At 35.0% G+C, this 127,906-nt stretch overlaps 2 protein-coding genes and 1 long non-coding RNA gene across 8 annotated transcripts; 1 reads left to right on the plus strand and 2 right to left on the minus strand.

Annotated features, from left to right (window-relative positions):
- Positions 1-5,361: 5,361 nt before the first annotated feature.
- On the minus strand, positions 5,362-9,227 carry LOC116420068 (translation initiation factor IF-2-like). The gene is given in 3 exon segments (XM_031943559.1): positions 5,362-7,719; positions 7,722-8,460; positions 9,204-9,227. Coding segments are annotated over 3 exon segments (1,680 nt in total). The 3' UTR covers positions 5,362-6,802.
- FAR1 (fatty acyl-CoA reductase 1) lies at positions 7,896-104,915 on the plus strand. 6 transcript variants are annotated; one of them, XM_031942042.1, is made up of 13 exons: positions 7,896-7,969; positions 15,305-15,493; positions 62,125-62,320; positions 69,564-69,739; positions 73,227-73,406; positions 75,554-75,731; positions 76,803-76,847; positions 76,954-77,072; positions 78,242-78,309; positions 79,938-80,109; positions 91,503-91,632; positions 99,734-99,861; positions 101,828-104,915. In XM_031942042.1, the coding sequence occupies exons 3-13, from the start codon at positions 62,132-62,134 to the stop codon at positions 101,988-101,990; spliced, it is 1,548 nt and encodes a 515-aa protein (XP_031797902.1). In that variant the 5' UTR covers positions 7,896-7,969; positions 15,305-15,493; positions 62,125-62,131; the 3' UTR covers positions 101,991-104,915. The 6 variants fall into 6 exon arrangements, with proteins under 6 accessions (XP_031797902.1, XP_031797904.1, XP_031797903.1 ...); XM_031942041.1 differs by lacking the exon at positions 15,305-15,493 and adding an exon at positions 34,349-34,460 and having other exon boundaries at positions 7,938-7,969; XM_031942039.1 differs by lacking the exons at positions 7,896-7,969; positions 15,305-15,493 and adding exons at positions 23,918-24,015; positions 34,349-34,460.
- LOC116419833 lies at positions 23,481-95,657 on the minus strand. The gene is made up of 2 exons (XR_004230151.1): positions 94,758-95,657; positions 23,481-23,960 (listed from the first exon to the last, which is right to left on the minus strand). It is a non-coding gene; the product is annotated as an uncharacterized LOC116419833 (long non-coding RNA).
- Positions 104,916-127,906: the final 22,991 nt, after the last annotated feature.

Consider the following 127,906-nt stretch of genomic DNA (forward strand, 5'->3'; position numbering starts at 1 on the left):
TAATAGTGACACAAAATATACACTATCTTGTATCTAGAAAAGCATTTACACACATTTCTTCTTCCTTATCATACCTGACCGGTCACAAATAACACAGAAAAGGCAGATTCTGAAGATAAATGTTCTGATAACAAAGAATCTTTGGTGGAGATAGGAATTTGGTTGAATTATCCAAATTCTAAGACCACTTTTGTTCTACTTGACCCGCATCTTTGCAAGACTTTTCCTTAAGATTTTAAGTCTAAGGAAAATTGGCACTCATATTCCTAAACTCTCTATCAGATAGATATTGTTTTGTTCTTTTTTAAAGATGAGTATTAAATATGTACTGTAGAAATAATAGATGTTAAGAATGCTTATAAACCACAAAGTAACTGGAAAGAACTGGATGCAGTGAGTTAAGTTTTCTACATTTTTACTAACATTTCTTTGTTTCTAATTGGTAAGGTGTTACCCATTTTTTAAAATAACTTTTTATTGATATTACATATACATGGGTAATTTTTTACAACATTATCCCTTGCACTCACTTTTGTTCCGATTTTTCCCTTCCTTCCCCTCCCCGCCTCTCCCAGGTGGCAGCTAGAGTTATACATGTTAAATATGTTATAGTATATCCTAGATACAATATATGTGTGTATTGAACTGTACGATTCTCTTGTTGCACAGGAAGAATTGAATTCAGAAGGTAAAAATAACTTGGGAAGAAAAACAAAAATGCAAGTAGTTCACATTTATTTCCCAGTGTTCCTTCTCTGGGTGTAGCTGATTCTGTCCATCATTGATCAATTGGAACTGAATTAGATCTTCTCTTCATTGAAGATATCCACTTCCATCAGAATACATCCTTATACAGTATTGTTGTTGAAACACATAATGATCTCCTGGTTCTGCTCATTTCACTTAACAACAGTTCATGTAAGTCTCTCCAGGCCTTTCTGAAGTCATCCTGCTGGTTGTTTCTTAAAGAACAATAATATTCCATAACATTCATATACCATAATTTATTCAGCCATTCCCCAATTGATGCACCCACTCAGTTTCCAGTTTCTTGCTACTACAAACAGGGCTGCCAACAAACATTTTGGCACATACAGGTCCCTTTCCCTTCTTTAAGATATCTTTGGGATATAAGCCTAGTAGTAACACAGCTGGATCAAAGGGTATGCACAGTTTGATAACTTTTTGGGCATAATTCCAGATTGCTCTCCAGAATGGTTGGATTCGTTCACAACTCCACCAACAATGCATCAGTGTCCCAGTTTTCCCGCATCCCTTCCAACATTCATCATTATTTTTTCTGTCATCTTAGCCAATCAGCAGGTATGTGAGTATATCTCAGAGTTGTCTTAATTTGCATTTCTCTGATCAATAGTGATTTGGAACACCCTTTCATATGAATAAAAATAGTTTCAATTTCATCATCTGAAAATTGTCTGTTCATATCCTTTGACCATTTATCAATTGGAGAATGGCTTGATTTCTTATAGAGTCAATTCTCTATATATTTTGGAAATGAGACCTTTAACTGTAAAAACGTTTCCTCAGTTTGTTGCTTCCCTTCTAATCTTGTCTGCATTAGTTTTGTTTGTACAAAGGCTTTTAATTTGATATAATCAAAATTTTCTATTTTGTGATCAATAATGATCTCTAGTTCTTCTTTGGTCACAAATTCCTTCCTCCTCCACAAGTCTGAGAGGTAAACTATCCTATGTTCCTCTAATTTATTTATAATCTCATTCTTTATGTCTAGATCATGGACCCATTTAGATCTTATCTTGGTATATGGTGTTAAGGGTCCATGCCTAATTTCTGCCATACTAATTTCTAGTTTTCCCAGCAGTTTTTGTCAAATAGTGAATTCTTATCCCAAAAGTTGGGATCTTTGGGTTTGTCAAACATTAGATTGCTATAGTTATTGACTATTTTATTCTGTGAATCTAACCTATTCCACTGATCAACTAATCTGTTTCTTAGCTAATACCAAATTATCCATTTTTCTTAAAAATTTTAAAAGCAAATTGTCTTATTTGCAGGGTGTAAGATATTTCAAAATGAACTATAAAGGATAGTATACTTGAAATTGTCACAATTTTTTATATCTTCACGAAGTCCTTTCTATACTGTAAGAGTCAAGTATCATTTGGAAATCATATCCACACAAGTCCACCTAAGAGACACCAAAGTAGGATTTTGGTGTATGGTCTAGGATGATGTTGGATAGAGAACTTAAGAACTTGAGCTGAGACCCATCACTCATAAACTCTGTGGCCCTGGGTGAGGGGGGCCTTGGAGGCCAGCTAGCTCTTCAGTTCCTACCAGTTGTGCTGCTTAACTTTGACACCATAACCATCATGCCTCTGCCCTGAGTGCCTTTTTTTTCCCCTTCCAACCTTCAGTTTTCTCCTATTATATACATCTAAGCTCCCTAAGGGTAAGGACTGTTTATTTCTTATTTGTATCTCCAGCAGCTTAGCACACATCTAGCACACAGAAGGCACTTAACAAATGTTTGCTATATTCACTTAACCTCTCAGCTTCTATTTCACCTGTAAAACGGAAATAATAGTGCCTACTTCATAAGACTGTTGGGACATCTACGTGGCAGAGCAACTTGAATGTTGGCCCTGGAGTTAGGAACACTTGAATTCAAGTCTAGTCTCAGATTCTTACTAGCTATGTGATCACCTAATCTTGTTTGCTTCAGTTTCCTAATTTGTAAAATGAGCTGAAAAAGGAAATAGCAAACCACTCCAGTATTTCTGTCAAGAAAATTCCAAATGAAGTCACAAAGAGTTGAACACAACTGAACAGTAATGCCAAAAGATTGTTATAAGGATCAAAAAATAAAAATGCTAGATATTTGCAAAATCATGGTAAATTCTAAATAATGTTTTAAAGAAAACATTCTACATGACAACAACAATAATAATGACAGCAGTGGTAATCAGAGCTAGTATTTATATTTATATATTTTAGCTAATAGCTAAGGATCTATGTCCTAGGCACTACTTTACAAATATTATCTATATTAATGAAACATGTATTAAACTTTCTATAGTATATGCCAAGCACTGTGCTAAGCTATGAGAATACAGCTACAAGAAAAAAAAAAAGTTAATCTTCTCATAAAGCAGTTTGTATTCTAATGAGCAAAGATAATAAAAAGAAAGCTGGAAGTGTGTGTGTGAGGAGATTGGGTAGAAGAGGATTATTATGGTAGCAGAGACAAAGATGTTGGGTGGGAGGAGGAAAAGTTGGAGAGTAAGGTATGAGCCTGAGGAAAAAAGGGTGAACTTCCTGGCATCTCATGAAATGGTAATCCTTGTCAGGGTCTCATCTATCATAAGAGAAGCCTGCAAGGTAGAACCTCATTCTACTAAATAGTAGGTATGATTTCACTCGGATAGGGATTGCCCAGATAAGAAAACTCTTTTATCCACAGATAGATGGGCACTTGTAACTCAGTCTTTATATATATATATATATATATATATATATATATGTGTGTGTGTGTGTGTGACAATTGCAAAACCTTTTGTTTTTCCAATATTTCCCCTCACCCCCTCCCCCAGATGGCAGGTAGACCAATACATGTTAAATATATTAACGTATATGTTAAATACAATATATGTATACATATCCATACAGTTATTTTGCTGCACAAGAAGAATCGGACTTTAAAATAGTGTATAATTAACCTGTGAAAAAAATAAAAAATGCAAGCAGACAAAAACAGAGGTATTGGGAATGCTATGTAGTGATTCACACTCATTTCCCAGAGTTTTTTCACTGGGTAGAGCTGACTCTATTCATTATTGAACAAATGGAACTGATTTGGTTCATCTTATTGATAAAGAGAGCCACATCCATCTGAAATCCTCCTGCTGGTCATTTCTGTAACTCAGTCTTAAACAGCTGTCTAAGGCACTGAAAGGTGCCTTATTCAAGGTCACACAGTCAGTATATAACAGAGATAAAGCGTGAAGCCAAGTCTTCTTCCTAACTTGAGGCCAGTCTTTTTTCCACTAGGCCAAGGTGCCTCTCTTTTAGAATGCTGTTCTTCCTATTGTTATAGTCTCCAATCTAAGGTCTGATCCTGTTTAGCTTTGGATATCAAAAGGGAGGTAGACATAACTACATTTAAAACTCATCCTAAAATATAAATGTTGGAGGGGATGTAGAAAAACCAGGACACTAATGCATTGCTGGTAGAGCTGTAAAATGATCCAATCATTCTGGAGAGCAATTTGGAACTATGCCTGAAGGACTAAAACTGTGCATAACCTTTAATCCAGCTGTGTCACTACTGGATCTGTATTCCAAAGTGGTATTAAAAGTCCAGGGAAAAGACCAACATACACAAAAATGTTTTGTAGCAACCCTTTTTATATTGGCAAAAAGCTGGAAATTGAGTGGATGCCACCAATTGCAGAATGGCTGAATAAGTTATGGTATATGAATGTAATGGAATATTATTGTATTATCAAAAGATTCCCGGGAACTCAGCAGGATTGGGGAAAAGCCCTAGATGAGTAGCCACTACCCACTGTTTCCCCAATTGCAAGCTATTTTAGGAGTAATGTTACAACCAACCAGGGCTTTTTTAAAGTGAGAGAAGAATTCTTTATTAATTCTCATGAGAAGTGGGTATACTCATATTAATATTAAATGGGAACAAGATTTATACTCTTCATTTAGTTCCTTAACATTCCTTTCAAGGTTCAAACTGGTTGGATTTACAGTCAAGTTATAATTAGTTGGATTTATCATCCGAATTATAATTGGGTTGGATTACAATCAAGAATTACAATTGGTCAGATTTACAATCTGACAATTAGATTGGATTTACAATCCCCTTTATTTCCCTATTTCCAATGCCAAAAGGTTTGTGCCCTGTCTTTGACTCTAGCCCATTTGTTTAAGCCTGGGCTCTTTTGCAAGGAACTTTGTTTAGCCAGTTCCTTGACTGACACAGTATCTTAAGATATCTTAATATATTTCACCTCTCCCTTCATCCTGTTTTGACAAGATCTATGAAAACCCAACTTCTCATATTTCTCACAATTGTTCTATAAGAAATATTAAGTAGGCTGACTTCAGAAAAACCTGGAAAGATTCATATGATCTAATGTTGAGTGAAGCGAGCAGAACAAAGCGAACATTGTACATAGTAGCAAGATTGTGATGATCAATTGTGATGGACTTCTCAAAAATGCAATGATTCAAAGACAATTCCAAAATACTTGGGTAGAAATGCCAACCGCTACCAGAGAGAGAACTATGGAGGCCGAATATGGATTGAAGCATAATATTTTCACCTTTTTTTTCTTTCTTTCTTAAGGTTTTGGTCTGATTTTTCTTGCATAACATGAGAAATATGGCAATATGTTTAAAAGAATTGAACATATTTAATCTATATAAGATTACTTATATAGTTTTGAGGAGGGGAGAGACTTTTTTTGTGTGTGTTCATTCCATCATATTTTCAACTCTTTTCATTTATGTTGGAAACTCTTCAGGACAGGATCAGTTTTCTTTGGCATTAAAAAAAATTTATACAGTGTACTTTATTTATAATATGCATTTATAATATCCATTATGATGACAGCACATATCAAAAGTATATCAAATTTTCACAACACTTGCCACACATCTTGCCTAACCTATCCTATGTGAAACCACAGGAGCTAAGTTTTTATCAAACATCTATTATTTACTCTTCTAAAATTTGATTTAAAATTTTTTAAGATTCAATTTTCAGTTCTGAATTTCTTCCTTTCATCCTGTCCTTTCTACTGAGAAAACCAAAAAAACAAAACCTGTTATAAATATGTATAGCCCAAGCAAAACAAATCCTCATACAAGTGTTTCATCATGGGTCCTTTTGAAATTGTGGCAGCTTATTGAATGTTGATCAGAATTCCTAAGTTTTTCAAAATTAATTATTGTTGCAATATTGTTATTCTACAAATTATTTCTCTAGTTTTTACTTCATCCTATTAATTCATACATGTGTTCCCAGCCTTTTCTGAAGCCATCCTTTTCATCATTTCTTATAAGAAGAGAGTATTCCTTCACATTCCTCTACTGTAACTTGTCCAGGTATTTAACAAATTGATGGGCACCCTCTGTTTTTCCTTTTTTTTTTTTTTTTTTTTTTTTTTTTTCTTTTTGCAACCACAAAAGAGCTAATATTTTTGTACATATTGGTCCTTTTTTCTTTGGCCTCTTGAGGGTACAGACTTAATTAACCAAATCAAAAGGTATGATCAATTTATTCATTGGAGTATAACTGCTCCAAATTACTTTTCAAAATTAGACCAGTTCACTGCTCAAAGCATTCAAAAGTACCCCATTTCCTACAGCAGTATTTGTCATTGTCCTTTTGGCTTTTTGTCAATTTAGCTGAGTTGTTTTAATTTTCATTGCCCTGATTATTGACTTAGGGAATTTTTTCATATGCCTATTGATAGTTTTTAATTCTTCCTCCAAAAAACCTGCTTGTTCATATTCATTTATCAGTTTGGGAATGACTTTTATTCTTATCAATTTGATTTAGTTCCCCAGAACTTGTTCTTGATATTAACTGATCTACTACTCCACTGATATTTTGAAGTTTTGAAACGGAAGTGACCCCGAATTATCAATAATTATGTCAACAAAGCACCAATTCGATTGTTTTACCATGTAAGATAGTCCTCAAGTAAGGTGTAAGGACAGGGCAAGAGACACTTCATCTGTTTTTCCGAGGAGCAGCCTAGAGAGGCTTATCGCTGGAGGAGGTTGGCCACTTTTCTGATTATTTGGCCACGGCAACCAAGGCAAAAAAAGATTGAAAAGGAAACCCATCGCTCGCTGACTTGCTAGAAATTGATCTCTCTCTCGGTCCCCAGTCTGGGCAGGTGCTTGGGGCTCCCCGGGCAGATCGTTTCTCAAAGCTGAAAGATGCCAAGGGTTGATGGTGGTGGGAAGGACCTGCTCGGGGGTCTGCTGAGCTCCGGGGCACCCGCAGCCGCCTCGGCTCTTCCTTCCCATCCCCAGCGGCGCCGTTGCCCCGTCTAACGGGAGTTACGCGCTGTCCGCGGAAAGCGCCCGGCCGAAGGGGGTCTCTGGAAAGGGGGCTGCCCGAGCACAGGTGACGGTACAGGTGCGCCCGAGAGAATGGGCAGCGCGGGGGCGGGAGGTAGCAGCCTGCCCACCTGGGCAAGCTGCCGCCCTGGCTCCAGGCGGCCGCCCCCCCCCCCCCCCAGCAGTCACTAGGATGCCCGGGGCCCGCGTAGGCATGGCCATGGCCCCGTGCGTACGATGCCCCTCCGTCAGCCCTCCTCTGACGGAGTCCGGGGCCTCGGGCGCTTCCTGGGGGCCTTCGTCGCCAAGTTCCCCTTGCAGGCCGCAGTGTGTGGCGGGGGCCCATGGGTCGGGTGGGGCTCTGGCCAGCGGCCCAGGCCGGGGCGGGCCCCCAAGCGGTTGGAGGCCCAGGCCGTGGGGCACACGCCCATTGGCTAGGCAGGCCCCTCCCCCGGGTCCGGGTCCGGGTCCGGGTCCGGAAGCCCCCTTCCGACCGACCAGCGGAACCCCGATTGGCCGCCGCCGGACCAGCCCGTCGCTCCTCCTCGGGAGCTCCCCTCCCTCGCCCCCTCCGAACCTGATCCAAACGGGTTGAGGAGGAGGGAAGAAGGAGGAGGGAGGAGGAAGAGCGGTCCTGGAGCCAGGGGCTACCACGCACCAATAAAATTGAGCCGTGGGAACGAGGCGTCTGGCTAGCCAATAGCATTCTGCGGTCCGGGTCGGTGCCGGCTGACGCCAGGCTCGGGGACAGCCAATAGGAGTGCCGCTGTCTGTCCGCTCTTCAGCTGCCGGCCGGGGGCGGTGGGAAGGGGAGTGAGGAGAGCGCGGCGGCGGCGGCCGAGGGAAGCATCGCGGGGCAGGGGAGCGGGCGGACGCGGCCTGGTCCCCCCGGATTTCGGTGAGAGGACGGGAAGGGTCGGGCCGGGGGGCAGCGGCAGTGGGAGCGAAAGAAGAGCCCGCCCTCCTCCTCCCATCAGTCCGGGCCCGGCGGCCGGGAAGCCAGCCCGGCTGCGAGGCCCGGGCCCCGAGTCGGCCGGGCGGGCGGGGGTCGCGGCCCCGCGGAGCCCCCGGGCTTCTCCCTGCGCCCCAGACCTGGCTTCGGAAGCGTCTCGCCGAGGTGCTGCTGCCGAGAGACCCCGAGGGAGGGAAGGGCGAGGCCGGGGAGGGGCCTGGTCGCCCGCGGCCGCGAGCTGAGGTGTCGGGAGATGGAGGGAAGCCGTGCCTCGGGGCTGGGTGGTGGAAGCAAAGCGGGGCCCGAAGCGGGAGAGCGGGCTTGGGAAAGGGCGATGCTCGGGCTGGCTGCAGCCCTCCTGGAGCGGGTGCCCCGGGGGCTCGGAAGCGGGCTCGGTGTGAAGGGTGGCCTGGGGTCTGGGAGCGAGGAATGGGAACCTCTTAGTGCGAGGAAATGCGGCGGGAGGGAGCGGGGAGTAGAGAGGCGGTCTTGGTGGCTGGTGTGACCCCCACGGGAGAGCGATGGGCGTCTGTGCGTGGCGAAATCCTTGCCCGGGCACCGAGGGTCACTGGGGAGCTCCAAACTTATCTGCGTCCGCCACGATCGGGGCTGAGATTCTCTGAGCGGTTAGGGGACTGGCTCAGTGCCAAGCACGATATATATCATGCCAGCTATGAGAGTGTGTGTGTGTCTGTGTGCGCGCATATATGCGCGAGTTAAATTGCAAAACCCACCATGCAGCCTCCTCCCCTTACCTGCTCCCCTCGCCGATGCAGAAAACAAACATAAAAATTTTATCACAATTTGTGGGAAGACTGGCATTCTTTTTTATGAGGTAGCACTGAAAGTTTTGAGTAACTGTACTTTTTAAAATTTGTTGCATCTAAAAAGTTAATATTGCAAGTCTTCTGGGTTAAGCAGTGCTTTAACTAAGTGGTCATTTTATACATGTACTTCTGTGTGTGGTATTTTGTATGTATGCATATAGATATGTGAGCTGATATACATATAACACACCTGAAAGTGACTGAAAAAGGATTGGTGATAAATGCCTTAAGTGGAAATTATATGCCACAGAATAAGTGAAATCTGATTTAAAAAAAAAAACAAACTTGACATGCCTGTCAAGCTGTTTAATTGTTGTAGAACTTAATTATAAAAATAGTATTTAGAAAGTCACATCCCCGTCTTGTAGGATTCTCATTATCGTAAAATGATATTTTGTATGTGTGCATATAGGTATACGAAGCGATATACATATAATAACACCTGAAAGTGACTAAAAAAGGATTGGTGATAAATGTCTAGGTGGAAATTATATGCTACAGAATAAGTGAAATCTGATTTTAAAAAAACAAACTTGACATGCCTGTCAAGCTGTTTAATTGTTGTAGAACTTAATTATAAAAATAGTATTTAGAAAGTCACATCCCTGTCTTGTAGGATTCTCATTATGATAAAATGGCATGCTAAAAGGATTTTTACTTTCCTTTTTCTCTTCCAGGTTTCTTGACTTTTTTTTGTGTTGTGTTCTTTACTAGATGGCTTGTGACTTAGAATGTTATTGTTGCCTGGACTGAAACCAAAGAAATTAATTTGTTGTATTGGGTGATTAATCTTCAGTCTCTTGTGTTGTAAACAGATTGGTACAGCACTGTTACATTCCAGACTATCAGTTAACAAGGAAATACCTTTACTTTACAAAACACTTTTTTTTTTTTGGGTGATGCTATACACTGAATCTGGGACATTTAACCACAATGTAAATATAATAAATCAGTTTTGAGGAATTGAAATATAAAACAAACAAAAGAAAGGTTAAGATCTGTGTTGTGGAAAGACCATTGGATTTAAAATCAGAGAATCTAGATTAAAAATCTCAGCTTTGATACTGGATACTGAATGATCATCCTGACTTCTATAAAAATGAGTTGTATTAATTGACCTCTGCTGTCTTTTCCTGCTCTTGCTATCTATGATTTTTTAATAATTAAGGAATCCCTAAAGGGCGAATTTTGAACAACATTTTGAAGCCATATTTTGAGCTATATTTTGATGACATGAATTATCAGAAAAGTTGGGGAAAGATATTCCAAGGATGGTGGTGTGAAAGGAAAATATCACATGCAAGGCATGGAATTGTGTGGGAAAAGAAAAAAAAATGAGGTTAAGATTTGAACAAGAAATTGCTGAAGACTAACATAGGGAGTCTCTTGAGCACAGGAACAAGTTGAAAATAGTATTTGAAGAAAATACCGATTTTCACATAGCTGAAAAAGAGCAGCTATATGGATGAATAATAAACTTAAAAGTTTAGTCTCTAAGCACAGTGATACTAACTAGGGGGCTATCTACTTAAAAAGATGATTAACTCGGACTAAATGTGGTTTTGAGGCGAAGGATTAGAAGCACAATTAGAAACATTTCAATCTGGGAGAATTAGAGGATGTTGGTGTTATTGATATAATGGTGAATCAGGAGATGTGACTAAGATTGAATTTCAAGTGGAGCTGTAAAGTTGACTGGACTTAGGAGAATTTTGCAGATGCAGATTTAATTGTCTTCCCAAAGATGTTGAAACCATGAGATTGGTGAGAGAAGTGGAAGGACTGAATATTTAGGTTGCATTTGTTAAGAATTAATAGCTGATATGCCCAGAAAAAGAACTCTGGGAGATGACTAAAAACCATTACATTGAATTCCCAATCCCTATATTTATGCACACCTGCATTTTTGATTTCCTTCACAAGCTAATTGTACAATATTTCAGAGTCTGATTCTTTTTGTACAGCAAAATAACGTTTTGGTCATGTATACTTATTGTGTATCTAATTTATATTTTAATATATTTAACATCTACTGGTCATCCTGCCATCTAGGGGAGGGGGTGGGGTAAGAGGTGAAAAATTGGAACAAGAGGTTTGGCAGTTGTTAATGCTGTAAAGTTACCCATGCATATATCCTGTAAATAAAAGGCTATTAAATTAAAAAAAAAAAAAAAAGAATTAATAGCTGATAAGCAGACGAGTCAAGAAGAATAATTGGGAGGAATGAATATTACCAAGAAAGCAAAATAGTGGGGAAGTCAAGGGTGTGAGTTTTGAGGAATTGATTAGCATAATAAATCAAAGCTGACGAATCCCAGAAGTTTGAAAAGTGAAGAGTCAATCCAATTTAGACAGTAACAGATCCGTTGGATGATGTTGAGTCTTGCACAATTCACGGTGAGGTGCGCTGGAAGGTGGTAGATTGATTGCTGGGCTTGTAGTCAGGAAGAACTGGACTTGAATTTTCCCTCTGATACATAATGTTTATGAGACTATGGACACATCAACTTGCCTTCTCTGGGCCTCAGTTTCTTTATTTTCAGGATGGGGATGATATTACTACTAGGGCAGATCTACTATGATTTTCTTGAATATGTTCTCCTCCTTCCTTTTCATTCCTCCTGCATCAGTTGCATAATTTCTTGATTCATTAGATTTGCTTGGTCCCACAACCAGATAGCAATTTGGGCCATTTGAAATATTGAAATTCATAAAGCTAAGTTTATGTTGTTTGATCAGCTGAAATCCTCAATAATTTTTTCCCTATCCTTGAATTTTAAGAGAAAAAGATCTTTTTTTTTTTTCACTCTCATTCTCTTTCACACAGAGATTCACACACAAGACACATAACACACAGACAATCCCACAAAAAAATCCAAAAACCTGATGTTAAGGATTTATTCACTACCAAAAGTGTGTGCCTGGTACATGTTAACTACACATTGGGCCTATTGTCCTACTATCCCAGGAGTGCAGAGCCTCTGTCATTTGTTTGGATATGACCTTCACCTTAATCCCACAACCTCTGGGACATTGTCTTTCACCAATTTTTCTCATGATGCCTAGCATAGTAGATGCTTAATAAATAATTGGTTGTTTAATTTGATCGTGAGATCAACCATCAATTTGTTAGCAAAGCTTTAAGTCTGTAATGGTTACATTCCAGATGGGGGAAAATATATCTGTATATGTATGAGTTGTGATTGTAGAATAATGAGTTATATCTCAGTGTATCACTTAAAGGTGTCTCTGATACTTTTGTTTTGTGAGTAGCTGTGCCCCATTTTTGTCATATTTTCCCTTCTCTCCACCTTCTGCCCTAAAGTATTATCAATTACAGATTATAGTAATTAAAGTATATATTTATTATTCTTTCTTTCTTCTTCTTCTTTTTTTTTTTTTTTTTTTTGCTGAGGCATATTGGGGTTAATTGACTTGCCCAAGGTCACACAGCCATTTAAGTATCTGAGATCAGATTTGAACTCAGGTCCTCCTGATTTCAGGGCTGGTGCTCTATCTACTGCACCACCTAGCTTATTGCTATTGAACTTATTGCAGTTTTATATTATTAAATTTAAAAGTTGATAAATGGAATGTTTTGCTTTTTATTTTTAAAAGCTAAATTTTTAAAAAATTTACGTGACCCTGGATTTTTATCCTGTGTGATTCACTCCTCTACAATAGAAAAAACTTTGTATATACTAGTCCTGCACTTAAAGAGAGAAGAAAGAATAGTTGGAGGACTATTGGACTATAAGGATAGTATGAAGATGGTATTTTATAACTATGAATAGAGCAGAGTCTTTAATCATCAAGTACTAAATTATGTTCAGCATATTTTGGCAGACAATCTCAGATTTGAAACAAAAGGTTTTTCTACTTCATTTTGAGTTAACAAGTAAATGCATTGAACTAGTATAACCTGCATTTGCCGAGCCTTCTGGTTATCCAGTTTTATTTGTTAGGCAAGGAAGTAATGCTAGTATTAAACCAAATAACTTGGAAATGAATGTCAACATTGTCTTCAAAGACATAGATTTCATTTATTTAGTCACAGATGTTTGTCATGTCTAGCACTATCTAACACTATTTCTGTATATAGGAATACACAAAAGAAATGTAAGATGGCCCCTACCTTCTAGGAACTTAATATTTGGTTAGATGATATACAGGATTGTAGATTTAGATCTCAGAGATCATGTAATCCAACCCCCAACAATTTACAGATGAAGAAACGGGACTAGAGAAGCAGCTTACCTTGGTCACATTAAGTAATAAGTAGCAGAACTGACAGTCTTTGACTATCAGACACAGCACTTATTCCACTCAATCATATATACGGAACAGTGGGTGAGGCATGTTTCAAAGCCATATGTGACAAAGTGCTTGAATGAGCCTTAGGTTGCAGAGGAAATCATAAAGTACTTGAACAGTATCCTGAAAAGTGGGTAATAATAATAATAATAGCTCCTATTTATTTAGGGCTTTAGGGCAATGCATTTATTAAGCAACTCCTGTGTATACCAGGCACTGTTAGGGATAAAAAAAGGATAAAAGACTCTTCCCTTGAGGAACTCAAAATCTGCTTATATTCTCTCATTTGGTCCTTAAATCTTTGTGAGATAGGGATCATTATTTGCTCCATTTTATAGAGGAGGATATCTGAAAAAGAGAGATTAAGTGATTTGACCAATTAGGGTGTAAGGTTTTTTTTTTTTGTTGTTGTTGTTGTTTTTATTTTACCCTCAATCCAACATTCTTTTAGGATTTATATGGAAAAGTAAAGACATTTATTTGGTAAAAAGAGAAAGAAGAGAATGGAACAAAAAGATAGGATTTGTGATCAGATGATAATTTTGGGGGGTTGTCCAGAGCTGTAATTTCACCAGTTTCAAAATTTCCAGTGTAGAAAAACTACTGATGCTGATGAGCATCTTAGCTGTAACTTGTCAAGAATTGACTGGGATTCATATAAGTGACCTGTTTATAGTCACACAGCTAATGTGATGGTGACTTATGTACTTCAAGGCAACCTACTGTCTATTAATGCCAACTTGCCTCTCTTTCGTATAGTAGGATCATAAATTTAGAGCCCAAAGGGATCTTCGTATGGACATTTACCACTAGAAATCTTTGACCTTGTGTGAAATATTGACTAAGTAATAACAGAAATGTTATTGGTCCTAGCATAAGGTTCATTTTCATATAAACAATTTAAAAAAAGGTGGTGGTACATGTGTAAAAATGTTTGTGGCAGCCCTTTTTGTAGTGGCAAGAAACTGGAAACTGAGTGGATGTCCATCAGTTGGGGAATAGCTGAATAAGTTATGGCAGGGGTCCTCAAACTACGGCCCATGAGCCAGATGCAGCATCTGAGGACGATTATCCCCCTCACCTGGGACTATGAAGTTTATTTAAAGGCCCACAAAACAAAGTTTTTGTTTTTACTATAGTCCAGTCCTCCAACAGTCTGAGGGACAGTGAACTGGCCCCCTATTTAAAAAGTTTGAGGACCCCTTAGTTATGGTATATGAATGTAAAGAAATATTATTGTTCTATAAGAAATGATCAGCAGGATGATTTCAGAGAGGTCTAGAGAGAGTTACTGAACTGATGTGAAGTGAGCAGAACCAGGAAATCATTGTACACAGTAACAAGATTATGTGATGAACAACTGTGATGGAATTGACTCTTTTCAACAATGAGATGAATCAGGCCAGTTCCAATGATCTTGTGATGAAGAGAGCCAGCTACACCCAGAGAGAGGACCGGGGGAACTGAGTGTGGACCACAACATAGCATTCTTACTCTTTGTTGTTGCTTACTTGCATTTTGTTTTCTTTCTCATTAATTCCCTTTTTGATCCTTCTTGTGCAGTACGATAACTGTAGAAATATACATAGAAGAATTGCACATGTTTAACATATATTGGATTACTTGCCATCTGGGCAAGGTGGTGGGGGGGAAGGGAGAGAAAAATTTGAAACACAAAGTTCTGCAAGGATCAATGTTGAAAAATTATCCATGCATATGGTTTTTTAAATTTTTTTTTATTATAACTGTTTATTTACAAGTTATATGCATAGGTAATTTTACAGAATTGACAATTGCCAAACCTTTTGTTCCAATTTTTCCCCTCCTTCCCCCTATCTCACCCCCCCCCCCCATTCATGCATATGTTTTGAAAATAAAAAACTTTTTAAAAGTTGTGGTAGGAAGAAATGCTTTTAATTACTCCATTTTAGATGGAGTCCCTTGAATTTGTGCTCTTGTATAGTAAGAATGAATTGGCAAATGATGAACTTTAAAATCCTCAAAAGACTGAACCGTACAACTATCGGTAGTCTTGTTCTGTCATGGTCTGCGCTTATGGTATCAGTTCCTCTTAAGTGATATTTGTCCAGTATGCCTTGAATATGAATATTAAAGTAGTTTTCTTTTTTTTTTTCCTCAGAATATTTTTAGAATCAGTATTAAAAGTGAAAAGAATCTCAGAAATTTGAGGAGGCCTCTAAAATGGGAAATGATATGTCCGAAGTCATATAACCTATTAAGTACAACCAAGGCCAAAGACCAGGTCTTCTGCCTCTCCAGGACAGCACTGCTACAGAACATTGCCTTTTATTGTAGTCTCAAGAAGGAGGTAACTTGTTAAGTTTGTGGCTTTTGTGAGCTTATGAGGCCCTTGTCTCTAATAGCCTCAGGCATATTAGAAATGTTGGTATAAGTAACAAGGGAAATTTTGTGGGATTTAAAGAATATATTCTTGATTTTTATTCAGTTTTAGAAAGGTCAAAAAAACTGGGTATGTGGTAAAGTGCTTAGCAAAAGAGGGAATTCCTATCATATTTTTACTGTAGTGCTTGGCTTTTGTAAGCCAGTTTAATAATTATTAACAGAAATGATTTAGAAATTAAGAACCATGTTTATTATGTGGAAGTTTAATTGATCAAAACTAGTTCTAATCCAGAAACATTATTCAGGTATCTGCTATGTACAAGGTATGCCCTTTGGTACTGGCAATACAAAGTGAAATCTGATACACAGGTTCCTTCCAAGAAACTTTTACTCTAATGGGGAGACATGTGCGCAAATAACTGCGATATGAGAGAGGGATTGAAATGCAAAGAAAAGTTCAGGCAGAATGCTGTGAGAAGTTTGGGGAAGGTCAATTGTAGGTATCTTGCTTTATTCTTTATTTCATTGTGACATGTGTAAGGATTATAGTTTTAAATGAATATCTAGAATTAGATATGAAATTGAATATTTAGTTCAACAAACATTTATTAAATACCTGTTTTCTGTACATAGCACTGTGCTAGGACCTTGGAGGGGGGGAGGTAAAACACTATTCTTGCCCTTCTGAAGCTTATGGACCAGAAGAGATACATAGCAATACTCAAATAACTAAACTGTGAAATAGAATCTTATGAATTCACAAAAAAGTGCGCAATGCTATTTGATATCTAAGCAAGGTTGTGTGTGTTCTTAGTGAAGATGTTGGAAGGGAATGTTTTGGCAGCTGCTTTCACTGAATTGATGGAATAGACTATAGACACTGGGACTCAAAACAGGTACAAAATGTTATTTTTTTCAAAGAACAGAAAAAAAGAAATTTCTGCCTGAATTGATGATTTCATCTCTGGATTTTGAGATTGTTTAATTGCTCTTCTTCATGAGAAATTAAGTGATAAAGTACATTCTTGAAGAAATTGTAACAGATTTCAGTATTGTTTTTAGACAACATTGATAATCAAAGAATATCAAAAATTGAAGGAAATTTGTGAGCATCTTTCGCATGGTCTACAAGTTGGTATAGCATGTCAGTCGTCCTTTTGTGTGGCTTAACAGAACCAGAAGAGTGATAACATATGAGTACATAATACAAATGAAAATGATAATAAAAGGCATTGATTAAAGTGTAAGCAGTAATGAAATATATGTCCTCCTTTTAATGGAGAGATTTTGGATTAGGAGGGCAGAGTGTTGCATCGGATCTCTTTATTTTTGCTTTATTTCAGCTTTACTGACAGGTAGGTAGTCCAGTAGATAGAGAGCCAGGCCAAAATCTGAAAGAGCCTCATTCAGATTTGACCTCACATTTAATAGTTATGTGACCTTGGACAAGTCACTTAAGCTCTCTCTGTTTCCTCATGTTTAAAATGGGAATCATTATAGCACCTCTCTCAGGATTTGTTGTGAGAATCAAATGAGAATATTTGTAAAGTACTTGGCCTTGAGCCTAGAATATAATAGGAGCTATATAAATGGTGATATTATCAGAAAAGGTTCTGTTTTTAGGAAGGAAGTGACCATGGTGTAGAAAACTTTTTTTTTTTAAGAAAACATTTTTAAAAGAGAAAAAAAGTTAAAAAAAATTTTTTTTGTGCTGATTTCTATGTATTTCTGTGAAGTACAACCATGGTAACTTGGCATAAACAAAAATTACAAAAATTGGTCAGCAAGAAGTACCTTTAGTGATCTAAAGATTGACATCAGTAGGTTAGAGTTGTATTGTCCAAAGAGATAATCTTTTATGTCCTTAAAGAACTACTTATTTTCCATTACCACCTTATTTAATTCCAAGGAGCGATTTAGACAGTTGCTAAGGAGCGACTAATTGACAGAAAATGAATCAGTTCAACAAACATCTATTCAGTCCCTGCTATGTATAAGGTGAGTCATAATTTTCTAGGGCTAGGAGAGAAAGACCTCAGAGATAATCTGGTTCAGCCCTCCAATTTTATCTGTATCTTATATATCAGCCTATCATTACCAGAGCAGATTCCTTCAACAAAACAAAAACATCGAATCATACTTAAGCCTCCTCTTTCTAGAGGGCATCAAATGACTAGTGCCAGTAGTGGCCCCTCTTGAAAACCAGAATAGTCCATATTCATGTTAGCACCAGTGCGGGGAGAGGGTCAGTACCTGGTTGTTTTTCAGTTTACTTGGTTCCCTGCTGACCTAACAATTTCCCTCTGAGAATTCACACATGACATAGGCTGTTGGCCTTTCTCCAGGCCTGAGCAAGCTGGGCATCTTAGAATAACAGAATCTGAGAGATGGAAGGCATCTCAGCAGACATCTGTTTTGACCCATATACTAAAGGAATCCCATTAGACCATAATCTGACAAGTGGCATTATAGCCTTTGCTTGGGATCTCCACCAAGGAAAAATGTACTATCCCTCAAGGCAGCCCATTCATCTTTTGGACAGCCCTCATTATTAGGAAAGTGCAGCTGGATAGTATGGCGGATTGGATTCTGGCTGTTGAATCAGGGGAACGCAAGTTCGAATTCAGCTCTAGACACTTATTGGCTAATTTCATTTGCTTCAGTTTCCTGATTGCTAAAATGAGCTGGAGAAGGAAATGGAAAACCACTCCAATATCTTTGCCAAGAAAATCCCAATTAGGGTCATGGAGAGATGGACACAATTGCAGAACAATTATTAGGAAAGCTTTTTTTTCCCTAACATCAAACCTATCTTTTGCAGCTTCTCCTGATTGCTTCTAGTTCTGCCTTTTGGGGCCAATTCTTCCATATGATAACTCTTCGAGTACTGGAACATAGATAATATGGCTTTTCTTAGTCTTTTCCAGGGTAAACCTTCTCAGTCCTTTAGCTGATCTTCATATAACACGGACTCAGGTTGCTGTCCTATTGACACTGCCTGGCTTATCAGTGTCCTCTATCAGTGTCCTCCTTAGACTGTGACATTTTGAGGTGAATACAATGTTCTACATCTAAACTGTGGGTCATGATCCCATATGGGTTCGCATAATTGAAAGTAGAGGTCATGAAAAATTTGGCAACAGTAAAAGGTTTCTGAACACAGTGACCAAAAATTAATTCCCAATCAAACACCTAATAAATCTGAAGTGTTTCTGGCAGCACTTGTTCATCTTGCATTGCAGGACTTTTACTGCAGCTTTGGTTCTGAACACACATCACGTGCAATTTGCATTGTGCATACACAAATACTGCCAGAAACAACTTGGCTCAGATTTGAGACAGGGTCATGTAAAAATTTCTGTGGTGAAAAGGGGTTGAGAATAGAAAAAGTTTAAGAAGCCCTGCCCTACATGTGCTCTGAAGAGGGCAAAAGACAGTGGCCATTGTCATTTCCCTCTTTCTGAAACTTAAGCTCTCTTGATGTATCCCACATTTACATTAGCTCAGATTTGAGGCAGGGTTGCATAAAAATTTCTCTGGTGAAAGGGGGTTCAGAGTGGGAAAAAGTTTAAGAAGGCCTGCCCTGCTCTGATGAAGGCAGAAGATAGTGGCGATTGTCATTTTCCTGTTCCTGAAACCTAAGCTCTTTTGATGTATCCCACATTTACATTAGCTTTTTTGACTATCATATCCCTCTGCTGCCTCATTTTAAGCTTGCAGGCCTCTAAAACTGCCAAATCTTTTTCAATACAACTACCTTCTAACAGGAGTTTCCCTAAAGTATTGTCTTTGTGAAGGTGATTTTTTTATACTTAAATAGTAAGACTATATTTATCCCTATTAAATTACATCTGATTAGGTTCTCAATGTTTTAACCTATTGAGATTCTTTTGGATTCTATCTCCATAATCAAGTGTTAGCTATCTTTCTCCTAGTCTTGTCATCTGCAAATTTAATGAGCATTCCCTCCAAATACTTTTTTCTTTCTTTTTTTTTTTTCTTAAAGACTCCAAATCCCTTCCCATATTTTCGTCCAGATTGGCTTGCTTTGTTGATGTCTCAGTCCAGCACTTGACTTATAGATATCCTTTATTTCCTGTAGAGACTCCATGAATACGTCTCCTGAATATATGTGGGTGCTGCTCTTGTTTTGTTACTGTCTTTTAAAAAGCCAAACTCAAAAGTTTGACTTAGTTGTGGGGAGTGTCATGTCTAAGACATCAACTATGTGTGCTGCTGCTTCAGTGGAACTATGATCTTGATATTCCCCAAGGTAACAAAGGTCTGTTGCTGGGGGCATTGAGAACTAAGACAACTTTCTCTGCTCCCATCTTGCCTAAGAGACAGAAAGGGAAAGGGCTTATCCCCATTGGTGCATGCCTGTTATGGATAGATGAGGAAGTGAACCTGGAGAGATTAAATAGCTTAGAGTCTTAGGACATATAGGGGGAGGGGAGGTTGAGAAAGACATGCCTCTGCTGGCAGGGTAAGATTGCCTTCCTGATTCCTTTGGGGGTCAGGGGAAGATTGATTGTAAAAGTGGAGCACTGGTCATAGGACCATAGATCTAGCTCTGGTCCACCTTTCACTTTATGAAGAAGAAGGCCAGTCCTGGGGACGTAAATGCCCAGCATCAGAGAACGAAATCTGGACTGGGTGCTGAGCTAGGAAGCAAGCTTGGGGACTATGAGTGCCAAGGCAGTGGTGAGGAGATCTGAGAAGAAAGTGGGGGGAGGGAGGACAGTGGGCCTGTGGGAATGTGACATTTGACCTAGCTCTCCATCCCATATGTGATCGTGCATGCAGGACTTGTGCCCAGTTACAGGGTTTATGGTGCAGTTGCTAGCATCACATATAACACATTCTCAGCATGGATCAAGTGATGACAAAAACTCAAGAGTAGATTCAATATAATATTCTTTACATCATAGTTTGTGGTGTTCTTTTTCCAAAACACAGCCAGGTGATAAAAAAGTTTAGATATTTTATTGTGTTCTTCAATATAGCTCAGTTAGCTCAGGGCTATCTCTCTGCTTGGTTCCAAGAGCTCCCTTCGAATGTCTCCAAATCCAAAGGTTTGTCCTTCCGACTCCAGCCAGCACCAAGTTAGAAGATGCACTGAAATCTCTCTTGCCTTGGAGATAGGGCTTGTAGGCTTCCTCCCAGAGTACTCTTCTCCGACTCCTGGGAATGTTCCCAAGTAATTCTTTCCAGCTCTAAGAGCTTCCTGTATATATATGATCTCCCAAAGGTTAAATCCTCCTTCTGGAGAGGGAGGGATTCTGGGTTATCTCCCAGAATGCTCTCTGGCCCCCTAAGAATTTCAAGGGAGGTGTGAATTCAGATATCTCATTCTAAGCCCTGAAATCTCCCAAACGTGTGAACTCCATTGAGTACTTAGATACTTATGAACTCTCTGAAGGGGTGAACACAAACATCGTTGCTATCCATTGTACTTAGTACCTTGTTTCAAGTTCTGGCCCAAAATATCTCTTTCTAAGATCAAATCAATCATATTGAACCATGCCAAATTAGATAATTATTGTCTCTATCAACTCCAATGGCTTAACAGTTTGTAAAGATTCCAACAATAGGTAAAGTGAATTTGAGTCCAAGTTTCTGGTTTCAGAAAAAGGTAAAGGTTGGGAGAGGGAGATGAAGTGGGTAATCTGACATACATCTAGCTAATAGTTAACAAGGCTAATAATATATATTCTCCCAAGTCTTAGCTCCATTGTTGAGTTTTTAGTCTTTCTTTTTCTTACTCATGTGAAAAAGGCTCATGTTACTCAATAATAACTAGAGTTATTCCCTTTTATCTTTTTTGTTGTTTTTCAGTTATTTTTCACTCATGTCCTATTCTTTGTGACCCCATTAGGAGTTTTCTGGGCAAAGATCCTGGATTGGTTTGTCATTACAGATGAGGAAACTGAGGCAGTCAGGGTGAAGTGTCTTGCCCAGGATCATACAGTCCTGGACTTTATCTACTGTGTCACCTAGCTGCTCTTTGATCTTTGGGATCATAGAAAAACTCTCCTATATAGCCTTAAAATCCTTCCCTACTTGTCTTCAATCTTGCCTTAACCCTACTTGTCTTCAATCTTGCCTTAACTGATTGAGTTTATATTCCTTTTCTTCACACAATTCATAGCCAGATTGTCTTTCATGCTTTTTGTACCTTCCATTTGCCAGACTCTCATTAGTCTATGCTTGGAATAGAATTCCTCATCTTTGCTGAGTTCTTAGAAATCCTTGTTTTCTTCACTATATAGTCCAAGTGCTACCTCCTCTTCTATAGGAGTCCTTACTTAATTCTTCTAGCTACTAGGGGCCTCTTCAGTAACCTGGTGTTTTTAAGAGTATATATTGTTTGTATATATGCACAGGGACTGTTTTACTAGCATCTAACAAAAGTGACTTTAGCTTAATAAAATGTTTATTAAGTATTATCTTTGCTTATTTGGTAGGTTTAAGGTAAAACTTCAGAATTTTAATTTGTATTTCTCCATTGGAGAATTGAAGCACATTTCTATTATAGTTGCAAGATAGATTTCTCTTTTTAAAAATAGATCATTATCCTTTGACCAATTATCTAAAATGACTCTTGATTTTTTTTGACATTAGTGCCAATTCTCTTCAGACTTTTATGAGATATTTGAAAGAAAGTTTCTCTTTCCCCTCCCTCCATAACTATTTCTAGCTCCATTGCTTTTATGAGTGCAAAAATGTTAATTTTACTAAAATTGTCTATTTTGTCGCTTCTATCCCTACTTTAGTTTACAATTCTTTCCCAACTCCTGGTTGTCAAAGAAATCTATTGTTCTTAGAGTTACACTTAGAAGAATTGAAGAATTTTAGTTTTTAAAGTTCTCTAAATTTCTCCCTTTCTCTCCCTCAACCTTCCTATTTTTCCTGTCCTCAGGGAGAGTGGATGAATAAATTTTCTGTACTTCAATATTGATGTAAAAAAAAAGAAAAGGAAACGTGTGCAAGTAAAAATAAGTGCTACAGAAAGGGTCAAAGAAATAGTGTTGAAATTTTGTATCTTTCTCTTCTGCTTAGGCAAGTTGAAGTTTATAACACATGCATGTTTGAATTGTTTTGGTAATATACATAATCAATTCAACTATTTCATACCTCAGAGACTGGGCAAGTAAATTAATTGCTCCTTCCAGAGTTGTTGTAAAGATCAAAGGAGCTTTATATATGTGCTATTTAGTATTTATTTACAATTGTGTATTATGAAGGAAATGCAAGCTAGAATAATTTTTACTATTTTAAACATCAAAATGTAGGATTTATTTTTTGCTATAGTATTTGATTATTTCTTTTTGAGTTGCAAATATGGTTTTGTAAGGTCAAGGTAAATAGAAGCAAGTTCATCATGGCCACTGAAAAGTTTTCGAAGTAGGGATATTAATTCAATGAATAGTAAAGGCCTACTTTTAGCCTTATATTTATTTTTACTTTTTAAAAATTTAAAAACCTGTTTAAAAATATCATTGCCATTTCCTGTTCTGTTCTTTCCCTCAATCCCATATAGATCTTCCCTTGTAATAAAGAAAAATAAGTAAGCAAAACCAGCTTCTAACAGTAACGGTAACATCCTGTAATCATTTCCTACTCATAGCCCTTCTCCAGGAGGGAAAAAAAATCTATCCTGTGGAATTGGGCTTACTATAATTTTTAAATTACTATATAGGTAAAATTTATTTCACTATTTTTTACTGTTTTACTATTATTTAATATTTGTAATTATGTGATGAAGAATAGCATGGTGGTAGAGGGAAAAATTGTCATTTGTAAGGATCTCTAGCATCTTCATCTAAATTAGAGGCAGTATGATACAGAAGACTGTTGAATTTGGTTAAATCTTGGGTTTGCTACTTAGCTATCTTTGTGACACTTAACCTTGTCTTTCTGTGTAAAACTGAGGAAGTTGGATACATAGCATCTAAGATTCCATTCAGTTTTAACTCTATGATCTTAAGAATTTTTTTTTTTTTTTTTTTACTTTCGTAACTCATGAGATGACAATACAAAATGATCCTGTGTCCCGTGTGATTCAGTATTGGAGTGCTCCCACAGTATCAGGGCCAGAGTGACATAAAGGATCAGATTGGAACCACATAGTACCTCGATGCCACTCTAAATAGAAAAAGTTTATCCAATGACTAAGTTGATCTATGGAGAGAACTGAACTACATTCATATTTGATATTCTTACAATAAATAAAATCAAGAGACATTTCAGTCATGGGAACATGACTGAAAAACATTCCTCAAATGGGTTAGTTAAAAGTTGTAACATTTAGCTTTGTCATGTACACAAGTACTGCCAAAAATCATTTCATAGAATACTGGTCATTCTCTTTTTCAGTGTTCACAATAGAAAACACACCCGAAGATAGTTGAAATTTTTTGTGCCAGCATCTGAAATAGAGAACAAAGAAAGAGAAATTCTTTGAAGAACCTGTTCAAGATCTAGGTGAGCTTATGGCTTTTAACACATGCCTTAAATACTAGGTGACTTCAGTGTGAAGGGTGGCACAGGACAAGACATTGAAACCTGGAAAATGACTGAGGGCCAAAAGCTTGTTAGGCTCCTTAGTTGTATCATTCTTATATGTCATGCATACTTTGTTTTTAATAATAGATTTTTTACTTTCAAATTACACGCAAAGATAGTTTTCAACATTTACCTTTGTAAAATCTTGTGTCCAAATTTTTCTCTTTCCCTTCCCTCCCCCTTCCCTAGACAGCGAGCAATCCAATAATGTTGAACATGTGCAATTCTTCTACACATATTTCCACAGTTAACATGTGTGCTGTGCAAGAAAAATCAGGTCAAAAGAAAAAAAAAGCAAACAAAAAAAGGTGAAAATACTTTGTTCTGATTCACACTCAGTCCGCATAGTTCTCTTTCTGGATGCAAATGGCTCTCTCCATCACAAGTCTATTGGAATTGCTTTGAATCACCATATTACTGAGAAGAGCCAAGTCCACTATAAATAATGATCGTCATATAATTGTGTGATTATATACAATGTTCTCTTGGTTCTACCCACTTGACTTATCATTAATTCATGTAATTATTTCCAGGCCTTTTTGAAATCATCCTGCTGTTTCATTTCTTATGGAATAATATCTCATGACATAAATATACCATAACTTATTCAGCCATTCCCCAATTGATGAGCATCCACTCAGTTTCCACTTTCTTATCACTACAAAAAGGGCTACTACATTTTTTTTTTGGGGGGGGGCATAGATCCTTTCCCCTTTTTAATGATGTCTTTGGGATACAGATTCCATAGAGATATTATATGCATACTTCTTGAAGGAGAGAACTAGAAAGTAATGGATAAAGTGAGCATTGAAATTTAAAGAAAAAATGAAATGAACTATATTTTAATGGATAGGAAATTACTGGTTGACATGGGAGTCTTTAAGAAATCTGCTGTTTGGTTATAGCAAAAGCCTCACCACCAGGATTTCTTGACCTTTTTTGAGTTATGACATTTGGCAGTGTGGTGAAGCTTACTGACTACCATCTTTTTTTTTTTTTTTTTTTTCTTTTTGAATGAGGCAATTGGGGTTAAGTGACTTGCCCAGAGTCACACAGCTAGGACAAGTTAAATGTCTGAAGCCATAACTTGGGTCTTCCTCGCTCCAGGATCAGTGCGCTAGAGATCCACTGCATCACCTAAGCTGCTCCCAAACCTTTTTTTTCAGAACAGTGTTTTTAAATACATAAAACATAAGTAAGCTAACAAAAGAAATAAATTGTATTGAAATATAGTTATCAAAATAGTTTTTTAAAAATTAACAGACCCCAGGCTAAGAATTTGGGTCTTTAAAATTCAAGTTCCTTGCTAATAGGGATTATTTCAGTCTTTGTATTTGTGACTTCAGCACCATGTACAGTGTGGCTTTTAATGTTTGTTGCTTAACTAAGTGTAAACGGTAAGATTAAAATCCTAACCAAATTAATAGTGAATAAAGATGAGAAGAATGTGCACTTTGGCTAAAGTGAAGCAGGGGAGTAATATAAGTGAGACTGAAAAGGAAAGGTAGGTTGGATCCAGAATGTGAAGAACCTTATAGACGAGGTTAAGAAGTTTATTTGAAGGAGAATAATAGAAGATTCTGAGTAGCATCATTTCACAAAATAGCAGAAAGCAGTAAAATAACCTTGGAATCATTCTTGTCATTTCTGTCAGACGATATCCATTCAGTTGCCAAGGTCTTGTCACTGTCTTTGTATTAATCACATTTGTACCTTTATTTCTACCCACCTCATCTCAGTAGTTCCAAGTCTTCATTCCTCTCACCAGTGTATTACAATAACTTTCTGAGAATTCTTCTTGCCCCAAGTCTCTCCCCTTTCCAATTTGTTCTCCACATGATTACCAGGTTTGTATTCTTGAAACATAGGTTTGGCTTTGTCATTCTCTTTCCCAGAATGCTCCCATGATTTCCTGTTGCCGCTAGGACTACTTATTTGTCACTTAAAGATATTCAAAATCTAGTGTCAGTATATGCTCTTAGACTTATTACACGTTACTATCTCAGGAATTCTCTCTTCTAGCCATTGACTCACTTGCTCTTCTGTGTGCATGGTTTCAAATCTCTGGTCTTTATGCTTTTATACAAGTGGTTAGCAAAGTCTGAAATACATCTCTCCTTCCTCATTTCTGCTTCTTAGAATCCCTAACCTCTTCTAAGATTCTTAAGTGCCACCATCTCCTAATCTATCCAGTTGCTAGTGCTACTAGCACTACCTAGATGTAGTGTTAGTTGCTAGTGTGCCAGTTCATACCACCCTCCTCCCCTTTTTTTTTCTCCCTCTTTATTTTATGTCTTTTTCCTGTTTCTTGATAAAGGCAGGAAGCATTTTATTTTTATCTTTGTACTCCCAGCACTTAGGTGCTTAATAAATGATTATTCAATGAGTGAAAGATCATTGCAGAGATCAGAAATCAGGTATCCTAAGAATGTTTGTATAGAAAATGGGAAGGATAATAAAAAGTGACTTAGGTGTGTTATCAGTGACTACTAATTCATTTTTTTCTAGAGTGTCAGAATTTTAACATATGAGAATTATGAAAGTCACCTTAACTATGTGATTTTAACATGGAATAATTATGAAAGTCACATTAACTATGTAACTCTGGCCTTGATCTTAGGCTATGCAACTGGGAAATAGTATATATCATCATTTAAGACAACATCCTAGAATTTTTTCTCTTTTTTTCTTATTATTATAGCTTTTTATTGACAAAACATATTCATAGGTAATTTTTCAACATTGACCCTTGCAAATACTTCTGTGTGTTTCTGTGTGCAAACACTTTCCCCCTCCTTCCCTCCACCCCCTCCCCTAGATGACAGACAGTCCCATACATGTTAAACATGTTAAAGTATATGTTAAAAATAGTAGTTGTATACATATTTATACAGTTATCTTGTTGCACAAGAAAAATCAGATATAGAGAGAAGGTAAAAATAATCTGGGAAGAAAAACAAAAACGCAAGCAAACAACAACAGAAAGATTGCAAATGCTATGTGTTAGTGTTCTTTTTCCAAAACACAGCCAGGTGATAAAAGTTCAGATCTTTTATTGTGTCCTTCAATATAGCCCAGTTAGCCCAGAGGTTGGTTCTAAGCGCTCCATCCGAATGTCTCCAAATCCAAAGGTTTGTCCTTCTGACTCCAGCCAGCACCAAGGTAGAAGATACGATGAATCTCTCTTACCTCGAAGATAGGGCTTGGCTTGTAGGCTTTCTTCCAGAGTGCTCTGTCTCCGACCCCAGTCGATGTTCCCCAGAAAACTCAAGAAAACACTCCCAAGCTCTAAGAGCTTCCTCTATATATATGATCTTCCAAAGGTTAACTCTGCCTTCTGGAGGGAGAGGGATTCTGGGTTATCTCCCAGAGTGCTCTCTGGCCCTAAGGGAGGTGTGAATTCGAATAGCTCTTTCTAAACCCTGAACTCTCCCAAACGTGTGAACTCCATTGAGTACTTAGATACTTATGAGCTCTCTAAAGGTGTGAACACAAGCATTGTTTCCATTGGCCCAAAATATCTCCTTCTAAGATCAAATCAATCATGTTGAACCATGCCAAACTGGATAATTATTGTCTCTATCAACTCCAATGGCTTAACAGTTTGTAAAGATTCCAACATCTCCCCTTTTCTTTTGATTTAGAACATAGGTGGTCATAACCTCCTTAACTTCTTAAGGAGGTGAGAACTCCAAAAAGGTGATCATGCCTTCTCTGACACCTCAGGAAGGGAGATGAAAATACCAAAGGAAATAGAAAATCAAATCAGATTAGGGGGTTTCTAAAGGGGCTCACTTGAAACGGGTATGAAACAAGGTGTACATAAATCCATCAATATGGGAGGCATTACACATAATTACATAAGCACATAGCAATATAACACAGGCTAGTAGTAATGTTAACAAATAACATGAATCAACATGAAGAATTTACACATGTCCATAAGTCCTAGAAACAGTCCAACAGGAATCCATTGTCCATTAGTTCATGTGCCAGGAATTCAATAATTCCTGTAAGCTCTGGAGTACTGCAGTAGTCTAATCAACAATTTTTCATCTCGGGGAAATCCAATGATTCTTGTTGGTTTTCAAGAACTGAAAGAGTCTCATCTTGTGTTAGAAAATCCAATGATTCATGAAGATTTTAAAGTTCTTTTAACAGTCTCATTGTCTGCCATGCTCTTTTGCTATCAGATGTTTCTTAAATCTTCTTTGTTTAGAAGTTTTTTCTCCTTTTCTGTTTCTCTTTGATGGACAAGGCGAATATGGCTCGTTGGCACCCGTCTGATTCCTTCTCCTCCTGTAGAGATACAAGCAAATCCTCTTCCCCAAGCAGTTAACCTATCTGGTCCCTTCCATTCACCACTTTCTGGATCTCTCCACATCACCTGGCGATTATCTAAAGATAGTGGAGCTGCTTGCACTGGACACTGTTCTTCTGGTGGGTTATAAAACCTGTCTGCTGGAGTCAGTGCATCTTTATCAAAAATTTAAAAATTAATGATATAGAGAACTAAATTTAGAAGTTCTTTAGGGTTACCTGTGGCTCCCCCTTTCTTTTGTTTTTGGAGGAGTGTCTTAATGTCTCTGTTTCTTCTTTCTACGATTGCTTGACCTTGAAGATTAAAGGGTATGCCCGTGCTGTGTAAAATCTTATACTGTGCAAAAAAGTGTTCAAAATGTTTGGAGGTATATGCAGGTCCATTATCTGTTTTTATTTCTTGTGGCACACCCATAATTGCGAATGCTTGTATGAGGAATTCAGTGACCACTCGAGCTGTCTCTTTTGCTGCTGGTATTCCATAAGTGAATCCTGAAAAGGTGTCTACCACAACGTGGATAAAAGACAGACAACCAAAAGATTTATAATGGGTCACATCCATTTGCCAGATTTCATTGGGTCTCAAACCACGAGGATTCTTCCCTGGGGGGAATCAAAAGAAAGAGGAGCACTTTGCAAGAAAGCCTACAAGCCCTATCTTCGAAGCAAGAGAGAGTCATTGTATCTTCTACCTTGGTGCTGGCTGGAGTTGGAAGGACATACCTTTGGATTTGGAGACATTTGGGCGAAGCTCTTAGAACCAAGCAGAGAGATAGACCTCTGAGCTAACTGGGCTATATTGAAGGAGACAATAAAAGATCTGAACTTTTATTACCTGGCTGTGTTTTGGAAAAAGAACACCAACATTTTGGCACCCTGAACATGGGGCTGACAGGCCCTTCAGTGGATTTCAGTGGAAAAGCTCCGATCCTGATTTCAGTGAAAAAGCCTGTGACCCTGATCGAGTGGAAAAGTCTCCTCAACCCAGAAATTAGAGTAAATACAACAAAGAAAATTTGTTAAAAGAGTTAAAGTAGAATTTCAGCTAAGATGGGACAGATGTTTAGAAAACAGCCTTCTGTTTCTGTTCAAGGAAAATGTTTAGAGAGCATTGTTAAAGTTATGGAAAGCCAAGGTTTGATTATAATTATGGAGCAGATCACTGAACTTTTACAAACTGTTAAGAACATATGTCCTTGTTTCTCTCTGGAGAAAGATTTGGATCTAGATGAATGAACTTAGTAGGAGAGGATCTTTGTCAATTCTGTAATAAAAATGGCCCTAACTCAATTTCTAAAGACATATTTAATACATATAATTTAATACAACTGGCTATAAGAAGTTATTTAAGTGTTAAAATGAAAAAGAAGAAAGTGCCAACTAAACTAGGTGATAAGCAGGAAAATTCAGATAAGAATGGAGTTAAGTACAATTCTGAGTGTGATACTTCACAGAGGAATTAGATCATTCCTCATCTCATGACCCTCCCCCCCTCATGGGTGGAGGAAGAAGAGGAAGAGAGAGAGGCAGAAACACAGTCAGAATATGACAAGATTAGAAGAAGCATTAATTAAAGCAAAAAGTAAAGGAAAAGATATATTTGATTTTATACGTGCACATCCTGTGATTGAAAAGTTTGACCCTTCAGGTCAAAAAGAGAGAAGATACATTCCTTTCAATTTGGAAAAAATTAAAGATTTGAAAAAGGGTTGTACTCTTTATGGGGCTACAATCATTTTATGTGAAGATGTTACTAGATAATTTGTCTTATGAAATCTTAATCCCGAATGATTGGAAATCCATAGCGAGAACATGCTTACAACCAGGACAAAATTTGTTGTGGCTTTCGGAGTTTCATGAATTATGTAGAATTCAAGCCCAATGCAATAGGCAAACAGAAGCTATTGGACAAATCACTTTTGACCAACTAGCTGGTGAAGGTCAGTATGCAGAGAATTCAGAACAGATTTATTATCCCATAACAGTGTATGAGCAAATTTCTAAGGCTGCAATAAAAGCTTGGTGTTCCCTCCCGGGACAAAAAGATCGAGGGGAAGCTTTCACAAAAATAGAGCAAGGTCCCAATGAACCTTTTGCAGATTTTGTGGGACGTTTGCATACAGCTGTAATCAGAACCATTGGAGATAATGCTGCTACAGAAATAATGACGAGACATCTGGCTAAGGAAAATGCCAATGAGATTTGCAAAAGAATTATATGGGGACTAGACAAAGATGCTTCTTTAGAGGAGATCATAAGACGCTGTGCCACAGTGGGCACAAATGCTTATTATACCCAAACTATGATGAACGTGGAAAGACAGGGTCCCTCTTGGCAAGGGACTTCTAGAGAAATTGGTTGGTGTTTTCAATGTGGAAAAGTTGGACATTTGAGAGCTCATTGTAGATATGGAGATAGAATGAGAAGACAGGGTGAGAGAAAACCCAAAACTCCATGTCCAAAATGCAATCAAGGCTTTCACTGGGCCTCTGAATGTAGATTGACTCAGGGAAGTGAAAGGCAGGACCCAGCTCCTAAGTATCAATCAAAGGACAGGTAGGGCATGATGGCAGCTGAGTTTACACCCAGAGAGTCTTTAGAAATTCAGGACTCTGATGTCATAAACCAACAGAAAAGCAATCAGGATTACAGTTGGGGAGAATACAGATTTTTCAACCCAACAGGGCAGAGTCCATCAGAAAGAAACAGAAAAAGAGAAAAACCTCTAAACAAAGGAGAAGATGTAAGAAACATTTGACACTGAAGGAGCATGACTGACAATGAGACTGTTAAAATAACTTTAAAATCTTCAGGAATCATTGGATTTCTAACACAAGAAGAGACTGTTTCAAATTCTTCAAAACAAAGGAGAAGATTCAAGAAACATCTGACACTGAAAGAGCATGGCTGATATTGGATTCTTGGCACATTAACTAATGGACAATGGATTTCTTTGGAACTATTTTTAGGACTTATGGAGATGTATAATTCTGTATGTTGATTCATGTTATGAAAAAATGTTTATTTCAAAGCTTACAGGAATCATTGGATTCCTGGCACATGAACTAATGGGCAATGTGTAAATGTGTAAATTCTCATGTTAATTCATGTTGTTTGTTACATTACTACTAGCCTGTGTTATATTGCTATGTGCTTATGTAACTATGTGTAATGCCTCCCATATTCATGGATTTATGTACACCTGTACACCTTGTTTCAAGTGAGCCCCTCTAGAAACCTGCTAATCTGATTTGATTTTCTATCTCCCTTCATGAGAAGTCAGGGAGGTCATGATTGTCTATGTTCTAAATCAAAAGAAAAGGGGAGATGTTGGAATCTTTACAAAGTGTTAAGCCATTAGAGTTAATAGAGACAATAATTATCTAATTTGGCATGGTTCAATATGATTGATTTGATCTTAGAAAGAGATATTTTGGGCCAGAACTTGAAACAAGGTACAACTGATGGAAACGATGCTTGTGTTCACACCTTTAGAGAGCTCATAAGTATCTAAGTACTCAATGGAATTTACACATTTGGGAGAGTTCAGGGTTTAGAAAGAGATATCCGAATTCACACCTCCCTTAGGGCCAGAGAGCACTCTGGGAGATAACCCAGAATCCCTCTCCCTCTAGAAGGCAGAGTTAACCTTTGGAAGATCATATATATAGAGGAAGTTCTTAGAGCTTGGGAGAGTTTTCTTGGGAGAGTTTTCTTGAGAGAGTTTTCTGGGGAACATCGACTGGGGTCAGAGACAGAGCACTCTGGAAGAAAGCCTACAAGCCCTATCTTCGAGGTAAGAGAGATTCATCGTATCTTCTACCTTGGTGCTGGCTGGAGTCAGAAGGACAAACCTTTGGATTTGGAGACATTCGGGCGGAGCTCTTAGAACCAAGCGGAGAGATAGGCCTCTGGGCTAACTGGGCTATATTGAAGGACACAATAAAAGATCTGAACTTTTATCACCTGGCTGTGTTTTGGAAAAAGAACACAACATTTGCTATGTTGTGGTCCACACTCATTTTCCAGTGTTCTTTCACTGGGCGTAGCTGTTTCTGTTCATCACTGATCAATTGAAACTGATTTGGATCCTCTCATTGCAGAAGATAGCCACTTCCATCAGAATTGATCCTCATATAGTATTGGACAAGATCCTAGCGTTAAGTAACCTCCTTTTTCTAAATTTTTTTCTAAATTGTGAATTTTATATTCCAGTGAAAGACCTGGCCATTTCCTAGCCTGAGGAGTAATTGTGAACACACATTTAATAACCTGTACTCTTCTCATGTCAATCCTATACAGGATATTCTTAAAAAAGGAAGTAGGAGCATAGGACATGTAGATTATAGGAGGAGGAGGAAGCAACTGACCTATTATGCCTAATATTATATATCAAAGTAGATAATATAGGAAGTATCTATGGTGTACTTAGAAGCTCCAGCCATAGGGAGAACTAAAAATTTGTAGGAGACAAAGTCTAATACAGAAGCCAACAGGAACTCAAAATACTTAAGGCCTCAGATGTCCATATGGAAAATACACAAGGTATAGGAAAAAAGCAAGATATAACCTTATGACCTTAAGTGTCCTAATCCAAGGAAATAAATTTCAGACTATAATCATGGAATTCATGAGCAGAATATGGTTCTGAAGAAACACTTATTTTTCCAAAGGAACAGGATAGAGTTTAAATTTTTTTTTTTTTTTAAATGCATGTGTACGGAGCTGCATTGTATGTATTCATAAGTAGATCCAAGAATTACAGTGGGTAAATGTGATAAGACAGCAGTGTCTACTGTCTGCTGAGTGATGGTAAAGGCAGAAGTAAGTGGTTTTGTTGTTGGAGTTATACCTAAATGAAATGAAGAAATAAATGAGAAGTTTGAGGAATATCATCCCTGCATGGAGGTATGATAAAATAGTAGTGATGGAGGACTTATATTTTCTGGATGTCTCCAAGAGTTTTTCCATTGTCAAAAAAGCATGATGGCTAGTTAATTTCTTGGTTTCTCTAGATATTATAGTGTGACCCTTCAAAAGGTATGGGAACCAATCACAAGATTCCTGTTCCATACCTAGTTCCGGTGAATAAAGAAGCAATGACAGGAAACTTGTGGAATTGTGACCATTTTTCTATAGTGAGGTACTTTTTAGAGAGATTTCAGAGAAAAAATAGATTCCCATGGCATAAGATTTTATAAAGGAAGTCAGCCTAGATATGACAAACCCTCAAAAAAATTAAATATTGAAAACACGAAACAATTCCAATGAAGAAAATGGAGTTGTCTTAAGAGACTGATAAGGACAACAGCTATTCCTTGGTAAGTAAATGACCAAAGGATATGTATGTGGGGAATTTTCAAAGGAAAAAAAAAAAAATCTATATTATCAACAACTATAAAAAATGCTCCAAATCACTGATAGTTAGAGAAATGTAAAATACAAAGAACTCTGAGGATTATTCCCCATCAGATTGGCAAAAATGAGAAAAAAGGAAAATTACACAATTTTTGGAAAAAATTGTCACAGGAATACACAGTAAAGTTGTGGCAGTTTGGAAAGTGATTTTGAGGTATGCCCCCAAAGTCATTAAACTCCATTAATCATTTCTCTCCATAATTAAGTGCTACAAGGCTTATATATTCATTGTTCAAAGAAAAAAGAAAAGGCTTCTCTGGAAGTCTATCAACTCTCTAGAAAGTAAGTGGAGGTCCATCAAAAAGGATTGGCTAAACAAACTTTTGTGCATGTAATGAAATCTTATTGTTCCATAAGAAATGAGAGGAATCATTTCAGAGGATCCTGGGAAGACTTTGTATGAACTGATGCAGGGTGAAGTGAACAGAATCAGATGGACAATGTATAGAGGCTTAACAACTTAGAAATGGACTTGAGAATTTTGGTCAATGCAATGACTGAATTTTGATTTCAGAGTACCTTTCATGATGGATGCTACCGACTCAGAGAACTGATAAGATTCAAGATTCAGAATAAGCTGTACAGTTTTTGGACGTTGTCAATGTAGGGATTTGTTTTGCTTGATTGTAAGTATTTATTACACGACTTTTTTTTCTTTTGGGGGAAGTAGGAGGGAGCTATAAGTGGGTTATATATAGGATAGCTTTAAAAAGGAGGTACAGTGAGACATTTTAAAAAAATATACAGAATAAGTCAGAAATATTCATAGTTAAAGCAAGATAAATTATTTAAAAAGAAAATCAAGCTATATATAATAGTTTCATGAACAATCCTTTTTCTTGTTTTGTATATGGAAATGTTAAGTTTATTTGATATTTGTAAAGTTCAGAATAAAACAATTAAGAAAAAAGAAAATGTATAAGAAGTGGATATAAATACAACTAATGGAAATGGAAATGAAAACATGGCACAATCCTGTAAGAATATTATTAAGAATGCCAAAGCTCAGAATGAGCAGAGGATGATGGGAAAGTTGAAAAAAAAACAACAACCCAGAAAGGGTTATGTATGTTGGTTTCCAAAATAGGGGATAAGAGAGATTAAGGAAGGGAAAAGAGACCTGTTTGGGAGTGGATGAAACAATAATCATTGATGAATGAGAGAAGATACAACCATTTTTAAGTGATTATTTTTCTGTTTTATTAATAATCTACCATTAGTATTAGAATCTAGGAGTTTTTCTCTATTTTTAAAATAGTATTTTATTTTTCGAATTACGTGTAAAGATAGTTTTCAACTTTGATTTTTGTAAGATTTTGAGTTCCAAATTTCTTTTCCTTTGCTTGCTTATCTCCCCTTTCCAAGAGAGCAAGCAGTCTGATAGAGATTAAACATGCACAATCATTTTAAACATATTTCCATACTAGTGTTATGAAAAAAAATCTGAACAAAAGGGGAAAATCACAAGAAAGACAAAGTAAATACACACAGAAAAAATGAAAATCATATGCTTCAATCTGAATTCAGTCTCCATAATTCTTTCTTTGGATAACAGATGGCATTTTCTATCTCAAGTCTATTGGAATTGTCTTGGGTCACTAAATTTCTGAGAAGAGCTAAATCATAGTTAATCATCACCTAATTTTGTTCTTACCAGGTACAATGTTCTCTAGCTTCAACAAGAGCAAAATCATAGTGAATCATCATACAATCTTGCTCTTACTGGGTACCGTGTTCTCTAGTTTCTGCTTACTTAGAATCAGGTCTTTTCTGAAATCCACCTGCTCATTTTATATAGAACAATAATATTCCATTACATTCATATAATGTATGAATATAACTTATTCAGCCATTCCCCAACTGATGGTCATCCACTCATTTTTCTAATTCACTGCCACTACAAAAGAGCTGCTATAAACATTTTTGTACATGTGAATCCTTTTCTCTCTTTGGGATATAGACCCAGTAGTAACACTGCTGAAAAATATTTACAGTATTATAGTCTTTTGATTGTAGTTCCAAATCACTCTCCAGAATGGCTGGATCAGTTCACAATTCCACCAAGAGTGCTTTAATGTCTTAGTTTTTCTAAATTTCCTTCAACATTTATCTTTATCTTGTCCTGTCATCTTAACCAAACTGAGAGATGTGAGGTGGTGCTCCAGAGTTGTCTTAATTTGCATTTCTCTAAATCAATAGTGATTTAGAGCATTTTTTAATATGCCCATAGATGACTTTAATTTCTTTATCTGAAAATTCTCTTCCTAGAAGATACAACTATTGCTTTCTTTTCTTCTGTTTTCTCCTCTTAAAAAAAATTATCTTTGGATTGGAAAGAACAGAACCAAATTGACTCTTTACAAAGTCAATATCCAAGATAAGTAGTGAGATAGCAATAGCAACTTCCCTAGATGAAGTCAAATCTCCAAAGATAACTATATTCTAGAGTACTGAAACCACAGCAGAAGTGATTGTTGAGCCACTGTTGGGGATTTTTGAAAGACCATAGAGAATGGGATTTTGAGAGATTTACCATTTTCTACTTAAAAAAAAAAAAAGGAATATGGCATTTGTAAGTTTATAAAGTTAGTGAGATTAACTTCAATACCTATCAATCAAAAAAATGCTTTTTGGTTAATTTTTACACCACCAGAATTTCTCTTGTACTCCTCTTTCCCTTCCCAAAGATCCATCTCATAAAACAAATAATTTTTAAGGAAAAAATATCAACAAAACTCATCAATTCAGCAAAAAAGTATGAAAATGTATACCTTTCACCCCAATGGACCTGTCTCCTTTGCAAAAGAATGAGGTTGGTGGTAATTTCTCATAATCTCATATTCTGCATGGGTGATTTTTGTAATTTTGCAGCATTCATTTTTTGTGGTGTTTTTTCTTCTTTAAATATAATAATAGATGGTTCTCTCTGGGAGAAAGCAAGTTTCTCAGGGAGGTTTTCTGGAGGCAGCCTTAGTTTCAGTTACAATCAAATAATCACCCAAAATGCAGCCAGCTGGTAAAAATGCAAACGTTTATTTTCTCCTTCCAAAATAGCCTGGTTAGTTGAGGCCTATCTCTCTGCTTGGTTCTAAGAGCTCTTGCAGCTTTGTCCTTTGCTTCTGCCTCTGCTTTCTTCAGCCTCCAGACAGCACCAAGGTGGAAGATAAAAATGAATCTCTCTTGCCTCAGAGAGAGGGCTTGTGGGCTTCCTCCCAGAGTGCTCCTCTCCGACCCCCGTCAGTGTTCGAAGTAACTCTCTCCAAGCTCTAAGAGCTTCCTGTATATATATATGAAAGGTTAACTCCTCCTCTGAGAGAATGGGATTATGGGTTATCTCCCAGAGTGCTCTCTGGCCCTAACAACTTCAAGGGATTTGTGAATTTGGATATCTTATACTAAACCCTGAAATCTCCCAAACAGGTGAACTCCATTGAGTACTTAAATATTTATGAGCTCTCTAAAGGTGTGAACACAAGCATTATTCTCTATCAGTATTAGCAATTTATCACCTTGTAAGGATTCACTCTAAGGTGTGAACCAATAAGCACGCTATCAATTCCATTGAGTTAACACCAGGATTCTGACATCTCCCTTGAGTTTTCACCTTGTTTCAAGTTGAGTTGACACTAGCATTCCAACAATTTTTGAATTGTTTTGGTTATTTTCATTTAAGTTGTTATAATAATTGTGTGTATTATTAATCGGCTCTGCTTGCATCAGCCTTCATCAGATCATGTAAGTCTTTTCCATGGTTTTCTATATTGATCATATTACTCATTTTTTATAATATGGCAATATTCCATTTCCATAATTTGTTTGTCAATTTCAGTCTATGGGCATCTACTTTTGTTTGTTTTTGGCTACTACATAAAGTGTTGTTATAAATGTTTCGTATAGTAATGAGAAATACATATACTTTTGAACATTCTCATTTAGATGTCATGACTCTTAGCTCTTGTTTCTCCAACAATTTATTCCATTTTATATTTTCCCTTCTGTTTATCCTTCATTAGATTAGTCAAAAATTGAATGAGTGATAAGTATTCTACTATTGTTGGATTATTGTATATATTTTCTTGGAATTCAGTTAATTTTTCCTTGATCTGTTTAGATACTAAAGGTATTCTGAAGGTAATTTTCTAAAAGCATTGCAAAGCATAATACATTTTTATCTGTGGCTCCTTTCAGCATAATGTAATTTCCTTGTTCATCTCTTTGTTGTAAATTGTTTTTTCTTAATGTAATAACGTGATTGCAATTCCTGCTTTTTAAAAATATTCATTAGTTGTATCTGTATTTTGTTCTTGCCCCTCATTTTTTGTGTGAACATCTTTGCTTTTTAGGCAACATATTGTGGCATTTTGCTGTTGCATCGAATCTCTCTTTTTTGAATTCTTTAATTCATTCTCATTTAAAGTTATGAGTTGGATTTAAATTCTTATCCATTATTTTTGTTTGATTTATTTTTTTACCTCACAGCTTCAAGCTCTCCCTCTCTTTCTTTTGTCATTTTTCTTACCTTTGAAATTACTTGTCTTTTTTCTTCCTTTTACTTATCTATTTTCCCCTTTTTCTCTTTGAGAAATCAACTATTAATTTTATATTTTTATTTTCTGTAACTTGCTTTTGTTTCTTTGTCTCTGAATTTAAGTTCATGCATTCAGTTCAGCTTTTCTTTCTGAGTTGTTTAAAAGTTGTTTCCTTATAAAGTACTTTAATTGAAAGAAAAGTTTTATCTGCACCACTAGCTACCCTTATATAATTAGAAGAAACCTATTATGTGTATATCATTAGTTACTCTTGGAGGTGGACTAAGTTAATCAGAGTTTCCTACATGGAAGTGGAGGGGTTGTTGCTAGTTCACATTCCTGATTTCTGGCTAATCATATTGTCCTCCATTCCAGTATTGGCTTCTGACTTTGTAACTAATCATATTGGTTTCTATCCATGATACTTCCTGTTCTTTGTCCTCTTGTACTTCCTAAAACCATATGAAGGATTGTTAACTTTACCTTGTAGTTTTTTGGCTGTCTGAGGAACTAAGAGATCCCTTTTATTGGTAACTGGGCAGAGAAGATAGAAGAAAGTGTTGTCCCATGGTACACATTTTCCCCATGTCCCTGATTGAGTGATACACTTCTTCCTGCAATCACTTTGATGATTTACCCCTAACCATTCTTTTCTGGGTCTATGCCCTCTGTTAGAGGACTGACTGCTCTGTTTTTGAGAGGGTATACCCTCTGTTTTCAAGGTAGTGCTCTTTCTAGGAATTAGGATGTACAGATTATACCCATTAAAAAGGTCTACATCTTTCATTACAGAGTGTTATCCCTTCATGAGTGGGGATATTCCTTAGATGGACCTCCCCACCCATCTAGATGTTCCATTTTCTTTCCTCTTTCTTTTCTTTTGTCACTTTACTGGGGGCTTAACAGTGGCTAGCTTGTGGTAGGTATTTAATGTTTATTGATTAATTCTTCTGTAGGCTGTGAGACTGCAGTAGTTATTCTCTTTTCTTCACACATTCCCTCTTTTCCCTTTTCTTCCCCTTCTTTCCTTTTATGTGCCCTCCCATTATTCTCACAAAAAGTTGATTCACATCTAGTCAGCATGTTAATGAGATTTTGGTCTCTGTGGCTGCAGATTAGGTTCTTGACCATTACTTCTACTTGGTTCTATTTTCATTTTTATCTACATGCATACTTTTAGAAACCTCTTAATAGTTCCTCTATCATTTTGTTTTCTTAATGCCATCGGGTATCTTAATCTTTCTAGCTTCCACCCCACCCCCTTTTCTGATTAATTTATTTAATTCCTTGTATTTTCTTTGCTGTTTATTCAGTGCACATCTTTTTTTCCCTCTTAGGGAAGCTTTACATGTCTGTCTTTTTCATTGATTAGTTCAGATTTGTAGAACATGTCACTTGAATTGTATCTCTAGCTGCTTCAAGCTCTTTTCCTTTTCTACCTTATATATCATTCACTTTTCTAGTTTCTAATCTTTGCTGAATTGCCTTGGATTATTTAAATTTCTTTTCCTTGGTATTAGAAGTTTTTCTCTGGGTTGGTAACAGATTTGTTTGTCATTAGAAATGTAAAATGTAATTATAATATGTCTTGAAGTTTGTAGTGTAGGGATTTTATTTTTGTATTCTATTTCTGTTGGCATTTTGCTTTCTGTGTTTAGGTTTTTTTTAATTAATTCTTGCATTATGTATTTTTTAACTTGCATTCTTATGGGAGATCTGTGATCTTTAAGTTGATGCTAAGAATTCTGATTTTTAGGTCAAAATATTTTCCTTGTATTGTATGTTGTTATTGTTATTGTTGAGTTATGTCTGACTTTTCATGCTTCTGTGGATCATATTTTCCATAGAGGTTTTTTGGAATGGCTTGTCATTTCCTTCTTTAGTGGATTAAGACAAACAGGGTTAAGTGACTTGCTCAGGGTCACACAGCTAGTAAGTGTCTGAGGCTACATTTGAACTCAGTTTTTCTGACTCCAGACCCAGCACTCTATCCACTGAACTCATCCTACCCTTCTGGCATAAAAAATCATTTTTTTTGGTTCCTTTTAAACATTGTTGCTCTTTGTTTTTCTTCTAACATATTTGTCTTTGACTTCTCTGTATTTGTGTTCCCAATCATTTGTTCTCTCTTTTGTTTCTATAGAAATTTTTACAACTATAAGGATCCAAGTTTTTCTATTCTGCCAATGTTTTCTTTTGGGCAGGCCATAGGAGAAGACTTATCTCTCTGAAATCATCCAGGAGCATCTTGTATTATTAGTTCTCTGTTCTCTTGGGAATCAACTGTATCTTCTTTGTTGATTCATTTTCCTTTGCCTTGCAAATATGCTTTATCTATCTATCTATATATCTATATCTATATATATATATATCTATATCTATATCTATATATATCTATATATATATATAATTTTTTTTTTCCAGAGATGTTTAGATTTAGAGATGATCTGGAGAACCTATTACCTTCTTATATGTACTGCCTATTGATTTATCTGTTTATGCTCAAGCTTTTTAATTGAATTTTCCAACTACTGGGAGATCTTTGGTTATTCAGAATTTTTTCTTTTATAGTCCCTTATTTTTGCTATTTGACTCTTTTTCCTTCGATGGTCAGTAGGCTGGACGTCAAAGGTTTCTCAACTTCTCAGAGAGAGGACACTTCAGCTTTGATGTCCTTCTACACACCCCTACAGGTGGATGGGGGAAGGAAGGAAGGTAGTGGGTAGTTTCTTTTTGCTGTTTGTTGTCCCAGAATAATGGAGTAAGCATTGGGGGTGGGGTACACTTAGAACACTTTGATGTTAATTTTTCAGGTAGTTAGATTTCTTGGTCTATTGGCCTAGCTGCATTTTTTTTTTACCATTTGGGCATAAGCCTTATTTTGGTGAGTTTTAAGAATCTAGGAGGATCAGAAAAAAAAGTCTTCATGTTGTTGGACACATGATCCCTAATAGAATTTTGGATTATATTGTTAAAATAATAGTTGTTGATTATCTAGAACAGGAAACAATATTCTGAGAGTTATCATGATTTTATCATGAAGAGGGAATACTATTAGCAATATTTCCTTCAAAAAATAACACTTTATTTCCGAATGGTAGAAGAATAAGGGGATGTTAGGTATAGTTTACCTAGATTTTAGGAAAACATTTGGAAAATATCTATCCTTCTGGACAAGATGAAGATTTGTAAACTATACAGCAATAGACAGCATTTATTAAACTCCTATTCTGTGCTAGGTACTGTCCTAGGTTTTGGGGATTATTCTCTTTTGTTCTTGAAGAAGAAGATCATGAAGTCAGGGAGGGTAATGCACATGCAAATGAATTGGATTTAAGTGACTGTGCAAAGTCACCAGCCTCACTTTTCTTTCTGGAGTCATTTGGGTCCATGGCAAGATATAGATCAGAATGATTGGTGATATAAATATAATCAAGGAACCAATCTTACATTTTAATTAGGAAGACAGTTGCATACACACACACACACACACACACACACACACATATACACACATATAATACAAAAATAAAAATAGTTTTGGAGGGATGGCAGGAGAACTTGGAATCTAGGAGAAAAGGGTTCTTGATAAAGGTGATGGATGCCTTAGTTAAGTCTTAAAGGAAAAGAGGTAGGCAGAGTAAAGAAGCAGTGTATATTAGGCATTAGGAATGGTCAGTGCAAAAAACCCAGAGACAGACAGAGTGCAGTATGTGAGGAATAAAGAAAAGGACCGTTGGACTGGAGATGGGACATTAATGGTTAATGAAATTGGAAAGATGGGTTGGAGCCAAGTTGTCAGGGACTTTCAAAGCCAAAGAAAGGAATTTATTACTGCTCGTAAAAATATAAGAAGCTACTGGGACTTAAGAGAGTGACAAGGTCAGATCTCCATCACAATAAAACTATTACTTTGGCAATAATGTGTAGGATGGCCTGGCTAGAAAGAGAACCAAGTTAGCATTTAGGAGCCTGTTTTTCAATACACCAGAATGAAATTGGTGGTTGTGGAGGGGAGAAGGGAGGGGGAAGGGCAGGGTGGCAGAAATCACAAGTTTTGACAACTGATCTATGCTGCAAGAGTATGACTAGAAGATAATGGCAGGGTGCCAAACCTTGTCAGTACAAGAAGAATGGGAAGTTTGGAAGAGGGTTGGTTGAGTTTGAAGGAGAAAAAATAAAAGTTCTGCCTTGGACATTTAAAATTTGGAGCATTTCTGGGATATACGATTAAAATTGTCCAATAAGCATTTGGGAATGTAGGATTAAATCTCAGGAGAGAGACTAGGACTGATTATATACATGTTTAAGTTCTCTCCAGAGGGATGATAATGAAACTCATGGGAGTTGATAACTAAGAATTTGGTCGATTTTTAAACTCTTTGGCAGGACCCCAAGTTAATGCTTTGATGTTAGCTTGGAACGACTTATTTATGGTTGTGTATTGTATCTTTTATCACTTTTATCAAATTGGGTTAATGCATAAGTCAGTATTCAGCAGACATTTATGCTATATAAACATTTGCTAGGTTATTATGTGTTAAACACCATCTTAGATGCTGGGAATACAAAACCAAAGGGGAAAAAAACCAGCTCCTACCCTTAGGAGCTTATATTTTATAGGAGAAGACTATACACATAAGGTACGTTAAAAAAAAAATCTCCAAAGTAATGTGAGGAGTAGAGGGATGGAGAAGGGACAAGCATTTGAGGATGTGTTTTTTGAGCCAAGAGCCAAGTTTTAAAGGAAACTACTAGTAATTCTGTAAGACAGAAGTGATGTGGCTGTCTGTTTAAAGCATGGAGCCAGCCTTTGCACAGGCACAAAGATGGAGATGGAATATTGTATTGAGGAATAACAAAAAAATAAGTTTGGCTTTCCTGTAATAAGGCCAGAAAAGCAGGTTGGAAACAGTTTGAGAAGAGCTATAAATGTTATATATAGAAGTTTGTATTTGATTCTTGAGATAATAGAGTCACTGGAGTTTAATCATATGGTCAAAATTGTGTTTAGGAACATTATTTTGGGAGCTATCTTAGAGGCGTATTTAGAGAAGTGAGACAGAGGAGATCAATTTAGAATGCCATGAAATTGACATGGTGGTAACTGATTGGATATTTGGAATGAGAGTCAGTGAGAAAGGCCACTCTTATAGTGACTAGAAGGATGTTAATATACATAGGGCATAACATGCTTTTGCTGTTACCCTAATAAAGCTATTATGAGGGATAGCTAACATATGAAAAAGTCAGGATCTAAAATGATCTTGACTGGATTAAAATCTTGTATTGACTTGAAGAATATGAAAACGAACAATTGGTAAAATGGTGTCTTGAGAATGAGATTTGAGATTTTGAACCCATGTATTACACTACAGTGATGACTTGGAATAGATTTTATTTAGCAGGGAGTAGTAAGAATGTAATTACTTAAGAGTCATGCAAATATAATCGTAAGGATTCTTAAGTTACAAATGAAGGGAGAGGAAGAAAATTATATAATGGAGGTTAGTGGATGGATACGTAGGAAACAACTATGATGTTAGGAGGAAGAATAATAATTGACACAACATTCACAGGAAACAAAATCCAAGATTAATAACAATTATGGCATCAAATATTTAAAATACAAATGCACAAAGTATAGATAACAAATAAAAAGATCTAGAATTTTTTATTGTAAGATGTTAAATATTATAATAAATATTTTCATTGAGAGTTGCTTGGATGACTAGATTATAACTGAATGTATTTGCCATCATTGTACATCACAAAGATATGCTTACATATGTGCCAAATATTAATAGCAGAGTAGTAGTAGCAGTTTTGTAGTAGCAGAGAATTGGAAACAAAATAGATGCTCATAAATTGGAGAATGTTTAAGGGAGTTATAGTACATGGAAATAACAAAATGTACTATACTGTTAGGATATGAAGAAGGTGGTGAATATGGAGAAGAATGGGAAGATTTATGAACTAATACAGAATTGAAGGACCAGGAAATATACACAATGACTATAATAATATAAATGGAAAGAACAGCATTAAAACAATTAACACTGAATAAATACTATGAAATTATAATGACTAAGTCTGACCTCATAATAAACTCATTACAAGTCAACAAGATCAAATCAGTTCTAGACACAGTATTTTTAAAAGATTGTTAATAAATTAGAATGTTTGGAAAATGGTGACCAGGCCATAAAAGAAGCAGTAGAAGGAATTATAGATATTTTTCCTTGAGAAGAGATTAATTAGGGGCACATGATTTTGATAGTCTGTCATCTAGGAGAGAAAGGGATTGTTTTGCTTGGCTCCAGAGATTAGAGGTAGAAGCAATGGATTGAAGTTGCTTAGAGGCAGATTTAGATTCAATATACGAAAAAACTGCCATACTGTTAGAACTGTACAAAGTAGAATGGATTGTCTTAGGAATACATTTGAAAGAGCTCATTGTCTATTTCATAAAAATATTCTCTTGGGCAAATAAAAGATCACTTTAAGAACTCTTGTTGTTTTATAAAATTATACAAGATTCCGTAACTGATTTGACCAAAAAAGATAAGTTTATTCAAATATACATTAAATAATAATATCAAGCAAAATTCAGAGCACTTACTGTGGAAGACATGGTATAAATGGAATCTAAATAGATAAGGGATTCCCAGTCAGTGATGATATTCTTTTCATGGATCACAGAGTGCACTCTTTGCATGAACCCCTGAGATGCAGCAGGTGACTCCACAGTGACATTCATGGTCATTTGAAAAAGAATGGCCTACTCAGCTACATTGGAAAAGTGAAGTGAGCAAATCCATGAGATCTAGATTACTGCTTGCATTTGGGTAGGCAGTACATTGAGAGTGTGTGCTTGTGTGCATGCTCCTCGAGTGGGTATTCATCATCTGTGGGAGATTTATGGAAAGAAATGATTTAAAAAAAATTATATAAGATGAAAAGGCCTGCATGGAAAGATTGATGTGCAGATGGAAGGAGTTTCCTAATGACGATGAAATCACAGATCATTGAAGTAGCATTTTGCACAATAAACTTGCCAAAAAAAAATCTTAAGATACTGCTTCCAAGTCATTCTATTTTTTTCTTGCTTCAGAGTTCTGATGTTGATGAACTTTAAGGTAAAGAAAGAATTCAGCACTCAGAAATGGATGATTGAGGGGGGAAAAATCCAGTTTAGTTGTGGAAACTGTGCAACACTTAAAATTTTTTGCTTGGAAAATTTGTGGCTTGGAAATTAATACATCTCCCTCTGCTAACAGATGGAACTGATTTATAAACACAGTTGTTGGACCTTTTAGTTACTTCCTGTTTTATTTTTCAGTCTTTACTAAGTACTGCATTTAGAAGGATAATTAAAAGTAGATTCAATTTTAGTTCTGTAATTCTGTTTAAAGTAGATTCAATTTTAGTTCTTAATAGGACATTTAAAGATCCTTTTTTATCTAGACCTTTTGTTTTACATCACATTAATTTCTGAATATGTCATTCTTCTCCCTTATCCAGTAAATAATGAATTGAAACAAAAGATTTAAAAAGAAAGGCAGAAGGAGGAAGCAGGTCATTAAAATTAACCCATAGAACATAGCTTATAGAATATATAGTACTCTATACCTGTAGTCCCTTACCTCTGCAGTTAAGGAAAGAAGATTCATTCTTTCAGCTCTAGAACATGTTTTTTTAGAAATAAGAGAAAATTATCATTGCTTGAAAAACTTAATTTTTTAAAAGTTTGGCGTGAACTTTGAATTTTTATGGTGACTTTTATATATGTTGAGTTTGTGAATTAAGTACTTGTTGATACTAGAAATATCAATTCTTCCATGATATTACAAAATATAAAGTGATATACAAAATTGTACTGTAGTGATATGAAAGAGTTAAAGAACTTTTTTTATTACCAGGGAGTAACCTAAGCATTGGGGAAAATAGATCCCAATGAGTAAAATATTGTTTATAGCAGTGTCTGTGTAGGCTAACAAAGTAGCTATTATATGATCCTCAATGGGTGCTTACAATAGCTTTGGACACTAGAACTGTTTATTGAGAGAAGAAATGTTAGCTAAGATGGCATAACTGTTCTCTGTTCCTTTTTAGATTAAAAAATGCTTTATCAGCCTTAGTTTGGAAACAAAAAGAAGGAAACTTTTGGTATAAAGTTTTAGGAGTTCTTTTACCACATACTAGTTTGAGCTTTTGATTGATATTAGAATATCTAGTCTAATACTGTCCTTGTCAAGGGAGATTTAATTTGATGTGTAGATTATCAAAAACTTTGGTTTTGAAATTATAGAATAAAAATTTTTACACTTTGATATCATCTTAAAGTTGATGACAGGAAATTCTCCTATAAGTAATGATTCTTCATTTTATTAAATTCCCTGAGTGATAAGGATATTCATAACTGTAAGGATGGAACAGGAGGGTACTAGGATATAAGACCTAGTTATCTTCATTAACCTTGTGGGACCAAAAAGTGGATTGGTGAAAGTGTTGTTAGACTATGCCCACTCTCATTGTGTGTTCTCTTGATATTGTGTAGATAACACACTGGGTGTCTAATTTTTTATTTCATTAAGAAAAGCAAATTTGTTCCTTTTTAAGTTTGATGCTATTATAACAGATTTTTTTCTTTATGGCAAAATAGCATACAAATTAAAAGTACTGAAGGTTTCCAGACAAGATGACACCTTCTCAACCTATTATTTTCACACTGCTTTTACTAGTTAGTTGTAATCTTCTTGTCTTAAAAATGATCCTACACACAAAGGACTCAGTTAAACAAGTAACCATTGCTATTCTAACTCTAAAAAGATAACTTTAAAGAATAAGAGTAGGAATGGGTTTTTACTCTTTTTCTTCATATTCCTTAGCCTATCTTTTAAAAAGCATTTAAAATATATTATCTCATTTAAATTATGCCACAAGGTTAAAGAGGGCAGAACAGGTATTACTTTACTCATTTTATGAGTGAAAAAGCAGTCTGAGCTTCAGGTAAATGATTTGGAATTATTTTTGGAGGAAGAAATGGTTTTCTCATTTTTTTCAGGTTACATTAATAACTATAAGATAACATCTTATATACCAGGATTTCTTAATTTTTTTCCACTCATAACCTTTTCACCCAAGAAATTGTTGCATAGCCTTAGTTATAGGTATAAAAATTAAACATTTACTGATAACAAATCATAATTTGATGATCCCTACATTTAATTATGAGACCCCATATGGGGTTGCAATCCACATTTTAAGAAATTTTGCTGTATACCATTTGGAAGATGTTAAGAATAATTGTTTTAGTGCCCTTATAGAATTAGCCTACAAAGTATCCTAATTATTACTCCAAAGGATTGTACCTTGGAGGCTATATTCCCTAATACCTGTCTTCATACCCTGCTCATATAGTTCACTCTTCAGGTAGTTCATTCAAAATTTTTGGTACAAGGAATGTTTAACCGTTTTAATATATCACTGGAAAAAAACTATCGGACATTGGATATGGTGGTACATACTGATAGTCCCTGCCATTGGAAAGTCAGAGGTTGGTTGAGTTCCGAGTGGTAAGAGGGCTGTGTTTGAGTGTCCTTAGTAAGTGAGCACAAGTTCCAGAAGTAATGACTACCAGGCTGCCTAAGAAGGGGTGAATTGGATCAAATCACAATAAAGCTTCGGTTTTAGTCAATATTAGGAATAGGGCCCATGAGTGGCAACTGTATTTCTAACTTGGGTTGAAAGGAGACCCAGTCTTCTACCTCCAACCCTCGTTAGTAGTGCTTAATTTTGTTATAACTACCAGAACAGATTTTTTTTAATGTGATCAATAAACAATAAGCACAGTAGCATCTTAATTCTCTGTATCTTTTAGTTCATTGTAAAATAGTTAAGATATGGTCAGTTTTTGAATATTGCTAGCATATATTTTCTCCTATCAATATTCCTATCTAGAATGACCTAAATTTTATATGTATATGACCTTATAAAATTTTGATATAACTTGAAGAGTAGGTATAGATAGATATTGGTAGTTTTTCAGGTTCTCTCAGTCTCCTTTTGAGGGGGAGGGTAATATTAATGGGATCTAATTTTTTTCCACTTAGTCTCTTCCTCTTCTTTAGATTGCAAGAATTTTGGTTCTTCCTTGTTTTTTGTTTTGTCATCCATCTTCCACATGCTGCTGCTTATATACAATTGGTCAAGTCTAGCTGCTTTTCCAAAACATTTTTGTTTCTTTTGGGCCATTTCTACCCTCTTATATTATAGGGAGATAGAGAAGGCATATGGTGAATGTGAGAATAATATAACATAGAACTAACCAGTGCAGAACTGTGAAAGCAACCCTTTTGAGGCAATCCTTTTGATATTAGTGTTTTCTCATTTTGTAGATAAAAAAACAGGCTTAAGAGAGATTGTAACTTCCTTAATTAGGTTCCCATCTTTAATAAAACTGTAGAGACTTAAATTTCATATGAAGTTTCTGATGATATTGATGTTCATTCATGGGGTTAATGTGTATATATTTTTTCCCATTTCTTGTTTACTTCTGGTCAAAGATAGTATTTATTAGATTTTGCTCAGTCCAAAGGACTGAACCCTAAACCATTTACTTTTTCATTTATTACCAGTTGTATTGCACAGCAAACAACTTCCAAACATAAATCTTTTCACATTTTTCTATGGAAATTAAGAGAAGTCTCAGGAGAATGGGTTGGGATAGAATTAAAAGGTTTTTTTAAATATAGATTTAGGAAAGTAAGCAGAGAAAGAAACCAAAAGAAAATAGATAAGTGTTAGATATAGTGATAAGGTTAGGATTAGATAGCTGCTATAGGAAGCCTATTTCTAAATAAGAGTTTATGAATTACATATATTTTAAAACCTAAAATATCAATTATCAGTATTCCTTGGTATTTATTTTATGAGTCAGGATGTGTTAACCAGAGGGGCTCAAAGCTTTTCTTTCGAAGGCTATATAATATACAGAGTCTACAATTTATAAATTATGTTTTTCTTTTATTTTCTTAAAAATTCATGTTTTCTTGATATTCTATGTTATATCTCTTAGACCTAAAGTGATATTTTTTTCTCTGAGACTTCTTTTTGGTATTATAAGCTCATATTCTTTTGCCTTTTGAATCTGTTAAAAATTCTACTCTAGAGATCTGCAATCTTCATACTTTTTTTAGGGCACACACTGGAATTAGTCAGCTAGAGGCTTCCTTTAATTATCTTTATTTCTAACATTATCAGTTATATGCATCTTAACTCTTGTTTTGTAAGATATGCATCTTATACTAGTGGCCCATTGATCTCTTTCCAAGCAGTAAAGTTCACTCACAGAGTCACTATTTTTCGTTTTTCTTCTTTCTTCTCTGTTGGCTATACCTGCACTTGAGCTTTAAAAAAAAAAAAATCCTAATGTAATTTCCTTAAAGCTCTAACTATACCAAACACAAGTGGACCAAATTTCTGCATTGCCAATTTTAGGGATTTTTCAGCTAGAATTTCACTTAACTTGTACCTTAACGTTTTCTGCAAAACATTTATGATTGGTTTATTTAATCCAGTGAGTAAAAGCAATAAAAAAATTGAAGAATGCAAAAGGTACAAATAGAAGTGCTAGAGTCCATATGGAGTGATTGTATATTCTAGCTTCATTTTTCTTTCCTATCCTTGGATCTTCTACATCTGTCCCTACGGCAACATCTACCTAAGAGTTGTATTAAGTGAGTCAAATGGTAATGTACCGTTTAGTGAAATTTTTTTGATATGATTCTAAGTTATTTTCAAGATTGGTTGAAGCATTAACAGTCTCATCAATAGTGTATTTGTATGTCTCTCCTCTCTGAGCCTATAATTGCCATTCTCTTTTCTCATTTTTTGCATGTTTTTAATATGGTTATTGATAGCTTGTCAGTAAAACACTACTGTGTGACAGGCACTGTGTTAAGGCTAAAAAGGCCAAAAAAAGAAAAGATAGTCTCTGTCCTCAAGGAACTCAAAATACAGTGAGAGAGAAAACAAGCAAACAAATATGTATAAGCAGGATATATTTAAGATAAATAGGAAGCAATTTAAAAAAGAAGGTAGTAGAATTAGAGAAATTAGGAAAGCTTTCTGTGCAAATGAGAAGATGGGATTTTAATTTAGACTTAAATTTGTGAAGGACTGTGATTCTTGAACATAGGATTTTATATTTGATCCTTTAAGAGATAGGGAGCCACTAGAGTTTAGTTGGGAGAGGGGGAGGAAGGGGAAGATAGTTTTCTTTGTTGGACCGAAGCTTTAATAAAATTTTTGGTGATTTTAATGGATAGATTGGAGTGGGTAGAAACTTGTGTTACGTCAGTTGAGAATTCTTGTTCATTGTCAAATGTAATGATTTTTTCTTAATCCTTATCCTTAACTGAAAACTTTGACACTATCTTTCACTCTCTTATCTTATGAATAGGATGAATTGAAGAAGCAAGGAGTACTGGATGAAGGAAGACCAATATTGGTTGAAGCTACTTGTAGTAGATCAGATGAGGAGTGATAAGAGCTTGAGTTATGGTAGCCACTATGAGTGGGGAAAAGAGGATGTATGTGAGAGATTTGGGCAGAATAGAAATGACAAGGCTTTGCCATTGATTGAATAAAGTACATGAGGGAATATGAAGAATTGAAGGTAACTCCTGGATTTTATATCTGGGTAACTGAAAAGAAGGTAGTGTTCTTGAGACAGATTAGGTAGTTAGGTGAAGGGGACAGGTTTATGGGGAAAGAGTTCAATTCTGGACCCAATGAGAGTTTGAGATACTAAGAGACAATCAGATGATAATGTCCATTGGGCAGCTGGAGATATAGGAGCTCAGGAGAGAGTTATGGTCTTAAACATATGTAGGGCTGGGTATAATCTGTCTGGAGATGATAATTAACCATGGGAGCAGAAAAGATGAAGAGATTGTACAAGAAAAGAGGAAAGGGCGCAAGACAAAGTCTTAATCCACTTGTCGATGGATGATCATACATAAGATAATAAGAAGGATTAACTGGTCAGAAGAAACTGGTCAGAAGAACTACTAAGGAACAATATCAAGAAAACCCAAAAGGTGCAACAAAAAGTGTGAGGTTTCTATGATAGTCAATTAAACTCATGATGATTATGGCCAGTGTGATTTTAAGAAGTTCCTAAAAATGGTATTTGGTTTAACTACTGAATTAATCTACCCCTTTAGTGAACTATGGGTTCGATACACCTTTGGCTTGTATCCTCACCCTAATATTTTCTTGCAATCCATTAGAAAACACTAGTTACACATGATACTCTTTACATTCTGCCTTGTATTATTTCATACTTGTTTTATCCCTTGTACTAGATTAAGGTATCTGAACTTTGTCAAAAGAATCCATGATAAAAACAATCTCATAAAGCCAGTGGTGGACCCCTTCTTAAAATGCATTTAAAAATGTATAAAATAAAATAACTCAGAATTACAAAGGACACTAATCAAATTAAAATAAGATTTCATAATATTAAAAAACTGAAATCACACACCTCAGATAAAGAACAATTATACTAGATAGAAATTCTTTGAAGAAAGCAGTTCTGCCTTCCAATTTGTAATCTATATTATTTGCAATAGCCTTGAACATAGTAGATGCTTCTTAATTTTGAGTGAATGGAAGCAACAAGGAACTTTTTTTCTGTCTTGCCTTTCAGTATCAATAATGATAGTCCCTTGAAAATAATGAGATGGCACTTTTGTCTTTTTCTGTTTTTTCCCCTCTGGCCTTTTGGAGAAGTACAGAAGAACCCTTGACTAAAATGGGTTTGTATTTGAAAGTCAAAAAAAAAAAAAGACTTTTTTGAGCATTTTGCTGTCACTTCCTCAGAGCCAAGAAACAGGCTCCAGCCCACATACAAAATAGTGTCTTCTGAAGCCCTGGGAGGACAGTAGTAGTTTCTACATGATTCTGACCTCCAGCCCTTTTTAAGAGACTTTTATTTATGGAGCCTATAATAGTGCAGTGGATTTCACAGCAGGATTAGAAATAAGAAATCCAAGGCAATATGTTTTGAGAATAGTGGCAGTTATTTTCATGGGCTTAAGTAGGCTAGATGCTACTGAATTTGGGAGTACTAAGAAATGAAAAAAGTAGGCCTATGAATATGATTTTGCTCTAGATTCAGAAATAGTTGGAAAGTTTTGCATATTAATGGTGGATGCATTTGTCTTTATTCTATTAATCAATACTTTCCTTGTTTTATAACCAGATGTGTTACGGTGTATGTAGATTCTGCAGAGTATGGAGAAACAGTTCTTCTTTTTTCTTGTGTTTGAGGTTACAGTACTTGACCTGCTGTTAGAAGGGTTATATACAAGTGCATAAAAGATCTAATCTTAGGTCATGACTCACTTTTCAATTAAAGAAAAATGCTATACTTTTATCAAAATAAGATTCCCCCCTCTCCCCCTTTTTCTTTCTGGAGCAAGCTTTTAAAAACTTCAAATACACTGGATTATTTGTCATATGTTGTGGTCTTATTTCTATCATAGGATCACAAATACAGAGCTCATTTTTTTTTAATCAATGGAGAAATTTAGCCCTTAGAGATTTAATCACTTGCTCAATACTACACACAACTAATAAATATCATAGTTTCTTGTATTTGTGATTTGGTTGATTTGTCTTTATTTGGCCTGCCTTCTGACTTTGAGCAGTTGGTAAGACTAAAATAGGCTTCTTGTTCTAACTTTTATTTGATTTGATGTTTGTTGACTATCTACCTCTCCTCCAATATTTTATCCCATTAGTCATTGCATATCTTTTTAAAAAAACTTATAAAATTGTTTATTATTTTTATAATAGCTTTTTAATTTTCAAAGTGCATGCAGAGATAGTTTTTAACATTCACCCTTGCTAAACCTTGTGTTTCAAATTTTTCTCCTTCCTGCCCTCCCCTTTCTGCACAAGAAAAATCAGATCAAAAAGGAAAAAAATGAGAAAGAAAAAATAAGCAAGCAAACAGCAAGAGCAACAAAAAGGTGAAAATACTATATTGTGTTTCACATTCAGTCCCCACAGTCCTCTCTTTGGATGAAGATAGCTCTGTCTAGCACTAGTCAATTGGAATTGCTCTAAATTACCTCATTGTTGAAAAGGGCCAAATCCATAAGAGTTGATCATCACATAATCTTGTTGCTGTGTACAATGTTCTCTTGGTTCTGCTCATTTCACTCAGCATCAGTTCATATAGATCTTTCTGAAGTCATCCTGCTGATTGTTTCTTACAGAGTAATAATATTCCATTGCATTCATATACCATAACTTATTGCATATCATAAGGGTTCAAAATCTGAAGCAAAAATATCTCTTGAAAATGGAGGTTAAGTTTTTGTAGGTCAGTACTTTAATTAGGCTTTTAATCATAAATTAGAGCAGTTGTTAGTCACAGATTTAGAACAGATTATAATCCCTTCTGATTTGGATGATCACTTTTTCCTAAAATAATTAGGATTGTCATAATCAGGAATGACAAATTTTTGAAATTTTCTTGAATTTCTTCTGTAATAGGTAATAAGACCTTGACCTTATTGGTAGTAATAGCAGCAGATTGTCTAGTTACTGTATGTTCTAGTTGCCTTTCTAGCTTAAAGCTGGTAGTATTGTAAAACCTTTGAACTTGGTGGGCATATGAATGAGCAGGAATAAAATTGAGAATAAAGAGGTGGTTAGAGTTGGTAGTTAGACTAGGGAAAGCTATTAGCTATTCATTGACTCTAGCACCCTCTCATTAAGCTGCCAATTACCAAAGAACCAGGGGAATCTCAAAAGGAGAAAATTAATAGCATGTCAACCCAAGGCAGGATTTGAATGAGAAATATTCTAGTCAGAACCTGGATGTGGCACTGTTGACAAAGCTTGGAATAGTGCATACAGTGTTACTGCCCATAAGAGAGTTTTCATCTTCACTGTAACATGTATAGTACTATAACACTATTATAAATACCTACAAAACAGATCTTTCTGTAATTCCAAATAGGTACTTATAAAAATAGAAATTTGAATTTTCTTTGTGCCCTGCATTTTGCCATCTAGGCAGTGGACTGCCCCTGGTCCAAGTATTGGGGAAGCCCTGACTCTGGAAACATGTGGTTTCAAAAAGATAACAGTAGACTAGGCTTTCTAATAGCCTCACCAAAAAAAAAAAAAAGGAAAGAAAGAAAGAAAATGATACTAATGAGAGTCTGTGATAGAAAGTAGTAAAGCCACAGTTTCATTTTGCCTCTCTTTTGAATTTCTCAGATAAAGCAACCAGATCGGGGATGAGTTCTAAGACTTACACATATGGAGGTGACCAGAAAGATGAAGGGGAGGTGACTTTGCCAGTAGTGAGCTACAGATTTGACACCCAAGGGACACCACATTAAGAGGAATCTTTGGAGAAATAGCTTCACCAATCTAGAAAGCTAGAGTTTGATACAGTGTCTTATCCAAGCAGAATTGAGGCGAACCAAATTATAGAATACAAGATCTGGAAAAAAGATTTTGTTCAGTCTTGTAAGAGAAGGATGACTACGAAATATTAAGGCCTTTTTCCTCTTAAAGGATTCTCAGGATTCTCAGCACTTCTATATACTTGTAAATTTTCCAAGCTTTTAATTTCCCATAGTGCTTAATAACTAGACCTTTAAAAGTATTAGAAGATGAGTTGTAGCCCCATGTCTGCTTCCCCTACCCCCAGCAGATTAGGAGAGAAGGGGAAAGTTTGTATCCTCTCCGGTTATCTTATTTCAGTTGAAAGGACTCAAGGTCAAGCAGAGTAGTGGTAGCAGGTAGTTTGCTAATAAAGATGGACTGGGGAAGGGACAAACCAGTGCAAGTCAAGACCATCCGATTTTGCTATCCGAGAGAGAAAAAAGTGCTCCTATGGTACTGTCTTCTGTTTGGAAGAAGTTTTTTAATAGTCTTAATTTCAGTGGTAGCTTAAAAGATGGAATTTCTCTGGTTACACCATATTGCTGATTCTTACTGCTCCAGTAATTCAGTAGTAAAGTATTCTGAGTGCAGGGGAAAGAATGAAATTGTCAGTCACTGAGTGATATTTTCAGTCAATCCTGATGAGTCTGAATCCTGCTCTGCTGATTAATAGTATGATTTGGGGCAAGTCATTTTAACCTGTCTGGGCCTCAGTTTCCTCCCCTATAAAATGTGGGAGTTGGGCAGCTAGATGGCACAGTGGAAAGCACCGGCGATGAAGTCAGGAGTACATGAGTTCAATTCCGGACTCAGGACACTTACACACTAGCTGTATGACCTTGGGCAAGTCACTTAAACTCAACTGCCTTAAAAAAAAAAAAACAGACAAAAAGAACCTAAAATAAATAAATAAAATGAGGGAGTTGTATTAGATGAAGGTCACTTCCAACTTAAGACTTATTATCACAGTTGTTTGACATCTGCAGATATCTGGTAAAATAGTAAAACCAGAAGTCACCAAAGTCTTCACTGGAATCCAACTGAAACTGTAAGAAAGAAGACTCATTTTACCTATTAGCTGTTAGAGTGCAAACTAGTCTTAATGGTCTTTAGCAGTGATATTTTATGTGGCTATCAAAATATGCCGTAGTAGTTTCCACTTAGAACCAGAAAGTAAAATACAATTTATAGAATTTTTGAATTTGAAAAAGAGTCAGAAAAATGTACTGAGGAAACTCAGAGGAAAAATATGAACATGTTTGCAGTGGTACTGAAAGGATTTGATAAAGTCCCCAAAGGAGGAGTGTGGGAACAAATCTGAAGATATTTTTGATATTTGATATTGAGGAAAGGAAATGTGGGAGGGACATTGCTACAGTTAATCCTCAACTTTGGAGGGGTGTGGGAGAGGAGGGGAGAGTAGCATTCCTAGAAAACCGGAAAAAAATAAAAAATGCAAATGTTGATACATATGGTAAATAGGGAGTTAGGTTTCTTGAAGACCAAAAACTAATTTTTTCCAGCTTACAGTGGCTGCAGGCATTCTGGCTATAAAATTTATCTAACACCTTTATTTTCTTACTAAGCCATAGCACTGACTAAACACTTAGAATTAGAATCCCTTTGCAAAGGACTTGCACTGTGCTTTGGGGGCCTAGCTATAAGTTTTAAAAGCAAACAATGAAAATATGCAGCAACTCTATAGGAAGCTCTTTACAAAGGGTGGAGGGTACTGTGAACAAGACCAGTGGAGCACCCAGTTGGGTACCAGTTGTCCCACAAACTTGTGCACATTGTACCTCTCATTTTCCCCCCTCTATTGTACAGAGCCACCAGTATTGAAAGTGAAATTGAGGTTAATAATAAAATCATGAGAATGCCTGAAATTGCCAGAGTTAAACTGATGAATGTCGAGAATTGATTGCACATTTTATGCAGTTTGTAAAAAGATCAGTCTTTTCACTAAATATTTTGTAAATGTGTACCTATTATGAGTGCCTATATAAGTTAATATGAGTTATTTCCCAAATTCATGAACAAATTGGTCTGTGAAAATTCTATAAAAAAGAATTTCTGACAACCCAATTCTAATTTGACTGAAGTAGAAAATATGGGAAAACTTAAAAAGATAGTTGGCATCCAGATTGTAAAGAGGTTTTAAAGTCAGGTTTAGGATTTTATGGGATTTTTTACCCCTATATTCAGTGGAACTGCTGAAGATTTTTAGTTAGGGGGTGATATAGTCATATTTGTGTTAAAACAAATTAATTGGTTTGATAGTGAGGATTAATTAAATAAGGAGGAGATGAAAGATAAGGGAGATCAGGTAGGAGGCAGTTACCACATAGTTCATACAATGGGTGATAAGACCATGAACGAACTAAGGTCCTGACTATGTAAAAGGATAAAAGGAATGGATAGATAGGATTTGAGAGATGTTATAGAGAGTAAAATGGCAAAACTTAATAGTTGATTGGATATTGGAATTGAACAAGAGGGAAGTATCAAGCATAATTTTAAGGCTGTGTAACTGGATGCCATGGTAGTACAATCAACAGAAGTAGGGGAATATTGAGAAAGGTATAGATTTTATGGAAAATAAAATGACTTTCGTATTGGACATGTTGAATTTGAGGTGTTTAGCAGACTGGAGTTCAGCAAAGAGATTAAATCAGGATTAGTAGAAAACCTGTTCTTCCAATGCAGATCTATAATTACAGCAGCAGCTCCTTAATCTAGTCTGAAGCAGTAAGGTCATGTGACTTATTCAGCATCATACGGGCAAGCCATTTTATATCAGAGGCAGTTCTTGAACTCAGGTCTTCCTTAACAGTTCTGTTCTTTATACCAACCTACCTCTCTATACACAAAGGACTTGGATGTATGGATAATCTGTTTATAGGGAAGAACAAAAATACAAACCTATGAGACTAATGTTTGGAAAGGTTAATAAGCTGAGGCTTGGAAAAATGCTGAGAAAAACAAAAAGGGTTTTCTTTTTGAACTGTGTTCAAAATAAGGGTCATACTGTTCAGAGTGGAAAGGGAACAACAAACAACAAGCATTCTAAAAAGGGAATACAATAAAACTGAAGATAAGAGAAAAGAAAAAAGCATCAAGGCTGCTCTAAATGACTGTTTCTGTGGAAACAAATTATTTGTCCTTTTGAAAGGAATTGCATATAGAATTGAAGAACCTGTTATTGATGATTTTAACCAGACTCAGTTTTGAGAAATTAGTCACAAGAAACAGGATACTGAATCCGATAAGTGAACAGAAGCTGCCTTTTCATAATTGAAAAGAGTAAATTCTGAAAACTATAGAATGCATGCTCAGTATAAATTTTTGGCATCATTCTATGATTTTTTTTTATCAGCTAACTTGATATGCATGACCATAATAATGTCATAACAATAAGTAATAATTGATCAGTCCCCTGTGGCTAACTTCTGAGGGAGCATAGATAAAAGTCTCAGAAGTTGGTCAGATCTGGAAGGATTGTTATCTGTGTTGTTGAAGGGAGATTCATTATCCATTTGAGCATAGTATTTTATAGAAATCTATAATTTCATTTGCTCCTTATGACAGCTTTGTGAATTAGATAGAACAGGTAATAACTTTATTTTCCAGATGATAGAATCATAGAATGTTAAAGCTAGAAGAAATCTTAGAATTCATTTTTTTTTCACTTCTTACCTTTTCCCACCCTATTTTAGAGTTGATGAAATTGGGGCTCAGTTAAAGCAATTTGGCTCAAAGTAAGAGGCTAGTGAAAATGGAAGTTGAAATTAGTACCTGGTTCTTGAGAACTGTTAGTATGGTATTTTTCTACTGTTTGCATTCTGTTTCCTGTTTTTAACTCAGAGCCAAAAATAGAATAACCAAGAAAAAGCAAATTATTATTTCCTTTTTACACATAATGCAAATCTACTAGCTTATTATAATAGAGGGATTCCATATTGTGTAGAAGTTGCAGATAAAATAGAACTAGGATAAATTACTTCTCTGGAATTAAGCAGAATAAAATTAAGGTGATGAATTTGATACCATAATTCTTTTTCTAATTGAAGTTTTTTCTTTTCTTTTTTTTCCCCTGAGGCAAGTGGGGTTAAGTGACTTGCCCTGGAATCACACAGCTAGGAAGTGTCTTGAGATCACATTAGAACTCAAGTCCTCCTGACTTCCAGGCTGGTCTTTTATCCACTATCCCACCTAAGTGCCCCAAAGTTTTTTTTTATTTTGAAAACATATGCAAGGATAATTTTTCAACATTGACTCTTGAAAAACTTTGTGTTCCAATTTTCCCCCTCTTTTTCCCACCCCTTCCCTAGATGGCATATAATCCAATGTATGTTAAACTTGGTAAAAATATACACTATAATTCTTAAGATTTCTTAAAGAATCTCATTTGCATTATTCTTTCTATTATCCCACTTGCAGCTCATTCATGCCTTCCAAACTTGTGCAGTTCTTGTATATGTCTTAGCATAACTCCTGTATAGATGATTTGCCTAACATGTTGGAAGCATTGTTTTGAGTCTAAAATTTTTGAGAACAGTCAATTCTTATACGTTCCATATTTATTTGTACCTTATTCTCTTTATAAGACTGACACTTCCTTTTCATATATGTTTTAGATAATCTCTTTTACACTCTGTGCAACCTATTCGTGCCTACTCTTCACTTTTTTCCAATGCCTTTTGGATCACCTGCACTTCTGAGTCTTCTGAAATCAGGATGCTAATTTTTAGATTTTTATAGTTAATTCTCTAAGAGCAGTTAACTCTTGTCAAGAGAATGCTGCCAAACTCGTTATTTTTTCAGCTTTATTAATCTTTTCCTATATAACAAAAGTCCTACCACAGTTCTAAAGTCACCACAAAAATTTATAAAAGATTCAGAGATTTGGAAGAACAAACTCTAGATAAGTGTATAATTGTTTCTCTTCCTTGGGATCATTATTTCTTTGTTTCTTTTTTTCTTTTTTTTTTTTTTTTTTTTTTGTCCTCTGACAATTTCCTGGGTAAAACCTCAGAATTGTTTTATTTACATTTCTCTTATTAGTGATTTGGAGTGATGTTAAAATATAATTATAATTTGATAATTTGAGAACAGATTGTTTATATCCTTTGACCACTTATCCATTTAGAATATGTCTCTTATTTTTCATGTTTATGATTGTTAAACCTCTATATCTTGGTCATTAGAAGGTTATAAGGAAAAGTCTTCCCTTCTTCCTTCATCAACCCAGTCAATAGTCTTCTTGCCTATTGTAGCTATATTGATTTTGGTTCTGCAAAAGCTTTTCAATTTCATGTAATTGAAGTTATTTATTTCATTTTTTGTGGTCCTTCTGTTTTCCTTGATTTGTTTAGAGTTTTCTTTCAGCCATAGTTAGGTAAAACATCCAATCAAGTTCTCTACTAATTTTTTTTATGTTGTGAATTTTAAAAAAGCTCTATTCCCATTGCATCCCTTATTTACCATCTCCTTTACTTATAATAAAAAAGAATAGATTCAGCCAAACACTTCAAAAAATTCTGTAAGGTTTATATAGTGATCCACCTTCATGACTCCCCATTTCTGCAAAGAACCTTGGGGGAGATGTTTTTTTTAATGTTCTTTGGGTTCTTTCCCTTTCTATTGCTTTAATAGTATAAATTATTTTCCTGGTCCTGCTTACTTCTCTTTGTATTCATTTATATAAATGTTGTATTTTAGAGACTGTATTGGGGGTCAAATCCTGACCCAGCCACTTATTATGTTACCCTGGGCAAATCACTTAGCCAGCCTTGACTTCTGGTTTCTTATGTGTAAGATGAGGTAATTGGATTAAATTGTTTCTAAGGTCGCTGTCAGCTCTACATTTCTGATCTTATCAAATTGTGATGAAGGATCCTTGCATTCATTCCCTTATATAAATCTGTCCTAGTCATGGTGTATACTTTTTTGATTATATATTACTATAATCTTTTTGCTAGGATTTTATTTTAGATAATTGAATTGATATCCATTAGTGATAAGTGCTTTGTGGTTCTTTATTTTTCCATGTTTTGGTTATTAAGGCAACATTTGTCACATAAAAGTAATTTTTTAGTATTCTCTTAATTTAAAAAAATAATTCAGATATTCCATAGATAGAATTGTTTTAAAAATAGTTAATAGAATTTATCCACACACATAACTTCACCAGGAGTTTTAAATAATCTTTCAGAAATCAAATTTTTACATGATATCCAGAAAGTAACTTTTTATATGATAGCATTTCTTTTAAAATATCTAAAGTATTAATTGAATTTGAATCCCTTTAGTGTTTATAATAATAGGATTTGGCCTACAACTAAAGAATTTTATCCTAATGAAAAGGAGGCATGGAGCTCTTTGGAAAACTCTCCGAAATCTTATTTTTTTAAAAAAGATTTTTTTTAAAAAAATCTTATTTTTATTAAAAAAAAATAAAAAGAAAAACATTAGGGAACTGCTTTAGGTAAGGAATTTTGAGAGAAAATATTTATAGTCCTTGTCATTGTGGAGCCTAAAGACTAAGAGGTTATTGATGAATTGAAGAAGATCTAAGGGATGCATGCTAGGATAATAAAGACCATCAGGATCTTAGCATCATAGATATGGAGTTAGAAGAGACTTTGGAATTTACCTCGGCCAGTTGTTTCATTTCCATTTGAAGAAATCTTGGCCCCAGTAGGGAAAGTAAATTGTCTTAAGTATTTGGCAGAAGCATCTTTTGAAACCAGGTCCTCTAACTCCAAATTCAGCTCTTTTCCTCTGAGGATTTGAAGGATCCAAGAATGGTTAGCCTGATGAAGAGAAAACTTAAAGAAAGCATGATAGTTTTCAATCAGCATTTACTTAGCGTCGACTATGTATCTTCAAAAGTTTTGGAAATGTTATTTTTTAGGAAGAGAAATTACATTTTTTTCCACTTGGCCTCAGAAGGTAGGTGGAAGATGTTGAGAGAGAGGTTTCATCATTATAGAAAGAAAGAAAATTCCAAACAATAAAAATTGTCCAAAAGTGAAATGGACTTCCTCAGGAGGGAAAGGGTTTTTTTTCACCAAAAGTCTTAGACCTGAGGCTGGATGACTCCTTATGGGTGGGATGAGTAGAGGAAGTTTCTTCCATTTCTCTATTCTTTGAGTCCATGTTACTATCCTGAGATATATGAGGCTCTTTCATTTTGTTTTAATATTCAGTTTTTGTTAATTAGACAAATTCTAAATAATAAGATCATTTTGCTTATGAGTGCTTACTTTATTTTCCCTAGGGACAGAATGGTTTCAATTCCAGAATACTATGAAGGAAAGAATGTCCTACTCACAGGTGCCACTGGCTTCCTGGGGAAAGTGCTTCTCGAAAAATTACTTCGGTCTTGTCCTAAGGTGAATTCAGTGTACGTATTAGTGAGACAAAAAGCTGGCCAGACTCCACAGGAAAGAGTGGAGGAGGTGATTAGTGGCAAGGTAAGTCCAGAAAATGATCAGTAGAAAATGTATATTACATAATACATAGCTATAAAATGTTTCTTTGTGTATTAGAGAAAGAGGGGGATGCACTTTGCCAGAACTCTCGAAACCTTTTAGCATGAAGTAACTGTGTGGGTTTATCACTAAAATATTCAAAATGTGCTGAGAAGTAGAATAGTTATTAATCACGAGTATGAGTACTTTTTTAAAGAATAGATTTTTGTTTGGAAAGATGTTAATTTCTAACTGTTGAGGCTAATTTGAAAAATAGTAGTATTAAACACTTTTTCTTTTGATACAAGGCATTTAAGCATTTTGAAGAATAGTAAAACATTTTAATATGTTTTGGGAGCACCTACTAAATACATAATAAGCATTGTCAGTATTCCTTTTGTTTGGAAGTATGTCCATTTCCCCCCCTTCCCCCCCTTTTTTTTATAAAGGTCATTGATATCTGTTTTTTGTATTGTCAAGTTACTCTTTGAAAGTGTGCAGTAATACTTTAATTTTCAAGCTGTCATCTTTCTGATCTCAACCCCAGGGAACATTGATAATCTAGGGGGAAAAATTAAGCTGCTCTGAACAGTATTGAAAATATTTGAGAAATCCCACAAAGTTCAAAGAAGACATGAATTGATGGCTCAGTCAACAGATTTGAAGAACAGAGTCATCATTGGTGAGAAGTGTTAAACAAGGTCTCACTAATTCTTAAATTGAAAAGAAGTTTCAGGGAAAAAAAGAGATAGGAAATAAGAAAGAACCCCCCCCCCCCAAAAAAAAAAAAAAAACCCAGAAGGGAATGGAAAACAGCAGAATTGGTGAGATTTAATTCAGTGGAGGTTAAATGGTAGAGGTTGGGATAGACAAACAAAGCTACAGACAGTGGTAAGGTGGAACAGCAGAAAAAGTCATGTTGGAGGAGATTAACATTGATAAAATAATAAATGGTCTGTGGGTCATTTATGTGGTTTGTAACGATGGTGCTTTTAGATAAAGAAAAAATTACATTATAATTCCTATATACTATTTCTAAGATATTTTTGAAGAATATGGGGTTAAAAAAGTTTTAGCTTTAATGAATTAAGTTTTAGTTATGTGGGGAAAATCTTTATATCCAGAGCACAATGTATCCTTAAGGATGGTTGAATTTAGTGTGTTTCAATTTTTTTTAGGCATCTAGGGAGCCATTCTTTACAGTGCCACAGAGGCCTGAAAGATATAAGATTCCCTACCCTGTCCTCCCATACTTTTGCTGTTTAGAGTTGTCTTCATGTGTATAGTTTTAGTAATAGAATGTGCTTATCCTTTGGTTGTATTTAATTCATTATACATAACTTCATTAAATAGGAAGTGTTTTGAAACAGAAAATGCTTTTCATTCCTTTAAGCAGACCCAAAACACTACCATCTTTCTGAAACGTGAACTAAATTGACTTTTTTTTTATAATTATCATTTGCTTATGAGAATATTTCAGATAAATTTATAATGTTTTGATTATCATGTAATTTTTATCCCTTATTTAATATTTTATTTTCCCACAGTTACATGCAGTTTTGACATTTGTTTTTTAAAACATTGAGTTCTCCTTCCCTATATCCTCTCGAATTGAGAAGGCACATGTGAAGTTATGCAAAACATTCCTGTAAAAGTCAAATCATATATTTTTAAGATGATTTTTAACCTCAGTTCCCAGATTTAAAGATCAACTTATATAATGAATTTTCAGAGTTTTAATATTGATTAATATTTTTGTCTGTCCTATAATTTACAAAGTTAGTGTCCTTGAATTTTTATATTCCCTTTCTTCCTTTAAATATGTTCTTTAAAAGTTTTGGTCTATTTCATAGGCCATATTCATCTTTGAGGAAAGTATTTTATAAACTAGCATGCTGTATGAATGTGTATATATATATATATTGTGTATATATATATATATATATATATATATATATATATTTTAATCTTAAAGTCCAATTTTTGTAAATGCCTTTCTCTTTTCTTCCTTATTGGTTTTTTCTTTATAATATGGTCTGTTAAATGTTGAGATTCATAAATGTTTTGAGTTAGCTTCAAGTCAACTTTCACAAAATATATTTTCATATATTCTAACATACTCATGCCTAATGTTTCTTTTCTTGGCTTTTATGAACTCTAGGGTAACATGGTCACTTTTTCCTAAGGTTCCTAATCCTTCATTGGTTGCTTCTTTTTTGGTCAGAATTAAATTTAGAATAGAGCATCTCTGTTCTTATTGAAAGAGAAATTCTTCACTTGCTAACAGTTGTATTAGGTGCCTTACTTCTAGCAGATTAAGTCTTCTAGTAGATGTCCAAAAATCTTGAATTCCTCTTTCACTACTAGTGAAATGAATAGTTGAATAGTTAATATGAAGTTAATATGAAGAAAGATTTATCCATATCTTTCATTTGAATTTATTATATGCTAACATAATAATATAACTTTATTTCCTCTTGCTATCCTTCCCAGGTTGTTCCTACTATACAAAAAACCTTGGATTATGTCTCGATATAATAGCACTGGAGCACCTTGAAAACAGGCTTTTTTTTTTTTTTTTTTTTTTTAAACACATTGGTATCATGAATATCTTGCATATTATAGGTGCTTGAGAAATAGTTGTCATATTAATTAAAAGGTGTCAAAATACCTGGTTGTGCTCCTTCACTTATTGTAAATTACAAATTTACATTATTTCTCTGGACCTTCGTTTTCTGCATAATAAGATGGTTGATGCCTTTCTCCCTCAAATTCTGTAATTTTATTTCTCTTGAAGTTTGAGGACCTCAAATGTGGAAAATGAACAATCTTGTACTAACCATGGCTCAACTATTATTTGGTCATTGATCCTTGGACATGTTAATTAATGCCTCTGCCTATCAGATTTTCCCAAAAGTAGGATAAGGATGGGAGTAAGATGGAGTTAGATTAGAAGATTTCTAAGATCTCTTCTAATTCTTTTATTTTGGGTTCTGGAGGAAGAAAATGATATAGTTGAAGAAATGATCATGAAAGGCTTCAGAGAGTAAGAAAGAATATTGATTGGTAGGAGTTGATTAGGTTTGGAAGAGCATTTCATTTAGGAAGTAACTAGTATTAGAGAGGAAGAGGTCACTTTGAAATAAGAATGGTAAGTTTATGGTGGGGAGGAATAGGAATGTTGATAAAATAGTAGGACCTTAAATGTTAGGAAGTAAATTTGGGACTTTATCTTATGGAATCAATGGAGGTTGCATTAGAATCTTTTGAGTAAATTAATAGACAGCAGTATTTTAAGATTATGTTGGAAGTAGTATACAGAATGAATTGGTGGACTGTTGGCAAAGAGACTAAGAGATCCAGTGTAAGTGATCTAGTAGAGTTAGATAATTGAGGCTTGGATTATAGCTTTAAGAGGTGAGAAATAGCAATGAATCAAAGATGATTTCTTAACTTTAGTATGTGGTATCATCAGGAAGAATAATGGCTGAAATAGGTGAGGTTTTATTTTGTAACTAAAGTGTCAGTAAGCCTTTTATTAAGTGCCTTCATATGCCAGACTCTATGGATTCTAATCTCACTGGAGATTAAAAAAAAAAAAAAAAAAAAAGAGGCACAAAGACAGTTCTGCCTTTGGGGAGTTCACATTCTAAAGGGGGAGACAAAAAAGCAAACAAATATGCACAAACTATATATACAGTATAATGGGAAATATTTAAAAGAGGGAAGGCACTAGAATTGAGTTTGTGAAAGGTTTCCTTTAGAGGGTGGGATTTTAGTTAGGACTTAAAGGAAGAAAGAGGGAAGCCAGTAGGTATAGATGAGGAAGAAAGCATTGCAAACTCAGGGGACATGTCCAGAAAATGCCCAGAGTCAAAAAAGATGGAGTATTTTGCAGGTAGAATAGCCAGGATGCCAGTGCATTGGATTAAAGAGTTTGTATTGGTGGAAGTAAGATGAAGAAAGTTAGAAAAGAAAGGTACATGTTTGTTGGGCTTTGAAGGCTTTGAATGCTAAACAGAGGATTTTGTATTTATCATGGGAGTGATAGGAAACCATGAATTTAGGCTGTTTCTTTTTTTTTGGGGGGGGGGAGGCAGATTGGGAGGGAGTGATAAGATCAGACTTGAGCTTTAGGAAAATTACCTTGGCAACTGAATTTCCATTTGGAGTTTGGAATGGTGAGAAACTTAAAGTCACCCTTATCAGCACACTATTTCAATGATTCAGGCATGAGGTGATGAGGGCAAAGTAGTGACAGTGTCAGAGGAAAGAAGGAAGCTTATGTTAGAGATGTTACAAAGGTGAAATTGGGAGGTCTTGGCAATAGATTAGATATCTGAGGTGAGAGAGAGTGAGGAGGCAAGGATGCCTACCGTTGTAAGACTGGTAGAATTATGGTGCCTTTAGCAGTACAAAAATTTGGAGAAAGGTTGGATTTAGGGGGAAAGAAAAATGAATTCCACTTTGGATATATTTGATTTTAATATTTATTTCTCTGGACATCTTCTTTGAGGTGTCTGAAGGGTAGTTGGAGTTGGGAGATGGAAGATCAGCAGAGAGATTGGGGTAGGATTAGTAAAACAGACTCGACAGGTTCTTTAGATTCGGTCTTTTCATTTTACACAAGAAACTGAGGCACAGAGAGAGGAAGTGATTTTCCCAGGGATGGGATGATCATCACTCATCAATGCAACTTTGAATTAGAAAGAGCATGAATCTTGCTTTTCTTGGCTGGAAGTAGGAGGTTCCTGGGAGGTTGCATTTTATAATTTAGCAACTCAATTTCAGCTCTCTTGTTAGTAACTGAAGTAGAATTCTGCCAGAGCCGAGAGAAAAGGAATAGTTATAAAAAGCCCTTTAATGTACAGGGTGCCTCAAAAGTCTTTGTGCGGTGTTAAACTTCAATGGCATAGTTGGCAAACTACAGTTCCAAACCTGAAATCCAAAGCTATGGTTTTTATATTTTAAAATAAAGTTGTATTGAAAAGCATTAAAAGCCATTTTTAGCTCCCAGGCTGCATAAAAGCAGCTAGTTGGCCAGATTTAGATGTTAGGCAGGATTTAGTGACTTTTGCTCATAGCTTAAAACTATAGTAATATTTTTTTGTCAGATTATTCTAGGATAGTTTGACTTTGCTGAAAGGAAGTAGGATCATTTTAGGTCACAAACAAATAACACAACATGCTGAGATGTTTTCCTTCCTCAACTATGTTACCTACTAAATGTTTCTCATGTTAATATTTATTACCTTGTAAAACAAAGATATAGCTTTGTTCTGCACATGAAAGGTTTACTTCTAGGTTTGGTAAAATTTAGACCAGATTTACTATTTAAAATGTTACCCTACCAATTGCTTGAACTCTTGGCTTTTCTGTTTTTGTTGAAGAACCTATTCTAGAACTCTTAAGGGCATTTTTTGGTTTTAAGGGATCAAGAGAGAAGTAGGCATTACATTAATCAGTATGAGCCATTTTACTGTTGAATCAAATTTTAACTGTGACAATTATTTTATTTTGTATCTGTCATTAAGTAGAAATATCTGGAATCTAAACATTTTCGTTTAATTAGATTGAGTGCTGGCGGAATGGAAATAAATTTATAGAAAGAAAAGGGGTCTTCTGAATTAAACGTTTTATGCAAACTCATGTGGAAAAACCTTTTTGATGTCTTCTGAATTAAATGTTTTGTGCAAATTCATGTGGAAAAACCTTTTTGGAATGTTGTACGATGGTACAAGACGTTTGATAACCATACTTCATAATTGCTTATGTGCCCATTTCAAATTGTTTCTTTTGTCTGGAATAATATTCCCCAGAAACTGTATTGAAATTCTGCCCTTCCCTCAAGGTCCAGCTCAAATGCCATCTTTTTCTTGAAGGGAAGCCAACTGGCTAAGGATAAGTTTGGGGACATGTCTTTAAAGTAACAGTGCAGTATTCATGTGAGCTAGTCTGACAAGCATTTAGAACTTGAAAGCATAGAGTCAGTGAGAAACTGGAGCTGGAGGTATTTTTGTCTCATCTGAAAAACGGAGATTAGATAGGATATCTCTAAGGCCTCTTCTAAATTCTTTATAGATTATTTCTTTATTATATATAGATTCTCTATAGATCATTCACTTCCTTTGTATAGAAGTGATCATTTAATCAACGAGAATTCATTAGATATTTGAGTTTAAAGCCATGAGATGGATGAGAAATAGAAGTGATTTCAAGTCCCATAGTCAGTAATCATGTATGTACTACTTTTTCTGTGTCAGTCACAGTGCTAAGCTCTGGTTACAAAGAAAGGGACAATATCATCCTTGCTTTTAACCTAGTTCAAAATCTAATGAGGGTTAGGGAAGGCAACATGCAAATAACTGTACAAACAAGTTAGATATAGAGCAAATAGGTAATATTCACTTGAAGTGAAGGTACTAGTATTAAGAAGTGAGAGATTTTCTCTAGACAGTAGGATTTTTGATGGATCTTGAAAGAAATTAAATAGTAGAAATGAGGAAGGAAAGCTTTCTAGAGGAGGGTGTGTGTGTGTGTGTGTAAAAATTCCTAGATTCTGGAGATGAAATGTTTTGTTTGAGAAATAGTAGAAGCAGCCATTATCACTTGATCAAAGTATACAAAGGTATAAGAAGACCAGAAATATGTACATGGTGGTGGAAAGCAAGTTTCGAAGGAATTTGAATTGCCAAGCAGAGGATTTTATATTTGATCCTGGAGATAAACGAAAAACACTTGATATTGAATATGGAGCTGATATGGTGTAAGGACCTGTGTTTCAGAAGATAACTGATAGTGATTAAGGAGGAGGAATTTGTGAAAGAGGTCCCAGACTCACTTTAGCTAGGAATATGAAAATGTTTTCACTTTCATAGTGAAGAAGTTGTCTATTTTGGTTGTGATAAGCTAACAAATTTAGTATAAATTGAAGACAAAAAAGGAGAAAGACAGAGGGTGGTTGGTAAGTTGTCCAAAAATGGCTGGCCCAGTATAGTGACAAAGCATTTTAAAGTAGTGTCAGACTTTTTTATCCCTGTGATTTTCTGTGGTGTGGTGGTAGTGTCTTTTTGATGTCTTTAACCTTTGTATTTGAAGTCCATTTCTTGTAAGCCAATATTACTTAAATCTGCCTAATTATATCATGAAATCTTTGGAGGCTTTATTTTTTGGATCTGTTCTTGCAAAGAACTTTTTAAGATACAATGTTTTGTAGCCCTAATTTCCCCTTTTTTTTTAAATACAGCTTTTTGACAGACTGAGGGATGAAAATCCACAATTTAGACAAAAAATCATAGCAATCAGCAGTGAACTGACGCAGCCGAAACTGGCCCTTACTGAAGAAGACCAAGAGATCATCTTAGATTCTACTAATATCATATTCCACTGTGCAGCTACTGTCAGATTTAATGAAAATTTAAGGTAAGTCTGAAATTTATTCATTTTGGCAGTTTCTTTTAAAACTCTGTGATAGAGGCTAAAATATAAATGTTCTTCAGTATAATCTGCTCTTTCTTAATTTTTTTTTTTTTTTTTTTTTTTTTGTGAAAGTGTGTTGAAATTATATGCAATACTTGGCCGGATGTGTTGTGTGGTTTTCATTGTTCTGATGTTTTCAGAATAGGTTGGTTTTTCCTTCCCTTTCTTCATTTTAAAAATGCTGAAAAACTGTTACCAAAAAACAGTCGTAGCTAAGATCAAAGCTTCACCCTCTATTTCAGAGAAGTAAAATGAAGAAGGAAAGGAAGCTGATGGAAAAAGTTAGGAGGATTGTATTGTTGGTTCTCTTGATTCATTTCATTTTCTTTCTTGAGTAGTTCCATATTCTTTTAAAGGACTGCTGTTTTGATTTTAGTCAGAAAGTTTCTCCAGGGAAAATAGCACTTGCTTTTGGCAGGGCTTTTTTTTTTGGAGGGGGGGATTAGATTTTTAAAATATCCAACATTATTAGAAACCTAAGTAGTATAATTTTTTTTTTTTTAAATTACTTGTAATGATGTCTCTTCTTAAGATGGCAGGGGGGAAAACCTGCCTTGTTAAAATGTTGCTTCACCACTTTGCCAGTAAGTTTTCAGAATGACAAACTCCTGTTTCTATTGAATCCCAGGTTTCAATGCTTTTCTTATTATAGTGTGATAGCAGCTAACAAAGCAGATATTTCTGCACTAAGAATTTGCAGGGGCTGGTAAACTAGTTTCTTGATTTTTAAAGGTTTACATTTTTGTTTGTTTTTATAAAGTAATTGTTACAAAATTTTTGCAAACGGGTCAGATCTTCTTATATTGAATATTATTACCATAAAGCTGTACAACAGAAGCATGTTGTAGCCATAGTGCCTTAGTAATCTCTGGTCAGATTTTCTACCATGAATTCAGTCCAAAACATCTGTTTGGCATAACACTGTTGCAAGGAGAAATTAAAGGATACTGGCCTTTGTGATGAAAATTTGTTAACTGGTCTGAAAAGGCTAACATGTTTACTTCACCCTGAATTCTCACATTGGAAGGAGTTTTCCTCCCAGAAGGTCCCTTCCTCTGACTAATGGATTCTTCCCAGAACAGACTCCATTTTAATGAAAATGTCCAAGCCAATCATGTCTTTATTCCTTTCCAGGGTTCACTCCTCACTTTCTAGATGGACTGACTATAGAAAGTCCCCACCTGAGCAGTCCAGCCTCTCCTTTTTCAACTTCTTTGTGTGTGTGTGTGTGTGTGTGTGTGTGTGTGTGTGTGTTTTTACCCCATTAGAATGTAAACTTTCTTGAGGGCTAATACTGACTTTCTTTTTGTATTTATATTTATGCCATTTAGCACAGTGCTGGCACATAGTAAACATTTAAGAAATGCTTGTTGACTTGGTTTTTAAGTAGGTAAATTAACTTTTTCAAAGCAATCTCTCTTGGAAGAATAAAAGTGCAAGGAAAGCAAGACCCCTTCTGAGGAAGAAATCTCTATTTTTGTTACTGCCAATTCTTTTTTTTTTTTTCTTTTCTATTTTTTATGGCAGAGGTTATGTTTACAAATCATTTAGAATTCTCATTTGATCCCCAGAATTCCTGTAAGGTAGTAGGTCGTATATTTTCCCCATTTCCTAGTGAAACATTGAGATTTATAAGTGCTAAGTGAATTGCCAAAGGTCACATAGTTGGTGGCAGAGCAAGGATTCAGATCCATATGTTCTACTCTGAACCCATTATTCTTCTAACAATACACAAAGAAGGGGAGAAAGGATGTTTTCCTCTCCTTCTTGTGGTGAGGGACAACTTAGTCATTTCAGTGAAATTGTTACTTTCTGAGTGATGTTCATCATACTGGTGTCTGACCTTTACCTTAAGGGGCTTTTACCTTTAACCTTGGCCATTGGGCTTCACCTGAACCTTGGCCATTGGCATACACTGCCTTGTGAAAACATGATTATTATGAAACATGATGAAATATAGTAAGATTATTAAATGATGAACAGAAATTAATGTAATCAGTAAATCAGTTAGCATTCACTTATTAACAGTCTGCTGTGTGCCAAACTTTGGGACTACAAATACAAAGGATGAAATATTTCTACTTTCAGGGAATTTACATTTCAGTAGGGTAGATAGAAATACCTGTATAAGTATTCATAAAACAAATTTGAATGAATAAATACAAAATAGTTAACTCTGTGGTAGCTTTGGAAGAAATGCTATATATGTAGATGTAAATATCTATATATATATTTGTGCATATACACACATACATACACACACACACACACACACACATATATATAAAATCAGGGGTAAATATTTCCTCATTTCCCCTTTTTGTAATGCTATGTATTTGGTATCCTCCCTTCTTTTTAGGTACTATCTCTCCTAGCATGAGCTCCTTTTTACATACTTTCTCTAGTTCATTTATTCCTTTTATCATTTTTTGTCTAGTTCATTTGTTCCTTTTATGTTCATTTGCTTTAGTGCCATTTCTACTTCCTCTTGTATCACATTAGGAAATAGGATGTTACAGTATAAATATAATGATTCCACTATCAGTGGAGAGAAGACTTTTCAGTAGTTTTTACAGAGTTTTTTACTTTCCATCTTATTTTCTTTTTAGTTTATTCCTTAAACAACCATTTTGTTGCAAATAAAAGTGATATATAGCTTTTCCAATAACTAGAACTCTAAAGAGACTTACTTTTGTTAAAAATCTCCTATCTTAATCTTATGGATACCATTTTAAATCAAACTTATTTTAGTAAAGCTATTTATTTCCATGTCTTAGCCAGTGATTATGTATATGTATATATGTTATTTATGGTATATTAATTTTATATATTTTTACTCTTACATTTTGCATATTAGTTTCACATATTATGTTTACACCTATTTATTCTTAAATCTGTGCTATATGAATTGATCTTTGAACAGAAACCAATTTAATACAAATCCACTTTTATTTTTGCTTTTTGATCTAACTTTAGATTTAAAAATTTTGTTTTAATAGTAACAATTAGCAAAAACATTCATATGATAGACAAGTAATGGGATATTATCATCTGATTAAGACTGACAAGTTTGAAGCATATAAAGAATATTGGAAACCCTTTATAAAGTGTAATTAAAAAAAAAATGAAAAACAGAGTTTATACTGACTATATGGATGAGAAGAAATGTCCTGATGAAAACTTAAAATGAAACATGTTGTGAGATTTTATGGGATAAATTTAATTAAACTGCAAATAGATAAAATTTAGTCCAATAGATTATTCATTACATATTTGTATATTTTAAATATGTTTTAACAAATATATAGACATACATAGACACATGTAGAAAACATTTCTATTTTTAGAAGTAGATACGATTCTTTGACTATATTACATAATATTATCTTCTGCTTATGTCTAGATATTTATTGTATGATTTTCTTTACAGAGATGCAGTTCAGTTAAACGTGATTGCTACTCGACAGCTTATTCTCCTTGCACAGCAAATGAAGAATCTGGAAGTGTTCATGCATGTATCAACAGCTTATGCATACTGCAATAGAAAGCATATCGATGAAGTAGTCTATCCCCCTCCTGTTGACCCCAAGAAATTAATTGATTCTCTAGAGTATGTCTTTTTTTTTTAAATTAAACTTTAGTTATGCAGAGATAAAAAACAAAGATGTGCTTTTTTTTCCCAAGTAATTTTAAAATCCTTCCTCCCTCCCCCAATCAAGTGCTTTGGCCAGCTCTTTTTTTAAAATCTGAACATCTGTCTCAGCATCATACGTACTGATGTTCCTGTATTTTCCATAAACGATTTGTTTTGTGAGAATGGCAGTATCATACAAAGGAAAGAACACTGGGTTTGTAGCCCGAAAATCTGATCCTTAATCTCTGTTTTCTACTTAATATCTGAATAACTTTGGGCAGGTTACGCATAATCTCCAGGCCCCACGTATTCATCTATAAAAGATGTAGCATGGACTGGATTTCTACGATCCCTTTTAATTTTTGACCTTGTGGTTTATGCCTGGTAGTTTGCAAGTGTGGGTAGCAAGGAACAGGGAAAGAAATCTTCACCTCCTTCAGTCTTGATAACAGAGATTTAAGTGTTTCCTTAAAGTTGAAAATAGAACAAGTAATAGTTATCAGTACTTACTCCTTTCTGGTAGTGGGCAAAATTTCTTATTAGTTAATCCTGACTTTGTTAGAGTGTTCCTGACTTTAAATTATATTGTCTATCAATTGCTCTATACTTTTGAGAATGTGGACCCTGTTGTTTTCTTTAACCCATCGACCTTAAGTTGAGAGTGGCACTTTCTTTTTAAAAATTGACTTGCGGGAAAGCTAGATGGCACAGTAGATAGAACACTGGCCCTGAGTCTAAATCCGACCTCGGACATTTAATTCTCCCTAGCTATGTGACTCTGGGTAAGTCTCTTAACCCCAATTGCCTCACAGAAGAAAACAAAGTAAAACAAAACACAAATAAAAATTGGGTTGCTATCACACATCCCAAGCAACTATTCTATACCTTTCCTTATATGGCTTACTCCATCTCATCATACACAGAATTCCACCTTCTACTTTAAGGAGAACATTAAGGCCATTAAGTTACTTTTTAACTCTAGTTCATGACAAACTCTTATGTGGAATGTAGGTCATAGCTTAAAAAAGAAATCCAAATGAACTTATTTACTAATACTGTGTCCTTGGACAAAACCCCCTTAACCTATTCACTGGGCTTCAGTTTTCTCATTTGTAAAGTGATAAACTAGAGTATAGTAGTGTCATACTCAAATAGAAACAAATCCCCAGGAACCACATGGTGATTTAAGAAAACACAAATTTAACATTATATTTACTGTATTTTTATAAATTTTGTCAAGTATTTCCCAATTACATTTTTATCTGGCTTTTCTGGATTGATATTTTTAGACTAAATGACCTTTAACGTCCTTCCCTTCTGGTTCAAAATCTGTGATTCTACACAAAGAATAAATGAAGATTATTCATTATACAAAAGGATTCCTTTAATAGTATATTTAAAATATCCCATTTTGCATATAACTTTTTGTGGCACTGTGTTATCCTAGTTTTCTTAGTATTTCAATACATAGTCTAACAAGGCAGGAAAAGCCCCCCCCCCCCTTTAGATAAATTAAATTATGGGAAAACAGAGATATGTTTTTTGGTGAAAGAATATTCATTGATTTCCTACCATGAACAAGGCCCCTAGCATCATATATATTTATATGCATCACAACATAGGAGACCTTTTTTTCTCACGGCAGAAGTTGCTAATTTCTTTTTTCTTTTTAACCTTGGAATGAAAAGTACATAATTATTTACAGTGAATTTCTGCTTGGTTACATAATAACTTTAAAAAAAAAGTTTATTATGTTGCTAATATTTACGGACAGCATTGAAATCTGTCTCACCTTAAAGTTGACACTTAAATTCAAACATAGTATATGTACATACTTATATATGTACATATACAAAACATATTAAGTATGTTGCAACTTTGTGTTATTTTTGCTAGATCTTTGCAGAATTTTTGTAGTACTTTTTTAAAGGGGAGGGGAACGAGAGGAAAATATGAAAAAAAGGCTAAATTATTTTTCACTGAACAAAGGAAAACCAGTTGAATCAAATCATGGAATATTTGTTCACTTTTACTATGTTTGAGGAACTGTTTAAAAAACACTTTAGAGTAAAAAAAAATTGGAAACTAAATCCTTTTTCTTTTGTGACTGCTTTGATTATTAGGTGGATGGATGATGGACTAGTAAATGATATCACTCCCAAACTTATAGGAGACAGACCTAATACTTACATATATACAAAAGCCTTGGCTGAATATGTTGTGCAGCAAGAAGGGGCAAAGCTAAATGTGGCAATTGTAAGGCCATCAATTGTTGGTGCCAGTTGGAAGGAACCTTTCCCAGTAAGTCACATCTAGAATATAGAATGATGATATATTTACACAAATTGTAAAGTGTTACATATGAGAAAGTGAAGTATAGACTAAAACTTCATCAAACTTTGAACTGTAGTGTGATTCTTAATTTTTAAGTCATTACAGGAGCACAGGACTTTGTAAAGGTGAATGTTGAAAACTATCTTTGCATGTGTTTTGAAAATAAAAAGCTATTATTAAAAAAAAATTAAAATGACAAATAAAAAAGTAATTATAAGTTACTAAGTGATGAACATGCCTCCTTATAAAAATGACTTGTTTTAAAGTAGTTTTATAAAATACTTATGATTCTGTTAGGGTGCTGGGTAACATATAGGAATTAAAATATTAGCAATGTAGATTAGCAACATTGAAACCTTTCCTTTCCCTAAAAATTAAGATTGGTAAGGGATATAACATCATTGTATTCTATTCAAATAAGACTCAGTCAAGGCAACTTTCCCTGTGCTTGATATGCATTTCTAAAAGTAAATTTTAATTTCATATGAATTTTATAAATTAATTTTATATATCTATATCATCATTGCCTTCAATCTACAGCACTGGTTGGGATCCCAATGTAAAAGGAAAAATAGTGAAGTCCAGAACATTTAACTGTCTTACCCTTTATCCATAGCTGGTCCCCCAAAAATCCCGATTCTTTCTTTCTCCTTTGGTCACAAGAACAGTTATGAAGATTAAGATGTATACAAATTTTGGACTTGGATATAATTTATATTTAATGAGTTTTAATTCAACAAAGTATACATTTGAAAATATCTGGGACAAAGTAATCATGGTACACAAATTTGTGTGAGAAAGTACAATTGTTGTTATGTGTTAAATAGTGTTTGGTTCAGAGCTTATAGAGAGGTTTCCAGTGTTCTTAATCAGATGGTAGAGGGGGTCCATATAATATACAAGTACAAAATTTTCCTTCCTTTTAGCACCTTATAAGTAATAAAAATCTGTTTGCATAAAAGTATTTTGGGGGACACATATTTAAAGGAAAGACTGTGGTTTCAGTTCTAAAATGATTATATTTTATTTGGTTAACAGGGATGGATCGATAACTTTAATGGACCAAGTGGTCTCTTTATTGCTGTGAGTAAACCTCTAAATTTAATTAGTGTTACATGTTTTTTCTTCCTTTCTTAGAGAGTTTGAGTTTAAATTTCTTAAGCATTATGTTTGTTTTATTTCTTCAAAGGCAGGGAAAGGAATTCTTCGAACAATGCGTGCCTCCAACAATGCCCTTGCAGATCTTGTTCCTGTAGATGTAGTAGTCAACACAAGTCTTGCAGCAGCCTGGTATTCTGGAGTTAATAGGTATATGAGGTGACAGTATGGGCTTATTAAGTTGTTATTTGCAGTTCTAGTAAGGGGGGGGGGGCGGGAAATGATTTACTAATGTGAAATTTAATTATAAATTAAGAAAATAAATTTTTTTTCTGAAAGTAGTACACTTTTTAGAATTTATGTTATTGCACATAAAACTGAGAGTGGGGTTGTTCTAGATATGTTTTACTTTCAGTGAACCTTTCTCATGTTTATTTACTCTATTGTATATCTCTCCCAGTGATTTTTCTTTTTTTAGTAGGAAACAGAGTCCACCGGAGAATAATTCTGGAATCAAGGAATTCCTAGTTTCAAAACCTGTATCCGACCTTAAGAAAATCATTAAATTAAGCAAATCACTAAACCCCTTAGTACACCTTAGGAAACTGAGAATCTTAAGTGCCGACTTGCTTTCACATAAGAATTTCTTATACTATAAAGTATTGGTCTAATGTCTGTTCCTGGGCTTACTTTATAACTAAAATGGCAAAGTATTAGGTGATTTTTTGTATATACATTATTCTGGACAAAGGAGGACCTAATCCACAATTTGTCCCAAATATAGGCCTATGAAAATTCAACAAGAAAAAACCCAGATAATAGATATTAAAATACTCTTCCTTATATTTCCTTAATTTTTTGGCTTATCTTTGGTTTTTGGAATTGTTAATCCTGAAAGTAATTATGCATTGGAGAAATTATGCAGCAGAAGAAAATAATACATGTATTGGACAGAGTTGTTCTGACCAATATTCCTATCATAATTGTGTTATTAATACATGATAACCAAACCTGACACAAAGTTTCACTATAATATCATTTAACTGATTTTTTCCACATATTATATTTATGACATTACTACTTTGGAACTGTGTTTTGCCCAGCTTCTAATTTACTTAAATCTAGCTAATTAACAATAGGTGGTTTATATCTATAGTTTCTATTGAGAAGTTTTGGGGATGTTGAAATTCATGAGTAATTAAAGTAATTCAGCTAATAAATGTAGATTAGCCCATTAAGAATTACAGTGGCACTATAATTATCTAAAAGGTATAGAGACTTATCTTACTTAGTTAAAGATGTTCTATGCAGGATAGGCTTGGCAGTTTTTTTTTTTTTTTTCTTTTTTTGGGCACTTATTCTGATTTTTGACTTTTCAGACCAAGGAACATCATGGTATATAACTGCACGACAGGCAGCACTAATCCTTTCCACTGGGGTGAAGTTGGTATGATTTTTTTTTTCCTTCTGCTTTCTATAAATCTTAGAACAATTCTTAATGTTACTGATCAGAATAGTTTTTAATTATTGTTTTAAAGATTATGTACTCTTGTAATTCTTGAGGACTTAAGACTATTCACTTAGAATTTATTTTTTATAATCATTTCAAACTTACAGCATAGGCTTTGTGATTGAATTCTTGAAATGATTACACCTTGCTGTGTATTTCCCATCTGCCATTTTTGCCCTTAATTCCCAGTTTGTCCTTTTCCCTCCCACAATTGCCCCACCCATCTTGTGGGAAGTAATGCTCCTTTCTTTTTCACTGGGACTACAAGCTGTACTTTGCTGTGGCAGAATGGAGTAAGTTTAGTGGGCATGGCTCCCTACTTTGAAAGCTGGAGGCAATGTGATGGTAGATGTTCCATAAAGTAGATCCAGAATGGGAATAGATGAAGGCTACTTGGGAAGTGGGATGATACCTTCATTTCTATTAGGATCTTGTGATATTTTTAACTAGACCAAAACAAATATGCAGTCAAATTTGAATTGTTATAGTAGAAATAACAGTAAAACTAGTACTTCAGAGATCTGGGGCCTTGTCATTTCTCTGCCACGACACACCTTTGTGGCCTTGGACAAGTGGCTCATTTTCTGTGTTTTAATTTCCTCAACTGCAAAATGATGAAAGAGTTGGCAAAAGTATACTCTGGACATAGGTAGCAATGAATCAATTTTAAATTAATGTACCTTAATTATAGCTTAAATTGAACCAAATTTTGGTTTTATTTGGTCAGTTTTAATGCAAAATGTGTTTTCTGTTATTGAATATCAAGGTCAAATTCTACCTTGAAATGAAAAATTATTTTCAAATAAATACTTTAAAATTGCATATTATTATATTTTCCAAGTTTTCCCTCATGGTTTTCTTAAATTATAGTACAGTTTTGATTAAAACTACTTAAATTTTCAAATGAAGGTAGATATTTTGAAACTCAAGTTCAGTTAGTGTTTTATAAAGTTTTAAATTTTGAAATATACTAGGTTACTGTTTAATAGGTTATATATACTCCAAATAAAGTATAATAATATATCCAGATAATAATAGGGAAAATTGTTATATATATTAATATTTCATTAAGATATTTGAAAGTAAAAAATAAAATAATGTTGGGTGACTTTACTTTCTTATGTATATGACTTAGGCAATTTAAAAGTATTTGCAAGAAAAAGATCATGATTTTCCTTTTCTTTTTAAAGTAAGTACAGTAATAAGAAACTGGAAAGAGGAACAGAAAGAAAGAAGCTATGGTGAGAGGTGCAACATAGAAAGTGACCTTATAACGTGGCTGGCCTTGGTAAAGCGTTCAGAGAAATGCCAGAATGAGCTTTTAGTTCTTGATATATTGAAAATTAATAAGAAGAGGTAGTTTTCATATTATTTGAGTTCAGTGGACATATGCTTTCCCTTCCCCCTTTTAAAAAGTTACTCTAAGGTTTTGTTTTTAAAATGGATGCAGTAATTTAATTCTGACATCTATAGTAAAACGTATTGTACCTTGTAAAATTGTAATGGTTTTCAAAAGTTCATTACATGGTTATTACCAAAGCTGTTACACAACTTTTCTTCCTCAGAATACCATGTAATTTCTACTTTCAAGAGGAATCCTCTCGAACAGGCCTTCAGACGGCCCAATGTAAATCTAACCTCCAATCACCTTTTATATCATTACTGGATTGCTGTGAGCCACAAGGCCCCAGCATTCCTGTATGATATCTACCTCAGGATTACTGGAAGAAGCCCAAGGTAATGGTGACTAGCTCTGTCTTATCTGTTCCTCTGACTGTGAAACCCATGCTGACACTGAAACAAATATTAATTCTGTATTTTTGTTCATGCTTATGATTGAGGCTCACTGGCCTTTGTGAATGAGAAGACTCTTGAATTCAAGACTTTTGCCTTAAATGAAGAGGTCATCCTGTAAGTCACCCATTCCGTTCAATCCTTCTGGTGACTAATTCACATGACATCTTGAATTCAAGATCTCTCTTTAGGTTTTTCTTGGAACAAACAACATTCAAAATGCTTTGACGCTTATTTTTCCTACAGGATATTATCTAAATCATTCCTTCAAGATGAATCCTTTAAACCAAGTGTACAGGCGCCCCAATATTAAGTTTTATTCCAACAACCTATTGCTTCATTATTGGAAGGGTGTCAGACACACAGTACCTGCCATATTGCTCGATCTTGCACTCAGGTTGACAGGTCAGAAGCCGTGGTAAGAAGAATAGTGCTAAAGTACACTTGGTATCGGTGAGGTGGTGGAAGCTTGCTGGAGAGACGACAAGTCGCTGGCATGGGCTTTACCTGTAGTACTACTAACCTAATTCATCACAATCACAATCAGGATGCCAGGACATTTCTTAGGAATATAATTAGCCTATTGGGACACCGTTTCTGGTTCTCATGTCTTTGGGCTATAAACCCTTCAATATTCCATTCAAAAAAAGAAAGAAAAGAAATGTCCAGCACCAAGGTTGTCATTGTTATTATAAGCTGAAAATGAATCCCTTCCCTCCCTCCAGCACCCTAAAAATTGGAGTGTAGGTTTTTATAGAGGGTTAAGGGTGAAAGTTCTTCCTTCAGTACTTAGGACTTTATCCTAGAGAATAAATTACTTCAAATATTTCTTCTTCCCATTCAGCTTATAATATTGTAATTATATTTGACTAATTTTCTAGATTGAGAAATGGCAACTTAAAAACCAAAATAAATCTTAAATTTTCCATTTTATTTTAATTGTTTTAGACATTTCTTCCCCTCCCCTAAAATTAAAAGCTCTGAGATTTAAACAGAACCTTCTTTTAGCCTTTATTACATAAATAGAGTGAAGCTTATTTGGAAATTTTTTAAGTTAATTTCTATTTTGATGGAACCTTTTGATTGAAAATATAGGGTTTGAGTGTTTTTAAGGAAATTGCTAATTGTAGAATGTAGTTCTAATACTCAGAAATCAGTGCCCATTAGAATCAGGTACTGAAAGTAACTTAACTTGTCACTGTAATTAGTCTAAGATGAAACCATTTTGTGATTTTCTTTTGATTTCATTTGTCTGAGGTTTCTCTTCCACATTTCTGTAGTTCACCGTCAAACAACAAAATACATTAAGATGGCCAAAACTGAAATGTTTGAGGGAGAAATGGCTTAGAATTTCTAAACTAGTTCTATTTCTCCCCCAAAATTGGCATATAATCTCTCTGCCATTGAGAGTCCCTTTTTTTTGTAGATAGATTGTTCAAATCTTAGGAAAAAACACTATGCCTTTTCTTGACATTAAAAATAAAAATAATAAATGTCACGTTTATTCATTTCTCACAATTTGGAAGGCTAAAGCAAGTGGAAATGACAGTAGAGCAGGTTATGACATATAATATATGTGTGTTTATGTATACCTTTCGTATAGTAGACACTCATGAAGTACTTAACTGAAATGAATAATTGTTGAAGTCTATTATTGGTAAGTAAAAACTTCAAAGTACTACAAACTGACATTTAGCTGCTGCTAACAGCTTATCTTAATGCTTAGAATAATTTTGAAAGCACTGAAATTCAGGCAACAATATTAAGCTTTAAAAAAAAACATTAAAAATAAAATTTAGAGTTGTCCTTTTCATCATTCAACAAATCTTTATTGAGTGCTTATCATATGTGCATTTCCTTAAATGTGATAGCAGATTCAAAAATAGTACAATCTCTGTCCTGAAGAAGCTTGGAGTCTTGTTGTGGAGATGATTCCTGACACATGACTCATTTAAAGGATGATACACGGAAGGAGGTGGTCCTAGAGTGACTGGTGTGGATGTGAGGACTATAGGAAGTCAGCAGAAGGCTAGGCTGACTTGGGAAAAGGTTTGTGATGGGCCAGGAAAGAGGAAGAGACAAAGAATTCCCGTTTGCTACCTTTGCTCACAGGCTGGTCTTCCACCGGGAGCACAAAGAAGTCAAGTGCTGAAGGCACAAAGGTCGCTAGCTGGAGGGAGGGGTGTTTGGTTTGGAATAGGGGGCTGTAAGGTTTCAAAGGGGGGAGGGGGCGACCATGCATGCCGTTGAGTGTGTTGAGCAATTTGCATTCTTTTTTAGGTGCTGGGGAGCCATTTAACGCTTTTGAGCCAGAGGAACAATTTGATGAAAACAGGCTTTTTAAAGTGCTTTTTGACTCTTAATGTAGTGGACAGAGAGTTGGATTTGGAATCAGGAAGACCTGATACAAATCCATCCTTTGCCATTTCTTAGCCATGTGAACATGGGCAAGTCACTTAATATTTTTGAGTTTTCATTTCCTCATGTTCAAAATTAGAATGCTAGTGGCACTTACCTCCCTCTCAAAGGTGGTTGTGTGACTTTAAGTGAGATATAAAGCACTTTACCAACTTTAAAGCACTATGTAAATGCCAGTTGTTTTTAATTGATATGACATTCTCAGTAGTCAATAAACATTTATTAAGCGCCTACTATATGCCACTGGACATACAAATAATGAAAAGATAGTTCCTGCCCACAATAAGTTTCCAGTCTAATGGAGGAAGATTATACTTAAGAAAAAACAAATACAAAAACTGAAGGAGGAGAGGGGGAGGGTTTCAGCTGAAGGGTTGTTGGAGAAAGAAATTGAAAAGAAATGCAGCTAAATGGACATGAGGAATGTTTGAGGTGATGACAGAATCTTATAATTACAAGAAATCTCAGAGATCATTGAGTCCAACCCAGTCCTGAATCAGAATCTTCTCTGTAAGGTTCCAAGTACTTATTCAGCTTCTGCCTAAAAATATCCAGTGAACAGCAAGGTACTACTCCATTCCAATACACCTTGTTCAACTTTTGGACAGCTCTTCTAGGAAGTTTTTTCTTACATCTGGATGAAATATGCCTCTGTGATTTTATTGTTTGCTTCAGGTTCTGTCCTCTGGGACACCAGTGTATGAGGTGGGTAGGAGTAGGTGACTTCTGAGTTCCTGTTGAGTTCTAACTCTGTGATCCCATAATTGAACTCTGTTAGTTTAATGACACAGGCCAAAAAAGGAAATGCTGGCATGACAGTTTGTGAAGACACACGAGTCTTTTTACTGATTGCCTGCTAGCTTTTAGTAATGACCATTTCACTTTGTAATTGCTCATGAGCAGTCAGTCTTTTTACTAATATATTTCAGAGTCTTGCCAGAAATTAAAGTCAAGCTCACTAGCTCTCAGTTTCAAGAAACTCATACTCTTTCTTATTTAGAAAGATGATTTTTCCAATTCTAGTTTTACAGTGCCACTCTTCACATGATCTTCAGATATTTTTGACTCAGTAAACTCATCCACCAGTAATTTCAGGACTTAGAGCTAAAGTGATTTGCCCAATTAGATTGTCAGTTTCTTGAGAGCAGGGACTATCTTTTTCTGTTTATAGTCCCAGTGCTTGTCATATAGTAATCTCTCAATAAAGACTTTTTCCTTTTTACATTCATGTCATTAGGCTGGCCTTGTGAATTAAACTCATTAAAGATGATTAAGATGCTCCCTTACCATACACTTGCTTATCTTAAACTCACTGTTAAATCCTATTTTTATTCTATTTTTCTTAATCTGGAGATTATTCTCCTGTATTAAAATCTTGCCTGTCTAAAAGTTAATTTTCCAAATAACTCAGCACTCTTTAATATAAGTAATAAACCTAAAAGTAAACAGCAAAAGGTCTTTCTGAGCACTTTAAATACCTGTCTTTAGAGCCTTTGAATTAAAATAATTTCCTTTTAATCTGTGGCTATCACCTACAGAGCTATTTACATGATTTAATATCCTACAAAATACTGTATTCTGTGTATTATATTACAGTACAGTGATTGTCTTCATATTGACCCAGGATCATCCATTAAGAAGTGGTTAAATTATGTGAGCTTCCTCTTTTAAGATACAGGGAAATTAAGGTTGGTATAGTGAAACAAATCCTGGACTTCAAGTCATAAGACCTGGGTTTAATTCCTGGCTGCCCATCATTGGTTGTGGGAACTCATTTAAATTCTCTGAGCTTCAGGTTGGTCATCATTAGCTGAGTGAGCTGGGTCCCATGATCTGGAAGATCCCTCCCAGCATTAACGTTCTGTGATGAGGAACATTTTCACTGGAAAAGGTTAAAGCAAATTTGAATACTTGGTAAATGTAAGTTTTCTGGAAAACTCACTTTGGAATACCCCATTTTCCAACTTTACTAGATTTTAAAATATGGTACTTTAGTTTTCTGTACCTTGAATCCATTCAGATCCAAGATGAAGTACTTTAGTATGGTTTAGGATTAAAATTTAAATTGGGTGTCTCCATTAGCTAAACAGTAAAGAATTGACATTCATTAAGTTACCCTTGTGAGCATTCTCTCATTAAGGAAATTAAATTCTTATAAAACTGATCCTACCACCTTGGGAGAACTGAAATGAAATCTGCACTACAGACTTCCAGAATGTCATGTCCTAGAATTTCAGCCCCATATAGAACATGGATAAGCTCATTCTTTTGCATGAGAGGGAAAAGATTTGTGTACATGGATAGGCTTTTCTTTTCATAGTTCTAAGCATGGAAGAAGAAATAATTGGTAGTTGCTAATGACTGTCAGAAGACTAGATGAATGTGCCTGTTTTCTTCCCCTTGTGAATTCTAAAACTAAAATGTTAGCCTGATATGGAGGACAGAGAACAAGCCTGTCTGACCAGACTGACTTTGAGCTTGGGCAAGGTGATGCTCCAGGAAAGTCTAAGAGTCTTAAATTGGAGGAGAGCAGTTTTGATCTGCTTTGATTCAGAAATGAAATGTGTCTAGAACATATATACATATCAAACCAAAACAAATTGACTCTCAGAAACCCTGGAATAAACTTACTATCTTTGGCATGTGCTTTGGTGTGTCTTGTATTTTTCAGAGTTGACATGCTGGTCTTCTATTTCTAATATAAGACATAAAACTAAGATGAACTCATATTTAAAAAAAAAATCTGATAGTTGGAGAAATAGATGACTACTGAGATAAGATTTGCAAGATTGAGCACAATGCAATATCCAGAATTTAGACATTCAACTAACACTCGTTAAATGTCTCCTTTGTGCTACACATATGGCAGGTTCTAAGGATATCCAGACAGAAAGGGGCAAAAAGCCCTTATAAGACCTTTGTCATTTATAATCTAATAGGAAGCTTTGGCATATATACAGATCACTGGGAGTAGTCAGGAATAAGTGAAAAATGCACTAGAAGGGTGCAAACAGAGTTTGTGTTGAAAGAGAAGGGAAAGGACATAGCAGTGTTTGAGGGCTAAAGTATTTAAAAAGCATTTGGATTGGGCTTAAAATACAGCAGGTAGAGAGGTGAAAATTGGAGAAGCAGCCCAAGCATGGGGAATACCATGATCAAAGACACAGAAGTTGGGAAGTATTAGCTTATTTAGGGGTAGTCCATTTTGGATGGATGCTATCTAGTCAAATAAAGCTGTTAAGAAAAGATGACACTAGATTGAGGAAGGCCTTGAATATCAGGCAAGTGTTAAAACTATTCGTTAGTTGATAAGGAACAATTGATGAAACTGCAATTATATATTTGAAATATTAGTCTAGTTAGAGATATGAAGAATGAGTTAGAATGAAGAGAAGGAAACAGGCTATTTTTATTAATCTAAACTGATTATGAGGGGGCTTACATCAGTCTGCTGAGTAATAGGAAGAGAGAGAAGGGTATAGATTCGAGAAATTTTCTGGAAATGATATTACTAGAAGTTAGTGATTGACTCTTCACCTATCATTTAAAGATGACATGCAAATTTGAAATGGAGACAAAATGATTAGAAGTATCACTGATGGAAATAGGAAGAACAGGTAAGGGGAAAGATAAATTTGGTTTTGGACATTTTGAATTCAAGATAGCAGTATCTCAGTTAAAGATGAGGGCTAGAACCTTAAAAGAGATCATGATAAAAAAAAAAATTGGGGAATTACCTATAGAAAGTTTAATTGTTAATATTATGGAAACAGTATAGAGTCCTGAAACAGAATTTTAAAAACAACCAAAAACAAACAAACAAACAAACAAACAAACAAAAAAACACCCAAGGAGAATGAATAGCCAGAAAATAGAGAGAGAGATGAGATTTAGTTTTTTGGAAATTAAGTCAAATCCAGACATTATATGCTTATTATTTGCTATATATATAAGTAATGGAGATTCAAAAAATTGAACAGTCCCTCTGTTCAAGGAATTTGTAGTCTTGAGATGACAACAATACAGACAAGGTATATACAGGATTAAGTCTCAAAGCAAAGAAACTAGCTTTAAGGGTTAATCAAGAAGGCTTCTTGCAGAAGATAAGATTTTATCTGAAACTTGAAGCTTGGATATTTAAGTCGGGGGTAAGAATTTCAGGCATGGAGGATTGCTGGTGAAAATGCAGTCAGAAGATTGAGTCATGTTATAGGGACAGCGAAGAGTCCAGTAAACTTGGATCACAGCATGCATATGAAGGGGAGTGGGGAGTATAAGGTATAAGACAAGTGGAAATGTAGGTAGAGATCAGGTTATAACAGTCTTTAAAAGTCAAATAAGGATTTTATATCTGATCCCGGAGGCAATGAGGAGCCCATTTGAATTTATTGAATGTGTGGAATCAGGGAAGGAGGAGTTGAACTGGTCAGACCTACGCTTTAAGGAAAATCACTTTGATAGGTAAGTGTTAGATGGACTCGAGTAAGGGAAAACTTGAGGCAGGGAAACCAACCAGAACACCATTACAATAGTCCAGGGATGAAGTGATGAGGGCAGCATACATTAGGGTGGTTGCAGTGTCAGAAGAGAGAGGGAGATGAGCTGAGGCTTAATACTGGAGGTCTTGTGAAGATAGAATTGCCAGGATCTGGCAAATCCTGATTGGCTGTGAAAAGGTTGTGAGTGAATAATTGTAAATCCTGGGTGACTGGGAAGATGGTATACTTGATGGTAACAGGGAAGAGGAGTTTAGGTGGGAAAGATGATGAGTTCTGGTTGAACTGTTGAGTTTAAGGTATTTATGGGACATCTGGTAATGCAAGATGAGAGATTGGGAAAGAGATTAGCACTAGATAAAGAGCTCTGAAGCTGCATAGAGTCAACAATTGAATCCATGGGAGCTGATAAAATCACCAAAATAGTTAATTGAGGGAGAAGACTAGAGGACCCAGGACAGAACCTACAAGGAAGTTGAGACTGATTATAAAACATCCTTCTAAAGGACTTTATCCACTGAAGAGAGAAGATATTGATTAATAACTAGTATAAGAAAAAATAGAAATCACAATTATTTTAGATCTTGGTTGATCAATCTCCCAACTACTTAATAGCCTAATTGTAGAAGGTTCCCAAATCTTTCTGAAAAAGAAAAAACAAACTTTGCAGAGACAGAGTAAATGAATGGTTTCATCTACTGTTAATGCAACTGGTTGCTATCCTTGGATAAAAATCCCTACAGTTTTGTCTGGAAGGACTTCTTTTACTCTCATAAAAGTATTTGGTAATTTCCCTTGGTCTCGTGCTCTTGAACAAAGAATGTTTTCATTCCTGTTCATGCCATGTACATCCCAGAAAATCCCCTTTTCTTCCTTGATTGATACCTCTCTTTCTTAACTCTTCCTTCTCCTTTGAAATGCTTTACTTATACTAAGTTTTTGTAGAATGTGGCTAATTGGCTTACAACCTAAAAGGTTGTAAAGATTAAGTATGTATCCTAGAAGCTTAAGGTCCTATCTGAAGAATATCAGTCTTCCTTAACATACTAAAAAATCTGTTTGCTTTCTATTGGGCTTCATGCTTTTGACACATAGAGGTCAAAGGAATTCCCTAGCACTAATGGGAATGAATGATCAATGAAGGTCCTTTGAGGATGGGAGAGACATTAGGATTGTTAGGAGGCAGCACAGAAGAAGCCAATAGATTCAAGATTAATTAAGAATTAATAACTGTGGGAATGAATAGAAGGTGATCACATGCATGTGGAAGAGTAGCCACTTCTTCTTTAGGAGTAGAAAAGGGAGAGAGGGGAAGTTATCTGAGTGTTATGAGATGAATGAAAATGGAAAATGGCACACATAGAATCATATAAAAAGTGACTAAAAACCATTAATTTGGATGATGAAGTCACTAGTGGGGTGATTGTGAAGCATCAGTTTCAATAAGTTGGTAGGAATAGAAACCATAGAGATTAGGAAGAGGTGATGAGGAAGTACACAGTGGTTCTACTTGTCATACTGATTTCTGAAACAAGCTTGTAAAGAAGACAGTAGTGGATGGACTCAAAGGTACCCATAGAAGGATAGCCATATTGAGGGATTTTAGAGTGTGTCTATGTTAGGAAGATTTGTCTGAAGGACACTTATTTGAAGTATAATTGAATGAAAAAGTTTAAATTTCTAACCTTTACACTATTTTAAATGGCAGCGAAATTGCTTTATTGAGCTATAATTTGTTCAGGTTTTGTGGTTTCATTGTTTTAAGTACCTCATAGGGAATTCTTTCTACCTATACGTAAGTGTCTTCTGCAACTTAAAAGTCTTAGGAGAGGTTAAATGACTTGCCTAGGGTCACACAACAAGTGCATGTAAGAAATGGAAATTGGCCACAAGGATGTCTCTTCTTCACTTATGCCAGTTGACTTCCAATTTTTTTCTTCTGTGTATGCTGGGATTGATTGAGCTTCCCAATGGCATCTGTGCAGCTGTTGTTATGGATGCTGAGGTCCAGGTTAGGTTGTAACTACTTTGAGAGAATAATGTCTGGTTTAGAAGTTTGAAGGTTGGGAATTTGCAGTATCATTAGGAGGGGGGAGTAAGGGAGTGTTATGTTGTAATGGATAGGTGTACTTAGATTGGATACTTGCCCCCATATCAAGTTAACAGCTCTTTCTTCTGCCTATGTCACAACTCAAACTAAGAAGGTTATTATATAAATCCTTACTACCTCAGCATCAATTGAGTACTATTTATCATAAATATGGTTTGTGACTTTTTTTTCTTCCATAGTTCTTTGTGTTCAGATTTTGTTAATCGGTATTAGATAGGATAGGGGGTAGGGCATATGGATAGCATTCTTCACAAATCTAATTTTGAAACCTATTTTCTTACTGAAACTCATTGATGCTTTTTAATACAAAGACCAAATTTGCATATGATCATTATTAAACATTTAAAATATCCTGTGTATTATCCAAAAAAAAAAAAAACAAACCTTTCATCTCAGGTGTTTAACCTAAGGCAGGTAAGATAGATACGTTTGCATTCAGTTATTATCACTCGACCACAAGAAACTCAGAATCTTTCTTCTAGTTATAAGATATCCTAGTTATCTCAATCTATTGAAGGGTTTTGGTATCATAGTCATGTAGCATATAAAAAAAGAATTATCAATGAAAGAACTAAGTTTTAGAAATGGGGTCAGTACATAACATGCCTAGTATCTGCTTTTCGGGGTGTTGGAAATTGTATGAAAGAAGCATTGAATTCCAACATGAACATCTTAGTATTCTCTACCCCCACCCCACACACAGTACTTTGTACATAGTAGGTTCTCAGTAAATAATTGTTGAATGAATAAAAGAACGGTTTCTGTAAAACTTAAAAATTGAATTATCAAGAAGAGATGACTATTTACTATCATTTACCAAGAGTATATGAAGAAGTATTGATAAAAATTTCAAAACATTTGCTGCTTTTTCTTTTCTTTATGATGTTTACACTTGCTACTATTTCTTTTGTGATGTAAACATTATATTGAATGGTTTTTATAATTTTTAGTGTTCATATAGTGATAGTATTGGGCATCTGGAACAACTTATTTCAAATTTGATAGGTCTCTTTCTTCAGCCTTTTTTCTTTCTAATATCATTTGGTTGCAACAAAAGGAAATATTCTAAATGTATCACATTCATTTGCCCTAAATGGAACAAGTTTTTCTTTAATTTTTTTTCTGGTTCTAATTGGAAAAATCAAAGAATTTTAAAATATATAAAACAGTAAAGAAATGGAAGACTTAATTTTCTTGATAAGAGATGATTGTTTTGATTTTTAGAGCTCTACTGAATGAGCATCAGTATTTCAAGTTCTGTGTCTAGGACTTTTTTTTTTTTTTAAAGATACTGATTATATCCTGAGAATCTCCTTTTGTATGTAGCATTTCTGTTTTGAAGTTATTTTCATTTTTAATCTACGTAATGGCAATATTATGAATACTTTTTTTCAGATGAAATTCATTTTTTTGTATTTTTTCCAAAAATCCTCATGCCAAGACCTGCCGAGAGAGAACTTTTCCCTTTTCTTCTCATTTGAAGTATTTTTAAAATGTAATTCATCCTTACTTCAATTCATTATAGATAGAATGTAATAAGGATTGTATATTTGTGGGGTTTAGTGTATTCAAATGAATATTTGTGAGAAATTAATGAGAAAATTAATTTTGTAAAAAAAAAAGAGGGAACTACTTAATGATCAAGATCTTTGGGGTTTGGGTGATTATTGAATTCATTTACAAGAGGATAAGATGTGGGAGAAATTGTGATTTTTATGCTTTTCTTATTCAGAAAGTTATACTTAAGGGGTCATTTATTGTGGCACATTTAAGAAGTCAAAATGGCTCATATCTGTTTTGCCGGGGGGGATGATTGTGCTCAATATGATTTGATTTAAGTGGAAAATTAATATTTCCAGTGGCAAATGAATATTTCTGCATATTTTTCTCAGTCAAATATTTTGGGTTGTTGCAAATATCTTGGCTTTCAAGAACCATCATTTCTGTTTTGCTTTCTGAAATCCTAAATTGATGCAGCTAAGGCAGATTGCAATTTAAAAGCAAAGCATTATTAGTTTTATTAATTTATTGTTTCCATTTTAACAATAAGTTTGATATCAGATTATCTTTGAAGCACCTTTATCCCAATATTGAAATTATGACATATTTCTTGCTAGTTGCTTCAGATTTCCTCTCACCTTTTATGAATTCAAACCAAGATGCAGAAATGTTCATATTTCCTGCACTAGGTGAATTATGCACCAGATCTTAATGTATATGTATTTGGGGGAAGAAGCCACATATATTTGGGCAGTAGTAGGACTTCCATGATCTTTGCAAGGTATGAATTTGTAATCTTTCTTCAAACATAGGATGATGAAAACAATTACTCGTCTGCACAAAGCTATGGTTTTTCTAGAATACTTCACAAGTAATTCTTGGGTTTGGAACACAGACAATGTCAATATGTTGATGAACCAGCTAAACCCTGAAGATAAAAAGGCAAGTTTTTTCTCTTTTGTATTAAAAACCAGAATCATGCTCTCAGAATGATGTATTATGTAAATAGTACTGATAAATGCTGTATGCGATATTACTGTGATGTATTTGATTGCTATAAAATAAAATATTTAGACTCCTGGGTAGGAATGGAAATTAAGATTGGGGTTTTCCTTGCTAGTTGATGTTTCTTTTATGTTGAAAATTAGTGATTTTAAAAAAATGCTTTATGACCCAGATCTAATAATAACAAATTGTTCTCCACATTCTTTTGCCTTTACTTAAAAGATTTCTACTGTTTGTTTTTTTTTTTTAACTAACAATGCACAAAGGGAATTAAGAGAAATAATAGGTAACAAACAATTCCTTCAAAACCAGTAGCATCTTACTAAGGGGTTTTCTCAAACACAGAGAAACATCTTTTCTCTAGAATGATGTATAATTTGGTACTCCAAAAAACGGTTTCGGAAAGCTCAAAACTAACCAATTGTGATGGAAATCTTTCTAAAATATGTTTTATATCTCTCTGATTTAACAAAGAGCATCCTGAACAAACCTAACTTTTTCTTAATGATAACTGGTGGTCATAGTTGGGAGCTACAGTCCAACCATTTTGATCTCCTTTCGGTTCACATCACAGTGTTCCATCTCCTGTCTCCGTGCCTTTTTACTCCCTGTCCCCAGGCTTGGAATTCTTTCCCTCCTCTCCTCTGTCTTTAGAAGTCCTGACTTCAAAATACAAGTCAAATGCCATCTTCTGCTAGAGGTGTTTCCTGATCTTCCCAGCTCCTGGTGCCTTCCCCTCTAAGGGCACCTTGTATCTACTTTGTAGATATCATGTATATGACTATATGTGGAAAGTTGTCTCTCTCTTTGGAATGTACCCAAAGCAGGAACTGTTTTCTGTTTTTCTTTAGTATCCCCAATGCTTTGCATGGTCCCTGGCAAGTCATAAGTGCTTGGTAATTGATTGGTCATTTTACTGTGCTATAGAGATATACTCAGGAAACTCCTGTTTTGTTTTTTTATTTTTTTAAAAGTACTAAACATCAGCTTAGCTTGTTTGGCTTTCTGTTCCTTCATACAATTAGAATGAAAAAAACATAGTTGCATGAGATTCTGGATAGTGTATACCACTTTTCAAAAAATTAATGAATTATAGGCTGAAACCTTTCTCTTCTAGTAGGAGACTTAACTTCTAAAAAAATTTCACAATCAATATTAGTCATCTTAATCATCAACAAGAGTTGAAATTGTTCCTTTTTTTCTCATTTTTATCCCTCACTTCTGTTGTTTGTAGATGGCATGTGGAGCAATATCCCTTAACATTTCAGGAACTTCTCCTAATAGACATGGACATTAATTTACTCCAAAATTACTTCATTTTCAGAATACAATTTTGAAAATTCTATACAAGGCTATGATTTTCTCATTTTCAGTGTTCCATTTTTAAACAAGGTTTTCAAACAAGGCCATATAAAAACCTTTGTAATGTTTAGCTTTTTCTGGCATTTTGGGAAAAAACTAAATTAAAAATTGAACCTTTAAGTTCAACCCAAGATGCAGAAATTTTTAAGATTAATAGGATGAAAAGTATTGTATACCAAATGCATTCACATTCAGTAATAGCATTTCACATTCTGGTCCATATTTGAATCATTGAAATAAGGCTGGTCATTAGAAAAATGATGAAACTCTTTTGTCTGACACCAATACTAAACTTCCTTCATGAAAGTTCTTCTGTGCTGTCTTATTTTGATATGGAAGTGAGAAAGCTATTCTAGCAAAACACATGTTTTTTCAGGTCCTTTCATGCTGGAAAGACGGAGTATGGCCCCAGGAATGGGCCTACTCTGTTTTCTGAAGATTACACAAGTAAATCAGAAAGTCACATCACCAGGAGATTGACCATCTCTTCTATGACAAAACTTTTTTGGCTATAGGAACTTATGAAACATGGAAAAAATTTTAAATGGCCTTAGTCTTTTGTAGGCGTCTGCAGAAAAGAAAGATAGTAGTGAGAAAGGCGGGGCAGGTGGTAAGGTACATAGTTTTTAAACTCAACTTTTAAAAAATTTGACTTTTGATTGGCAGTGTAAATGTGAGGATTTTATCCAGTGACCAATAAGTGGATATATTGCTGAGGAATTGAATCATACTGCATTTTTGCAATAAACAGAAGAAATAGTAAGAAAGAGGTCACAGGTAAATGGAATAAATGGTTCATAGATATGCAAAGAAATCAGGTAGTGTGATAGATTTTCTGCCCCAAACTACAAGAAATGATAACTACATGGGAAAAGTGGTTGTTATGTATGTATGAGTATTTATAAAAAGATAACATTTATAGCTTACACACCAATAGCATTAACTGAAGACAGAATGGTAAAGAATTCTCTGAAGAACATGATCATATCCTCAATATCAATCATTATATAGTCTGATTTTTGATGACTTCAGTGTAAAGATGGAAAGAACAAGGATAGGAAATATGTGAGAAAATATGGAACAAAGTACAGAGTTAAAAGAAACTTGTAGATTGTATAGAAGACTTATGCTTCTATCAGAATACTTTGTTGAAAAAAGAATTAGTAGATAGGCAACATAGTGATTACCAAACAACAACACAAAGAATTAGAATGACTACATTTTAACAGACAGGAAAAGACTTATATAAATGAGAATTATCTTTGAATCACTGCTCTGTCAATAGTTGAACCATCTATCATCAGAGCTAAGGTGAGAATTTATAATAAAGAATCATAATGAGAAAAAGACTATGTACAATAAAGATTTTATATATTATATATATAATATGTATTATATTGTCAACATTATCTGCATACTATATAATACATCACATGTATTATATATAACAATCATAATTACAATTTATTTAACAATATAGTATGATATATCATGTATTATATATTATGCATGTGTATGTACGTGTGTTTATTTATTTATAATCTTAATTAACACATTCAACTCAGAAGAACAAAATACCACTTCACAACCTTTTCAACAAAATATCCCCTGTCTACATAATCATTCAAGATTGGAATATTTAACAAAAATATATCCAAAATGCCTACAATTATTGATTCTTATGTAATAAATGTTCTCACCAAAGGTGTTCACTGATATGATGGTGGAAATCCAACACAGAATCCAGATTAGGAGGAGATTCTTTATGAATCCTGAAGTTCTGTTCATAGATGAAGTGTTGATGGCAATAAACCCCAATTCTACACATCTTGGAAGAATCTGTCATTTCTCAAAGCAGTTTGTTCTGTTTGTCCATCCAGGAAAAACCAAATAGATGAAGGGTGTATAAAGATAATGTTTTCTTTTAATATTGTTCTTTGCTCTTCATACAAATATTGTCCTTTGCTTTAATATATTTATATCCCCAATTTGTTGTTTCCCCTTTCACTTGTTGTTTCTCACTTTGGAGAGACTTGCTAATTATTTCTGTTGTGTAGACTGTAAATTGTGCCATTGTGTCTCAAGATTCTAATTTCTCTCTTGACCCATTGTGAAACATTCCATGGTTCCATGCTCTCTTGGGAATCCACAGGGTGCCATGATTCATCAATTGCTAGTTCAGTTTTTTTTGCCTTATAATATTTGTTTAGACATTTGCAGTTTTTTATCATGCCTTAGAAGTCCTTTTCTAATTTCAGTGTGTTCCCTGTTAATTTGTATGCTTATGCTTTAAGTTTTTAACTGAATTATTTTCCTTTTAGTGATTTTGAGAGGTTTTTTTTTTTTTTTTTTGGTCTATAAGTCTCTCTTTTTGTTCACTTTCTAACTTCCCCTTTGATAATGGATTTCCCCTTGTGCTAGATTTCAAAGCTATCTCAGCCTCCCATATTGATTAATTTTTTACTAGCTTGATCGATCCATGCTGCAAGTAACTTCCGTAGAAACAGAACTTGCCCATGACTGGACCAGGAGTCCCTTTCCATCAGGCTTGTTATAACTCCTCATCCTAGGTCTCTGCTCCAATTTCCTTTATTCTTTAGTTCTTTGGATGGATTGAGTTAGTATTTGCCCCTTTTTTTTTATAGGCTTGAGGGAACAATGGAGTAAGTGATCTAAGCAGAATTCTTTCTTCTGCCTTTGGATCCAATCTAGGGTACCTCCTTTTAAGGCAGAAGGGAAGCATGTTCCTCCATGGTCTGCTTCCCCTCTGTTTCTCCCCCATTATCTTTGTTCTCCTCCTGTCCCTTTCCCTCTTCCACAGTTGACTGGACAGAGTTGACATCTGCTACTTGTTTCAAAGGTTGGTTGGGGGAAAGGTTGCCACGGCCTGTTGAGTTTCTCTTTGCGGATCTCTCAAATGTGCCCCGTTCTTCTCTCCTCTGACATTTCTACCACTGATACAAGTCCTCAATGCTTCACCCATGGTGATAACCCACTGGTGGTTCTGCATGCTTCAAGTTTCTCCCCACTCTGTTTGGCCAAAGTTATTTTTCGAAAGAACAAGGCCAATTATGTTACACACATCCACTGTTATCCCTTCTGCTCAACAAGCTCCATGGGCTCCCTATTGCCCCCAGGATCAAATACAAAATGCCCTGCTTGACATTCCAAGCCCTTCACCACCTAGTCCCTCCCTACCTTTCCAGGCTTACACCTTTCCATCCAGTGACACTGGCCTCTCAGATATGACACTGCATCTCTTGGCTCCAGGCATTTTTTTGGCCGTCCCATATGTCTAGAATGCTTTCAAGTTTTACCTATTGACTTTCTTGCTAAAATCCTACTTTCATAAGAAGCCCTTTCTCACTCCTCTTAATTCTAGTGCCTTCCCTCTGTTAATTATTTCCTATTCTGTATATAACTTGCTTTATATATACTTCGTTGCTTGTTTTATTCCCATTAGATTGAGCTCTTTGAAGGTGGGCACTGTCTTTTGCCTATTTGTATGTCTAGTGCTTAGCATGTAGTGCCTGGCCCATAATGGGTGCATAATAAATGTTAATTGATTGAAAGGTGAGAGACAACATGTGCCAGTGTGGTGAGAAGATTCTAAAGCAGAAGGCAGAGATTTGTTTGTGTTCCCTGTTAGGGCATGAGAGCTTTAGGGAATAGAGGTCTACATTGTGAAGTTATGTATCTTATTGATCTGGTTGGGTTTCTTGCTTACTTGTTTTGGGAACAGCTATGATTTCTTTACTTCTGACCCATAATTCCTCATTGAGGTTTTCTGGGGAATTGAGGGAAAATGGAAAAAATGTATATACCCTTTTTACATTTCTCTTACTAATGTTTTTTAATTAGAAGTTAGGAATCTGTGTCTTAAGAGTGTGTTACTGAGGTAAGCCTAACCTGTTTCACAGACTGCTTTACTCATCTCGCAGTAGGAAGCAGGCTCACAGGTCTCCATATTCTTAGTGTGGTTTTAGTGTGTTAGGATAGCCCTGTGTCAGTGCTTCCATTCTTCTATTGCCACTTCTGTTACCATTTTCTTCTTCCTATGATAGTTTTTTTTTTATTTTCTGTCTTATTTTTCCCATGCTTCTTGACTTTGGAACTACCACCAATCTTTATAGCTAATGAGAGTGTTTATACTGATTAGTGAACGAACTATCCAAACAGGATTATTTTTTAATCATCATATCTTTTTGTTAATACTTGAATTTGGAAGATTTTTTCCTTTATTTTTGTAGCCATTCTGGGCATTTTATAGTAGTAGATATTAATAATGTTCCAGGTAAATGGAGTTATTTGCTGTATTACTTTGTCATAGGGATTGGCTTCTTTGCTTACAAATAATCTGCAGTGAATAATGTAAAATAAATTCCTTCTGTTTCCTGTCTACATAAGACTCACTGACAGTAGTGCCTGATTGTATACTGGAGAGATAGCCTTCTTTTCCCAACTTTATTTTTTGCTATCAGGTAGCAATTATTCTACAAGTTGCCTCACCTCTCTACTACCTTTACCTAAGAAATTAGCTGCATCTACTCTTTCAGTGCTCCTTAACCTACCAAAATTAAAGCACCTTTCCTACTTTTATGATTCATTATACAGAAACTAGCTATCAGTTGTGTTTCTCTTCCAGTTCTTGTATTAATTTGAATAAAATTTAAATATAATGCAGGAAGGAGGGGGAAAGAAACTAAAAGTGAATGACCCAAGTTCATTACAATTGAGTTTGACCTTTTGAAATGTAAGATTTTTTTCTGTTGAAATGTTGTCTGTTTTTCTTTTCAAGTTGCAAAAAGGGGATGCAGGAGATTTTTTTGTTCTCATTTTAAAAAACAGAACAAAAAATTTATTAAAAATTTTTTCCAAGTAACAAAAATCCACATTTATTTCTTCACATTGAAAAAAGAAAAACAATACACTCATAATAATATATGCCTTGTCAAGCAAGGCAAATTCCTACATTGGTCATGTCCCCAAAATATGTATATTCTGAGTCTGTCACCTCTCTGGCAGGAGGTACATAGATAAGTCTTTTGGAATTTCAGTTGGTTATTGGTTGATCAGAATTCTTTTTTTCCCCCAATTCTTTCTTTACAATATTGTTATATAAATTGTTCTCCTGGTTCTGTTCATTTTAATTTGTATCAGTTCGTATGAGTCTTTCCAGGTTTCTCTGAAACTACTCTCTCTCTTCATCTTTTCTTATAGGACAATAGTCTTCCATATCATTCTTATACCATTATTCCACATTTTATTGGCATTTCCTTACATTAACAGTTCTTTATCGCCACAAAAAGAATTCCTAGTATTGTACATATGAGTCTTTCTTTCTCTCTTTCTTTTCTTACAGTCCCAGGATGAGTGGTCAAAGGGTTATGGACTAAGAAGTTAATAACTTTTTTGAGGATAGTTTCAAATTACTTTCTAGAATAACTATGCCAGTTCATGAATATACCTGTTTTCCTATAACCTCCTGAACATTGTCAAACTAATGAATGTGAGGGAGAACTTCAATTGCTTTAATTTGTATTTCTCTAATTATTAGTAATTTAATTCATTTTTCCAATAGCTATTGATAACTTGGACCTCTTTTTAAAAACTGCTTATTCATATTCTTTGATTATTTCTTAATTAGGAAGTGGCTTGTATTATATATGTCACTTCTCTATGTATCTTAGAAACAAGACCTTAATCATACAAGTTGGCTACAAAGATTTTTCCCCCAGTCCCTATTCTATTCTCTTTTAAATTTAGCAACATTAGGTTTATTTCTGCAAAAACTTTAATATCTCTTATTTTATCTCAATCTCTCTATCCATTGATCTGATAAGTAATTTCTTCTCTGCTTTCCACTAAACTCCATCTGCAGTATATATAGCAATCTCTGATTTATTTCCCTATGCCAACTTGGTCTGGAAGAATGATTATAATTTTTTTCTTTGTTCTTTTTTTTTTTAAAGAATTATTTTTATTTTTATTTATGTCTTTTGTTTTTACATCATCTTTCTTTCCAAATATATTAGTCATTTCTTACCCACTTAGTAATCTAACCTTTCTCTATGGGAGTAGAAATCAATCTTTGATTTCCCAGACTGGACTGGGCACTTTCTAGATCTTTGTGCAAGACTGTATCACTTCCTCCTCCTTTTCTCCTATCCTGGCCAATCTGCAAATGTTTAAATTCAAGAAACACTTGTAGAGATCTTCTATACATACAAGATTCTATATCTTAAATCTAAAGATTAATTCAGACAATCTGGAGATGAGACTGGAGCCATTCCAAAGGAGAACACTTAAAAGGGAAAGGGGGAAGGTATAGAAGAATTCTCTTAGTACTTAGTGTTAAAAGATAAAAAGAGAAAAGTATGTTGGTTCAAATGGGATTCTACTTATATATCTAATATTAAGATTCACCCCGTTTTGTAGATTTTCTGTTATTAAGTTGATGATGGGAGGAAGAAAAGTCTATTTCTGGTTATAAAGGTATGATTGGTATTAATTTTGTTTCTGGTTTTTATTTATAATTAAATACAAAATAAGGAAAAGCAAAACAAAATGTTTTTGGTGTAATTATTTAGAAAGTGAAGTTTTTTCTTTTGGCTTTCTTCTGATTAAAATGATTCTCACAAGACAAAACTAATAGTTAAAACATTGCTTTATGCAGACATTTAATATAGATGTGCGACAGTTGCACTGGGCAGAATATATAGAAAACTACTGCATGGGAACTAAGAAATACGTTTTGAACGAAGAAATGTCGGGTCTCCCTGCAGCACGGAAACACCTGAACAAGTAGGTTTTACATGGAGTTGTTGTTGTATTATCCTGCTTATGTTACTTTTGTATGCTCTCTTAGGAGGCCATTAGGATCTTCAGATTTTTGTCAACCTTTTTTCTTGAACTGAATGCCATCTATGTATAGTCAAATGAAGGTTTAATGATCCAGAAGAAAATATACCTTATAGTTCTACTGGAATTTATAGATTTGACAGATTATCTCTAATTTAGGTGGGGAAATGCCAGTTTTCCACATTGATTTTTAATTTGTTCCTTACTATAACATGTATTTTGGTGAATTATTATAAAAATTATGATTTGTCCCATCCTCAATATTACTGAACAAATAAGATTATTAGTAGTCTTCAGTGGATTTATTTACATTGATTTCAGTGTCCCCTCCATTGGAACAAATCATCCACCACACATTCTTGCCCTGTATGATTTATGCATGTCTTTCTATAAATATTGTATAGGTTCTGCTCAAACATTTTAGGGACCTTTTTCCATGTCTCATAACTATAAGGATACCAAGAAAGCAGACTGTCCAATTATAGAAAAAAAAATTAAAGATAAAGGAAATGTATCAAAAAGTTGAATTTCATTTTTGCATGTCCTTCTTGGGTATAGGGGGGAAGGGAGGGTTGGAGAAGAGTTTTCAGGTTTTTTTTTTTTTTTGGCATTTTTTTCAATTGAACAAGAAATATTTAGAAGATAATTTGTTTCGAATGCTATAGTACATCTGGTGGATATTTCACAGTATTATTTAAGTTAATTACATAGCTTATTTATTTATCACATATTTAACAGTTAATTACATGGAAGAAATGGATGAGTTTCCAAAACAAATCCAAACGCAGTAGATAGAGATATGATAAAGAATCTATATGACTAAAACATATTCTGAAAAAAAGAATCTTTTCTAATAATTCTTGATTTAAGTTGTAGCTAATCTCCCCTATTAGAAAGGAGTGGAAGAAATTGGAGGAAACAGCTAGTCCATATCTAATTCTGATCAAAAAGAATGAGTAGTAAAGTAGGAGTGACAAGAGCCACCAGGAGAAAGTTTCTGTTAACTTTGACAAATGGATATTGACTGGGTATCTTATATACATTTAGTTCTTTTTAAAGTTTGATTTCTTATAAATTAAGAGTCAATTCTCTATATATTTTGGAAATGAGGCCTTTATCAGAACCTTTGACTGTAAAACTGTTTTCCCAGTTTATTGTTTCCCTTCTAATCTTGCCTGCATTAGTTTTGTTTGTACAAAAACTTTTCAATTTGATATAATCAAAATTTTCTATTTTGTAGTCAGTAGTGATCTCTCGTTCTTCTTTGGTCATAAATTTCTTCCTTTTCCACAGGTCTGAGAGGTAAACTATCCTATGCTCTTCCAATTTATTTATAAAGTTCTTTTAAAGTTTGGAAACAAAATAGATATTATCTCTTGATTTCCTATTTAAAGGTTCTGCCTGAAGTGAAATAGTATGTTTTCAATAACAAAATTTTGTCAATCATGAATGATTCCAGGGAGAAAGCAGCAAAGTGGGAAAAATATCCAAAGAAACTAGTGTAGTTTTATAAGAGTTCAAAAAGAACATGAACAGAATATGGAAAGAGGAGTCCATACCAAAAAAGTGGCAAGGAATAATGTTAGGTGGCAGGTAAGCCCAGAGTGAGATAAAACTTTGGAGAAATGCTGAGTATGAAAATAAGCTTGGGGGCAAGAAAAAAGGAAGATGAAGCAAGCTGATTTCTTGGAGTGGATGGGATATTATTAGCAAATGTACTTTCATAGACATGTCCTTTAAAAAGGACACAAATAGCACTTAACTACTGTTTTTTTTTCTTTATTGAGCAAAACTAATACAATTTTGACTATTGATTTGTAAACCAAATACTAGTTCCAGTTATCCATTATGTTTTAGACTTGAAAGAGAGCCTGGTTTTTATTTATTTATTTTTTGTTCTGTCTTCTAGGTTGAGAAACATACGTTATGGTTTCAATACTATCCTTGTGATTCTGATTTGGCGTATTTTTATTGCAAGATCACAAATGGCAAGAAACATCTGGTACTTTGTGGTTAGTCTGTGTTATAAGTTTCTGTCCTACTTTAGAGCATCCAGCACTATGAGATACTGAAGAAAAGAATTTAGCATTAGGACATCTATGCATATGGTGGTCTTAACTGCACAAAACCTGTAAAATGTACTTAAGTTATCTCACTTTTTGTCAAGACATTAAACCATCTTAGATCTGGAGTGTGGAATAAGTGACAGTACATTTTATGTAACATTTAAATGTGTTTACTCACAGAAATCTAGAAAATAAACGGTTGGATGTCAGCTCAAACCAATATTAACCAATTCTATGATAACCACACAATCAAGGCTTCACATTTTTATCCTGGAAGGTATTTTGGGAATGGGGGAACAAGGAGGGAGGAAGGTGGGAAAAAATTAGGACCACTGACCAATATAACTGTGCAACCCTGGAAACACATCAATTGAAATCTATGCCTTAACATAGTGTATTTCTCATTGTAATTTTAACCTGAATGGGAACATTCATTTGGACATAAATATTGGCTTATTTGTTTGAACTCAATCTTTTATTTTTCTTTTCCATGGAAATGTTTTAGTCATATACAAAATTTTGTCTAAACTTATGGAACACATTTATCCTTTAAATTATTGAAAATTCTCAGACATGAATGTGTAGATGTCATTATTTGTTTTTGGTTTTTTTGGTTTGTTTTTACATATATTCCCCATTTGTTAAGGATTTGATTCATTTAGTTTACTTAATTTTATTATTGAAAGGCAATTTAGCCATATGTTCCACTTGACCTATAGGATTTGATGAGTTTCAAAATTCATATATTTTTTGATGTATTTTTGAAGGGAAATTAAAAACAGCAACACAGCAGTAGTCAAAATATTAAAAGGAATAGAAATACCAGCTGCTAAGTTGTTCCAACTATGGACGATCATGAAATTAGTCCAGTAGGAATCTCTTGAACTTTTGAAGCCTGAAGATTTCTTTAGACTCTTATTCATGCCTTTCGTTCACCCCTTTTATAAAATTGTCTTCATAGAATTTTTAAGATATATGCTTTCCAACAAAAACTGAATGTGCATTATGAAAGAATGTATTTGTGAGCAGTGATGCCATCTACCAGACATAAAAATGTGTGTAAGCACATACTACTTTTCTAACTTGCAAGCTGAATTCCTTCAGGAAAAAAAAGAATAATGCTTCAAAGAATAATGTGTATTAAATCCAAATAAAGGAGTTTATTAACATACCATGTTTAATAGCAAACTGTTGACTGAATTTGGAGATATTGTCTATTTTCTGTGCATGTGGTTTTAGTTTTAGGAAGAAATACATTTATAGAAACTTCTAGGGTTAAGAAAGAGTTGAAGTATATTTTAATGACATTATGATTTCTCTTTAAATCTCAGTAGAATGCTATATTATACTCTTAACATAACTTTCATTTTACAGTTTGTTCAGCATAACACTGTGTTCAAATTAAAATGATCACGTTGTACTGTATTTAAATCATCAGCAATGAATATTTGAATATATTTAAAGAGGTCAATTCACAACCCGAAAGAATTACATCAGAATCAACACCTTGGTATTATTTTCTTTGTCAATTTCAAAACAATGTCTGAAAAGCTTATTTTGTTATTGTTGTGAAAAGCTAACTGTAAAACACCTTCTTTTGTGTAGGTGTATAATCTTGAGATTAAAAATGCTTCCATGTTGAAGCCAAACATTCTGTCGTAAAAACTTTAAACATCCTTTTAAAAGATTCTCTGTCTTCCCTCCCTCCCCCACGCACACACGTGTGCACATATGCGCGCACACACACCCCTCTTTGAAATGCCACTTGCTTTCCGGTCCAGGACCATACTTTTTCAAGGTGTGAGAGACCTGACCAGCATCTAAAATGGAATAAATGACAGTTCCTGGGTTTTAACTATTCCACTTACTTAATATTCCTACTGTATGCATTAAACCACCTCCCTGAATGTATTTTGATGATATTGAAAATATGCTAATATGGGTATGATTTACAGTTTCTGGAAAATATACCTAGACTCCTAAAATCTATCTTTGTATCTTGTATGTGAACTTGGAGGGAGATGCTGCTGTTCCATAACTGTTGGCTGGAGCCAGGGGTATGCACGTTTTATGTGTATGTACATATGTTTGTATGTACGTTTGTTCAGCAGTTTCATTGTTCCTGTTGTAACCATAACTTTTAAAAATATGTCTACTTCTAAATTTCTTTTATTGTAAGTTTGAGAGGTGCTGAAGCCCCTGCACTAACTTTTTCTGTTGAAAACTTTGCTTTTAAAGGAAGGCTATTAAATAAATGTGAATCAGTGCATCATTGTGGAGCATAAAGATCCTTCATCTTTGCCCTGGGAATGACCTTTTGTCCTCAAGGGAATATAAATGCTCTGAAAGAGTTTTAAAGTCCCTCTCCTGTGCTTTGCCCCTCAGTAGGTTGTGGATTTCTATCTTGTCCTGGGTTATTTTCTCCCTGGATTTAACCTCTTTGGGGCTTTTTCCATCAGTAACATTAGCCCATAGTTATATTCCACATGAGCCAGTTGCTAAAATTGTTTTTCAAGAATATTTTTTCATTATGGGATCCAGTAACATTGTTTTGGAGGTTGTCAAACATTTTAAGTGTCATTGTGATCATAATGAATTAATTTTGTTACAGCAAACCTTCATATTCCCCATGATTAACAAAAACAAAAAGCACAGCAAAACCTTCTCTTAAGTAGGAATGGTTTTATGAAATTAATAGTCATTGAGTTTGTAATGATAGAGCTTGAAATGGGGGATGGGAAAAATATTTTTTTCCCAATACCATGATTTTATACCCTTCCTTTTCTGTTCGCCTATTATAGGGATAGTTACCTAGATTAAAAATGTAACTCAATACTCTTTTATAAGACTTAAATAGAAGCGTTATTGAGTGCCTTTTGTTTGTAAACCAAAAAGATTAATAAACAAATCCCTATATTTGTTGTTATAGTATTTATTGCATTTTTGCCTGTTGTAAAATTTAGATTGTGAGATAGATTTATTGGTAACTCCTCAATGTACACCTTCATCCTCCTATAGGTATATTCACTTTTCTTTCTTTTGTGATCCAGGTTTTCTGGGTCGCATATTTTCTAGGGGAGCATTTCACAGTGAATTCAAGGACAGTCTATGTCCTTTGAAAGGCTCCACCATCCTTCCAGTGTTCATGAACTAAGAATATATATTTGATTATCTCTTTCTTTCCCATTTCTACAATATCCATTCAGTCGGCTATCATTTCTTTTCAATTTTATCTCAACAATATTTCTCATATCTAGGGCAGGTAGGTGGTACATGGATATAGTGCCAGGCTTGAAATCAAATCAGGAAAACTCCAAGTTTAAATCTGGCCTCAAACACTTATTAACTGTGTGACCTTTGGCGAAGTCATCTACCCCATTTACCTCAGTTTCCTCAAATGTAAAATGAGCTGGAAAAGGAAATGACAAACCTCTCAGTATCTTTGCCAAGAAAAACCTAGATGGATCATGAAGAATTGGAAATGACTGAAATTACTGAGCAGTAACAACAAATCTTCCTCTTCTCCCTCACATGACTACTATTCTAGCTCAAGCTGCTTACCTTTTTCAGCTACCTTGTACAATATCCTCTTCACTGGTTTTTCTGCTTCTAGTGTTTGCCTTTCCCAGCCCGTCCCCAAACACCCACAAAAACAACTTTACAGGGATTCACATCTGACCCAGCGATACCTTGCTTAAAAGCTTTAGTGACTTCTTTTGCCTCTAGGATAAAATGAAAACTCCTTAGCCCATGTTTTTAAAAATTCTATTATTTTGACTTTTGTGCTTTCTTTTAAATTACTTTTTTTTTCAATTAGCAAGCATTTTCTCTCAATTTCTACCCTTCCCCCCAAAATGTCGTGGAATTACAATGCATAGTCAAACAAAACAAATTCCTCCATTGGCTTGTATATGTATCTAGTACAGTTCATCATTGATCCTCTGGGATTATTATTTATTATTATTTAAGTTCTTAAATAGATTTTTAAAGTCCATTTTTACACTACTTATCTTACAATTCTGCTTTTCTCCATACACAGGTCCTTTACTTCCTTAATTTCTGGAGCTCAACCTGGTATTTAAAGCCCTTCATAATCTGGCTCCTACATTTCTAGATATATTCACTTGACTCCCTTTAACATTCACTGTGTTTTAGCCAAACTGGCCTAAGCTGGACCTAAGCCCCACTCCTACACCTCTATATCTGCACAGACCTTTCCCATTGCCTGGAATGAACTCCTTCCTCCTCCTCCCTTTTGCCTCTTGGTGCTTATAACCCAGTCCCTTAATTCTCCCAGCAGCTGATGTTCTGTCCCTCCTGTTACTTTGTATTTTTTTTAATCTTTATACATGTTTATGTGCTACTCTCTGCCCCACTAGAATGATGAAAAGGACTCAAGGAAATAGAGTTTTGGTTTTTGTTTCTGTGCCACATGCACATTGAAGGCACTTAATTACCTACTTGCTGAATAATTGAATGCTTTGCAGACTTCTGAGACATCACATTGTAAAATTATGATACCTTCTTGGCACTGCCATGCATCGCTGATCAATAAAGAGTCAACAGTGGAAACAATTCTTTGAGGTTTTTTCTTTTTTCTTTTCTTTTTTTTTTTTTTTTAAACAAGCTGAAATGCTGGTGGACACTAAGGTATCAGGAGATTTAAAGTTCAGTTGCAGTATTTTCTAGTCTTCTATTTTTAAATTTCTTACAGAATTACTCAAAATCGTTTCTTAAGAGAATCAAATTCCTTAGTAGCTAAGATTTTTTGGAGTCCTTTTGAGGGAAGATGAGAATTAACCAAATGGGTTAGCCTTGCACATTTGTGCATGAGTCCATGGATACTTCATCAAGTCCAAGTGTCTGCCAGCACTGTATTGTGGAATTATCGTGCCTTAAGTCTTGAATTTTGAACACTGCAAATGTAAATTCTGAAAGCCAGTGACTAAATCCATATTAAAAACAAGCTTGAGTATTACTCTGCCATAAAACCACTTAGTGTTGAGTTTTGCACTACTTAAAATAGTTAATATTCTGTATTCATAAATTTATATTTACCTTGAAAATAACATGCTTCAAAGGTTCATCAGATTATCTTTGTGACTTGTCAAAAGACAATGTTTGGGGCTTATTCTGAAGAAGGAAATTCTCATTTAATTACTTGAACTTTGTTGCAATAAAATATGATCTGGCCTGTCGACAATTTTCTCCATCCTACTCACTCCACCTTAAAAAAAAAAAAAAAAAAAAAAAGTAAAAAAAGATTACTCTCACCTAGAAGGATGGAATGCTTTCTTAGTTAACAGAAGTGCTTTTGAAGTACTTTTATTGGATTATGAGGAATTCCTCTCTATTTTATATTGTTAGTCTTAGTAAAACCCCCTAAGATCCTAAAGTCAGAAACTAACCTAAATTATTGGAATAAAACTGTTAAATGATAACTGGATGTTCATTGTACTAAGAAAAAAATAGTATAAAAGTTTACTCTATTTTACTTTTTCAAAATTTACAGCCATAAAAGACATTTTTTTTTTAAATAAAACCAAAAGGGAAAAGTGGTAGAGTTATGAAGTGCCACCGTGGTTAATGCTTAAACTCTGAGCCTTATATCTATGATTCTTTAGCTCAGTTGGTTAGAGCGTTGTTCTCCAACTCAAATATTAGATTTGCTTTATTTGTCATTAGTCTATTTGTACTGTCAAGCTCTGTTTGACTTCTGCAGGTAACTTCTAGGAAGGGAGTTTGAAATCCCTAGATAAGAACAGTGGTTAATAAGGCCAAAGGTGTCCTTTAGTCTGATATAATTGTTTTTCAAGGACCAGGCAATTTCCCACCAAGCCTGAGTCATGGGTATCTTACAGAATCATTCTACTTTTAGTCACAATCTGACTGTTCAGTTTGATGAGTGCCTGTTAATATTCAGGCCAGTTTTTAGAAATGGCAATTAAATGGGATAGCAATGTGATGTCCTATTTAGAGAATTGGCCTTGTGACCCTGAGCATGTTTCCTAACCTCTTAAGTTGTACTAGGCAAATCTCAAGACCCTGAGTTGTCTAGTCCTCACTAGGGAGATCTTGAAAACAATGAAAACCCTGGTCTAATCATTATCCTCTTCTTAATATGTTAAGTCTTGCCTTCCATTTATCACCATGGAATTGTTCATCATTGCATTCAATTCTGGAAGAATTTCAACTATAAATGCTTTAGCTCCTATTTCACAATTATATCAGACAGAAGGAGCAAGAAGTTTCATGTTTGCTTAGGACTAAGGAGAAGGTTATTTCTCTACTCATACATAAAACTCTATAGGATTTCTTTATATAGACTGAGATATCCCTAGTTAGTGATTTAGATGTGTGAATTATGCCACAATGACTATCTTAGCATGGTTGGGAGACAGCTGAAGAGGATGTACTATTAATGTCCATAACTAGAATAATATTTAAGACAAGCTAGACCATTCCCACCTGTTGATTCTCCCTCTCCCACTTTGCAGATTAGTATTATGACACTCAAATGAGGAAATGTACCTGGCCGAGTTCACATAGTCACTACCCTAAATCATGATTGTCTTCTACAGTATCTCCAGTACTCCTAGGTCATCCATTTAGGGAATGACAAAGGTGTCATGCAGCTTATCCTTGCATAACTCCAATTAATTGATACAAATTTTTTCCTTATTCTTTAGCTACAATCCAACTCTTTATAACTTGCTCATTTTCTTACTAGTTATGATCTGAATCCAAGCAGAAAAAGTTTGATTCCTCTTCCCTGTGAAACCCTTGTTGAACACTATTAAGTGCCCACTATGTACCATGTTCTTTGCTAGAGTCTTATTAGGGATACCAAGATCAAAGTAAAAGTCTCTCCCTTTAAGAGTAAGGAGTCCTGGTTTTTAATATTCCCTATAATGCCAGCCCTGTGCAATGACATGTAATAAGTTCTTTACTAAAAACGTTTTAAGAAGTGCTTGAGACAATGAGTAATTGTGGCTTCATTGCTGACTCATGACCTAGTTGAAAGGAGTATTTGTTTTGTTCAAAATCTGGATAATGCTACCTGTGTCTACTTGGACAGGTCTCAGTTTCCTTAGTACATAGAATAGAAAGGGTTAGACAAGATAACTCCTCGGGTCTCTTAACATCACAAAATCTGTGCTCCCATGATCCTACACCAAGGCAAAAATTGAGATTGGGATTATTAAATTTTCAAATGAATTATATTCCCAAATTGCATAGACCATTAAACTTTTGCCACTTGCAACCCCTTTTCACCTGAGAAATATTTATGCAACCTTGGGAGGTAAGTATATAAAATAGGTATACAAATCAAACATTTAATGATAATCATAACTTTGCAACCCTATGTGGGCTCTCAATCTACAATTTAAGAAGCTTTGGCATAGATCAGAGATGTAAGCATTTCTGGTTTATTTTCTAGACATATCCCAGCCCACTTTATATTTCTGTGCATGGTGGAGATATCCAAGAACTTGACTAAAGCACCATAGAGTAAACTTTGAAATGCTATATACATTAATATTAAGGTTTTTTCCTGTGCATCCATAATACATGGTCCAATATGGAGGGGTATTTATGCTACTTGGAGGACTTGCCTCTTTGTCAAAGACTTTCAAACCCAGTGTATCTGTGGCCAAGGGAAATGCCTGGTGGAACCTATTTGGACGGAGCATCATGTAGTCCCGTCATCACTTTACAGATGAGCAATTGTAAAATATTTCCGGACTGAAGTAGTTGTTTGACTGCTTTCTCCATCTGAGATCCGTCAGGCTCCTAGAGAGACCCCACTTCCCCAGTGGGATCTAAGACTTCTCCAAGACTGAAAGTAGGAAGAACATTTCCTCATTTCTCCTCCTCCTTGCCTCAGACAGTGCTGGGTCAGTGGGCGCTTCTAATTAAGGGAGAGAGTGAAATAGAGGAAATAACCCTGCCTTTGTGACACAAAACCGGGCCATACTGCTTAAAAATAGCACAGAGCCTGACACGTGGTAGGCACTACGTAAATGCTAGGAATTCTCTAAAATAAAGATAAAACTTATCCAACAAAGATGTGAGAAAATTGCTCTGTAAAAGTTTAAAATTACGTTTTCCCCCGGTTTAAAAAAAAAAAAAAGACAATGCATTCTGGGAATATTGAGGAAAGGAGGCTTGCAAAAAGCAGTTGCATATCAAAGAACAGTGGGTAGAGGGAGCGCTGAGCTTTGTGAAGAGGTAGATTGCATTTCTGAGGCAGAAAGAAAAGCTGGAATGAGGATCCCTAGCCAGCGGGCCGTCATTGGCTTAGTGGGGGGCGACATTAAGTGACCTCTCTCGGGAAGGGGGAAATAGAGTAGTAAGTACTCAGAGTAGGAGAGGGAGATGTTCAGAACATTATTGCTATCGTTTCTCATCTCATCAACATAGTCGAAACCGAGCTCATCTTTCTCCCCAAGATCTCCCCTTGTCCTAATTTTCCTATTACTTTCAAGGGTCAACACAAAGTCCTCATATCCTGTGTGTTGCCAAATTATGTCACTTCTGCCTTTTCCCTGATAATGCACCGTCATGGTGCAGGTCATCCCTTCACACCGGGACTACTGGAAGTAGTCAGCCGCTTTCTTTCCCTGACCCAAATTTCTCCTTAATCCATCTTCACTTAGCTTTCCAAGTGATCTTCCTATAAAGGCAAATCTGACTATGGAGATCTCCCCAAATCCCCCATCCATCCCACTCCATTTAACTCCAATGCCTCCCTATTACCTTTAGAATCAAATATGAAATCTGGCTTGCCCCCCCCCCCCCCCTTGCCTCCCATGTATTCTAGGATCCAAAGACGCTGACCTTGTTCCTCACACAAGATAGTAAATCTGACACTAAGCATTTTCACTGGCTGTCTCTCCTGCCAGAAATTCTCTCCTTCCTCTGCCTCCTGACTTCTCTGGTTTGCTCAGGTTTCAGCATATCTTTTTCAGAAAGCTTCTCCCAATGCACCTTAATGCCAGTGCCTTCCCTCTTGATTATCTCCAATTTATTCTGTACAGATCTTGTTTATATGTGGTCTTTTGCATGTTGTCTTGCACATGATTAGACTGTGAGCTCCTTGAGAGCAGAGAATATCTTTCCTTTTCCTTTGTAACCCTCATACTTGGCTAAGATCTTACTGCAAAATTGGTCCTTAATAAATGCTATCTGACTTGTGGAGTTCCTCCTGTCTTCCTTGAATTTTATTCCCCGGATGGCTCTCAAAAAAATTATTTTTCCTAATTAATAATAGTAGGAATTTTTTCTGAAATTTGCTCATGGGCCAGAGGGGTCAGCTCCAACATTGTACTTGGGTCAAGCTTTTCAGCTGACTGAAGTGGGCAGAGTTTGCCCAATTCTGAGTATAGTGAGCCTTACTAGACCCCTCTTTCAAGGTGTTCCAGGGCTATATGTGGGAGTTCTCTCTTTTCATTGGATTCCTTTGTATAGATTAGTTTGGGGTCTTTTTTTCCTGATAGTGGGTTATTCCTGTCCTGCATTCAAGTCACAGGCTTCAGATAATAGGCTGGATTTTTATCTAGGGCCTTTCTCTTGAAGTTTGGCTGGAACCATGGGTACCCAGCTAGATCCAGTCCCAATCAGAGCAGAACTCTTTGAGACTACCTTCTCTCCTAGGCTCCATTGAAATTTGTCTCTTTATGTAGCAATCTTCTCATCTATGATAGCCATTAAAATTAAATATGGAAATAAATTGAACTTAGAACCAATCTAAGTTCTTCATATCTTATGAAGATCTTCATATTTTCATATGTCTTATCATTAAATATTACAGTAAGATATTAAGAAAAAATCCTCGAGAGTGGGGACCTTTTTGCTTTTCATATTTGTACATATATTAGCACATCATAAGAGACAAACATAATTAATGCACATTTGATCACATTTCTAGTGCTACAAATATTTTAAAATAATTTTTCCCTTTTAATATGAACTTATCACAAATATCAAGAAACAAGATTCCTTATACAAAGAAAATAAATACTGATATCTCCATTTTTTGCTTTGGATTTTAAAAAAAAGTTTTGAATTTAATACAGCAATTCCAGCACTGCTCTGCTTCTCTGTGTTTACTCCTGAATTTTTCTCACTTTTTCTGTGTATAAAATATCAATGATAATATCTTCATTTAAAATTGAATTGAAAATGTTTAATCTACCACTCAATTAATTGGAAAGCCAGACTTAGAAAGTACCTCCAGCAATAGTGATCCACAAAATAGAATATAGTTGTTGCTGATATTTTAATCCCCTCCTGCGCAGATGAAGAGAAGGGAGAGGGAAGAAGAAAAAAGATGCCCCCATCTTTGCTGGCAGATGAAGGGACAAGGGGAATCCACTACGACTCAGACCCAACCGTAGCTTGCTGTAGAAGATGGAGTTGTTCACCAGGAATAGCCTGATTGCTTTCCACTTATTAATTGAGTGGTATCAGCCTAGTTTTCTGCTCTCCCAACCTCGCAGGCCCCACTGATAGCTGTGCTTTTCAGGCCTCGTGAGCCTCCGTTGTTCTTCCCTATCACTCTCATCCCTTCCACCCAGTTAGGATAAAATGATCACCTTCTCATTTAGTGAAATTTTTTAGGGGCCCAAGAAGTTCACTCACCAATCTGGGTTTGCTCTTGAGATCAGGGTTGCTTTATAGGAGTCAAAGAAGAGTGAAACAAGGAGATATTTATACCTGCTGATTGGGACAGATTGCAAGATGGATGGCAAGCTACCCTGAGCACGATTCTCCATATATGCAGATTTTTAGAGCATTGTTCAAAAGCTCAATATCAAAGTGCCGTCGTTTGGACCCAGAGGGCTCTAGAGAAGAAAGTGAAGTTAACAACTTTGCACAGCCTCCCGTTTCCCCAAATCCACTTCTTGCACATCATGGCACAATCTCCTAATGGCATGGTCACCTTTGAAACAAAGGACAAATAACAATTGTATGAAACAAAAGAAAAGTGGCTATTCAGAGAATAAGGGGCTATACAAAAAGAATAGTGTGCTTGCTTTTTTTTTTTTTGTTTTTTATTTTAGCTCCAAGAGATTAGATAGATAAGAGAATTATCTGAATGTAGTTGGTCTCAAAGAAGTCTGCCCATCAGACTGGACAAGGGAGGAGAACTTTCCCAGAACTCTGAAGTCCTCTCCCTTCACCTGCTAAGGCGAGAATGAGCCAGTGAAGGGTACAGCCTCAGTAGCCAGTGTCCTTCCTCTCACCGAAGTCAGTGTGCTTTGAGACGGGGAAAGGAAAAGGTTTCTGTGTTACACAAATGTGTCAGGGAAATTCCTGGTGTAGTTATTTGGTATGGGATTCTGAAGCAAAGGCAGCAAGGGCTTACTTACTGGAAACCTTTTTACCAACTGAAATTAGCCTTTGTGGTTCATTTGGGAAGGGGAGGATGGTCTTTTTCCATTTCTCCCATTCCCAAGGAACACCCTCCTCTCTCCAGCTTTTGGGGAGGGTAACAATACATGTGAAATAAATATAAGGTATTTGGGGGTTAAGGGTTGGTTGGTTTATCATGTTCAGAGAACAGACTCACCATATACAAAAAATCAAAGCCTTTTAGTTACAAAAACAGAATAATTACAATCAAATTTCAGAGAGTAAATAAAGGAAGATGATGAAATATAGAGCAAAAATCGGATGACAGAAGGGGAAGATCTGGTCAAGTAAAACAGGAAACCAGCTGATTACTAGGCGATATCCCAAAGCTGTTTGTAAACATAATAGAATCTAATGAGATAATGTCACAGCTATATTTGATATCTCAGTTTGATTCCACACTCGAGCTTTATACTTAAGCAAAAGGCAGCAAGGGAGTTGCCAAAAATTCTCTTATTATGGCGAGATAGATTATCTTATCATAGTCTACTTTTGGGACCAGCTGATTACGTGTGGAGTAAGAAAATAACTATTAATAGAAATGATGTGGGGTGGGGGTAAGGAGCTGGGAGGCAATCACATCCAAGAGGAGCTGGTCTCAGAGCTCAAAAGTAGAAGAAAAATAATAAGAAAAAATGTAAAGGGAAGGTTGCTAATGATAAAGTAAGAATTTCAGAGGGCACAGTGAAAGAAGGCAGATTTGGAATACGACATTGGTGGTGGGAGTGGTGAAAGAGTGGGAATGAGAGGATATGATTGGTGAACTCCTGCTTCATTTGAAAGATTGTGGAGAATGAGGTAATTCTTCCAAAAAATTATCTCCCAAAAAAGCAGAAATAGGGGGAAGAAAAGCAATCTCCAAACTATATACTGGTGAGCTTGATTTTGATTCCTACAAAAATTTCAGAATTATTAGAGAAACAACATGGTTTACAGGAATGAGAAATATAGTCAAAGAACTTGGATTCAAATCCCACCTCTATTAACTACCGATGAGACTCTGGGCATTTCAATTACTTTCCTGTATTTCTGAGATTTTCGTTTTCTCACTTGTAAAATGGTGACTTGGACTCAAATGGCAAACTTATAAATGCACAGATTGAAATATAAATGGAAAATGTTTGACAAGGTAAAAATACATCACAGATAATGCATGTTTGTGGTTTTCTTTCTTTAGAAATTTGATATTTATTTTTTTGATGCATTTTCTGACTACCTCCTCTCCCAATCTGCCTCTCCTATCATTCCTCCTCCTCTTATTCCCTTCCCTTCCTACTTTCCTGAAGAGTAAGATAAATTTCTATACCTAAGGGAATGTGTATGTTATTCTCTCTCTGAGCCAATTCTGATAATAATAAAGTTCACTCACTCACCCTTCTTCCCTTCCATTATAAAAGTTTTTTCTTGCCTCTTTTATTTTTATTTTTTTATTTTTTTTTGGTTACTGCCAAGCTCCTTTATTTTATTTTATTTTATTTTTTTATTTAATAGCCTTTTATTTACAGGTTTATATGCATGGGTAACTTTACAGCATTAACAATTGCCAAACCTCTTGTTCCAATTTTTCACCTCTTACCCCCCACCCCCTCCCCTAGATGGCAGGATGACCAGTAGATGTTAAATACATTAAAATATAAATTAGATACACAATAAGTATACATGACCAAAACATTATTTTGCTGTATAAAAAGAATCAGACTCTGAAATATTGTACAATTAGCTTGTGAAGGAAATAAAAAATGCAGGTGGGCATAAATATAGGGATTGGGAATTCAATGTAATGGTTTTTAGTCATCTCCCAGAGTTCTTTCTCTGGGCGTAGCTGGTTCAGTTCATTACTGCTCCATTGGAAATGATTTGGTTGATCTCGTTGCTGAGGATGGCCAGGTCCATCAGAACTGGTCATCATATAGTATTGTTGTTGAAGTATATAATGATCTCCTGGTCCTGCTCATTTCACTCAGCATCAGTTCGTGTAAGTCTCTCCAGGCCTTTCTGAAATCATCCTGTTGGTCATTTCTTACAGAACAGTAATATTCCATAATATTCATATACCACAATTTATTCAGCCATTCTCCAACTGATGGACATCCATTCAGTTTCCAGTTTCTAGCCACTACAAAAAGGGCTGCCACAAACATTCGTGCACATACAGGTCCCTTTCCCTTCTTTATAATCTCTTTGGGATATAATCCCAGTAGTAACACTGCTGGATCAAAGGGTATGCACAGTTTGATAACTTTTTGAGCATAGTTCCAAACTACTCTCCAAAATGGTTGGATTCGTTCACAACTCCACCAACAATGCATCAATGTCCCAGTTTTCCCACATCCCCTCCAACAATCATCATTATTTTTTCCTGTCATCTTAGCCAATCTGACAGGTGTGTAGTGGTATCTTAGAGTTGTCTTAATTTGCATTTCTCTGATTAATAATGACTTGGAGCATCACTAGAAATAGTTTCAATTTCTTCATCTGAGAATTGTCTGTTCATATCCTTTGACCATTTTTCAATTAGAGAATGGCTTGATTTTTTATAAATTAGAGTTAATTCTCTACATATTTTGGAAATGAGGCCTTTATCAGAACCTTTGACTGTAAAAATAGTTTCCCAGTTTATTGCTTCCCTTCTAATCTTGTCTGCATTAGTTTTGTTTGTACAAAAACTTTTCAGTTTGGTATAATCGAAATTTTCTATTTTGTGATCAGTAATGATCTCTAGTTCTGCTTTGGTCAGAAAGTCCTTCCCCTTCCACAGGTCTGAGAGGTAAACTATCCTGTGTTCCTCTAATTTATTAATAATTTTATTCTTTATGCCTAGGTCTCTTGCCTCTTTTATGTGAGATACCCAATTCTACTTCTTCCTTTCTCTTTCCCCCATTACATTCCCCTCTCACCCCTTTATTTTTTTAGATATAATTTCTTCATATTCAACTATATATATATATATATATATGAATATATGGAATACAGGAATAATATGTATTCCTAATTGTCTTAATGGGAAAGTTCTTAGGAGTTACAAGTATCATTTGTTCATATAAGAATATAAACAGATTTTTTTATTATTTATTAACTCCCTTATGATTTCCCTTTCCTGTTTTCCTTTTTATGCTTCTTTAATGTTGTATATGAAAGTCAAATTTTCTTTTCAGCTCTGGCCTTTTCATCAAGAATGATTGAAAGTCTGTTTCATTGAATGTCTATTTTCACCCCCAAAGGATTATACTCAGCTTTTTTGAGGTGATTTTTGGTTATAATCCTAGTTTGTTTATCCTCTAGAATATCATATTCCAAGCCTTCCCATTCGTTAATGTAGAAACTGCTAAACTTTGTATTATCCTAACTGTGGCTCCACAATATTTCATTTCCTTCTGGCTGCTGCAATATTCTCCCTTGACTGAGAGCTCTGTTGACTAAAATATTTCAGGGAGTTTTCATTTGGGGATTTCCTTCAGAGATGATTGGTGGATTCTTTTAATTTCTGTATTACTCTCTGGTTCTAGAATATTAGGACAGTTTTCCTTGATAATTTCTACAAAGATGATGTCTAGACTTTTTTTAATCATGTTTTTCAGGTAGTCCAATACTTTTAAAATTAGCCATTCTGAGCATTTTTACATTCAAAGATTCTGATAAAGACCCCATTTCTAAAATATATAGAAATTGACCAAAATTTATAAGAATTCAAGCCATTCTCCAATTGATAAATGGTCAAAGGATATGAAGAATTTTCAGGTGAAGAAATTGAAACTATTTGTTGTTATATGAAAAAGTGTTCCAAATCACTATTGATCAGAGAAATGCAAATTAAGACAACTCTGAGATACCTCTATATAGTACTTGTCAGATTGGCTAAGATGACAGGAAAAGATAATGATGAATGTGGGAGGGGATGTGAGAAAAGTGGGACACTGATGCATTGTTGGTGGAACTGTGAACAGATCCAGCCATTCTGGAGAGCAATTTGGGACTATGCTCAAAGGGTTATCAAACTGTGCATCCCCTTTGAACCAGCAATGTTTCTACTGGGCTTATATCCCAAAGAGATCTTAAAGGAGGGAAAGGGACCCACATGTGCACAAATGTTTGGGGCAGGTCTCTTTGTAGTGGCAAGAAACTGGAAACTGACTGGATGCCCATCAGTTGGAGAATGGCTGAATAAATTGTGGTATGTGAACATTATGGAATATTATTGTTCGGTAAGAAATGATGAGGGGGATGATTTTAGAGAGGCCTGGAGAGACTTACATGAACTGATGCAGTGACATGAGCAGGACCAGGAGATCGTTATATACTTCAACAACAAGACTATACTATGATCAATTCTGGCCAACATGGCTCTCTTCAACAATGAGATGATTCAAACCAGTTCCAATTGTTTAGTGATGAAGAGAGCCATCTACACCCAAAGAGAGGACTATGGGAAATGAGTGTGGATCACAACATAGCATTTTCACTCTTTTTGTTGCAATTTTCTTACATTTTATTTTGTTTCTCTTTTTTTTCTTGTGCTGCATGATAATTGTATAAATATATATACATATATTGGATTTAACATATATTGGACTACTTGCCATCTAGGGGAGGGTGTGAAGGAAGGAGAGTGGAAATTGGAACACGGATTTGCAAAGGCTAATGCTGAAGAATTGTCCACGGTTTTGAAAAATAAAAAGCTTTAATAAAATAAAATAAAATTAGTCATTCTGGATCTATTTTCCAGTTTAGTTGTTTTTCTAATGAGACATGTCATATTGTCTTCTATTTTTTTCATTCTTTTGGGTTTGTTTTATTGTATCATTATTTCTCATAAATGCATTCACTTCCATTTGCTCAATTATAATTTTCAAGGAATTATTTTCTTCAGTGAACTTTTGTACCTCCTTTTCCATTTGTTCCAATTTTACTTTTAAAAGAATTGTTTTCTTCAGTGAATTGTTATGCCTCTCTTTCCCTTTGACTGATTCTGTTTTTTAAGGCATTCTTCTCATTGACTTTTTCTACCTCTTTTATTATTTGACTTAGGCTGTTTTTAAAGTATTATTTTCGTCAGTATTTTTGTGTCTCCTTTACCAAGATATTGACTCATTTTTCATGATATTTTTTTTTTTGCATTGCTCTCATTCCCAATTTTATCTCTGTCTCTCTTACGTGATTTTCACTGACCAGAGACCAGTTCATATTTTTTAAGAGACTGTTGCTGTAGGAGCTTTGACTTTATTATCTCCTTCTTAGTGTGTATTTTGATCTTCCTTGTTACTATATTATTGGAGTAACTTTCTATGGTCAGATTTTTTTCTGTTTGCTCATTTTCTCATCCTATTTCTTAACTTTTACTACTTGTTAAAGAAGGGCTCTGCTTCCAGGGTGGAGGTGCACTGTCCCAAGTTTTAGGGGTTTTATAAAAGCAACTGTTTTTAGACATAATTTTAGGAACTTATAAGTTTTACATTAAGATCTAATATTGCTCCCTTTAATATATTTTTTAAATTAATTACTTTGCTATTCTTGACCTTTCATTCTTTCAAATGAATTTTGTTATTTTTTTCTAGCTAAATAAATTTATTTTAGTTAAGGGGCATTATTGAATAAGTAGATTAGTTTAGGTAGAATTATCATTTTTATGATATTCTCTCTTCCCACCCATGAACAATTTAAACAATTACTATTTCTTTAATTATTTGTATCTGACTCTATTTTATGATTATGTAATTCTTGGGTTCATTTTGGCGAATATAATCTCAGGTATTCATTCTGTCTACAATGATTTTAAACGGTAAATTTTGTATCTTCTTGAGGGGTTTTGATGGTGATATATAAAACTGTTAATGATTTAAGTGAGTTTATTTTTTGTAGCTTTTTTTGGCTAAAATTATTGTTTCAACAAATCTTTTGAATCTCTAGGATTTTCTAAATATATTTTCACATTGTCTGCAAAAAGATATTGTTTTAATATCTTATTGTCCATTCTGATTTCTTCATTTTTTTCCTTTTCTTATTGCTACTGCTAGCATATCTAATACATTATTGAATAATTTTGGTGGTGATGGGGCTTTCTCGTTTCATTTCTGATTTTATTGAGAAGACTTCTAGCTTATCCCCTTTACAAATAATGCTTGCTGATGGTTTTAGGTAGATGCATATTATTTTAAGGAAAGTCCATTTCTACTTATGCTTTCAAGGGTTTTTAATAGGAACGTGTGTTGTATTTTGTCAAAAGCTTTTTTTTCCCCTGAATCTATTGATTTGATTTTTGTTACTTTGTTAGTAACATAATAGATTATATTGAAAGTTTTCCTTATGTTAAACTATTCTTGCATTCCTGATATAAATCCTACTTGATCACAATGTATAATCTTTGGAATATATTGTAGTCTCCTAGCTAGTATTTTATTTAGAATTTTTACATCTATATTTATTAATGAAATTCATCTATAATTTTCTCTATACTCTTCCTCGTTTAGGTATCAATACCATATTTGTTTCATATAAGGAGTTTTGTAGGATTCTTTCTTTGCTTGTTATTCCAAATAATTTATCTAATATTGGAACGAATTGATTTTTAAATGTTTAAATGTTTACATTTTCACTTGTAAAAATTTACACTTGTAAATCCACCTGATCCTAATGCTTTTTTTCCTTAGGAAGCTCATTTATGGCCTATTCAATTTCTTTTTTCTAAAATGGATTTAATTAGATATTCCATTTCCTCTTCTCTTAATCTAGGCAGTTTATATTTTTGTAAATATTTTTCCATTCCATTTAAATTGTTAAATTTATTGGCACATATAATCAGGCAAAACAACTCTTAACAATTGGTTTGATTTCATCTTCATTAGCGGCATATTTACCCTTTTCATTTTCGATAATGGTGATTTGGTTTTCTTCTCTATTTTCTAAAATCATATTAACCACTGGTTTATTCTATTGGCTTTTTTCATGAAAGCGATTCCTAGTTTTATTTATGTATTCACTGGTTTTTTTTACATGCAATTTAATTTGTGGTTTTCTAAATCAATATGAAGGTGGCAAGGATCCAGTTCCTATTTGAGACTAAGCTCATCTCTTATTTTAAATCAGTGCTTCTCAAGCATTTCAATCTAAGAACTCTTTTACACTCTTAAATTATTGAAAACCCCCAAATTTTTTATTTGTGGATTATGTTAATATTTCCTATATTAGAAATTAAAATAATTTGGTATTATTAAAAGTTTGGACCTTATAGCCCCTATGAGTCTCAGGGATGTGGTCTCCAGACCAACTTTGAGAACCCCTACTTTAAATCTATACTCTAATGCCTAAGAGTATAGGGATACTTATTATATAAGAAAAGATTAAGGGGAAGGGATGGAGAAAGCACCTGACAGTCATATTCAAATATTAACAGCATATTTTATGAAATTTGAGTTCTTCTATTTTATTAGGAATTAAAGTCAGAGCAAAACTGAAAATTATGAATAGAAGTTTAGAAAGATAAGATTTAGGCTTGATATAAGCAAAAAAAACTTAACAATTACATCTGTCTAAAAATAGAAGGTGACCTCCTTTTTCAGCGGTCTTCAAGAACAGCCTGTATGACCAATTGTTAGATGTGTCAAAGAGTCTATTTTAGTACTGTGATTAAAACTAGGTAAGGTACCACTTCCAACTCACTACCAGCAGTGGAGAGTAATGCATGTTTTGTACATAACATCAATATGTGATAACTTTTGTGTTTATTATATACTATGTACAACTTTGTTATGTTTGCCCCCCTTTTTAAGTAATGTAATTGCATGTGATGTCTACGTTTTCTAAGCTGTATGCAATTTTTATTTTTGTACTAGGTACTATGCATATGTATGTAGAACTTACGTCTCTGGGATAATGTGCATGTATATAAGACTATTATGTATAAATTCATGTTAAAATAATACACTATCAAAATGTATGTTTCCTGTGTATGATTTATAGGGGTAGCCCAGACTTCTGTAGGCATGCCTTGTTCTAACATGGGAACATCTTTGAGGGACCATTTTGAGCAGTCTGCCAAAAATGAAATCATCTTGGTCCCCTACCACATGGGACGGGTTAGTTTCCTTTCACTGGCTGCCTGTGTCTCCAAAATTGGTGAGAAAATTGGTCATTCTCTTTTCTACCATCTTTTTAGCTTTTTTTCTAACACAAAGAAATATAATTTTGTTGCTAGAATCTCTTATTTTAGTGCTAGGAAAGACACTAACAAGGCTGCTACAATTAATATCCAGATACTGTAAGCTAGAATACTCTTATGTCCAGGATCAAAGACAATTGAAAAGAGCCCTCAGCAACTTGAAGGAAAAATAGAGTCCTCTTACTAAAAACACTTGGAAGTCTTGTTCCAAGAACTTATCTCAGAATTCCTTTTCCTACTTCCCACAGTATAGGTTACTGTGTGGGAGTCTGCCCCTGAGAACTGGTCATTCTCTTTTCTGCCATCTTTTTTTGGCTGGGCTCCTTTCAGTAACTCCTATGGGCTGTGTGCCTGCTGTATTCTGCATGAATGCTCAGTGTGTACACTATGAACTGATTCCTTGTTCCTGGAAGTATTTTTTTTTCTGTTGTGTGTTGTTTATCCTCGGTTTCAGGTGCCAGAAAGAGAGTGTGAGCCATGCTGACTTTGGAGCTTGGAGCCAGGATTACAAGCAAGGTAGTGTAGCAAGCCAGAAGACATGGAAGCTCTGAGAAACCAGGATGTCTGAGACTCAAGACAGAAGGGACTTTTAGACTTAGAATTTGGACTGTCCCACGGAAACTGAACTAAGCTATGATTATACTTTCCACATATTAGGATGAGTAGTTTTGTATGTTTGTGTAATATTTTTGATTAAATATTCTTTTGTAAAAGGTCTGCACATCCTGGTCTAGATTAAAATTTGGTTTATCATTAGAGCCAAAACAGAGAAAGAAAATCATAGCCCAATTTCTCCAATAAGAATATTGATGCAAAAATCTTTAATAAAAATATTAGTAAAGTTATTACAGCAGTTTATCACCAGGATAATACACTCTTATGACCAAGTGTATTTATACGAGGAATGCACAGTTGGTTCGTTATCAGAAAAACTGTCAGCATAATTGACCACATCAATAACTAAACTAGTAGAAATCATGATTATGATTTTCATAGATGCAGAAAAAGCAATTGACAAAATACAACATCCATTTCTATTAAAAAATACTAGAGAGCATAGGAATATGTGGAATTTTCCTTAAAATGATAAGTAGCATTTATCTAAAACCATCAGCAAGCATATATGTAATGGGGTTATGATAGAAGTCTTCCCAATGAGATCAAGGGTGAAACACAATTGCCCATTATCACCACTGTTATTCAATATTGTATAATAAATGTTAGCTTTAGCAATAAGAGAAGAAAAAAAATTGAAGGGATTAGATAATGAGTAAAAAACTATCATTCTTTGTAGATGATATGACGGTATACTTAAAGAATCTTAGAGAATCAACTAAAAAAAAAACTACTAGAAACAATAACTTTAGCAAAGTTGCAGGATATAAAATAAAGATATGTAAATCGTCAATATTTCTATATGTTACCAACAAAGCCTAGCAGCAAGAGATTGAAAGAGAAATTCCATTTAAAATAATTGTAGATAATGTATTTGGGATTCTACCCATCAAGACAAAGTCAGGAACTCTATGAAAATAATTACAAAACGCTTTTAACACAAAGTTAGATCTAAACAATTGGAAGAATATCAAGTCCCCATGGGTAGGGTGAACTAATATAATAAAAATACAAATCTACTTAAATTAATCTTTCTTATTCAGTGCCATATCAATCAAGCTACCAAGTAATTATTTTATAAACCTAGAAAAAAATAATAAAATTCATCTGAAAGAACAAAAGGTCAAGAATTTCAAGAGAAATAATGGAGGAAAAATGCAAACAAAGGTGGCCTAGTTGTACCAGACATAAAATTATGTTTTAAAGCTGTGCTCATCAAGACCATTTAGTATTGGCTAAGAAATAGAGTAGTGGATCAGCAGAATAGATCAGGTTCATAGCACACAATAGGCAATGACTATAGTAATCTAGTGTTTGATAAACCCAAAGATCACAGCTTCTGGGATAAGAACTCACTATTTGACAAAAGTTGCTGAGAAAATTGGAAAATAATGTGGCAGAAGCTAGGCATTAATCAACACCTAACACCCTATCCTAAGATAAGGTCAAAAGAGTTCATGATTTAGACATAAAGGGTGATACTATAAGCAAATTAGGAGAACAAGGGATATTTTACTTCTCAAATCTATGGAAAAAGGAGGAATTTATGGCCAAAGAAGAACTCAAGGACATTATGATATGCAAAATGGATAATTTTGATTACATTAAATAGTTTTTGCACAAACAAAATAATTCATCAAAGATTAGAAGGGAAGCAGAAAACTGAGGAAAAAAATCAGTGTTTCTGATAAAGGCCCCATTTCTAAAATAGAGAATTAATTCAGATTTATAAGAATACAAGGCATTCCCTAATGGATAAATGGTCAAAGAATATGAACAATTTTCAGATGAAATTAAAGCCATATATAGTCATATGAAAAAATGTTTTAAATCACTATTGATTAGAGAAATGAAACTCTGAGGTATCACTTCAACACCTCTTAGATTGCCTAAGATGACAAGAAAATATGATAAATGTTGGAAGGGATGGAAAAACTGGGAGAGTTGTGAACTGATCCAACCATTCTGGAGAGCAATTTGGAACTATTCCCAGAGGGCTATCAAACTGTGCACACCTTTTTGATCCAGTAGTATCTCTACTGGGTCTATATCCCAAAGATAGCATAAAAAAGGGGAAAAGACCCACATGTGCAAAAATGTTTGTAACAGCCCTTTTTATAGTGTCAAGGAACTGGAAACTGGATGCCCATCAACTGGGGAATGGCTGAATAAGTAAGTTATGGTATGTGAATGTAATGAAATATTCTTCTATAAGAAATGATGAGCAAATTGATTTCAGAAAAGCCTAAAAAAGACATCAATGAAGTAAATAGAACCAAGAGTATATCATATACAACAAGAAAATTATGTGATGATTAATTCTGATGGACGTGGCTCTTTTCAGCAATGAAGTGATTCAGGCCGATTCCAATAGACTTGTGATGGAGAGAGGCATCCACATCCAGAGAAAGGACTATGGGGACTGAATGTAAATCAAACCATGGTATTTTCACTTTTTTGTTGTTTGCTTGGTATTTTTTTCTTTCTTGTGTTTTTCCCTCCTTATGAGCTGATTTTGCACAGCATAATGAATATGGAAATTTTGTTTAGAAGAATTGCACACGTTTAACCTCTATCAGATTTCTTGCTGTCCTAGGGAGGAGGGGGAAAGAGGAGGGAAAAAAAATTGGAACACAAGGTTTTACAAAGGTAAATGTTGAAAACTATCTGTGCATGTATTTGGAAAAGTAAAATATTATTTAAGAAATTTGGCTCTTCACTCTCCTTGGAGAGATTGATGTGATTCTAGGTACCCTATAGGGATTGTGAGATCTAGAGAAATTTTTTGGGGGAAATTATGTCATAAATATGTATTTCCAGATGTCTCTTCACAACCCAGTTCCACTGATTTATTTTGGCCAATATTTCATTTGATTGCTTGACTCTTTTGTATTGTTGTATTGATACCTTTTGTATTATTACGTTTTTGTATAAAGATTGGTTTACTGATATTATTGAATTCGGTACCTTTTGCTGGCCATTAGAAATGTTGGTATTTTTTTTTCTTTTATTCAAATACAGGCTACTTTTTGTTAAAGCAAAATGCCCTACAGCAGTGTAGAGTGAGAGTCACATTTTTTGGCTACTTCTCTGAGCCTATTTATCTTCTGTCCTGATAGGTGAGTTTGTGATTCTATTTGGTTTGCCTAGGCAAAGATCCATAGGTGAATTTGGGTGCTATTTGAGATCAAAGGCCCAAGGATATTACCTGGACCTCTGTGGATATTACCTATACTAGAGGGATCTCTAGAGAATTTTAGTGTACCCATTATAGAAAGGGGGATACTTTTTGTTTTAATGTGGCCTGAATAAAAAGGGACAATTTTTGTTTTGGTGTACTCTGTTTATTAGGGGTTCCTTTTTGTGTATCCATTTGGTCTTATGAGCCAAATTATTGAGAGAGTTTTTACTCTGATTCTCTCTTTTGGGAAAAGGACAATGGCAAAGTAATTCCAGAATACAAATCTCTATGGAGAAAGCTCCATGGAGCTTTTAAAAAACTATTTCCTTTCTCCAACTAACTGCTCCCCACCAAGCAAGAAATATGTTATACATGTGAAATCATATAAAACATGTTTTTCTGAAGTTGTCCCCCTCATTTCTTCAGCACAATAATATTCCTACATATTGATATACCATAACTTATCCATCAGTTTCCAATTGTTTACCACCACAAAAAAAGGGCTGGTATACTTTCAAGTGTCCTTTTTCCTTTGATGTTTTTGGAATACAGACTTAGTTGTGGTTTTGCTGGGTCAGAATATGCAGTTTTATAGCCCTTTGAGTCTAGTTCCAAATTGTTTTCCAGAATGGTGGGACCAATTCATAACTCCATTGTTTTTCCATGCCCCCTCCAAAATTTGTCAATTTTTCTTTTCCATCAAAGACAGTCTGATAGGGATACCTAATTTAATTTTCATTTCTCTAATAATTACTGATTTAGAGCATTTTTCATATGACTATTGATAGCTTTTTTCTTATGAAAATCACCTGTTTTTGTATCCTTTGACCATTAACTGAAAATTCATGTAATTTGGAAAACTGTTTTCAATGTGGACCAAGTTTCTGTTCAAATTGGGAGTCAGTTTTGTTGTGCTTTCTTTTGCTTATGGGTTGAGAAAAGCCTTATAAAGGTAAAGCAGCAGAGAAATTTAGTAAATTGGTATCTGGGGAACTTCATTAAATGTTTCTTGTTTTGTGAATCTGCAAAAGGTTTTATTTGGAGGAAATCACCTGTCCATTTCGGATTGTATACAATACTTGAGATTGTACTGTAAGGCACTGGGGAAACAATGGATGTTGCTTGTGCTGCTTTAGAAACCAGAGTTCTCTGTTCTGAATTTAGGATGAGCACAGTTTAAAAAAATGCTCCTTGCCTAATATCTTGGGAAGCAAATTTCAAACTGAGGGAGATATAATCCAGGCCTTTTTTTGGGTGTTTTGAGCCCAGTTACAAGAAACTCGTCGTCTCCTGCTATGGGAAGGGGTGGGGGGATGAAGTTTCCTGTAATTAACTGCCTACCTCAAAAAATGGTGGAGGTTAAGACTAAGCCATTTACTCTTTTAGCTTTTCTGCATCTCGGTATCCTGTGACCAGAATGGATGTCATGAACTGGGGAAAGGGAAAGGATTATTCCCTGCTTACCTCAAATCCTTCTTTGCTTCTTTTTAACCCTGGAGAATTGGGCCTGGGGGTGTTTGTTACTCTGGGATGCTAGAGAGTGACTTTTAGCCAGGGTGATTTTGGATTTTAACATCGTGATTGCAGTGGGAGTAGGGGAGGTTGGGAGTAGGGTGGATGCAGCCAATCATGTGGCCCTAAGAAACCAGGGTGCTTGGGACTCCAGCGGGAGTTTTGTCATTGGAACTAGGGTCTATGTTTTATGGGAACCAAGCTAAGTCAGGAACCTAAAGCTCTTCTCCTCCCAGGAGTGGTACCAGTCAGAGGAGGAAAATAATTATATAGTTCCTATTGTGTATGTAGGAGGGCAGAGTATGTATATTTGTGATTATACCCTTTGAAGTATATTTGCTCTGTGTGAAAGCTAATATATTAGTGGTTAATTGAACTGGGGTAGAAATCATCCCTGAAACTGAGGAACCACTATTAGTGGGGACTGGAACTAAGGTACCAGTGAGTTGGCACCTGAAGGCAAAGAGTTTTAAAAAAAGGGGGGGGGGAGTGGAGAATGTAATACTTTTTTTTAAAACTAGGTTGCAAAATAAGTTAAGACAGAAAGCTAAGTGATAGTAGCAGAATACTGAATAAGGATATCCATTGCTTTGCATTTTGGCCAAGCTTTCTGGGATCTTTATTAAAGCCTTTAGACATTTTATATGGCATCCAAGCTAACTTCAAGGATCAAAGTCTGTTCAGGAAAATAATTCATACACTTTAATTCACTCTAGAATATGGGCTAAGGCACTTTATAGTGAGGTATGGAAACAAGTCTTCCATCTTTTTGTGTCATAATCTGGTAGGATAAAGTCTCATAAAAGTTAAAAATTGTTGATTAACTCTTCCTGCCAGTCATGTCATAATCAGTTTTTTCAGACTGAACTAGAGTGTCCCTAGAAGTTCCCAGCTACCTTTGCAAAAGCATACCAGAGGGAAAGTGTAATGGCAAGATATCTTACTAAAGATAAACCTGTGGAAAAAATATGCCTTTCAGGAAAGATGGCTATAAGAGATAACCCGTTTAGAGTAACATATTTAGAGTACTCTCATTGGAGAGAC

Source organism: Sarcophilus harrisii, chromosome 6 (assembly GCF_902635505.1).
Source record: "Sarcophilus harrisii chromosome 6, mSarHar1.11, whole genome shotgun sequence".
Classification (NCBI taxonomy): Eukaryota; Metazoa; Chordata; class Mammalia; order Dasyuromorphia; family Dasyuridae; genus Sarcophilus; species Sarcophilus harrisii.

Coding starts and splice junctions, on each gene's coding strand:
- FAR1 (XM_031942042.1), top strand. CDS start 62,132: ATGGTTTCAATTCCAGAATACTATGAAGGAAAGAATGTCCTACTCACA. Junction 78,310..79,937: donor TTTCCACTGGGGTGAAGTTG/GTATGATTTTTT, acceptor TTTCTTCCTCAG/AATACCATGTAATTTCTACT. Junction 80,110..91,502: donor ATTACTGGAAGAAGCCCAAG/GTAATGGTGACT, acceptor CTTCAAACATAG/GATGATGAAAACAATTACTC.